At 42.3% G+C, this 144,179-nt stretch overlaps 3 protein-coding genes, 1 long non-coding RNA gene and 2 pseudogenes across 6 annotated transcripts; 3 read left to right on the plus strand and 3 right to left on the minus strand.

Moving 5' to 3' along the window:
- Positions 1-11,132: 11,132 nt before the first annotated feature.
- On the plus strand, positions 11,133-20,528 carry LOC308320016. Its single transcript, XR_013964508.1, has 3 exons — positions 11,133-11,254; positions 12,283-12,412; positions 20,098-20,528. It is a non-coding gene; the product is annotated as an uncharacterized lncRNA (long non-coding RNA).
- A 14,309-nt stretch (positions 20,529-34,837) lies between these two features.
- Positions 34,838-49,512, plus strand: LOC308320013 (myosin heavy chain, fast skeletal muscle-like; annotated as a pseudogene). The gene is made up of 32 exons (XR_013966213.1): positions 34,838-35,058; positions 35,159-35,302; positions 35,574-35,730; positions 35,830-35,857; positions 35,943-36,051; positions 36,181-36,273; positions 36,368-36,431; positions 36,574-36,672; positions 37,361-37,464; positions 37,980-38,118; positions 38,467-38,585; positions 39,248-39,397; positions 39,504-39,674; positions 40,138-40,441; positions 41,440-41,504; positions 41,708-41,795; positions 41,900-42,017; positions 42,131-42,254; positions 42,352-42,488; positions 43,467-43,722; positions 45,402-45,644; positions 45,780-45,956; positions 46,049-46,194; positions 46,337-46,427; positions 46,514-46,903; positions 47,028-47,154; positions 47,332-47,450; positions 47,546-47,742; positions 48,185-48,368; positions 48,646-48,811; positions 48,944-49,068; positions 49,212-49,512. The product of XR_013966213.1 is annotated as a myosin heavy chain, fast skeletal muscle-like (transcript).
- A 7,516-nt stretch (positions 49,513-57,028) lies between these two features.
- LOC308320009 (myosin heavy chain, fast skeletal muscle-like) lies at positions 57,029-74,653 on the plus strand. The gene is made up of 39 exons (XM_080770300.1): positions 57,029-57,249; positions 57,346-57,489; positions 57,759-57,915; positions 58,015-58,042; positions 58,128-58,236; positions 58,366-58,458; positions 58,548-58,611; positions 58,776-58,874; positions 59,543-59,646; positions 60,160-60,298; positions 60,642-60,760; positions 61,524-61,673; positions 61,774-61,944; positions 62,325-62,628; positions 64,178-64,242; positions 64,434-64,521; positions 64,626-64,743; positions 64,857-64,980; positions 65,078-65,214; positions 66,194-66,449; positions 67,203-67,445; positions 67,581-67,757; positions 67,846-67,991; positions 68,094-68,184; positions 68,266-68,655; positions 68,780-68,906; positions 69,084-69,202; positions 69,300-69,496; positions 70,221-70,404; positions 70,681-70,846; positions 70,979-71,103; positions 71,242-71,550; positions 72,067-72,270; positions 72,367-72,492; positions 72,975-73,145; positions 73,404-73,508; positions 73,631-73,726; positions 74,290-74,418; positions 74,519-74,653. The coding sequence occupies exons 1-39, from the start codon at positions 57,040-57,042 to the stop codon at positions 74,534-74,536; spliced, it is 5,802 nt and encodes a 1,933-aa protein (XP_080626426.1). The 5' UTR covers positions 57,029-57,039; the 3' UTR covers positions 74,537-74,653.
- Positions 74,654-84,423: 9,770 nt separating this feature from the next.
- Positions 84,424-97,991, minus strand: LOC308319695 (myosin heavy chain, fast skeletal muscle-like; annotated as a pseudogene). Its single transcript, XR_013966214.1, has 32 exons — positions 97,771-97,991; positions 97,526-97,669; positions 97,098-97,254; positions 96,972-96,999; positions 96,785-96,893; positions 96,553-96,645; positions 96,400-96,463; positions 96,200-96,298; positions 95,759-95,862; positions 95,128-95,266; positions 93,408-93,526; positions 92,769-92,918; positions 92,479-92,649; positions 91,899-92,202; positions 90,796-90,860; positions 90,423-90,510; positions 90,207-90,324; positions 89,959-90,082; positions 89,729-89,865; positions 88,871-89,126; positions 88,092-88,334; positions 87,781-87,957; positions 87,543-87,688; positions 87,359-87,449; positions 86,883-87,272; positions 86,621-86,747; positions 86,358-86,476; positions 86,065-86,261; positions 85,461-85,644; positions 85,022-85,187; positions 84,763-84,887; positions 84,424-84,616 (listed from the first exon to the last, which is right to left on the minus strand). The product of XR_013966214.1 is annotated as a myosin heavy chain, fast skeletal muscle-like (transcript).
- Positions 97,992-103,228: 5,237 nt separating this feature from the next.
- On the minus strand, positions 103,229-119,724 carry LOC308319696 (myosin heavy chain, fast skeletal muscle-like). Its single transcript, XM_080769840.1, has 40 exons — positions 119,597-119,724; positions 119,229-119,450; positions 118,986-119,129; positions 118,550-118,706; positions 118,425-118,452; positions 118,238-118,346; positions 118,010-118,102; positions 117,852-117,915; positions 117,624-117,722; positions 117,261-117,364; positions 116,614-116,752; positions 115,315-115,433; positions 114,687-114,836; positions 114,410-114,580; positions 113,821-114,124; positions 112,673-112,737; positions 112,301-112,388; positions 112,103-112,220; positions 111,855-111,978; positions 111,625-111,761; positions 110,860-111,115; positions 110,076-110,318; positions 109,765-109,941; positions 109,527-109,672; positions 109,333-109,423; positions 108,857-109,246; positions 108,572-108,698; positions 108,291-108,409; positions 107,998-108,194; positions 107,369-107,552; positions 106,924-107,089; positions 106,666-106,790; positions 106,227-106,535; positions 105,531-105,734; positions 105,316-105,441; positions 104,657-104,827; positions 103,903-104,007; positions 103,717-103,812; positions 103,381-103,509; positions 103,229-103,286 (listed from the first exon to the last, which is right to left on the minus strand). The coding sequence occupies exons 2-40, from the start codon at positions 119,436-119,438 to the stop codon at positions 103,269-103,271; spliced, it is 5,802 nt and encodes a 1,933-aa protein (XP_080625966.1). The 5' UTR covers positions 119,439-119,450; positions 119,597-119,724; the 3' UTR covers positions 103,229-103,268.
- Positions 119,725-124,360: 4,636 nt separating this feature from the next.
- Positions 124,361-142,659, minus strand: LOC308319697 (myosin heavy chain, fast skeletal muscle-like). Its single transcript, XM_080769841.1, has 40 exons — positions 142,567-142,659; positions 142,199-142,420; positions 141,948-142,091; positions 141,522-141,678; positions 141,394-141,421; positions 141,207-141,315; positions 140,985-141,077; positions 140,827-140,890; positions 140,600-140,698; positions 140,101-140,204; positions 138,507-138,645; positions 137,273-137,391; positions 136,763-136,912; positions 136,475-136,645; positions 135,882-136,185; positions 134,698-134,762; positions 134,333-134,420; positions 134,125-134,242; positions 133,877-134,000; positions 133,647-133,783; positions 132,513-132,768; positions 131,696-131,938; positions 131,385-131,561; positions 131,152-131,297; positions 130,965-131,055; positions 130,489-130,878; positions 130,232-130,358; positions 129,944-130,062; positions 129,651-129,847; positions 129,068-129,251; positions 128,632-128,797; positions 128,374-128,498; positions 127,930-128,238; positions 126,970-127,173; positions 126,755-126,880; positions 126,096-126,266; positions 125,470-125,574; positions 125,281-125,376; positions 124,580-124,708; positions 124,361-124,485 (listed from the first exon to the last, which is right to left on the minus strand). The coding sequence occupies exons 2-40, from the start codon at positions 142,406-142,408 to the stop codon at positions 124,468-124,470; spliced, it is 5,802 nt and encodes a 1,933-aa protein (XP_080625967.1). The 5' UTR covers positions 142,409-142,420; positions 142,567-142,659; the 3' UTR covers positions 124,361-124,467.
- Between the last annotated feature and the right edge of the window lie 1,520 nt (positions 142,660-144,179).

The raw sequence follows: 144,179 nt of genomic DNA on the forward strand, positions 1-144,179 counted from the left end.
GCTTCAGAACATCCCACTCCACTGACACATGCCGTCTCTATTTGAGCGACCACATCAAACATGAGGTGGATGCTGGCAAATACTGCGGCATGGTCATGCTGGACCTCCAAAAGGCTTTTGACACCGTGAACCACTCCAAAGTGCATGGTAAACAATTGGTTTCGATAGCACATCAGTGAGCTGGATGCAATACTACCTGGAGGGGAGAGAACAGATGGTGGAGGTGAATGGAACACTGTCCCCCCCCCCCCCTCCCAGTGAGCTGTGGTGTTTCACAAGGAAGCATACTAGGGACTTTACTGTTCCTAATATATGTAAACGACATGACATCAGCTTGTGACTGCAACTTGTTCCTGTTCACAGAGGACTCAGCACTGTTAATCTCGGACAGGAACAAACTGCAGGTCGAAAAGGCCCTCAGCTCTGAACTCGGTAGAATCTGCACCTGGCTCGCTGATAAAAAAAACTATCTTTACACCTGGGAAAAACTGAATCCATTCTCTTTGGATCTAATAGTAATCTCAGCAAGGCAAATGACTTCTTGGTTAGAGTGGGTGACAATGTTATCACACGTAAAGATGAAATTACCTACCTAGGTTCCATCCTGGAGGCTAAACTTTCCGGGATAAAATGGCCACCATCGTAATCAAAAAAGTCAACCAAAGAACAAGATTCCTTTACAGGATCTCCTCACTGGTCAACAAAAACACCTTGAAGACCTTAACAGGGGCCCTCGTACAAGGTTTCTTTGACTATGCATGCACCTCCTGGTACCACAGCACCTCAAAGGCCCTTAAAACAAGGCTCCAGACCTCCCAAAACAAACTGGTCAGGCTCCTACTTGGCCTCACCCCGCGAACCCACCTCACCCCTGCCCACTTTGACAGGCTGGAATGGCTTAAGGTCGATGACAGAGTAAAGCATCTTGCAATGGGTCTGGTCCACAAGATTCGATACACCACGAAGATACCCATGTACCTGTCTATATACTTCCTTAATGTTAACGAAGTCCACAACCATAACACCAGATTGAGTGCAACGAACCATGTACAACCCAGATTCGGCACAAACAAGGGACTAAATTATTTTCGCTCCTATGCCACCAAAATGTGGAACGCCCTACCATCAGTCATTAAGACATGAGAATCCCTTGATTCCTTCAAAACCGCTCTCAAAGGGCACCTACGGACGGCTGCAATTCGAAACTGGCCCCCGTAAAATCTGAATCCCCCCCACCCCACCCCTTTTCCCCTCACTGTATATGTTTCTTTTCCCTTTTTACCTCCTTTATGATGAATTCCTGTTCTGTTCTTTGACTATATAGAAGTGTCTATTTGTACGTCACTAAATGTTTTGATGAATTGAACAAGGTGGACCCTCTTGTAAACAAGTGTAATGCTTAATTGGGTCGTCCACTCACAGTTAACAGTCTTTGTATTGAGTTTGTGCTTGAAATGTACTGTAATTCTGCAAATGTTCGACGCACATATGCATTCTGTGTTTAACTTTAGTACTGTAATAGTTTGTGTGTGTGTGTGTGTGTGTGTGTGTGTGTGTGTGTGTGTGTGTGTGTGTGTGTGTGTGTGTGTGTGGGGGTGTGTGGGTGTGTGTGCGTGCGTGCGTGTGTGTGCTGTATTCCTGTGACTCAGCAGCCCTGAGTGAAGACCTGAGCTCTGCTGCCCCCTGGAGGACTGCTGCGTGCATGACTTCCATCTGTACCCTTGAGGATAACAACTACTGCGGCTGTGAGTCACACGCACGCACGCATAATTGTCACTGCACATAATCCTGTCAGCAAGGAGTGTTGGGTGGGAAGAGTATGTTGCAAGCAACAATATTTATGCACCTCTCCTGCAAGACCGCCAACCTGCCACTGTTTCGGCTTGTAGATCGACTACAGTGGTTAGCTACTTTCACACTGGATTGTAGATCTGCTATTTTCATCATTCAGCGTATAGATACAGTGGAGATGGCGTTGGCATACAATAACATGCCATGGAGTCACCAAGTTGATGTCGAGGGTCAAGGCAGGCCTCAAGCTGAAGCGGGCTGAGAAGGACTGGTGTTATGTAGAAGGTAAGCTTGGGGCGATTCAGTGTTGTTTTTGTCGACTAAAACTAAGACGAAAAATGTTCGTCGACTACCTTTTTTCACTAAACTAAATGGAAACTAATTGAAAACTAAGCTATGATGACTAAAACTATAAGGGACTAAACAGGGACTAATGGACAAGAGATCCAAGTCATTTTACACTTGGTTGCATGTGCATTGTGCTTGTAGATCTGCTATTTTCAGCAAGTGTAAAATCACTTTAAATCAGTCATTACGACGGCATCAAGGCCCCCCCAAAACACAATTTAGTCGACTATGCATAAAGTAAAAGTAGCCTAGGAGGAGTTGCCTTTCAAGGTCCGTCCATTCCTATTGAGTAATGCTTATTGTAAGTAACAGGCTGGTATGCATGGTGACTATTTTCTGATCACTTGGCACCCGCTGCATTCAGTATGACATACACCTGCGATACGCCTGCGCACCTGTGGTACACACCGCTCTTTGAATTGCACGGCAAAAAATCTGTTTACACATCAGTTACACTGTGGCATATCTCTCCTTTGTGAATGAGGACCATATTGTCTTTTAACTAGGGCCGGGACTTAAAAAATAATGTATGCCAGGGACAAGATTGGTTTTGTTAAATGCTTGTAGATCGGCTATTTTCGCTTATTTTTGGAAATTAACACATTTAATCGCACCTTTTTTTCACGGCGGAACGTTTCTCACTGGACGCATTTCTAGTACTGAATAGGCTCATTAGGCTGCTGCACGCCTTGCAGGGGGAAGAGCAGCCTCCTCGCAGCAGCAGCAGTCCAGTTCACTCTACACAGCTCTACAGCTCCGTCAGATATATTACAGTCTATGGAGTTGCCTTTCAAGGTCCGTCCATTCCTGTTGAGTAATGCTTATTGTAAGTGACAGGCTGGTATGCATGGTGGGGTGCTGGGTTTCTTCATTTTGGCAAAGCCATTACATTTACTTCAAGTCTTGTCACATAATTGTCAGGGTGGTGGGGTGCCGGCTTTCTTCATTGGTAAAGTCATTAGTATACTTTACTGCATGTCTCATCAGATACATTTGGAACGTGTTTAATAGTGAGTAAGGACTCAAATGCTGTACTTTAGTATACGTTTGAGGAAGTTATCATTTTACTTCTTAGTATTTCCATTGTATGCTACTTCATAATTCCACTGCATGCACTGCATTTCAGGATGAAACATATTGAGACTATACACTATATTTTGAAATTTGACAGCTTTAGTTTACGCTCTCTTGCATTAATGTTTTGGTAGTCATGCGATTCAGATGTTTATGAGGTGTGAAGTTGTAAACTGCTCCAACAGTTTGGTCCCTATAGAGTCTTCACTCTAGGGACACTGTAACTAAATCCTTTACCGGCCCATAATTGTATACTCATCACATTTCATTTCAGCATGAAAAAGGAAAACTAAGCTATGATGACTAAAACTAAGACTAAATGTATTGACAATTTCGTCAACAGATATAAACTAGACTAAAATGTCAAACAGGGACTATAATGGACAAGAGATCCAAGTAATTTTACACTTGGTTGCATGTGCATTGTTGCTTGTAGATCTGCTATTTTCAGAGTGTAAAATCAGTCATTACGACGGCATCAAGGCCCCCCCAAAACACATTTTAGTCGACTATGCAGAAAGTAAAAGTAGCCTAGGAGTTGCCTATCAAGGTCCTTCCATTCCTATTGGGTAGTGCTTCTTGTAAGTGACAGGCTGGTATTCATGGTGAGGTGCTGGGTTTCTTCATTTTGGCAAAGTCATTACATTTACCTCAAGTCTTGTCACATAATTGTCAGGGTGGTATGGGGTGCTGGCTTTCTTCATTGGTAAAGTCATTAGTATACTTTACTACATGTCCCGTCAGATACATTTGGAATGTGTTTAATAGTGAGTAAGGTACCAAAGTAAGTACTTAAATGCTGTACTTTGGTATACGTTTGAGGAAGTTGTCATTTTACTTGAGTATTTCCATTGTATGCTACTTCATAATTCCACTGCATGCACTGCATTTCAGGATGAAACATATTGAGACTATACACTACATTTGGAATTTGACAGCTTTAGTTTACGCTCTCTTGTGTTGATGTGGTTCAGATATTTATTTATTAGGTGTTAAGTTCTAAACTGCTCCAACTGGATTTGCTCTCACACGCTGACACGCTGACATTCACACACACACACACACACACACACACATACACACACACACACACACACACACACACACACACACACACACACACACACACATGGCGGGGAGGGTGATAATTGTCACTGCACATAATCCTGTCAGCAAGGAGTGTTGGGTGGGAAGAGTATGTTGCAAGCAACAATATTTATGCACCTCTCCAGCAAGACCGCCAACCTGCCACTGTTTCGGCTTGTAGATCGACTACAGTGGTTAGCTACTTTCACACTGGATTGTATATCTGCTATTTTCGTCATTCAGCGTATAGATACAGTGGAGATGGCGTTGGCATACAATAACATGCCATGGAGTCACCAAGTTGATGTCGAGGGTCAAGGCAGGCCTCAAGCTGAAGCGGGCTGAGAAGGACTGGTGTTATGTAGAAGGTAAGCTTGGGGCGATTCAGTGTTGTTTTTGTCGACTAAAACTAAGACGAAAAATGTTCGTCGACTACCTTTTTTCACTAAACTAAATGGAAACTAAGTGAAAACTAAGCTATGATGACTAAAACTATAAGGGACTAAACAGGGACTAATGGACAAGAGATCCAAGTCATTTTACACTGCTATATTAACTATCATTACGACGGCATCAAGGCCCCCCCAAAACACTATGCAGAAAGTAAAAGTAGCCTAGGAGTTGCCTTTCAAGTTCCTTCCATTCCTATTGGGTAGTGCTTCTTGTAAGTGACAGGCTGGTATGCATGGTGGGGTGCTGGGTTTCTTCATTTTGGCAAAGTCATTACATTTACTTACATAATTCTTGTCACATAATTGTCAGGGTGGTGGGGTGCCGGCTTTCTTTATTGGTAAAGTCATTAGTATACCTTACTGCATGTCAAAGTCAAAATCGTACGATTTCTCACACACGTTACCGCAGTGAAATTTGTTCTCCGCATTTGCCCCAACTATTGGAGTGGTGAGCCGCAGCCAAGGAGCGGTGAGCTGCAGCCGTGCTGCGCTCGGGAATCATTTGATTAGTAGATTTGACCCCCCAATCCAACCCTTTGATGCTGAGTGTCAAGCAGGGAGACATTGGGTCCCATTTTTACAGTCTTTGGTATGACCCGGCCAGGGATAAAACCCCGACCTCCCAGTTTCAGGGCGGACACTAGTCTGACCGCAACGCCACTGAGCTGGCTGCATGTCTCGTCAGATACATTTGGAACGTGTTTAATAGTGAGTAAGGTACCAAAGTATGTACTCAAATACTGTACTTTAGTATATGTTTGAGGAAGTTATCATTTTACTTGAGTATTTCCATTGTATGCTACTTCATAATTCCACTGCATGCACTGCATTTCAGGATGAAACATATTGAGACTATACACTACATTTGAAATTTGACAGCTTTAGTTCATGCTCTCGTGTTGATGTTTTGGTACTCATGCGGTTCAGATATTTATGAGGTGTCAAGTTCTAAACTGCTCCAACTGGATTTGCTCTCACACGCTGACACGCTGACATTCACACACACACACACACACACACACACACACACACACATGGCGGGGAGGGTGATAATTGTCACTGCACATAATCCTGTCAGCAACGAGTGTTGGGTGGGAAGAGTATGTTGCAAGCGACAATATTTATGCACCTCTCCTGCAAGACCGCCAACCTGCCACTGTTCAGCTTGTAGATCGACTGCAGTGGTTATAGCTACTTTCACACTGGATTGTAGATCTGCTATTTTCGTCATTCAGCATATAGATACAGTGGAGATGGCGTTGGGATACAATAACATGCCATGGAGTCACCAAGTTGATGTCGAGGGTCAAGGCAGGCCTCAAGCTGAAGCGGGCTCAGACGGACTGGTGTTATGTAGAAGGTAAGCTTGGGGCGATTCAGTGTTGTTTTTGTCGACTAAAACTAAGACGAAAAATGTTCGTCGACTACCTTTTTTCACTGATGAAAACTAAATGGAAACTAAATGAAAACTAAGCTATGATGACTAAAACTAAGACTAAATGTATTGACAATTTCGTCAACAGAAAAAGACTGGACTAAATGTCAAACAGGGACTAATGGACAAGAGATCCAAGTCATTTTACACTGCTATATTTAGTGTAAAATCAGTCATTACGACGGCATCAAGGCCCCCCCAAAACACAATTTAGTCGACTATGCAGAAAGTAAAAGTAGCCTAGGAGTTGCCTTTCAAGTTCCTTCCATTCCTATTGGCTAGTGCTTCTTGTAAGTGACAGGCTGGTATGCATGGTGGGGTGCTGGGTTTCTTCATTTTGGCAAAGTCATTACATTTACATTTACATTTACATTACAAATTAGTAGAACGAACGAAAATACATCGCATGGATGCAACTGGGACGTAGCCTATCGTCAGTGATCTATCCCAAGGTCATCGGGTTTCGGGTCTCGCGAACATCATACCCCTCACTCGGGTGACCCAGCCGGGGTGATCAAGTCCAGACTTACGTCCCAGTAGCTACCCTCGATCAGACCCACTAGGGAAAGACCAGGGCCACACAATCCGTTGGAACTACTCCGGAACTACTATGCCGGGACTGAGAGGTACAATTCTGGCATGTGGAGTAATTTAACGTGTTTAATAGTGAGTATAAGTACTCAAATGCTGTACTTTAGTATATGTTGGAGGAAGTTATCATTTGAGTATTTCCATTGTATGCTACTTCATAATTCCACTGCATGCACTGCATTTCACAGGATGAAACACATTGAGACTATATACACTACATTTGAAAGTTGACAGCTTTAGTTTACGCTCTCTTATTTGTGTCGATGTTTTGGTAGTCATCAGTGGTGGAAAAAGTACAAAAATATTTTACTTAAGTAGAAGTACTGATTCTCTACTTGAAAATTACTTAAGTAAAAGTACAAAGTACCCATTAAGAAAGTTACTTAAGTAAAAGTATAAAAGTACCTCAAATTAAATGTACTTAAGTACAAAAAGTACCCGGTGTAAAAATGTACTTAAGTATAAAAGTAAAAATTACAAAGTACAAGTAAAAAGTACAAGTAAAAAGTACAACATGCTTTTCAAAATGCCTACAAAGAAATGAAGTCCAAAAGTGGCTTTATTTCAACACTCGTCTCGAAACTGGCCATTCATTATCAATGGCATTTAATGTTTGTGTTGGGATAAACACTAGAAACTGGCCATTCATTATCAATGGCATTTAATGTTTGTGTTGGGATGAACACTAGAAACTAAACTGGCCACTCATTATCATTACAAACATTACAAACAACTCAGGGTGCAAGCAAGCTCACACAAAAATATATTTCAGATTTAGGGGAGAATGGGGAGAGCCATTGCAATTTGCAAAACAGACATTATAATTGCATGAATTCACGCATTATAATTAGCCCTTCACTAATTAAGCCCCACCCACTCCACTTTGCAGGGCAAACTGTCTCCCATTGAGATGCATGTAAATGATTTATCCATAAAAATAATCGATCATTTCATTAGCAAGAGCTTGAAAATGTCTTCTAAATAGAGTAAAAAACGCCTACAGTAGGCTATAGGCCTATGCACAAATGTGGATTTCATTATTGGGGGATAAAGTTGAAACCGATATCAACTTTAACGACCATCCCGTTCGACAGACGTTTACATGCAATGCACGGTAAAGACGGCCTACAGTGATTATTATTGCAATCACCTGGATGGGTGAGTCGTGTAACGTTCCTGACGTTAAGATGTGTATGTGAGTCCCATACACATGCGCTGCATCTGCTGCTATTGCAGTTCTGTTTTCGTCACATAATGTGACGAAAACAGAACTGCAATAACCAGCAGATGCAGCGCACGTCAGACACACACACACACACACACACACACACACACAGAAACACACACACACACACACACACACACACACAGCGCGACTCGCTGTTATTTATTCACCGCACCAGAGAGAGACAGAGAGAGAGAGAGAGAGAGACGGGCGCTTCTTGTCCAGCTTTTTCAACGCACCGCACCACCATGCTTCTGTGTGAATGTGAACGAATGAGTGAGGCGATGACTTTATAAACTTTATGTGGAAAATGCGGAGATTGCGCATATTTCGCGTGGAAATGTGTAGCGAGTAACGAAAGGTGTCCAATTTTAATGTAGCGGATTAAAAGTACGATTTTTTACTTGTAAATGTAACGAAGTAAAAGTAAAAATACAGAAAAATAAAAATAGTAAATAAAAGTACAAATTCTCAAAACGTGTACTTAAGTACAGTAACGAAGTAATTGTACTTCGTTATTTTCCACCACTGGTAGTCATGTGGTTCAGATGTTTATGAGGTGTAAAGTTGTAAACTGCTCCAACAGTCGATCTGGCTCTGGATTTAAGTGACTGTCTTCACTCTAGGGACACTGTAACTTAATCCTTTACCGGCCCATAATTGTGTACTCATCACATTCCATTTCAGCATGAGTCTACTGGAAGCCCCCATAGGTCCCATGTTAGACCCAGAAATGTTGGTTAGTATAAACTTTTATGATTCAAATGTCATCTATAGGCTTAGCAGAGGAGATTAAACTTGGTTGCTAAAAGTTTCACGTTGAGCAATTTGAGCAATTAGCATAATATGTGACCATAACAATATACAGGGCAAAAACAAATCTAAATTTCACCATTCTTTATCATGTGATGTGTCAAACTAGGGTTTTTTTCAATCCATTCCAAGCATTAGTTTTGCACAAAAAACTATCCTTGGGCTAAAAGCATAGCCATCATCACAAATGTGATGAGGTCAGTACAATATTGAGCAAGTGGCTATGGCCGTTTTGAGCCCAAGGAGTGTTCGGTCCCCATACTATACTGGTTGAAAAATGGTTTGCAAAATCGTGGGATGAAAATTAAAACAATGATTTAATTAAAAGACCACTTCACCACTTTTCAACCTATCTTCATATAATTGGTCCTCACTAATGTTCATGACAAAATGGCACAATCATTTGTGCCATTTTGTCTCATGTGTCTCATAGGAGGGCAGTTCACAAACCCGTCCACCAGTGACATCATCAATGGGGAATCCAAGCTAATAGAAACTGCAGGCTTTCTATTCCTGAAAAGTTGCAATGCGAAAATGGAAGCCATCATTCTCACAATGATAAAAATCTATTTTTTGTAAAAAATAATCTTGTTTAAAATAAATCTGCCTAATGATGATGTCACTGGTGGACGGGTTTCTGAACTGCCCACAGCCCTCCTCCTCCAAAGACTGAGTAGAAAAAGATTATGCCATTTTAATATGATTATTAGTGAGGACCTATTATATTATGAAGGAAAAAAAAGTGGTGAAGTGGTCCTTTAACAGTATTTCATAATACGGTAATTGCACACTCTGAGCCTTACACAGCTGATACAGTTACAGCTTGCCTATATCAAATCAATAAATTAGAACAGTGGTTTTCAACCAGTGGTCCAGGGACCACCAGTGGTCGTTGAGGGGATTTCAGGTGGTCTCCCGTTAAATGAGAGTTGGTAACCAAATGGACTCTTATAGATCCTTAACTCTTGAGAGTGTAAAATGAAACCATAGGGACCATGTTAAACATCTGTATTAATATAATAACACACCTGACTCCATGTAAACATCTGTAATATAATAACACAGCAGCCTCCATGCTAAACATTTATTATGTATTATTCACTGCATGCTAATTAACGTTTTCACTTGTAGGCTATTCATGGGTTTTTATTTTCACTATTTTAGAGCTTTGGACATATAACAGCATTACTGTAATACCATGATGGTAAACTTGCAATGTTAGATTATTTCTAAATGAGTATGATTGATGGATAACAGATTATTTCTAAATGAGTAACAGATTATGTCAAAATAAAATGTCTACCAATATTTAACAAACAAACATCAGATATCTCTGACTCCTATAAATAGTCCAGAGAACAGAAGGAACACCTGCAGTGAAGAGTTTCACTCAGGCATTGAGTTATGATGGATGGTTATCCGTGCAGGAATGAATGCAGTCCACTAGGGGGCACTATCACACAGGAGAAACAACATAGTATGTAGAGCAGATATGAGCTCTGAACACAACAGTACATAGAAAGCAGGATTTCTATAGGTTGGTCTACAGTGGAAAACCACCAAGGTTACTAGCAAGATAATCAATAGACCTGATATCCTTTACACATTGTATATTAAACCACCAAGGTTACTGCCAAGTGTTAGTAATTGGTAGTACATATTATCTTAAGATAATATGTTTCCATTATATACTTTTATGTTCAGGTAATTGATTAAAAAGAAATGATCCAGTGACAAAGGATAATTCATGCAGATACATTGTTATAAATTAAATGCATATAAATCCTATAAAATGATGTGAAACAATTTGTGAGAATGAACTATAGCCTACCGCACAGAACAGAAGTCTCATGAAAGAGTTTAAGCAACTCAAAGGCCCTTAAAACAAGGCTCCAGACTTCCCAAAACAAACTGATCAGGTTACTACTTGGCCTCACTCCCTGAACCCACCTCACCCCTGCCCAATTTGACAGACTGGAATGGCTTAGGGTTGACGACAAAGTAGAGCATCTTGCAATGGGTCTGGTCCACAAGATTCGCTACACCACCAAGATGTACCTGTCTAAATACTTTCATAATGTCAACGACATTATGAAAGTACACAGATTCGGCACAAACAAGGGACTACATTCATATTTCGCTCATATGCCACCAAAATGTGGACTCCTTCAAAACCGCTCTCAAAGGGCACCTATAGTGTACGAAATATGTGACCATCTTGTGGACTTCACATAATAAAGTTTTTTTCCCTACTCGAAAACCGCAATGATGATTTACTTTTGGATACTGACGCAACGTTATGTGATGTAGATTGTCACACATTTTTGCAGGTCACCAATGCCACCGTAACACCGCCAGGCTGTACTGAAATTTGGAGCTTTGGAATTCAGCTCTAAGAGACGGTGTTCCAGAATCTTCATTGAAATCTCCACTTTTCAGGTACAAACATGAGTATTTATGCTCTTGAATGGTTGAATACATCAGATGGCTTCTTGGTTAGAGTGGGTCACAATATTATCACACGAAAAGATGAAATTATACCTACCTACTGTAGGTTCCATCCTGGCGGAAAATGTTTCCGGTGATAAAATGGCCACCAACATAATAAAAAAAAGTCAACGAAAGAACAAGATTCCTATACAGGATCTCCTCACTGGTCAACAAAAACACCTTGAAGACCTTATAACAGGAGCCCTCGTACAAAGTTTCTTCGACTATACCAACCCTAACCTTGGTACCATAGCACCTCAAAGGCCCTTACAACTAGGCTCCAGACTTCCAAAAAACAAACTTGTCAGGCTTCTACTGGGCCTCACCCCCAAACCCACCTCACCCCTACACACTTTGACAAGCTGGAATGGCACAGGGTTGACGACAGAGTAGAGCATCTTGCAATGGGTCTGGTCCACAAGATTCGCTACACCACCACCACCACCAGCTATATAGTATCGTATGGTTCTATCTATAAAATAAATACAGTCCCATCGGTTTAGAAGTGTCCAGGATCCACTCGTAGTTTCTCAAAGAAGAAAAAAACATGCATATCAGATGAAAAAAATTCTATATCAGTTGAAAAATATATGTATCATATTATTTATTTTAAACCTTCAATAACCTTGCTTTAATTTTACTTAATTTTGGATTATCAATACTAAATCATTGTCTGAGTAATAGGTGTCTCTAACTTCAATATTTCTATTGGTATTTTCATAAATATACATGATCTAAAATACTTCCGGAATCTGTAGTTGGATTTGTGTGAATTGCTTAAAGCCTAATCCGGACATGTGGGATTTTGTTCTAGGTAATCGACAAGTAACTTTCTTAATGTTTCTGCATCCATTTTCTTTATACGTAGGTAATTATTCGTATATGTAAATTGTATCAATTGTACCAATGTGTGTGTGTGTGTGTGTGTGTGTGTGTGTGTGTGTGTGTGTGTGTGTGTGTGTGTGTGTACTGTGCAGATGTCTACCAGTGATTCCTACAACTCAGCAGCCCTGAGTGAAGACCTGAGCTATGCTGTACCCTGGAGGACTGCTGACTCCATCTTCACCCTTGACGATAACAACTACTGCACTGACACTGAGACAGGCTGTGAGTCACTCACACACACACACACACACACACACACACACACACACACACACACACACACACACACACACACACACACAGCAGTTGTTATCATCAAGGGTGAAGATGGGAGTCATGCAGGCAGAAGTCCTCCAGGGGGCAGCATAGCTCAGGTCTTCACTCAGGGCTGCTAAGTTGTAGGAATCACTGGTAGACATCTGCACAGCACACACAATGCCACACTCACACAGTCACACACACACACACACACACACACACACACACACACACACACACACACACACACACACACACACACACACACACGCACGCACGCACATGTAACATCTTTATTTGCATTCACATTTTACAAGAAATTCTTGAACACAAACAATAGTGGATGCGCAAACTTGAATAAGTGCTTAATCAGGATACAGATCACGGGTACAGAAAGCATCGCCTTCTCCATAGGCCTATATAGCGACTGCCAATTATTGCAGACACTGAATAGAATTTTGCCGATGCCTTAGCTCTCGGCTTGGGCATGCCTGCAATCTGCAGGCCCCTCACAACTGATTTATGGACATTACCGAGGCTTCCAAATATGAAAACAAGTGGTTTACATTCGTAGCCAAGCTGTATAATAGCATCCTTAAGACGCCTGGTACTTAAAGGTGATATAGGCAGGTTTTCAGCCAAAAATCAAAATATTTATCTATCTATATTTGTGGCCTTATTCCCTCTATCTTCCCCTATATTTTGATGCTGAGCTGCTGCCCTGTAGACATACACTCTCCCTTTGTCTCCCTCTATGTGTTTGTATCTGTTTATATCCACTGTTGTTTATGTCGCGGGACGGAATAAAGTGTGTTGGGAGGAGGGTCTGTGTGGGGGGTGACGCGGAGTCTTAGCCAATCACAGCGCGAGGGTGTGACTGTGTGTTCGACCCAGCAGTATTATAATGAAAACGCAATGCGATTTCATTGCAAGTATAATATTATCCCCATATCTTAGTTTCACCATTGTTCATGTGAAATAGTATGTTTATGATGTAATATGTAAGCCTGTTGAAATTATGAGAATCGCTATGTATAGCGCATGGTTGGGTGGTCCGGCCGGCTTGAAGCTTGCATTCAACCCGTGCTCGCCAACGGTGACAAGCCGTCGCTGATCATAGCGATTTTTCTTCATTGCAATGAATAACCGTGGACAAAGTAGTTCACATGAACGATGCTGTAGTGGCTGGGGCATTTGAGGGGCAATATGTTTTATATGCACGATTACAAATGAAAGATAATTGAATTGAGAGCCAGTGAGTCTGCTCCACTACTTCCTACTTCCTCATTTGCGGGACTCGTCGTGTCAGTCTTGTGATATTGTGATTACGCTACAGTTACCCTTAAAAAAACATGTCAACTCAATGTCATTGTTGTAACTATGATATCGATAGAAATTCATATTTTTTTAATGTCATATTTAGCCATACGAGCGCAATATCCATAGCGTCCCTCCCAGCAGCAACAACAACCCCATAGCCCGAAGTGACCTGGCTCAGCCAATAGAATGACGGGGGGAGGGGGGTGGAGCTAGATTTTAATTTGTTTGGAAACACTCGATCAATTCTGTGTACAAACACTGGAAACTTGTCTACAATACCTTTAAGCACCTTGGTAAGGAATGCCTCTTCCAGACTGTGGTCAAATGTACATGCCACTTCCAAAATGGTCACTTCTCTATACTGTCCTCCTCATCAACAACAACAATATCTGGTGTATTAGCTGTGACATCTGAAAAGGCATCATTTTCATGTGATAAACACGTGAGTGCTTATACATTTTGGCAGATGATGAAACATATAACTTATGTCCTTAGCTAATAGGTCAACAACACACACAAACACACACACACACACACACACACACACACACACACACACACACACACGTCACACACACACAGGGCGGGGAGGGTGATAATTGTCACTGCACATAATCCAGGCAGCAAGGAGTGTTGGGTGTGAAGAGTATGTCGCCAAGCAGCCATATTTATGCACCTCTCCTGTTCCCAATTAAGTTGGTGTCGTAGATTGTGATCACATTAGATAATTGACACAGGGGTGAAAATGGGTTACAACATTGAGGGATAAAAATTACAAGAAAAATCCCTTTCAAGTTTTTAATACTCTTATCAACATGGGAGTAGACAAATGCTTGCTTTATCATCATCACCTTTATTTATGGGTAAATTACAAAGGACCTTTAAGCAGAACAGCCAGTCAATCATAACCAAAATAACTCAATTGAAACAGGAGAAATCCTGGTTAAAAAATATGTTTTTGAGCATTCCTTTGAACTGACCTTAACAAATGAACTGCTCCTGACGGAACGTTATTGTATGGACATTCAGTGACAGTTTCTCTTTCTCCATCTGGAAATAAAAGAAGCGATGGACATATGGACCATATAATTGAGGCTTTAAATTCTAATACAGTCAATGCTTGGGCTCTGCTCCTTCTTTCCTTGTAGCGTGTAGACCAGGGGTGAGAAACTTTGACGATGGAGAGGGCCACTATATTTCCACACTCACTCACTAGGGCCATATAGTACTGTCGTAGCAAAAATAGCCGATCTACAAGCTCAAAGCGTGTCGCAGCGCGACGCGTTAGTCCTACAACTACAACCTATCTCAAACCCTCACCCTAAACCTAACCTCCCAAGGGCAAGGGGCAGCATGCATAAACCTAACCTTAACCCATGTCTAACCAATGACTAGTCTAAACTAAGTATGCACCCCGTTTTGAGCTTATATAGATCGACTATTTTTGCTCTATTCAAATTGAAATCTTGAATAGTTTTTTGCTTTTTTTTATTGGAATCCTGAAAATTAACATTTTTATGTCATTTCAAATGCCTTTTAATTATACTTGTGTTGAGCAATGAGCTACTAATTTAGACGGAAGCAATTACAGCGGGTCATGTTCGCATGTTGTGGAATAGTAACAGCTGAAACCAATACTATATCAGTATTCTGACATTAACCTGAGGGCCACATTAAGTGAAGGTGCCCCCTGGGCCGCCAGTTGTCCACCCCTGGTGTAGGCAGTTGCAAGAGGGTATGCGCATGCATAAAGTGAATGGCAGATCGAGTGGCAAATCGAGTGGCATAGAGTGTGACAGAGTGAATTTAATGTTGTTTAAAGTCATTCAAATATTACTTTTCTGTGTGGATGCATGGGCTATGAAAGTAGTTTTTTGCCACTCAGTAGGCGTTCCCGAATAACTTCCGGGTATAATAATAATAATAATAATAATAAAACTTTATTTGTATAGCACCTTTCATGACATGAAATGCAGCTCAAGTGCTTTACAGAACAATGGAGAATAAAATAAAAGCAAGGCAACGACATTAAAAAACAAGCAGTAATGCAATACAGTGAGGACATGAATAACAAAAATAAAAGATCAATTAAAAGCAATGTTGTAGAAGTGGGTCTTGAGCTGAGCTTTAAAAATGTCTACAGAGGCTACCTGACGAAGGTACAGTGGGAGCTTGTTCCATGCCGACGGCCCGTAGAAGCAAAAAGCTGCTTCCCCGTATTTTTTAGTTGCCATTTTTTTAGGCAAAGCGAGCAGGCCAGCAGTGGAAGACCTTAGGGGGCGGTTTGGGACATATTTAGGCAGGCAGTCATGCAGGTAGGAAGGTGCGAGACCATTGAGAGCTTTATACTCAACTCAACTTTATAGACAAGTAAAATAATTTTAAAATCAATCCTAAAAACAACCGGAAGCCAGTGCAGTGATGCCAAAACTGGAGTAATATGTTCTCTCATCTTAGTTCTAGTTAAAACTCTGGCTGCTGCATTTTGGACAAGTTGTAATCTGTCAGTTGTTTTCTTAGGCAGTCCTGAAAAAAGTGCATTGCAGTAATCAAGCCGAGAAAAAACAAAGGCGTGGATTAGCGTTTTTGCATCGTCCAAGGACAAATAGGCTCTGATTCGTGCAATATTTCTAAGGTGAAAAAAGGCAATCTTGGTAACATGATTAATGTGTGAATTAAAATTCAATTCAGAATCAATAATAGTATGGGGATGATGTCACGCGCATACCCTCTATATGGTTGGTTGTAACTTGTGAGGCAGTCGGATGCAAGAGCCGGTCGGAGATGATCGGTTAGAAGATTTCAACGGCATGCAGTCACGGATAGCACTGTTTGCTTCCCCCCAAAAAGATAATCTCACAATAGAACAAACCAGGGCACTTAGGGAACTAATCAACAACAAACAAATCATTATCAAACCAGCAGACAAAGGCTCCTGCATAGTCATTATGGATAGACATCAATACCTTTTAGAAGGTGAGAGACAGCTCAACAATCAGGACCATTATAGGCAATTAGACCAACCCATTTACATGCAGACAGCTACGAAGGCCATAGCCATCATAAACAGTCTTAAGGACAAAAGGCACATAAACGCCAAACAACACCAATACTTAATAGGACAGGATAGCCCACGGGCTAGGATATTTTATCTTTTACCAAAAATACACAAAAGCCCGGATTCATGGACAATACCATATGAAATTCCACCCGGGAGACCAATTGTGTCGGACTGTGGCAGCGAGACGTATCAGACAGCAGAGTTTATTGAATATTTCCTGAACCCACTGTCGATAAAACACCCCAGTTTTATAAAAGACACTTACGATTTTGTGGACAAAATTAAAGCTATTAAAGTAGGAAAGGAGGCCCTTCTATTTTCAATAGATATAGACAGCCTCTACACAAACATTGAAACAGAATCAGGACTCCAAGCAGTCAGAGAAGTCTTTAGTAAATACCCAGACACAAGTCGACCAGAGGAGGAAATACTCCAATTACTAGACTTAAATCTAACCCAGAATGATTTTTCCTTTAACAACAAATTCTATTTACAAATCAAAGGCACGGCCATGGGAAAGAGATTTGCACCATCTTATGCAAACATTTACATGAGCATATGGGAACAGACCGCACTAGAAAAATGCAGACTTAAACCGACACATTACTATAGATTTCTAGATGATATATTTGGAATATGGGAACATAGCCAAGAAGAATTCCAGGAATTTATTGATGTTTTAAATAGCCATCATAGATCCATAACGATAAAATATGTGACACACACAGAAAGGATTGACTTTCTTGATGTAACAATCTTCAAGGGCCCAAACTTTAACACAAATGGGAAACTAGACTTAAAAGTATTCTTTAAAGAAACAGACACTCACGCCCTATTACACAAAACGTCATTCCACCCGACACACTCCTACACAGGAATAGTCAAATCACAACTACTAAGATTCCATAGGATTTGCACGCAAAGAAGTGATTTCAAAATAGCTTGTAAAACTCTATTTAATGCCCTCAGACTAAGAGGATACACTAGGACCTTCCTCCGGAAAGCCCAAAAAACCTTCTTAGAAATAAAAGTGCGAGATACAGGCCCCAAATTGGCCCTGATAACCAGTTATTCAACACAGAGCACACTAGCCAACAACAGAATAAAAAGGAATTTTGAGAACCGAACAGACGATCTTCTAAAAGATTATAAAATTATATCGGCCTACAGAAAAAATAAAAACCTTAAAGATTATCTAGTACACAGCAAACTAAAAGAAATCAACACACCAGCACGCCAGGGACCAGAATACTTCAAACCCAAACAATTAGTAAAAAATAGAACCACAAAACGCGTCTTGGAGATTAAACAACAAATAACAGCCAGAACCAGCAACTGCATTTATTTAATCACATGTGAAAAATGTGGTTTACAATATGTCGGAGAGACAGGTAAAACAATAGGTACTAGGCTGGGACGACACAGATACAATATTAACAATGCCAAAAAGACAACCACAAGATTGGTGCAACATTTTATGGCGCACGGCATTGGAGCTCTAAAATGCGCTGGACTTCAACACAATCCTAACTGGACAGTAGGACAAAGACGTTTTAATGAAAAACAGTGGATTAAGAACCTCAACACGGATTTTCCTCGAGGCTTAAACATGCCTAAAATTAGATCTTGAACACTAAAAAACTTAAACTCAGGATTAAACTGGAGAAATCTAAAAGTGATTGGATCAGACTTCCTTCGGATACATGGCGAATGCATTTATTCCTTGCATTGTGCCTACACATGTCGCGACCTGCGGTCGTGACATGTGTAGGCACAGTGCACTGAAATCTTTTAATTCCCCCCTCACCGCTATGGTGTCAGAGCAGCCCCCAACGTTGCAGCTTCAGATCCTTTTTTTTTTTTTTCAAGCAAAGACAAATGAGAAGGGAATTTCGTTTTGGAAACTGCTACCTGAGCCCATGCACTTCCCACTCCTCAGGGACTTTACCCTATCTATGGCCAGTATGTTTAGGAGCACTATACATCTGTGAGAGCAATTTCTCAAACATGAAGCACATTAAGTCAAAGGAGAGAAAGAAGCAGGACGTTATTTCATCTGATGCAGATCGCATGCACAAACATTGAAGTTGACATTCCTTCTATTGTGCACCAACAAGAGAGACCACAAGTGTCTCATTAAAGACAAAACCATTATTGATATCATGCCAGTTTGATAAACATGTCGGAATGGGAGGCATGTGGAATTGCACTAAAAGGAATTAATTATTCTGATGAGTATTGCACTTGGCTACTTGTTTTGTAGTGTTCAGATAACACTAATAACAGTGAAATGCATGTAATGAATATGAAGCACTCAGGAATGTTTTGTTTAGTAGCAGGATAAAAGTTTATATATTTAACAAAAGCATTTATTATTGCACTTTTGATTTACTGTTGTAGTGAAATGCAGCAGGAATGCTGCTTTGTGTTTGTTGAGCAGTGAAGTTCATACATTTATTTTAATAGAAGCCTTAATTATTTTAGGTAATTTTTTACATTGATATTTGGGTTACAGCAATACTTTCAAATTCAGCTGTATTTATAAGTTCATAAAGTTGAAATTAAGCATTACTAAATGCTTTTTAAAATGGAATAAAAACAAAGTTACAACGAATTATAATTGTTTATAATTATTTTTGCTATATTCAAATTGAAATCTTGAATTCTTTTTTGCTTTTTTTTAATTGGAATCGTGAAAATTAACATTTTTATGTCATTTCAAATGCCTTTTAATTATACTTGTGTTGAGCAATGAGCTACTAATTTAGACGGAAGCAATTACAGCGGGTCATGTTCGCATGTTGTGGAATTGTAACAGCTGAAACCAATACTATATCAGTATTCTGACATTAACCTGAGGGCCACATTAAGTGAAGGTGCCCCCTGGGCCTCCAGTTGTCCACCCCTGGTGTAGACAGTTGCAAGAGGGTATGCGCATGCATAAAGTGAATGGCAGATCGAGTGGCAAATCGAGTGGCATAGAGAGTGACAAAGTGAATTTATAATTGTTTATAATTATGCCTTATTTATCACATCTGAGGGCCAATGAAATTGAATGCTGCCCTCAGAACACATTCCAAGGCATATAAGTCACATATGCTCTGTGACTATTATGGGCTATTTGAGTGATGGGGTACTACTGGCGGGACTGCCGATAAACAATGCGGCCCCCCAGATTGAGTGTGGAAATGTAGTGGCTCTCACCATCGACTCAGTTGCCCACCCCTGATATACAGTATATTCATTAGCCTCACGTTCTTTCTTACAGACCTCACACTTTCAGTCTCAGAAGAGTGATAGACCTCGCCATTCTGTCTCGATTGGGAGAGGACAGATGAGACCTGTGGTCTTGGGAGAGCTGTAGGCAGATCGAGAGCTGGACGTGGATCCACTGACTGAGCTCCGACTGGCACACTAAAGGTTTGTCTTCAGCCGCTGGACTGCAAAACAGGACATACGGAATCATTAGGATAAAGTGGACCCTACAGTACATGAAGCACGTAAGACCAGCACCCTCACCTCTCCAGAGCCGCTCTTCTTCTCTCCACAAACTCGACTTGATGAAGATCGAGTCGTCCTTTCCAACTTTCACTTCGGTCATTCCTGTTTGAACCAAAGTTAAATACAACAGTGAACAAACTAAAACTCACCAAACGAACTAGCGTGTTTGGTAAATAACATAACAGGAGGACAATAGAGCGTCGCAGTCCCGCCCCCCTCGAGAGACCCGGAAAAGAAATCGCCGTTCATTTTCCTCATAGGCATTTCTTAAAGTATTTATTTAAAGACTAATACTGATCGACTTTCTCTGGGTTGGTGACAGCAATATCCAAGTCAAAACTATCCGTAGCCTCCGATTCCTCCAACTGCAAAAGAACATAAATATATGGCAATACGCTAATTTAAAAAATCACACCCGTGTGAACTGAGTGGTGCAACCCCCCCACCCTCTCTCTCTCATTAGCAGGCAACAGTACAGCACTATCTCTGTTTCTGGCACAACAGTGCCCCTACTGGTACTAATAGCCATACTCGTGCTCATTAACGTCAAATACATAGGCATATCACATACATAGGCGGACACGGACATTGCTGTTCCTTAATTGGAGTGGTTGCACCATTCAATAAAACCTTCTTGATGGCAATAAAATAAGTATGTTGCAGATGGACATGGAATAAGCTTTGTTCAGTAGTGTATCATTTAGTTTTGGCATGTTTAATGTTGAGTATAGATCTGGGTTTCCTTTATCTTTTCGGAGAAGTCGTTTGCAGCTGGTCTCACACCTGTGAGAACAAACCAGGAAACCCTGGTTGAGAATGAGAACCCCTGGACTAGAGGGCGTACAAAATAATGACGTGCTCCCATCCACCCCGTTTATTACGATTAATCTGTAAAAGTCCTCTGATTTATGCAAATAGACCCTTAAGGGCCCTTGGATAAACTAACACTCTTTGAGGATTTTACTGTGCATTGTTTCTGTGCACTTGACTTACTTACCTGTAAGACCCAACGATGCTTCTCGGTAACATTTAATTAATTAGCCTACTTAATTATTATTATTTGATTTCTGTTATTTTTTCACCCAAACATCATCATTGATGTTCATTGTTTAGTCTTGCAATGCCATTGGTCATGATATTTGCATATAAATACCCCCCACAGAGGCACAAATTTACACTACTTCAAAATCTCTGGACAATTGCAAATTTTTATCAAAATTGACCTATGACCTTTAATCTTTAACCCTGATCAAAGTAACTAAAATGCATGTAATACATACATTTGTGTGATCATTAGAATGTCGACTCTAGAACATGTATTATGTATTATTGTGAAAGATATCTACCGAATGTAAATTATTAATTTATTATTATTATTTAATACTTTTAAATGTGCATAAAACTTTCATAAAACGTTTTTTTGTTTTGTTTAAAAAAATAAAATAATAACATAAGTCCTAGTAAGTACAAAGTAGTAGTAAGGTTGAAATCTCTTTTTTGCAAGTAGAAATATATCCAGGTCCAGACAGGGAGGTGTCGTCCTCATTTTCATTACACTAATGACATTTTCTCAGAGAATATATATATTTCTCAAAGAGAATATACGGTATGAGTTCTAGCCGAAATTAGTACATTTTTATTTTATTTATTTTATTTTGCAGATATTTTAACAATATAGAGCCCCTCTGTGAAAATTAGTAAACGTTTGGCATGGCAGGGAATTTAATTGACCAAATAATGGAACTTTTCTTTAGTTAATTATAACTAAAGAAAAGTTCCATTATTTGGTTTAATGGTGAGTACTGTAGCATGTAATTTTGTTTTGAAAACAGTGGATATTGTATCTGTGGGAAGGAACACATGTACATTAGTTAGGATATAGGTTATTATTAGTGAAGATTCACTGCTGCCCCGTAAGAAGCTAGAAAAAGAAAGAAAAGTTTGTCCCAACCTCAATCTTGCGAAGTTAGTATTGACATAGCATGCGTTCACCCATTCTGGACGGGAACCCCTTTTGGTGTTTTAACTAAGCATTATGCTATACTTTAGCTATTGAAAAATAGCAGATCTACAAGCTCATAGCTTGTAGGTCTGCTATTTTTGAAAATAATCGTAAAAATGCGGCACAAATATTTGAATATATATTCTTTCAGAGTGAACGTTTTTTTTATTTCGACGTCAGGCCTAAATGGGAGAGGTTTTTGTTTTGTTTACCGGAGAAGTGACACCCTTTCAGAGGACTTTTTCTGTTCTAAAAAGTAACAAGTAACAGGTCTAGTTGGCTGTATATAGGCTATTGGGCAACTCTGATGACCTCAAAGATTCACAGATTCATAGTTGTGTTTCTGGTTTCTATATAGCTTAAAGGTGGTTGCACACTGCGTTTTTCGGAAAACCCGACGGAGAAACGCTGCTAAAAATCCGTTTGCAGGGACCTTTACTGTGAGATTGTCACCATTGGCATAATTAGTATGTTTGAACTGTCACAATACCGTCCACCAGGGGGTGCTGCATAGCAAAGGTTTTGATGGTTCTGTGGGTAGAGATGAAATGATCTCCATAATTTCATCTTAATCTTTTTTTTGTTTACCAAAAGGTATTTAAAAAATAATGTAATGGCTAACATGCAGTTATATGTCTCTCCATTTTCGACCTCTCTTAGTCTCTTCTACCCAGTCCACTGAGACAATTCAGTTTAAATATTAGTGAGACTGCTGGCTGAATTGAGTGCTATTCTCTTTTTTTCCATAGCTTATTTCTCTATGCACACAGCGTGACACCCTCCTATACTTTGTACTGTGCATATTGTTCAGTTCCATTCATTTCATTTCACTATTTTCCTGCTCTGTGCACACATCAGGCTCAATTTAGTGTGTTTTTATTAATTGTTTTTAGTGTGTGAATTTCAAGTGTGGAGCTTATCTGCCTGGTTCTTATTTTGAAAGGATTGGAGAAAACAACCCCTGATCCCCATTTTGATTGCTAATAAGAAATGGAACATATTTTCTGTACGTTACAATTACAAATAATAATAATTATTCATTGAGACAGGAGACACTCAGATTGACCATAGACCATTTATTGCAAAGCTATTGCATGTTAGTATGGCGGTGTGGCTCTGCTCATGTGATATCAGATGATCTGCGTACCGAGACGCAGGTCTGATATCACATTTGATATCTCCGCTTAACTGTGCACCGAGACACAGCTCTGATATCAACGACCCCCCCTGAGCAGAGCCAAAGATACAATAATGCATGAATAACAATACACAGTAATGACACATCAACACATGATCAACATAAAACTACACAATTGCGACAATACCATAATAACCCATAACCCCTGGACTAAGAACTACAGGGAGGAGGCCGGAGAGGTGGGAGCCTTGACAGCTCAGCGGTCCAGGCAACCCTGGCTGGTAATCCAGTCTGGCAGTGTGCCGCGGATTCGACTCCCAGTCCCCACGGCCTTTGCTGCGTGTGTGTCGTCTTTTGCCCGCCTTGAGGGTGGGCTTTCTTTAATCCATTGAAGAGGAGCTTAATTGATGGATTCCAGAGGAGACTACCGACAGATGGGTTTAAACATCTCAAATGGAACTGGACCCCAGCGACCAATGCTTTAATTGAGGAAGGCTGAAGTCTTTTTGATTCTGCACAATGGACTATAAATGCACAGATCACGGGGATATTGGTAGGCAGCATAGAAACTAGAAAAAGCTGCACAAAAAGAAGAGGAAAAAAGACCAGGCAGCATCATATGCTTTTAATGTGTTTTTAGAAAGTCCTATATCCTCATATAGTGAGAAGCCGACTTCAAAAAAGACTGCAAGCGGCCGTCTAGTCTAGAGAAAGGTGGGCAAACCAAGCTGAATAGGGCAGTAATGACGTACACCTGTGCCACGAGGGCAGCCTCGTGGCACAGGTCCCTGAACTCCTGAAATTCAAACAAGGCGTCAGCAATTTTGTTATCTAGCCCGGGAATATGAGAAGAACGGATAGAGAAGTTTCCCAAAACGCTAGACCACGTGAGTTTCCTAACCTAACTGTTAATGATAGGGACTGAAGAGCGACCTTTATTAATAATGTGGACGGCCGCCTCGTTATCACAAAATACGGCTATTTGCTTCCTTGCCCACTCCTTGGATGGAAGCAACCACCACAGGATACAATTCTGTGGTGGCCCGCAGCTCTTTTGGCCACTCGTTTAGTCACTTTTGTTTTGTGATCTAATTTATTGTACTTTTCTTAGGTTATAGTAATTGTATTTTTGTTTCTCATACGGTTAGGGACTTTTTGTTACGGGTGTGCAGAATCTTACAAACAAAGATCTTAGAGGGAAGCCTACACAGTCCGGCAAAGAAGCCGTGGATCAGTCCTAACAGTAAATAAAACACAAAGCAGCGGGTCTGGATGCTTGGCCAGAGCTTTCTTCAGCTCTGGAACATTCACTGGGGTGGAAGGTTCATTGATTTTTTCTTGAAGCTGCGGCGGGGACGGATGCATTTTGGATGAGCGTCTCTGCACATGCTGCAAGCATGCACAAATGTGCAATTAGTATAAGGACACACATTTTCATTGTATTTGAAACAAACCGTATAGGCTTGGCTGACATGTGATTAGATTTTTTTCACCTTTGCTTCTGGCTCACTGGGCTCGACCTTCACGGCCACGGGAGGCTGAGGGTTAGATGCCGCTCTAGGACAAAGGCCACTCTGGTGGTTAAAACGTGCAAAAAACTGCGCGATGCCCAGTGAAATGCCTGCTTATCAATGCCAAATCGACGAAGTCCAGTCTCTGATTGTATTTCTGAATGAAGGTGGCAGCTTTAGCGGCAAAAGACTTGTGATACTCCTAGAACAAGGTCCCCCAGAGGACAGAGACAGGTTGGATATGATAGCCAAATATGTGTCGAGCTCAGCCCTATACGCTCTGGGTACTCTTCACATAACATCTCTGAATACGCCAAAAGCGACAATAAACGGGAAGCACCCTATGATCCGACGGACCATTGCTCCGAAGGAGCATTGGTCCGAGGTGTGCTGGGGGTCGGGAGAGGGTTGGGGTTAGGTTTAGGTGTCTGCCCCGGGGGAGGTTAGGGTTAGGGTGAGGGTTTGAGGTAGGTTGTCGATCGGACCAATGGACCGTCGGCATATTGACGCGGACCCAATAAACACAGTCATAGTCAGATTCCTGGTGAGTCTTGGGTCGCTGTCCCTCCCCCTACCGTGTTTTACAACAAGCTACACTTGACAGGAAGAGAGGCAACTGCGTGCGTGCGTGATCTGTCCCCTGACAATGTATTATAGTAACATTGAGTTTATCATTTTATTTTTAATATTGAGGCTGAGGCTATACCCACGGGGATTTTAAACTGTTTACATAAATAAAACCAAATAAAACAAGACTGTTATCTTAATATAAACTATATATGAAATGCATGTAGCATATTTTTACCATTAACTGTTACCTTTTTTAGAGTATTTAGGGAGGTCCTCGATGCCCGTCCCACAGGGAGGAGACCCCGAGGCAGACCAAGGCGCAGATGGAGGGATTATATCGACTCACTGGCCTTGGAACTTCTCGGGATCCCCAAGGAGGAAGTCACTAATGTTGCTCTGGAGAGGGAAGTCTGGAGCTCTCTGAGGGAGCTGTTGCCCCCGCGACCCGACTACGGATAAGCGGTTGAAGATGGATGGATGGATGAATTTCACCATTGGCACAATGAAACAACATATACCTGCATTCATAATAAATGGACACGTAGGAGACCGTATGTCAGCACATGTGGACACCTTTCTGTCTGGAAAAACAACATGTTCTGTCAACTATAGTTTAGAACTTTAGATAGTTAACATTCAGACAGTTCACACACACACACACACACACACACACACACACACACACACACACATTTTAAGAATTTAATTATGTCCACACAAAGGAAAATGCACAAGGACACAAACATTATGGGTGCAGTTATGTTACAATCACAAGCCTATATGACACATGTCTTGGAATCATGATACAGCAAGAATGTCACTCAGCAGCGTCTCCGATAGCCATATTCGTTCACATGACAGTGCTCAGGACTAGGCTTGTTCTCATATGCACACACACACACACACACACACACACACACACACACACACGCTATTTTGAGACGTCAATATAATTATATCGTTTGCAAATCAGAAAACAAAGTATCCGAAAAGCGAAAATAGCCTGTGGCACACATGATCTTCTTTCATTTGTCTGCATCGGTTATTTTGTTTTACGAAGGTCAGTCATTAATACAGGATGTTTCTTCATGCCTTGTCCGCTGGACACCATTAGAATCCATGCATTCTATCAACATCCGGTTCAGGGAATTGTCCCCATTCGGCTTCCACAGGAGAGCTAGAGGCCCGCCATTAGACCGGCCCCATGAAGTGAACGGAGTTTGCGCAATTCTGTCTATATACTCTATTAGGGCTCCATCTTGCGCCACCCATATCCCTTATCCCTAAACTTGCCATTTTTTTACTATTTTGATGAATGAAATTCACCCAAACCCACCTGCCTGTAAAAAAGAAAATCACACCCGTGTGAAGTGAGGGGCGCTCTAATAATCGTGCATCATCATGACGCAAACATGTCGATTTGCTCAGTCGCATATGACGTAAATTCTCCATTCATTGTCAACGGGAATTTAAAAAAAATAGCTGATTTGCTCAGTCACATATGACGTAAATTCTCCATTCATTGTCAATGGGAATTTAACAGAAATACCGATTTGCTCAGACTTTGTGTATAGGACGAAAAGTGCCGATTTACTCATCCGCATAATGACGTAAATTCTCTATTCATTGTCAATGGCATTTAATGTTTGTGTTCTATATCTACACCAGAGCTGAACATAGGAGGGGCTCCAAAATAGGCTGCCATTATTGAAGCTATAAACACATCGGTTAAAAAACCTCTCGCCAGCAATGATCAGCATTCTATATATGTGACCTTTAAGGAGTGCCTGAGAGCAACCCTCCTGACCTGCGCCGCTATCAGATGCACACATTTCTGAGAAGGAGAGAGATGTTGCATATGGGAACAAACAACAAGCCAAGATTCAAATATACAGTTGTGTATGTATGTAATCATTTTTTATGATTGACCCTGACGCCAGGGACAATTTCGGCACAAGCCATTTCTAAGTTCCATTATGCACACCTTGTACCTGATGTATAATTGCAGTGAATCAATTTTGCAAACATAGTATAAAATCACAACCGTGTGAAGTGAATATATTAAAGTATAACTCATGTTAGGTGATGTAATGACTGATGACGTAAAACAAACATTAAATTATCTTTATTGTTATTGGCATTTAATGTTTGTGTTAGGGACATGATGAAGTAATTGCCAATGGCGTTTTTAAAACAAACATTAAACCTGTATATATAGGAGAGGCTATAGCGCCCCTCAATAAAATAAATACAAATGAATAAATAAATGAAAACAGGGATGTGGGATATACCATCTATATATGATGTCACTGAGCATCCTAGAGGTACGCAAGGACCCACCCACCTCAGACATCGGCAACATTAAGAAAATCATACATCATTTAATAATTGTCCGGGTGAAAATCACCCAGGTTTATAGTGCTCTAGTGGACAAGAGAACCAAAAGAGAAGTCATTTTGTGTTTGGTTGTGCTCTGAAAATAGCAGATCTACAAGCTCACAACGCAACACACAGCACGACGTGGCATTGTAGATCTGCGATTTTCAGAGTGTAAAATCAGGCATTACGACGCCATCAAGACAAAATCACCTCGACTAAAATCTTATATTTAGTCGACTAAACTAGACTAACACTAAAGCGTTCCAGATGACTAAAATGTGAGTAAAACAAAATTACATTTAATCAAAAAATAATGATTAATACAAAATCTAAATGTGCTGTCTAAATAAACACTAGTGCAGAGATAACCCTCCCCCACCTGCCCTCCAAATATGGCCATTTTCGGAGTCACTGTGGAAAATTTGAAACCCTATAGTCTCTGCAGTGGGGCCAAAACCGAGGTGTTCATTACAGTATCGGCCCTAAATGGCTGACTGCTTGAAAAACAATTTGCGCTCCAACCTTTTTCGGTGACCCGGGCAGGCCGCACATGCACTTTTTTCCACCTCAGGAACGTGGTTGCACTCATGCAGGCCTTGAATTAGACATGTTTATTCGTGCTTTTGTAGTCCTCTCGTCTGGACTGTTGCAATTCACTTTTCACCTGCCCTCAGTAAAGCCATCCATAGACCGCCTCCGATTAATACAAAGAATGCGGCTGCCAGGCTGTTAACCATATGTCCAGCTGAAGGTGTCACATTACCCCCACCACCAGGCCTGGGGTAAGGCGTTCTTCATGGTCAAGCACATGCAACATACTTGACGTACTTGAGTCGTACGTCAAGCAGGACCCTAAGGCCACTGCCACCATGGGGTCTATTCTTCACCCCTCCAAATATATAACCAAAGGCGACAGAGCATTTCACAGGCTGTAGCAACCAGACTCTGGAATGCCCAGCCACAGGACCCGATCAGATAGAGCAACTGCAGTGTCTGTGGACATTCTTTTAATAACCACTTTTGTGACAAATCACGCTCTGACTGTGCGCTATACCCGTTCAAAACATGTCAAAAGGACGGTAGTGGGTCGCACGTACAGTACACAACAAGACTTCAGTTCAAATATTTTATTTCATTTTTGAACAGGACCTGTTTATTTTAATAACCACTTAAAAGCACCTTTGTTTTAGACGTGCATTTGCGAAATATCCTTGATATATCCTTTGTTGTAATTCTGTAGCCTATGCCTGCTGTTTCTGTATAGTTCTATTGTACAGTTTTGTGATTTTGTTATATTGTTTTAATTGATGTATTTTATTGTATGTGAAGCACTTTGCGGGTTTTCTCTGTGCAAAGTGCTATGAATAAAAATGTACTTTATACTTACTTATACAAAAATGAAATGCACATGCGCACGCACGCACACACACGCACGCACACACGCACGCACGCACGCACACACACACACACACACACACACACACACAGCACGGCACGGCACAGCACACCATGGCCCTGTAAGGAGTGTGCGTGCATGCCCTTTTTGGGGTAGCAGCAGTACGGAGAGTTTCTAAAGACACAACATTGTATGCATGTATAAAATAATAATAAGATAATGATGAGATAATCTGATAAGATTTTTCTGTGGTGTGCAGAGGCAACCAGATTTCCAGGTCTTCCTTTTGTTTTATTATTATTTTTTAAAGATTCTAATACTCCTGAGTCCTGTCTGAGGCCAGCTTAAAGACATAGCTCACCCACATGTGTTTTTTTCTTCTCTCAATTACTCACATCATGAAGCCTTATATGGATTCATGGAAATGTTGTGTTGTGTCAAATTCCTGAACCAATATTCCAAACATTTATAATAATTTCAAGTAAATAGGAGGTCAATCTTAATCTCAATGATGAAGAAGAAGAAGAAATGCATTCTGGTAAATCAAGTTTAGCAAGGGTAACTGGACTAAGCATCAGATACTTGTTTACAGCCAGGCCCACATGGAGCATTTCATGGTAGAGGTTCAATGCCTTGTCCAAGGGCACTTCAACGGTGGTAATTTTAACGTGTCGGATCGCTGATTCGAACTGGCGACCTTCCGGTATCTAGACCACTCCGCAATCCACTCAGCCACCGCTGCCTCTGATATATTTAAAATATTTACTTGGACAGTAGTAGACCTCCCAGTGATTACACAGAGTTGTTTTAAAAATAATATATATTGTACAAAATAAATAAATAACAATAAGAGCTAACCAGCACTAAAAGGTCAAGTTCAACATCAAGGAAATGAAGGAAAGTGTATGATCAGACTGCAAGACAGAGACAAACTACAGTCCATGTTGCATATTGCCTTGGCCTCTACTTCAATTCATTAATTAAATATTGGAATATCGGGATTGCGACAAAATGTCCATGTATTCAAGGCTTCATGGGGTGAGTAATTGATTTAAAAAGTGCACTTTCCAGCTTTTTATTAGGCCACGGCTAGTTCTGTGCTCAGCCTTGACAAATTAGGGTTAAGGCTGCAGTCACACGTTCGAAACACGATGTTTTGTCTCTGTGGGAATCAGAAGCCTTTATTGCCGTACATGTAAAACATGTTAGGAATTTGTTTCGGTGAACAGCAGAGTACAGTTACAAATGCAGTTACCACAGCTTCCATGGACGGCGCTATATTGGTACACATGTATTCATACTGATACATTACATATTACATATTCACTTCACACACACAGTCAAACATGCATTCTGTGTTCTGTCTGTGTCCGCCTCAATGCTTTTCCTTTTTTATGATCAGTACTTTATTTAGATTTTTTACAAACACAGAAAACAGAAAACAGAAAACACAAACACAAGCAACAACAACAGAATACGTATTCATGGACATTATGTAAGAACACAGAAACATAATATAAAACAAGGATAGACAAGATAAACAAATAGAAATACGACCAGACACGCAGCATCGTCAACTGTATCATATATACTAATACGAGTAAGACGCGCAAACGCGGGAAGCGAACGCAGATATGGGCACAAAAGGGGCCAGGTCCACAACAAACAAATCACTGGCCCCTTTTGTGCCCATATATGGAGCTGAGTGGACCATGGCACCTTTTGTGCCCATATATGGAGCTGAGTGATTGCTGATGCAACACACTCCATATTTGGATAGCGGGACAGACAGACACACGGACACACACACACAGACATGATCTGCTAGGTCTCATAGTAAGTGCTCACTGCGTTCGCAACAATAAACAATCAAAAGGGCATTGTCTGACCATGGATCACACCAAAGGACCTGCAACATGACTGAGAGGAACACGTCCCACTTCGAATCATATTTATCCAACTGATTATTCATCTTAAAGGATATTCTCTCCAAAGCAGCCGCAATACCAAGCTGAGTGAAAGCATACATGAATCAAGCTGAGTAAAGCATACATGTGCTGGAGGCAAAACCTCAGACTTCCATTCCTTAACAATGATTTCCCTGCCCGCCTCAATGCTTTTCCAATGGAAGTCACGTGGTTTGACCAAACATTTGTGTTTGATTGCGTCCCCTCCTCCCTCCATCAAACACAAGTGTTTGGTCAAACTTCCATTGTTGACTGCCATTGGAAAAGCATTGAGGCGGCCATCAAACACGGACAGGACACATAATGTGCGTTTGATGTGTGTGCGTGAGGCCCGGAGGCTACTTTCTAATATCTTGATTTGATATTATAGGCAAGCTGTGACAACAACTGGCTTAGACTGTATCGGTTGTGTGAGGCTCAGAGTGTCCAATTATTAAGTTACTGTTCATTAAATCAGTGGTTTTCAACCAGTAGTACGGGGACCACCAGTGGACCACCAGTGGTCCCTATAGCTAAATGATGGAGCGTTGATAACCAAATGGACCCCTTTAACGCTAGATCTTTAACTCTAGAGAGTGTAAAATTAGATCAAATGGACCTGTACGGTTCCATTTGGTGTCATTTAACGCTCTCAAGAGTTAAATTATTGTTAACCCATTCTGGGCGGGAACCCCTATTGGTATCTTACCCCCTCAGGCCGGGCACCCATATTTGGGTTCTGTACAGTATGTACAGTATTCAAAAATGTAAATTGTTTGATGCTGCTCGTTTGATGCTGCTCAGAAACCGTAGGTCAGGATTTAGAGGCGTTTTTAGAATCGGCCTTAGGCCTAAATGGGTTAATCTGCATTACTTATTTTACAAGACGTCTGCACAATTAGAGAATGTAGAATAATTGTTATTTTGGAGCAACTTGGACACTCAGGCATGAGTTCAAGTCCGTTGCTCTCCCCAGGTTGGCGGAGGGTGTGTAGAGCCCAGGATCACATTATTAGATGATTGACACATGGGGTGAAAAATGGGTTACAAAATCGTGGGATAAAAAAAAATATATTTAAAAAGAAAATAATTGTTATTTTGATCACTGCTTGTTGTCTCTCCTATGGTACCATATCAATACAGCATGGAGTTGTGGACAAAATATTCTAAGTACTGGGTCTGAGAGGCTAAAAGTCATCAAATGGAGGTCCCCGTGGCTCAAATGCTGTGTTGAAAACCACTGAATGAAATGAATGCATGTATGGTGAAATGTAATACTGAAATGAAATATGATGAGTACAATTATAGGCCGGTAAAGGATTAGGTGTCCCAAGAGAGTGAAGACAGTTGTCGTGGAAATTAAGATAGATCCAGAGCCAGGCTATTTGTTGGAACAGTTACAGCACTAGTTTACAACTTAACACCTCATAAACATCCGAACCGCATGACTACAAAAACATCCACACCCAGATTAAAGCCTAACTAAAGATGTCAAATTGAGTTTAGTCTCAATGTTTCTGAAATGCAGTGGAATTATGAAATAGTTTACAGTGGGAATTCAACTTCCGGCACCCCACCACCCTCACAATTATGTGACAAGACTTGAAGTAAATATGACTTTTCCAAAATGAAGAAACCCAGCACCGCACCAGGCATACCAGCCTGTCACTTACAAGAAGCACTACCAAATATGAATGGAAGGACCTTGAAAGGAAACCCCTAGGCTACTTTTACTTTCTGCATAGCCTGCAATTAACACCCAATATAAGCATGCTGCGGATGGTGGACATGGAACCCTTTGCAGAAGAGTCTGGATTTCCACTTGGCGGTGAGTGAGCCTTGCGTCTGTCCATCATTTAGTCATATAAATGTTTTAGTGACGTTAGCTGTTCATAATCGCACATGTTTTACTGATGCTGTTCATGAATCTATTAGACGTGTTAATTATTCACTTTTTAACATGACTCTGTACATACAGTAGTGCCAAATAGCTAAAGACATGATCCAAGATTACACACACGCACACGACACGCACGCACGCACACACACACACACACACACACACACACACACACACACACACACACACACACACACACACACACAGAATGGACAGAATCATTTATGATACATTGTACACATATTTAAATGATTTGATTGTGTGTTTGTATTTATAGTGAGATTGTTTGCTTTTGTTTGTTTATTTCTATTTAGAGATTTCAATTATGCTATGAGAATTTAAATACCGGTAATACGTTGCATTGCATGTGTTTTTGTTGTTTTGTCCTACTCGTAATCAAGCGATTTCTAATTATTTAGTACTTTTACATCTACTAGGCCTAGAGATATTATTATTTTAAAGTGACAATATATATTTTAACTTGAGTACAGTTTGGCATTCATTCAATGTGTAAGAAAATAAAGTCTAGCATTGCTACAGTACAAAGAAAAGACAGGGCTGTAATTAATGATGAATTACAACTTAATAATAATAATAGCTCAGATTTATATAGCGCTTTTCTAAATACCCAAAGCGCTTTACAAGGGAACACTAGGAACATAATTTATTAAGAGAAAAAAACAAAATAAAACATAACAGATACAGGGTTAAAAGATAAAAGGATAAACGAGACGTCAACTGGGGAAAGCTATTTTGAAGAGGTGGGTTTTGAGTGAGGTTTTGAAAGAGAGGAGAGAGGGAGCAGCTCTGAGATGGTTGGGGAGTTCATTCCAGAGTTTGGGGGCCGAAACATAGAAGGCCCTGTCCCCCCAGGTGCGGTACTTGGCCTTGCGGACCTTCAGGAGGTTGGCTTCACTGGACCTGAGGGAGCGGGGGGGGACATATGGTTCAAGAAGATCGGAAAGGTAGGGGGGAGCCAGGTTATTGAGAGCTTTGTAGGTGGTGAGCAGGATTTTGTAGTGAATTCTTTGTTTGATGGGAAGCCAGTGTAGGTCGTTCTTAAACTTAGTGGAATTAAGAACAAGCAAAGAACAAAAACACAGAATAAATGCAAATAATATTGAAATGTTCCTCTTTTCAGATGTGGAACTATAAAGAGAGTGGTGTTTGACAAGAATGAACATCAGGATTCATTATAATCCAATTTAATTCATGGTTAAAAACTGTATTTAGTTTGTCCTGTGCAATGGCTTAGTGGTCCAGGCACTTTGGCTGGTAATCCTGTCTGGCAGTGTGCCAGGGGTTCGACTCCCCATCCCGATGGCCTTTAAGCCATGTCTTCCCCCCATCTCTCTCCCTATTTCCTGTCAGCCTACTGTCTGTCCCTCCATAAAAAATATGAAATAAAGGCAAAAGCCAAAAAAAAGAGAAATTATTAATTCATGATGTCCTAAAATGTGTTTTTTTTCCCCCCTCACACTTCAGGGGTTGCACACGAGGTTCCATTTCTACTGGTAGAAGGGACAAGTGAGTGTTCATAATATTTCTATTAGACCTACAATAAGCTATCAACCATAATAGTCAAACATGCTCTAGTCCTATAGAAATTATAATCTGCTCCGATCAGAAAAAGGCATCAACACCATCTATTTGTCCGTCGACAGAAAGCCGCCACCATGAGTACGGACGCAGAGATGGAGCAGTACGGCAAGGCCGCCATATATCTCCGTAAGCCAGAGAGGGAGAGAATGGAGTCTCAGTCGGCGCCGTTTGATGCCAAAACGGCAGCATATGTGGCTGACAAGGGAGAGCTGTACCTCAAGTGTAAGATTATCAGTAAGGACGGTGGCAAAGTCACCGTGCAGTTGCTTACTGAAAAGGCGGAGGTGAGCTGGTATTCTACAATCAAACAGTGGCACAGTACTACTGTAAACATAACGCATTCTGGAGTGTTTTTTTTAAATTGTATGTATTTATTTTTATTAGGAAAGAACTGTGCCTGAGGCAGACGTCACCCCTATGAACCCTCCCAAGTATGACAAGATTGAGGACATGGCCATGATGACCCACCTCAGTGAAGCCGCCGTCCTGTATAACCTCAAAGAGCGTTATGCAGCATGGATGATCTATGTAAGGTGGTTTACGCGCTGAGAAAATAATTGCAGTATTGCACATGGAGTGACCTGGAGACTCTGGTTACTGAACAAGCAACTATCACAATTTAGAGCTTTTTAACACTGTTTTTAACCAAATCAAATCGCTTATTGCTCATTGCCACAAGTTTGCAACTCGTTAGTGAATAATCCCAGCTCTAGTGATCCGTTCTCCCAGATACAAGTATATGTGGCGTACTCAGTGCTATGTTGCATGATGTTAATGTTCTCTCTCTTCTCGCCTTCAGACCTACTCCGGCTTGTTCTGTGCAACTGTGAACCCCTACAAGTGGCTCCCAGTGTACGACCAGGAGGTTGTAAATGCCTACAGGGGCAAGAAGCGTATTGAGGCTCCACCCCACATCTACTCTGTCTCTGACAACGCCTATCAGTTCATGCTGATGGGTACGTACAGTACTAGACAGGACTATGTAAAAAATATATTAAACTATAGTGGTTTTGAGCTGTATATCCATGACTAAAAGTGTGCTTTACAATATACAGATAAAGAGAACCAGTCTGTCCTGATCACGTAAGTTTGCATCAACTCTAGGCATTAAAACAAGGCCCTTGTAGGCTTGTTCACACATTCACTAATTACATTATCTTCTAACCAGTGGGGAATCCGGTGCTGGAAAGACTGTGAACACCAAGCGTGTCATCCAGTACTTTGCAACAGCTAGTTCCGGTGGAGAAAAAAATGCAGCGGATAGCGGTAAAATCCAGGTATTGCCTATATGATATATTCTAAACTTTAACAAATACATGTTTTGAACATAAAAGCATTTATATGCAATATAGCAATTCAGTTTAAAACAATTCTGACCAAACTGGGCGATGTCTAAAACATTCTAGGGGTCACTGGAGGATCAGATTATTGCAGCCAATCCCTTGCTGGAGTCCTATGGTAATGCCAAGACTGTGAGGAATGACAACTCCTCTCGCTTTGTAAGTGTAAAAATAATGACATCTCATGAGAAAACCTGCAATAATTACACAGTGTAGAGCGATGCAACTAATTGTGCTACTGTATATCAAACAGGGTAAATTCATCAGAATCCATTTTGGCACATCTGGTAAACTGGCCAGTGCTGATATTGAGACATGTAAGTATGAAATTCACAGATAGAAATAATATATATGCTTTATTTTTATTATTATTATTATTATTAGTAGTAGTAGTAGACAGTAGTAGTAATTAGTCAGTAGTAGTATCATTGTTATATGAGTTATGTACAACCCCTACAGATCTGCTGGAGAAGTCCAGAGTGACATATCAGCTTGCTGCAGAGAGGGGTTACCACATCTTTTTCCAGATGATGACCAACCACAAACCTGAGATTATTGGTACGTGTTTTTTATTGACGATGCAGTTCAAATCTTTTCAAAACCCAGCCACCTGCCTGCTCACCACCACCACCCGCTCCAGAGATCACATCACAACAGTCCTTCACGACCTCCACTGGCTGCCTGTCACCTCAAAATTCTCCTCAGCACCTACAAGGCACTGCACAAGCTGCTGGAGGGGGGGGGGGCAATCAAACACAAGTGTTTGGTCAAACCACGTGACTTCCATTGGAAAAGCATTGGGGCGGCCATGAAACACAGGCAGAGCACAGCACAGTTGTTCTTTATGTGTGTACGAAGCCACATGGTTTGATCAAACATTTGTTTGATTGCTGATTGCTGGTGGTGTTCTGCCCCTCCCCCCTCGTCAAACAATTTCTTTTGGTAAAACCATGTGACTCCCATTGGAAAAGCTTTGTGGTGGCCCAAAAAAACGACCAAACATTTGCTTGATTGGTGTTTGGTACGTGTGAATGAGGCCTGAGAAAACCATCCAAGGCACCAACCTGCACATCAGGAGCAATCAGGGGTTCAGAGTCTTGCTCAAGGACGACATAACTCTGGGGGAGCCCACAGGGATCCAACTGGGAACCTTGCAGTTCCCGTCCGGTTGATCCGGCTGCTCCTGAGCCACTGCCGCCCGAAAAAACCCCCAGATGTTCACCCTTTTTTTTTAATCCCTTTTCAGAAATGTGCCTGATCAGCTCCAACCCCTACGACTTCCCACTGATCAGCATGGGTGTGATCGTTGTGGCCAGCATTGACGACAAGGCGGAGCTCGACGCTACTGACGTGAGTGGACATAATTTTATAAACACTTTCTAATACTTACTGTGGACTGCAGTCAGTTGCTCTGCAAAATGTATTCACTAAAGCAGTGCTTCTCAACGCTTTTAGGCTGTGACCCCGCCCCCAAATAACCCTACTTTAACTGAACTTAAAATTGTAAAAGTTGACTCAGTTTCACAGATAGGCTTACATATTGTGAAAATAGCCGATCTGCATGTATTCTATTTCTTATTTCCTATTTCTTAGGTAATATTTGTCAATTTGGCCAATGCTTGACAATTATGTATAGTATTTGTTGATTACTTGATGCAGTAATGGTCTCATTTGTTTTATTTTGTATTTATTTTATAGGTATTAAAAGTATTTAAATTGCCACTTTAGAAATGTGCAGATAGATACCCTGCATCCACTGTATATTGCTTTGTTTACAGTTGAGTTGTACACCAAGGATGTTTTCTAATCTAATGCTTAAATTATCTTAATTTTTTGAACACATCTTCTCTGCCTATTGCCATCAGGAAGCTATCGACATCCTGGGCTTCAACGGTGAGGAGAAACAGCTGATCTACAAGCTCACTGGTGCAGTGATGCACCACGGAGTCATGAAGTTCAAACAGAAGCAGCGTGAGGAACAGGCCGAGCCAGACGGCACAGAGGGTGAGCTGGTCTTTATTTATATTAGTATTATTATTATTAGTAGTAGTACTAGTAGAAGTAGTAGCTTTGGGTCATTGTTATACAATAGAATATAAATATAGTATATAAATATATGAATAAAAGACGGAATTCAGTTCCCAGTGGATTCCTCACGATTATTTTAAATCGCGACTATATTTTAAATATATTTCTATTATTATTATGATTACATAAATTATACTGTTTAGAGTCTAGACTGATTTGATTTGTTTAATGCATTGGATGAAGTACCTCGTGCTTACTTTATCGCTTTCTGGATTAATGCCTAAATGCCTAAAATGTTAAATTCAAATTGCATGAACATTTCAGAGGCTGACAAGATTGCCTACCTGTTGGGCATAAACTCAGCAGAGATGCTTAAGGCATATTGTTACCCCAGGGTGAAAGTGGGAAACGAGTTTGTCACGAAAGGACAAACTGTGCCACAGGTGAATATAAAGTTGCATGATTTCCATGTTCTGATTTCATACACACATTTATATTAACACACCATGCCATTAGAATATCTTTTTGAGTTGTGTCCACACTGTCTTAAATCATCTTCAGACTTCAGCCTTGACAACCTTGCCGGTTTATAAAAAAAAATGTATTATTAGATAAAGACATTTCATTTAAATAAGGGTTTTGGCTCTCGGCCCATGCATAATGCCTACAGTGTTTTTGTTTCCTTTTGATGCATATATTGATAGGTATGTTATGCTATGCTACGTTCTGCTATGTCCTTTTTTTTTCTTTTATCGTAGGCCTATCTATTTTTTTTTCGCTATGTCATTGTTTTTTGTTTTATTTGTCTTTATGTTGTCCTAAGAGGTTTTTTAGTTTGTTTTTTTATCTGTATAAAAAATAAAAATATAAAGTATTAAAAAAAAAAGTTTCAATGTGCAGATTATAGATTTTTTTTAGATTATACTATTTAGACTGGTGATTCTTGGTTTACCTACTGTATGCTCCTCGATTACAATTTCTATGCATTTTTTACTACCTCATGTTTTCCTTATTATTTACTGTAAATCACTCTGGATTAAGATAATCTAATGGCTAAATTGTAGATTGCGTAATTCACACTCGTATAACTTTCCTATTTCCTTAGGTAATGAACTCAGTCGGTGCCTTGGCCAAGTCTATCTATGAGAAGGAGTTCTTCTGGATGGTCATCAGGATCAACGAGATGCTGGACACCAAGCAGCAGAGAAACTTCTACATTGGTGTGCTGGACATCGCTGGTTTTGAGATCTTTGATGTAAGCATGGACTTGTTTTAAGTGGGAGAATTTAGGCCTTATTATTTTTGTGTAATTTTCACACTATTACAAGAGATTGGACTAATAATGATATTTCCACTCACAGTTCAACACCCTGGAGCAGCTGTGCATCAACTTCACCAATGAGAAACTGCAACAGTTTTTCAACCACACCATGTTTGTTCTGGAACAAGAAGAGTACATGAAAGAGGGAATTCCCTGGGATCTCGTTGACTTCGGCATGGACTTGGCTATCTGCATTGAGCTGATTGAGAAGGTATACAATTATTATTAGTCTAAATTTGTATGTATTATCATGGACTTGGCTGTCTGCATTGAGCTGATTGAGAAGGTATACAATTATTATTACATTTGTATCTATTATCATGGACTTGGCTGTCTGCATTGAGCTGATTGAGAAGGTAAAATTATTCTGTTCTTTGGTTTAACTGCACCAGCTCAGTAGCCTTTTGGTTTGAGTGTCTGCCCTGAGACTGGGAGGTTGGGGGTTCGGGACCCAGTGCCTCCCTGCTTGGCACTCAGCATCAAGGGTTTGGATTGTGTCCCTGTGACATACTAGCGTCATGTCCAGGGGGTGTGCGTGTACATCAAAGCTGCAGAGAGATAGGCTCCTGCCCTATGTACGTCATTGCTCAGCAAGGCTTACATACTTGCTTAGTTTAATGGAAATTATGTTAAATCTTTTTTGGTGATGTGTCTTTTTTGTCTCCTTTACACAGCCCTTGGGCATCTTCTCCATCCTTGAAGAGCAGTGCATGTTCCCGAAGGCTACAGACAAATCCTTCGCAGAGGCGCTGATTTTAGCGCATCTGGGAAAGAACAAGGCCTTTGAGAAGCCCAAGCCTGCCAAAGGAAAGGGCGAGGCTCACTTCTCCCTGGTCCACTACGCTGGAACGGTGGACTACAGCATCACAGGCTGGCTGGACAAGAACAAAGATCCTCTTAACGACTCTGTCATTCAGCTGTACCAGAAGTCTTCAGTTAAACTTCTAATGCAGTTCTATCCCCCACCTGAGCCTGAAGGTATGTTTATTAATATAAAGGCCAGGCCATATAAAGGCTTTAAAGGCCAGCCAGTAGGAACACAGAGGGGCGGGGCTTAAGCAATTGCTGTCCCTAATTGGCGCACCTACCAAGCATGCTGGGAAATGGAGCTATGGCTGTTTAAACCTCAGCCAATAGGAACACATAAGGGGCTAAGCAATGGTGCGCCTGTGACACCCAGCGGCCAGCTATTCTGATGGCAGACCTCTGGTCAGTGTTGGTGACAAGTTGGGTGCGGTTCAGAGCAGCGGTGTGCCTGTTACGTTTGTGACGTCCAACACACCCACCAGCCCACACTTTAGGCAATTTTAATTACAGCAATAAGCCACAAGAGGTCTCAGGTTAACTGGTATTTTATAATGGCTGAGAGGCATAGTGACACCTGATATGTAGCGGAGGGTCTCCGACCCTGTCAGCCATTATAAATTACACGGTAAGCTGGGACCTTGCGTGGCTTATTGCTTTTCTGAAATGAAAACCATTACATTCACAAAAGTAGCTACGCTTTGCGCCCAACAGAGCGAGCCACAATTCATTGTTTTACCCTAGTCTCTGTGACGGGGGAATAGGAGGCGCTTGATGTCTTTACGAAGCCGCCCGGAGCTACACATTCACAGTCATATGAGAGCGGGCGGTGCTTAGACGCCTGCACAGCCAGGGTGTGTAAGGCAATCAAGTGCTCCCCATCCCCAGTTCAGATACAGAGCTGCGGGATCACTCAGCTGGGAATGATATAAAGTGATTGAAGTTGATTATCGTGAGATTTACAATGGAACCTAGCCAATCAGATTCAAGTATTGGGACTAACCGTTTTAGAAATATAATTTTAATATAGGATAATAATGTGTTCTATCCCCCAACCTGAGCCTGGGGGTATTGTTATATGAATATGAACACTCAGAATCTGTCAAGAAGGGAGGGATTTGCATTCTGTATGACAAATGATGATAACTCACGATTCTAACAAATATTAACAGATAATACCAAGAAGGGAGGCAAGAAGAAGGGTGGTTCCATGCAGACTGTGTCTAGTGCATTCAGGGTAAGATTTTGTATTCATTATTATCAACATTATACAATTTCTGTTGTGGCTGAAGTTTAAAATATGGCTTAAGTGGTTAATGTATGTTTTAAATCTGCAAAGTTACTAGTATCTAAAGAGTTCAATTAATTGTAGTGGAGGAAAAAGTACAATATTGTATGACTTTTTACTAATAATAAACTGGCTATTTTATGTCTCAATAGGCAAACTTGGGGATGCTGATGACCAACCTGAGGAGCACTCATCCTCACTTTGTGCGTTGCCTGATCCCCAACGAGTCCAAGTGTCCAGGTAAACACTGAAAATAAAAATGTTAAATGATCATTGTGAGGCGGTCATTTCATGCAACTTTGGCCAGAGTTTGTTCTTCTAATAATGAAGCAACATCTGTACAGGCCTGATGGAGAACTTCCTGGTCATCCACCAGCTGAGGTGTAACGGTGTGCTGGAGGGCATCAGGATCTGTAGAAAGGGCTTCCCCAGCAGAATCCCATATGCTGACTTCAAGCAGAGGTATTCATTCCTTTTTCCCCAGCAGCTTTTATTTCCAAAAGCAAAATTACCCACTTTTACAAAAGAATACAGAAGGCCAGCGCAAAAATGACCATGAACTTTTATAAAAACAGGTACAAAGTACTGAACGCCAGCGCGTGCCCCGATGGCGCCTTCATGGACAACAAGAAAGCCTCAGAGAAACTGCTTGGGTCCATTGACGTACCTGTTGATGAGTACAGGTTTGGACACACCAAGGTGAGCACACTGTGAACCTGTTTTAACATTATCCCGAGTGGACTAAAAGTTGATTTGACTGTTGTTTAGTGACAGTGTTTTGTAACATTGTGTTCAGGTGTTCTTCAAAGCTGGTCTGCTGGGTACCCTGGAGGAGATGCGAGATGAGAAGCTGTTCACTCTGGTCACAATGACTCAGGCTCTCGCACGAGCTTACCTCATGAGGAAGGGCTTTGTCAAGATGATTGCACAAAGGTAAGCATCGATTCATTGAGTACAATTTGTAAATACAATAAATGTAAATTTTCAAATCACTACAAATGGTAAATGGTGCATTTATATAGCGCTTTTATCCAAAGCGCTTCACATAGACCGATGGCGGAGGTAACCATTCAAGGCACCAACCTGCACATCGGGGACAATTAGTTCAGAGTCTTGCTCAAGGACACTTCAACACTAACTCTGGGGGAGCCTGGTTTCAAACTGGGAACCTCGCGGTTCCCATCCGGCTGCTCTACCAGCCACTCTACCCCGGTAGAAATTGCCGTGAGCTTTTGGTGACGGTGGCAAGGAAAATACAGGAGAAGAAACCAGGCTCTTGGGTGGGCGGCCATCTGCATTTACCTTGCCACGACACAGGGCAACAAAAAATAATAACACAAATAATTACGACAACAATAGTAACCTTCTTGAGATGCCAACTTGCGCCTTGCACACAAGTAGGCCATGTCCGAGTCCTAGAGCTCTCTGCTGTCTGTCTGGGTACGACTGCTGCTCTGAGTGCTAGAGCTCTCTGCTGTCTGTCTGGGTATGACTGCTGCTCTGAGTCCTAGAGCTCTCTGCTGTCTGTCTGGGTATGACTGCTGCTCTGAGTGCTAGAGCTCTCTGCTGTCTGTCTGGGTATGACTGCTGCTCTGAGTCCTAGAGCTCTCTGCTGTCTGTCTGGGTACGACTGCTGCTCTGAGTCCTAGAGCTCTCTGCTATTCCAAATCCTTTAGACCCGTTATTGACCAACCTTGAAACATACCTTAGTTATGTCACTAAGAATGGCTGTTGGAGGACACCGACATACATACCCCAACATACACTGTACATACCCAACCGATCGCAGTACTTGCGTGCTCTGCTTGTGCAAGTAACTATGACACAAAAAGAGTAACTATTATTACTACTAGTATTACGCCTGCAGTCGTAATACGTGGAAACATGATCCACTGAAACTGTTTTCCACAGAGATGCCGTTTTCACCATCCAGTTCAACCTCCGCTCGTTCGTTGCTGTGAAACACTGGCCATGGATGAAGGTCTACTACAAGATCAAGCCTCTTCTGCAGAGCGCTGAGACTGAGAAGGAGCTCGCAGCGATGAAGGAGAACTACGAAAAGATGACGACAGACCTGGCTAGTGCTCTGGCCTCGAAGAAGAACCTGGAAGAGAAGTTGGTTGCTATAACGCAGGAGAAGAATGCCCTTTCAGTGGCAGCGTCATCAGTAAGTACATACACTTGTACAGGGAATGTTACTAATAATATTTCATATTGTTTATCATCTGACCTTGTATATTTAGATGTAGACCATGGCAGAGAATGCCTGGTGGGTCCAACGGCTGTTGGCATCATTGTATGTACAAGCTCACAAAGCGTCGCACAGGTATTTTCAGCATGCAACCACGTGTAAGTTGACTTAAACTGGATCTCTAGTCCCTTCCAAAACATTTTAGTCTAGTTCTTATATGTCGACGAAATTGTCAGTATATTTAGTCTTAGTTTTAGTCATCGTAGATTCGTTTTTGTTTAGTTTTAGTCAGTGAAAAAAGGTAGTCGACGAACATTTTTCGTTCTAGTTTTAGTCGACGAAAACAACACTGCATGACACACAGAACACACAAGTGTGTCTCAGGTGTGAATGAGGGCTAACTCTGGGGGAGCCCACAGGGATCGACCTGGGGGACCTTGCGGTTTCCATCCGGTCCAGACTGTACTTGAGTCAAATTCTGACTGTTCTGATTGTACAATTTCCAATACTTTTACTTCGACTGTCGGATCCAAATATTGTACGTTTGCTCCATTAAACTATTTATTTGAAAACTTTACGTTACTCGTTACTTTGTATCATTATTACAAAATAATATACATGAACCGATTCAGCCCTATTAGATTTTGGTCATTTGAAAATGGCTGATCCATGTACTGTAGATCGGCTATTTTCAAAAGATCATTGTACATTTGAAGACTTTAAAATGGGACATTCTGCACGATGAGTATACTGTAACGTTTGGTATGCCGCAAAGTACATTTTGTAGCCAATGTACCATTGTACTGCAGACAGTGTTGATACTTTTACTTTAAGTAAAAAGCTTTTTTCCCCACCAGCTGGCTGCTTATCGATATAAAAAATGCTCAGTCAGGGATCAGAGAGGAATGTCAACCTCATGAATATTCAGATTGTCGTTGCCCTCGATCCTCCTCCTCCTCATGAATATTCAGATCGTTGCGCATGCCGCTCCTCCTCCTCGACAACACGGCAAAGCGTCAGAGATGTAAAGCTTCCTCTGATGCCGCGGCAGCAACGCCGTGATGTGAATGATGCGTGATGCGTGAGTCGTGTTATGCAAATGTATTTTTAGCATTACGGAGACATACGTATAGCTACATGGCTAGCAGCACAAAGGCCGGACCCAATGTGTGGTTCTTCTGTGGGGAGGGTGAATCTACTGCATCCCACTGCATGCCACTGCTGGAGGTTGATAGCCTCCAGCTTCTTCCTTGTCCTCACCTCTGTACCGTCCAGGCTCTTACAATGATAGAGCCTGCCTTTTTCACAAGCTTGTTCAGCTCTGTTAGTGTCCCTTGTGGATGAAGGAGTCCCCCATGGAAGCAGCTGCAAAACAAATATACTCATATATCTTTGATTGAAATTTGTATTCACTGTTTGTAGAATGGGTACAAGCAAGACTTGTTTACATCAGGGTCCTCCATTTCAATTCATCAAATATACACTAGGAAATATACAAAAGGAAATAATCATATAAGAATGTAAAAGAAAAACGGGAAAACGTGTACAGTATGGGGAAAATAGGGGGGTGGAGGGGGAATCTTTTTTTTTTTACAGGCGCCAGTTTCGACAAATGCTGACACATTTCCTCCCTTATCTCTTTCATTGACAACCAGGGAGACGAGGCTCTGAATGATGCTGAGGAGAGATGTGAGGGTCTCATTAAAAGTAAGATCCAGCTGGAGGCGAAGCTCAAAGAGACGACCGAGAGACTGGAGGACGAGGAGGAGATCAACGCAGAGCTTACTGCCAAGAAGAGGAAGCTGGAAGACGAATGCTCTGAGCTCAAGAAGGACATCGACGACCTGGAGCTTACCTTGGCCAAAGTGGAGAAGGAGAAACACGCCACTGAAAACAAGGTTCATGATCATACACTGTAGCCGTCTTATCAAGTTATTGAACAATAATGATCCATTCCCGATTATACACTCTTCTATCGTAGCGGTCATATCAAGTTCTAAAACTATAATGATCCATTCATTCTGCTTATTTAGGTGAAGAACCTGACTGAGGAGATGGCCTCTCAAGATGAAGGTCTTGCTAAGCTGACCAAGGAGAAGAAGGCGCTCCAAGAGGCCCATCAGCAGACCCTGGATGACCTGCAGGCAGAGGAAGACAAAGTCAACACACTGACCAAGGCCAAGACCAAGCTGGAACAGCAAGTTGATGACGTGAGTTCATCAAGTCAATAGGATATTTTGAAACTTGAATACGGTACGTTTATTTTCTTACTGAAAAATACGAAAACTATATTGTTGTGCAGTTGGAAGGTTCTCTGGAGCAAGAGAAGAAGCTCCGCATGGACCTCGAGAGAACCAAGAGAAAGCTTGAGGGTGATCTGAAACTTGCCCAGGAAGCCATCATGGATCTGGAGAATGACAAGCAGCAGTCTGATGAGAAGATAAAGAAGTAATGTGGGCAACAATAATAATAACAACAATAATAATAATTAATAATAATAATAATAATAATAATAATAATAATAATAAGAATAATAATGCCATGGATAAAAACTACCACTAACATATGATGTACTGTATGTATACCACAGGAAGGACTTTGAAGTAGCCCAGCTTCTGAGTAAGATTGAGGATGAGCAATCTATGGGAGCCCAGCTGCAGAAGAAGATCAAAGAACTCCAGGTATTTATTTTATTATATACTTATTTAAAATCATTGATCATAAGTAAGTGAAATTTTTGATTTTAATATGTCCATTCATTTGAAAGGCTCGTATTGAAGAACTGGAGGAGGAGATCGAGGCAGAGCGTGCCGCTCGGGCCAAGGTTGAGAAGCAGAGAGCTGATCTCTCCAGGGAACTTGAAGAGATCAGTGAGAGGCTGGAGGAGGCTGGAGGAGCCACTGCCGCTCAGATCGAGATGAACAAGAAGCGCGAGGCTGAGTTCCAGAAGCTGCGTCGTGACCTGGAAGAGTCCACCCTGCAGCACGAGGCCACCGCCTCTGCTCTCCGTAAGAAGCAGGCGGACAGCGTCGCAGAGCTGGGCGAGCAGATCGACAACCTCCAGCGTGTCAAGCAGAAACTTGAGAAGGAGAAGAGCGAATACAAGATGGAGATCGATGACCTTTCCAGCAACATGGAAGCTGTTGCTAAGGCAAAGGTAGGATAGAGTGCTTGTGTGTAATTCATGACAAAATACGAACGATGAACCAATCAGGGGGGGGAACTAAGGAATACATTGTAGGTTACTTCAGTGATTGAATGTGTTCAATGATAATCAACAGGGAAATCTTGAGAAGATGTGCCGCACCCTTGAGGACCAACTTAGTGAAATCAAGTCCAAGAGTGATGAGAATGTCCGCCAGATCAATGATATTGGAGCTCAGAGAGCAAGACTGTTGACGGAAAATGGTAAATGTTCATCATTGTAATGTCTACTAGCCTACATGGTTTGTTGATGGCACTTTAGCAAATTCCATAATTACAGATACTAATCCTAATGGAATTCAGGAATTGTATGTATGTAATTGTATGTATTGATACAAAGATGAATTAATGTTTGAAACTAATACTCAAATGTCTAACTAGGTGAGTTTGCTCGTCAACTTGAGGAGAAAGAAGCTCTGGTCTCTCAGCTCACCAGAGGCAAGCAGGCCTTCACCCAGCAGATCGAGGAGTTGAAGAGACTCGTTGAAGAGGAGGTTAAGGTAAAAGGAACACCCTTTTTTTTACGAACAGACCTAATTCCATCTTTTTGTAATTTCATCCAGCTGACATTATTTTGCCGTATTTCTTTTGACAGGCAAAGAACGCCCTCGCCCACGCTGTGCAGTCAGCTCGCCATGACTGTGACCTCCTGAGGGAGCAGTTTGAAGAGGAGCAAGAGGCCAAGGCTGAGCTGCAGCGTGGAATGTCCAAGGCCAACGCTGAGGTGTGTCAGTGGAGGAGCAAGTATGAGACTGATGCTGTCCAACGCACTGAGGAGCTGGAGGAGGCTAAGTAAGTCATCAGTGTTTTTTACCTCACTATATAAGACTTCCGCACACCTAGAGTAGGCTTAGGAACAGGTGCGTAGGCAAGTGCACATCAAAAATGAAATAGAAAACAACACGCCCGCACACTGTTGCTCTGCTCGGTACAAGAGGATACAGTTATTAAGTATAGGCAACGTTTCGGTCACTACTGACCTTCAAGCTCAGCACAGCATTTTGACAAACAACCAATCATTCGCCAAGCAGAGTCTGTGATTGCAAAAGAGGTGACATAATTTAACTAGACATAAGGACCCCAGAAAACTCATACGTCATTGACATTAAATAAAAAAAATATAAAAAAAAATATATACTGTGTATATATATACACAATTATTCAACATTGTACACCGCTCACTATACAAAATATGGCTCACAATGCTTTGATTTGTTTCAACACTGATCAACAGGAAGAAGCTCGCCCAGCGTCTTCAGGAGGCTGAGGAGCAAATTGAGGCTGTGAATTCCAAGTGTGCCTCTCTGGAGAAGACCAAGCAGAGACTCCAGGGTGAAGTGGAAGACCTCATGATTGACGTGGAGAGGGCCAACGGTTTAGCCGCCAACCTCGACAAGAAACAGAGGAACTTCGATAAGGTGCTTTGACATGGGTGCATGTGTTTGGTCCGACGTACTAACAGTCCTACAGTCATGAGTCCGACACTATACCCAAAACCCAAACCTAAACTATAACTTCACAGTAAGCCACGGGTTAGTTGTAACTGGCAGCACATCTCGGGAGCGGCGGTGTTGTCGGACTAATGCCACTCGGACTGTTGTCTAAGCAACGTGAATTGGTTTGACATGAATTATTTTAATTGTTTCCTCCTGAAAGTGGAGGTAAATGACACATTTCATCACGGCTGCTGTGCAGGTCTTGGCAGAATGGAAGCAGAAACATGAAGAGGGCAATGCGGAGTTGGAAGGAGCTCAAAAAGAGGCTCGTTCTCTCGGCACCGAGTTGTTTAAGATGAAGAACTCCTACGAGGAGTCCCTGGACCAACTGGAGACCATGAAGCGTGAAAACAAGAACCTGCAACGTAAGTTCTCTGCATCATTATTTAAATAACAGTTAAAGAATAACTAAATTAAGGTTAAAAATGGATCAGGCTACAACTTTATTCAAACACAAATACAAAATAGTCGCTGAAAGTTCATTGATAATTTTGCAGAGGAGATCTCAGACCTGACCGAACAGATCGGTGAGACTGGAAAGAGCATCCATGAGCTGGAGAAGGGAAAGAAGCAGGTGGAGACAGAGAAGGCAGAAATCCAGACAGCCCTGGAGGAAGCTGAGGTAACACTTTTAGGTCCTAGAATAGATGAACAACGCAATTGTTGGATTCCTTTCACTACGTTTTATATTCAAACAGCATAGCAGTATATGATCAATGTTACATTAAAGGTCCTACAACCTTTTGATCCTGTATTTCATTTCAGGGTACTCTGGAGCACGAGGAGTCTAAAATTCTGCGTGTCCAGCTGGAGCTCAACCAGATCAAGGGTGAGGTTGACAGGAAGCTGGCAGAGAAGGACGAAGAGATGGAGCAGATCAAGAGGAACAGCCAGAGGGTGACCGACTCCATGCAGGGCACTCTGGACGCTGAGGTCAGGAGCAGAAATGATGCCCTGAGGGTCAAGAAGAAGATGGAGGGAGACCTGAACGAGATGGAGGTTCAGCTGAGCCACGCCAACCGCCAGGCTGCTGAGGCCCAGAAGCAGCTGAGGAACATCCAGGGACAGCTTAAGGTGCAAAACATATTAGTTACTAGACACATATTCAATCAACGGAAGAGCTCTGAACATCTGAACCAAGGGGCTAGCTCCAACCGCTGTCTGGAGATGAAGCCACATCCTGTTTCTCGTTGAAGCTGCTGTTCCTATTTATGACCCAACAAATGTCTTCTATTGTTTGCAAGACATTATCTCAATCAGGTCGTGGGCGAACTTTACACTTGATTACTTTAGTGAACCCTTTCATTTTATCGCTAGTTTAAAGTCTTTTTTTAAATCATCATGATATGCGTTAAGTAAATTATGGTCACGTTTATTTTAAAATGAATTCTACTGGTTCTACAGAGTGAAGACCTGCCCTCACGGCGGTTGCAGAAAATATAGTATTCATTTCGGATATATAAATATGGCGGATTTGAAATCACCGCAGAATGGGCTTGACACGGTCTATGATCCGAACAACATTCTGACATTTCTCATAACATGTCCACCTCATATGCGATCTCTTTTTTTTAGGATGCCCAACTGCACCTTGACGATGCTCTCAGAAGCCAGGAAGATGTGAAGGAACAAGGCGCCATGGTGGAGCGTAGGAACGGCCTCATGGTCGCTGAGATCGAGGAGCTGAGAGTGGCTCTGGAACAGACGGAGAGAGGCCGCAAAGTGGCTGAACAGGAACTGGTGGACGCCAGTGAGCGCGCTGGACTGTTGCACTCCCAGGTAAGTCAATTGGAGAAGGAAAAAAACTGTCAACATTATTTAACATACAAGTTATGCATACTTGTATTGCTAATCTGATTCTTTATATTTTAGAACACAAGCCTTTTGAACACCAAGAAGAAGCTTGAAGCTGACCTGGTCCAGGTTCAAGGTGAAGTGGACGACAGTGTTCAAGAAGCAAGGAATGCTGAGGAGAAAGCAAAGAAGGCCATCACTGATGTAAGTTCCATTCCAGAGGTCCATTATACCAGGACAATTAGACATCCTTATGGCATTGCATGCATGTCTTGTGCAAACAGCCATGACAATCATATGGGGGGGGGGGTGAACTATATCACTATTTTCAGCACTTGTATCAAACATAATGTGCTCAGGAAAAGAACATTCTGAACATGAGGTGCTGGCTTCAGGCAGATGGTTCAGAATGTTACAGTGCAGACTGAACTGGTACAACAATATATTCAATATAGTCAAGCAAGATATAATAATTAATAGCAACAACAATTACTACTAAATATGATGAGTACTAAGATATTGTGATTCTATTACCTGGTTTGATTCCTTCTGGGCTCATGACACATCACACATGTATCTTTTTATTACCTTTCATGATTTTAAAGAGCCATTGTCGTGCGTTGAATGACGCAGGAGACCAAGACATTGTTTCACATGCGGGACAATAAAGTATATTTGATCTCACAACAACGATGACTTTCCAGGCGGCCATGATGGCCGAGGAGCTGAAGAAGGAGCAGGACACCAGCTCTCACCTGGAGAGGATGAAGAAGAACCTGGAGGTCTCCGTCAAGGACCTGCAGCACCGCCTCGACGAGGCCGAGAACCTGGCCATGAAGGGAGGCAAGAAGCAGCTCCAGAAACTGGAGGGCAGGGTAAGGTGTAGTTTACTTCAACCCATTAAGACCTGGAACGCATCTGTGTCACCTTGGTTTTTAAACACTTTAACCATTATTGTTTTTAACTTAGGCTATTGAAAAATAGCAAATGGGCTTGTAGATCTGCTATTTGTGATATGAAATAGTATTATTTATTCTCTCAATCTCTTCATAATGTATGTTTCCATTGTGAAGGTGCGTGAACTGGAAGCAGAGGTTGAAGGTGCAACGAAAGGCAGTGGAGACGCTGTTAAAGGTGTGCGCAAGTACGAGAGGAGAGTGAAGGAGCTGTCATACCAGGTAGGCTATATCACTTAAATAACCATCATCAAGCCACTGGCTAAATGAATAGATGGACATGCAGCTAATGTTATAAATTCACTCTCACTTCAGACTGAAGAGGACAAGAAGAATCTGGCCAGGCTTCAGGATCTGGTAGACAAGCTGCAGCTGAAGGTGAAGGGCTACAAGAGACAGGCCGAGGAAGCGGTAAGTCAAATAGACATTGTTAGTTAGTGGTGTGTGTCGTCATAGTTTAACTAAAAGGAATAATAGGAATCAGTTATGATGCAATGTCATATGACCAACAGCAGAGCATTCTTCAGTGTCCATCTTGCTGCTTTCCACAAGCGGCACATGTAATCTCTAGCTTGCCATGCTTCTGCTGTATGGGGCGCACACAGCACACATGGGCGTTGGGAAGACCTGTGACTGGATGGATGCTGAAAGGGAAAGCATGCTGCTACACAATGCACACATGCAGTCAGTGTGTGTAATGGAAAAACATTTCCAAAATTGACCAAAGAAAGCATTACAAAAAAATCCCTGCAAGTGGAAATATTTGGCTCGGGGTCACATGGTGCTGACCACAGCCATGATCGTGTCATTCCAATGAGAACCTGTCAAGGCTAATTGAAGACGGTCCCGACGCACTCATGAACCTGCTACTGTATTAGCCACATAAACATATTATAATTTCCTGAAAGTGTCTATAATTGCAAGATGCTCTTTTCAAATAGTGCAGCTTTGAACCATATCTCTATCATATTGCAGGAGGAAGCAGCCAACTCTCACCTGACCAAGTGTAGGAAGATTCAACATGAGCTGGAAGAGTCTGAGGAGCGCGCCGACATCGCTGAATCCCAGGTCAACAAGATGAGATCTAAGAGTCGGGACTCAAAGGTAATGTTCAATAACTGAAGGTTCATTATCCTTTAACTAAGATTTAACTAAAGATTCATGTTGAATATCTAACATTATTTTCCTATTGTTACAGGGAAAAGAAGCTGAATAAGTTCTTCAGTTCAACGTCATAAAATATGACCCATCGTATTCAAAATGAGTATTTTGTTGTCAATACTATGTTTCTTATTCAAGGCACCATGCACAGTCGTAAAATATGAACCATTGCATTCAATAAATGTGGCAAAAACTGTATTTTGTTGTCAATACTTTTTATTGTGAGTTTTGAAATCATGGGTTCAACGCAAATGTCCACGATACCATTTGAATCACTCTTTGCAAAGATAATTAGTCTACTTCAGTGGTTCCCTTTCCCAATCCTATCCCGACAGTGATCTTGTGGTTACAGTGTCCGCCCTGAAACTGTGAGGTCGGGGTTTGATCCCCGGCCGGGTCACACCAAATACTGTACAAATGGTACCCTCCCTGCTTTGGCACTCAGCATCAATGGGTTGGATTGGTCAGGTCAAATCAACTAATCAAATGATTCCCGAGCATGGCACGGCTGCAGCTCACTGCTCCTTGGCTGTGGCTCACCGAGTCACCGCTCCAAGAGATGGGTCAAATGCGGAGAACAAATTTCATACGACTTTTGACTTTTTGTTTTCAGCCTGTGACCCAAAAGAGAAATTATAATTGTCTCCCCGGGACCCAAACTAGTGGAAATAGCTTCGCACCGTGAACATGTAGATCGCGCGGCTATTCAGTATTGAAGTCCGACGTCCTTTTGTAGTGCTACGTTACGTCCGGGTCCAAGTGGCACCAGCTCCCATCCGCATCTCATTGTAAATAGAATATCTAAACGTGTGAATCTTTTTACAATGACGTTATTTTTCAGAAAGGAAGCCATTGAGGGTTAAAATGGGTCTTAATGCTTCCAACTCGAGTAGAATTATTAATGTTTTGTACAAGTGTCCATGACAAAGAAAATATATGATGTGGAGACAATAAAGACTATTATTATCATTATTATTGAAGGTGTTAACAGTCCATTTGCTCAGTACAATATTTCGAGGGCATATTTAGAATGTGTGCAGGCTTGAGTATGTTGAATCTAGTTTGCAATTAATGAGGTTTTAGTTGACACAATGAAATAAAATGGCGATAGTATTCTGTGTGGGGCAGACGGCCTGTCACAGCCAGCCCTCCAGATTTGGGAGAGTAGCAGCTTTGTTGTTGCGAGGAAAGCGGTAAAATGAGACTTTCGTGGTTGTTTTCGTCTCAGATTTAGTCTGATTTAGTAACAGTATAACTCTAACTATGGGGACACAAAAGCGACACAAAGTGGGACCCGGAAGTATCTCAGGAGGGGGTGCTCACGTCATGGCTAAAATACTTAATTTCACTACTACGTAAACATTCATTTATGGAATGGAATTTTGTTCTCCATGAAATCACAAATAAACAAAATTAAAATAATGAAATACTTATGAAAGAAAATAAAAATATATAAGATTTTCAAAGAAGAATTAGGTCGGGAGTGGCTTATTATTGGTATTATTTTTAAATAGTTTTGAAATAATATGTAAAAACTAAATGAAACAAAACAAAAAAAGAAGAGGATAGCGGCATAATATATCAAATACAAATACATACAATACATTCACTTTCAAGTTTACAGGTAAAAGTATGAATGACTGATTAGGCAGGGGTTCTCAACGTTTTTGGCTGGGAACTCCCGGAAATGCTTTGGCCATGTCTCGTCTGACATCCAGATCATGTCTGTCTGTCTGTCTGTGTGTCCGTGTGTCCCCCCTTTGTGCCCATATATGGAGCTGAGTGATTTGTTTGTGATTGATGCAACACACTCCATATTTGGACGTATAGCTGCTTTGGGGACTCCTTATATGGTTATGGCTAAGTTAAAAACTTAACTTAAAAATAACTTAACTTAAAAAAATAATAACTTAAAAATAAATCTTAAAGAAACCAAAATATGTACGAGCTGCGTTCGCTTCCCGCGTTTGCGCGTCTTACTGGTTTTAGGGGTATAATCTGATTATACAAAACCATATAATTCATCTATCTATCATCATGAAATCACTTTTATGCACATTTCTGATGTTTGTACCATGGATGGGCATGATAATCATAATAGAACAACAGACATGCTGAATTATACCTCTTGTAGCAATACCGAGAAAATCCACAATACCTGCCTCTCTGAAACAGGGTACATATTAAACTTCTGAATGATACGTCTTTTTATGGGTTTATGAGGATGTAGAAACCATTTAGACATTACTTTGAAGAGTCATGAACTCTCAAACTCAAGGTTGTACCCAAGCACACAACGCAACTCAGGAAAACATGTAATAAACTAGACTTAACTTAGAGATAGCGCGCGCACGCACACACACACACACACACACACACACACACACACACACACACACAAGCTGTATTATGTTACTTCTGGAGATACTGATGAAATGGCTCTCTGTTCAGCATTCCAAAAACACATCCCTTGTCCTATCTATCAGAAGTGTGGTACACAAAACCGCACACGGTTTGTCGCCTTGGTTTTGGAGAGAACCTCTGTGAGAGTCTGTCACATATTTACAGGATGTGACATTGTGAGTGCCTTTGCTGGTCATGGAAATCTGAATGCACTGAGGTTATTGAAGAAAAGCCCTGATTTTCAAGAGACATTCAAACAACTTGGCCATACTTGGGATGTTTCAACAGAGCTCTTTGACCGTCTGCAGCAGTTCACTTGTACGTAGCTGGTACCTATCTGGGACCACCTCCAGTGACGTGAACGAGATCCGCTACCATCTTTTCTGTGCCAGGAGAGGGAAGTTGTTCCAGTCAACTCCCACCAAGAGAATCTCCATGCCCTCCGTGCCAATTACCAGATGCTCTCTGCAGGCTCACCCATCTGCACCAGATCCCAAACAGAGTGGATGGACAACTTTGATGGTGGAGAGTTAGCAATTCAGTGGATGCGCACAGCCCCTGCACCAAATTTAGTCCTTGATCGAGTTTTTGGCCTGTAAATGTATGCAAGCTTCTTAACTGCAGTTGTCTCAGCAATGGTTTGAGATGTACAGACCTCTGCAAACTCCAGAACTGTACAAACCAAGCACCTGAGGAAGATCCAATGCCTACAGTTGAACAGGACAGATCTGATGAGGAAGAGGTTCCATAGTTCAATACAGCCATTGACTGGGTTTCTCAAAGAACACATGCGTAAGAGTTGTAGTGTAGCACATGCGCAGATGCCCTCTAGGCCGCACACAGAAGCATGTCTGCTGCCTAATTGGCTGCATGGCAGCGAATCAGACACCATGTCCTTTTTTGGGAAACACTGTCAAACACGACGACATAGACATAGAATACCTAGATAGAGCACAGCCTTACGTGTCATAAGGCCTCCTGCATGAATGAATTTAGAAGCAACGCCGTTTTTTCTAAAGCCTTTTTAAATGTAAAAATGTCGTAATTAAATTAATATTTTTATCTCAGCATCATCTAGAGAATTTCAGCCATCTTGCCATATGTTTCATATTTCTTTTAGAATTATTTGATTACCCATGGCAGCACATTTAGGAAAATGCGGCTATTATAACTCCATGCGTCGTCTTCATTTTACTGCACCATGGCGCAGTGTATTAATGGAGTAGGCTAATTCTTTTTTTGGAAAGGCGCGCCACCAAGCATGAACCAAAATTTGTTTAATTTAAACCATCATGGGCGTAGCTTGAACTTGACGCCAGGGGGTGCGACGCATGGCGAAAGACTCCCGCGCAGAAGGACCTTGAAAGGAAACCCCTAGGCTATTTTTACTTTCTGCATAGTCAGCAATTAACACCCAATATAAGCATGCTGCGATGGTTGACATGGAACCCTTTGCAGAAGAGTCTGGAGTTCCACTTGGCGGTGAGTGAGCCTTGCGTCTGTCCATCATTTAGTCATATCAATGTTTTAGTGATGTTAGCTGTTCATATATCGCACATGTTTTACTGATGCTGTTCATGAATCTATTAGACGTGTTAACTATTCATTTTTAACATGACTCTGTACATAGTGCCAAATAGCTACAGACATGATCCAAGATTACACACACGCACGCACACACACACACACACACACACACACACACACACACACACACACACACACACACATAATGGACAGAATCATTTATGATACATTGTACACATATTTGAATTATTGTTTGTGTGTTTGTATTTATAGTGAGATTGTTTGCTTTTGTTTGTTTATCTCTATTTAGAGATTTCAATTATGCTATGATAATTTAAATACCGGTAATACGTTGCATTGATCGACTCCCGATCCCGACGGCCTTTACTGCATGTCTTCCCCCCATCTCTCTCCCTATTTCCTGTCAGCCTACTGTCTATCCCCCCATAAAAAATATAAAATAAAGGCAAAAGCCAAAAAAAAAAAGAAGACATTTTTTTTTTTATTAATTCATGATGTCCTAAAATGTGTTTTTTCCCCCCTCACACTTAGGGGTTGCACACGAGGTTCCATTTCTACTGGTAGAAGGGAAAAGTGAGTGTTCATAATGTTTCTATTAAACCTACAATAAGCTATAACAACCATAATAGTCCAACATGCTGTAGTCCTATAGAAATTATTATCTGCTCCGATCTCAAGTCAGAAAAAGGCATCAACACCATCTATTTGTCCGTCGACAGAAAGCCGCCACCATGAGTACGGACGCAGAGATGGAGCAGTACGGCAAGGCCGCCATATATCTCCGTAAGCCAGAGAGGGAGAGAATGGAGTCTCAGTCGGCGCCCTTTGATGCCAAAACGGCAGCATATGTGGCTGACAAGGGAGAGCTGTACCTCAAGTGTAAGATTATCAGTAAGGACGGTGGCAAAGTCACCGTGCAGTTGCTTACTGAAAAGGCGGAGGTGAGCTGGTATTCTACAATCAAACAGTGGCACAGTACTACTGTAATCATAACGCATTCTGGAGTGTTTTTTATTTTATGTATTTATTTTTATTAGGAAAGAACTGTGCCTGAGGCAGACGTCACCCCTATGAACCCTCCCAAGTATGACAAGATTGAGGACATGGCCATGATGACCCACCTCAGTGAAGCCGCCGTCCTGTATAACCTCAAAGAGCGTTATGCAGCATGGATGATCTATGTAAGGTGGTTTACACGCTGAGAAAATAATTGCAGTATTGCACATGGAGAGACCTGGAGACTCCGGTTACTGAACAAGCAACTATCACAATTTAGAGCTTTTTAACACTGTTTTTAACGAAATAAAATCGCTTATTGCTCATTGCCACAAGTTTGGAACTTGTTTGTGAATAATCTCAGCTCTAGTGATCCGTTATCCCAGATACAAGTATGTGGCGTACTCAGTGCTATGTTGCATGATGTTAATGTTCTCTCTCTTCTCGCCTTCAGACCTACTCCGGCTTGTTCTGTGCAACTGTGAACCCCTACAAGTGGCTCCCAGTGTACGACCAGGAGGTTGTAAATGCCTACAGGGGCAAGAAGCGTATTGAGGCACCACCCCACATCTACTCTGTCTCTGACAACGCCTATCAGTTCATGCTGATGGGTACGTACAGTACTAGACAGGACTATGTCAAAAATATATTAAACTATATTGGTTTTGAGCTGTATATCCATGACTAAAAGTGTGCTTTACAATTTACAGATAAAGAGAACCAGTCTGTTCTGATCACGTAAGTTTGCATCACCTCTGGGCATTAAAACAAGGCCCTTTTAGGCTTGTACACACATTCACTAATTACATTATCTTCTAACCAGTGGGGAATCCGGTGCTGGAAAGACTGTGAACACCAAGCGTGTCATCCAGTACTTTGCAACAGCTAGTTCCGGTGGAGAAAAATCTGCAGCGGACAGCGGTAAAATCCAGGTATTGCCTATATGATATATTCTGAACTTTAACAAATACATGTTTTGAACATAAAAGCATTTATATGCAATATAGCAATTCAGTTTAAAACAATTCTGACCAAACTGGGCGATGTCTAAAACATTCTAGGGGTCACTGGAGGATCAGATTATTGCAGCCAATCCCTTGCTGGAGTCCTATGGTAATGCCAAGACTGTGAGGAATGACAACTCCTCTCGCTTTGTAAGTGTAAAAATAATCTCATGAGAAAACCTGCAATAACTACACAGTGCAGAGCGATGCAACTAATTGTGCTACTGTATATCAAACAGGGTAAATTCATCAGAATCCATTTTGGCACATCGGGTAAACTGGCCAGTGCTGATATTGAGACATGTAAGTATGAAGTTCACAGATCAAAATAATATATATGCCTTCATTTGATTATTATTATTATTATTATTATTATTATTAGTAGTAGTAGTAGTACTGTAGCAGCAGTAGTAGTAATTAGTCAGTAGTAGTATCATTGTTATACGAGTTATGTACAACCCCTACAGATCTGCTGGAGAAGTCCAGAGTGACATATCAGCTTGCTGCAGAGAGGGGTTACCACATCTTTTTCCAGATGATGACCAACCACAAACCTGAGATTATTGGTACGTGTTTTTTACTGACGATGCAGTGCAAATCTTTTCAAAACCCAGCCACCTGCCTGCTCACCACCACCCGCTCCAGAGATCACATCACAACAGTCCTTCACGACCTCCACTGGCTGCCTGTCACCTCAAAATTCTCCTCAGCACCTACAAGGCACTGCACAAGCTGCTGGAGGGGGGGGCAATCAAACACAAGTGTTTGGTCAAACCACGTGACTTCCATTGGAAAAGCATTGGGGCGGCCATGAAACACAGGCAGAGCACAGCACAGTTGTTCTTTATGTGTGTACGAAGCCACATGGTTTGATCAGACATTTGTGTTTGATTGCTGATTGCTGGTGGTGTTCTGCCCCTCCCCCCTCATCAAACAAAAATGTGACTCCCATTGGAAAAGCATTGTGGTGGCCGAAAAAAACGACCAAACATTTGCTTGATTGGTGTTTGGTACGTGTGAATGAGGCCTGAGAAAACCATCCAAGCCACCAACCTGCACATCAGGAGCAATCAGGGGTTCAGAGTCTTGCTCAAGGACGACATAACTCTGGGGGAGCCCACAGGGATCCAACTGGGAACCTTGCAGTTCCCGTCCGGTTGATCCGGCTGCTCCTGAGCCACTGCCGCCCGAAAAAAAACCCAGATGTTCACCCTTTTTTTAAATCCCTTTTCAGAAATGTGCCTGATCAGCAACAACCCCTACGACTTCCCACTGATCAGCATGGGTGTGATCGTTGTGGCCAGCATTGACGACAAGGCGGAGCTCGACGCTACTGACGTGAGTGGACATTATTTTAAAAACACTTTCTAATACTTACTGTGGACTGCAGTCAGTTGCTCTGCAAAATGTATTCACTAAAGCAGTGCTTCTCAATGCTTTTAGGCTGTGACCCCGCCCCCAAATAACCCTACTTTAACTGAACTTAAAATTGTAAAAGTTGACTCAGTTTCAGATATGCCTACATATTGTGAAAATAGCCGATCTGCATGTATTCACATGTTTCCTATTTCTTAGGTAATATTTGTCAATTTGGCCAATGCTTGACAATTATTATAGTATAGTATTTTTTGATTACTTGATGCAGTAATGGTCTCATTTGTTTTATTTTGTATTTATTTCATAGGTATTAAAAGTCTTTAAATTGCCACTTTAGAAACGTGCAGATAGATACCCTGCATCCACTGTATATTGCTTTGTTTACAGTTGAGTTGTACACCAAGGATGTTTGCTAATCTAATGTTTAAATAATCTTAATCTTTTGAACACATCTTCTCTGCTTATTGCCATCAGGAAGCTATCGACATCCTGGGCTTCAACGGTGAGGAGAAACAGCTGATCTACAAGCTCACCGGTGCAGTGATGCACCACGGAGTCATGAAGTTCAAACAGAAGCAGCGTGAGGAACAGGCCGAGCCAGACGGCACAGAGGGTGAGCTGGTCTTTATTTATATTAGTATTATTATTAGTAGTAGTAGTACTAGTAGAAGTAGTAGCTTTTGGTCATTGTTATACAATATAGAATATAAATATAGTATATAAATATATGAATAAAAGACGGAATTCAGTTCCCAGTGGATTCCTCACGACTCTATTTTAAATCGCGACTATATTTTAAATATATTTCTATTATTATTATGATTACATGAATTATACTGTTTAGAGTCTAGACTGATTTGATTTGTTTAATGCATTGGATGAAGTACCTCGTGCTTACTTTTATCGCTTTCTGGATTAATGCCTAATGTAAATTTCAAATTGTATGAACATTTCAGAGGCTGACAAGATTGCCTACCTGTTGGGCATAAACTCAGCAGAGATGCTTAAGGCATATTGTTACCCCAGGGTGAAAGTGGGAAACGAGTTTGTCACGAAAGGACAAACTGTGCCACAGGTGAATATAAAGTTGCATGATTTCCATGTTCTGATTTCATACACACATTTATATTAACACACCATGCCATTAGAATATCTTTTTGAGTTGTGTCCACACTGTCTTAAATCATCTTCAGACTTCAGCCTTGACAACCTTGCCGGTTTATAAAAATGCTAAAATGTAGATTTATTGCAATTTAGATAGCGTGTTATGTATAACGATATAAGGTTCATTTGACCTGGCACGCTATAGTGTGTATAGTTTCAATATGTAATGTAACGGAAAAAAATAAAATAATGGAGCCGTTAACATATAAAATTAGAGGAAATCTTGATAGGGGTATCGCTCTGTGGTGTAAATGGGAAAGCTATTTGGAAGGTGTGGGAGTGGATGGGGCGGGACCATAACATAAACTAATAATTTGAAAATCTGGCACCCCAGTTTAACTAAAAGTACAGTTTAAAATCTAACAGGAATAAAATCTAGGAAGAGTCAACAACCATACAGGGATAGCACCTTTTATAGCACCTTTTCAATGTGTTATTTTTTTGTTTTCCCTTAGGCAAGGCAATTAATTTAAATAAGGGTTTTGGCTCTCGGCCCATTCATAATGCCTACAGTGTTTTTGTTTACCTATGCTCCTCGATTACAATTTCTATGCATTTTTTACTACCTCATGTTTTCCTTATTATTTACTGTAAATCACTCTGGATTAAGATAATCTAATGGCTAAATTGTAGATTGCGTAATTCACACTCGTATAACGTTCCTATTTCCTTAGGTAATGAACTCAGTCGGTGCCTTGGCCAAGTCTATCTATGAGAAGGAGTTCTTCTGGATGGTCATCAGGATCAACGAGATGCTGGACACCAAGCAGCAGAGAAACTTCTACATTGGTGTGCTGGACATCGCTGGTTTTGAGATCTTTGATGTAAGCATGGACTTGTTTTAAGTGGGCGAATTTAATTATTTTTGTGTAATTTCCACACTATTACAAGAGATTGGACTAATAATGATATTTCCACTCACAGTTCAACACCCTGGAGCAGCTGTGCATCAACTTCACCAATGAGAAACTGCAACAGTTTTTCAACCACACCATGTTTGTTCTGGAACAAGAAGAGTACATGAAAGAGGGAATTCCCTGGGATCTCGTTGACTTCGGCATGGACTTGGCTATCTGCATTGAGCTGATTGAGAAGGTATACAATTATTATTACATTTGTATCTATTATCATGGACTTGGCTGTCTGCATTGAGCTGATTGAGAATGTACAATTATTCTGTTCTTTGGTTTAATTGCACCAGCTCAGTAGCCTTTTGGTTTGAGTGTCTGCCCTGAGACTGGGAGGTTGGGGGTTCGGGACCCAGTGCCTCCCTGCTTGGCACTCAGCATCAAGGGTTTGGATTGTGTCCCTGTGACATACTAGCGTCATGTCCAGGGGGTGCATCAAAGCTGCAGAGAGATAGGCTCCTGCCCTATGTACTTCATTGCTCAGCAAGGCTTACATACTTGCTTAGTTTAATGGACATGATGTTAAATCTTTTTTGGTGATGTGTCTTTTTTGTCTCCTTTACACAGCCCTTGGGCATCTTCTCCATCCTTGAAGAGCAGTGCATGTTCCCGAAGGCTACAGACAAATCCTTCGCAGAGGCGCTGATTTTAGCGCATCTGGGAAAGAACAAGGCCTTTGAGAAGCCCAAGCCTGCCAAAGGAAAGGGCGAGGCTCACTTCTCCCTGGTCCACTACGCTGGAACAGTGGACTACAGCATCACAGGCTGGCTGGACAAGAACAAAGATCCTCTTAACGACTCTGTCATTCAGCTGTACCAGAAGTCTTCAGTTAAACTTCTAATGCAGTTCTATCCCCCACCTGAGCCTGAAGGTATGTTTATTAATATAAAGGCCAGGCCATATAAAGGCTTTAAAGGCCAGCCAGTAGGAACACAGAGGGGCGGGCTTAAGCAATTGCTGTCCCTAATTGGCGCACCTACCAAGTTGGTGGAAGCATGCTGGGAACTGGAGCTATGGCTTTTTAAACCTCAGCCAATAGGAACACAGAAGGGGCTAAGCAATGGTGCGCCTGTGACACCCAGCGGCCAGCTATTCTGATGGCAGACCTCTGGTCAGTGTTGGTGACAAGTTGGGTGCGGTTCAGAGCAGCGGTGTGCCTGTTACGTTTGTGACGTCCAACACACCCACCAGCCCACACTTTAGGCAATTTTAATTACAGCAATAAGCCACAAGAGGCCTCAGGTTACCGGGTATTTTATAATGGCTGAGAGGCATAGTGACACCTGATATGTAGCGGAGAGTCTCCGACCCTGTCAGCCATTATAAATTACAGGGTAAGCTGGGACCTTGCGTGGCTTATTGCTTTTCTAAAATGAAAACCATTACATTCACAAAAGTAGCTACGCTTTGCGCCCAAAAGAGCGAGCCACAATTCATTGTTTTACCCTAGTCTCTGTGACGGGGGAATAGGAGGCGCTTGATGTCTTTACGAAGCCGCCCGGAGCTACACATTCACAGTCATATGAGCGCGGGCGTTGCTTAGACATCTGCACAGCCAGGGTGTGTAAGGCAATCAAGTGCTCCCCATCCCCAGTTCAGCTACAGAGCTGCGGGATCAGCTGGGAATGATATAAACTAAGTGATTGAAGTTGATTATCGTGAGATTTACAATGGAACCTAGCCAATCAGATTCAAGTATTGGGACTAACCGTTTTAGAAATATAATTTTAATATAGGATAATAATGTGTTCTATCCATAGACTGTAAAAAATATGGACAAAGCGTTCCGCGGGTCTAACGTGAACGTAAAATGAAGCCTGTCAGTCCTTGCAATGGAAGTCGCCATCTTTCTAGATCCGTTTTGGCCCAGTTCAGGCCAGCTGGCCCATTGGCTGGCCCAGACAACGAGGCGGGACTTCCCCCTTCTTCTTCGTTGGTTTTTATTTTGACTCGAGTGGGTGGGGGATCCCGTTCATAGACTGTAACGGTAGCCACGCCCCTCAGAACATGCGCAACTTTATGGTAATTTTTTTAATAAATGGGACCATAATTTTCCAAAAAGAATATTATGACATTAGAAATGAGACTTTAAACTAGTGACTGGAAGCAAAAAGTATTCATGACCATGTTTATTAAGGTAATACAGTCTAGGTGAAGTTGGGCCCAAATACATGGACTTCTATGGGGCTATGGGTTTTTTTGAGCCCAATGAGAGCGCCACAACAGGCCATTATATGAACTTTCATTTCCTTAGTGGCTTCACAAAATATCCGTCTGACTGCCCCCCTGGTTCTATCCCCCAACCTGAGCCTGGGGGTATTGTTATATGAATATGAACACTCAGAATCTGTCAAGAAGGGAGGGATTTGCATTCTGTATGACAAATGATGATAACTCACGATTCTAACAAATATTAACAGATAATACAAAGAAGGGAGGCAAGAAGAAGGGTGGTTCCATGCAGACTGTGTCTAGTGCATTCAGGGTAAGATTTTGTATTCATTATTATCAACATTATACAATTTCTGTTGTGGCTGAAGTTTAAAATAGGGCTTAAGTGGTTAATGTATGTTTTAAAGTGACTAGTATCTAAAGAGTTAAATTAATTGTAGTGGAGGGAAAAGTACAATATTGTATTTTTACTAATAATAAACTGGCTATTTTATGTCTCAATAGGCAAACTTGGGGATGCTGATGACCAACCTGAGGAGCACTCATCCTCACTTTGTGCGTTGCCTGATTCCCAACGAGTCCAAGTGTCCAGGTAAACACTGAAAATAAAAATGTTAAATGATCATTGTGAGGCGGTCATTTCATGCAACTTTGGCCAGAGTTTGTTCTTCTAATAATGAAGCAACATCTGTACAGGCCTGATGGAGAACTTCCTGGTCATCCACCAGCTGAGGTGTAACGGTGTGCTGGAGGGCATCAGGATCTGTAGAAAGGGCTTCCCCAGCAGAATCCCATATGCTGACTTCAAGCAGAGGTATTCATTCCTTTTTCCCCAGCAGCTTTTATTTCCAAAAGCAAAATGACCCACTTTTACAAAAGAATACAGAATGCCAGCACAAAAATGACCATGAACTTTTATAAAAACAGGTACAAAGTACTGAACGCCAGCGCGTGTCCCGATGGCGCCTTCATGGACAACAAGAAAGCTTCAGAGAAGCTGCTTGGATCCATTGACGTTCCTGTTGATGAGTACAGGTTTGGACACACCAAGGTGAGCACACTGTGAACCTGTTTTAACATTATCCCGAGTGGACTAAAAGTTGATTTGACTGTTGTTTAGTGACAGTGTTTTGTAACATTGTGTTCAGGTGTTCTTCAAAGCTGGTCTGCTGGGTACCCTGGAGGAGATGCGTGATGAGAAGCTGTTCACTCTGGTCACAATGACTCAGGCTCTCGCACGAGCTTACCTCATGAGGAAGGGCTTTGTCAAGATGATTGCACAAAGGTAAGCATCGATTCATTGAGTACAATTTGTATAAGTAAACTAAATACAATAAATGTAAATTGTCAAATCACTACAAATGGTAAATGGTGCATTTATATAGAGCTTTTATCCAAAGCGCTTCACATAGACCGATGGCGGAGGTAACCATTCAAGGCACCAACCTGCACATCGGGGACAATTAGTTCAGAGTATTGCTCAAGGACACTTCAACACTAACTCTGGGGGAGCCTGGTTTCGAACTGGGAACCTCGCGGTTCCCATCCGGCTGCTCTACCAGCCACTCTACCCCGGTAGAAATTGCCGTGAGCTTTTGGTGACGGTGGCAAGGAAAATACAGGAGAAGAAACCAGGCTCTTGGGTGGGCGGCCATCTGCATTTACCTTGCCATGACACAGGGCAACAAAAAATAATAACACAAATAATTACGACAACAATAGTAACATTCTTGAGATGCCAACTTGCGCCTTGCACACAAGAAGGCCATGTCCGAGTCCTAGACCTCTCTGCTATCTGTCTGGGTACGACTGCTGCTCTGAGTCCTAGAGCTCTCTGCTGTCTGTCTGGGTACGACTGCTGCTCTGAGTCCTAGAGCTCTCTGCTGTCTGTCTGGGTACGACTGCTGCTCTGAGTCCTAGAGCTCTCTGCTGTCTGTCTGGGTACGACTGCTGCTCTGAGTCCTAGAGCTCTCTGCTGTCTGTCTGGGTACGACTGCTGCTCTGAGTCCTAGAGCTCCCTGCTATTCCAAATCCTTTAGACCCGTTATTGACCAACCTTGAAACATACCTTAGTTATGTCACTAAGAATGGCTGTTGGAGGACACCGACATACATACCCCAACATACACTGTATACCCAACCGATCGCAGTACTCTTATTGTGCAAGTAACTATGACACAAAAAGAGTAACTATTATTACTACTAGTATTACGCCTGCAGTCGTAATACGTGGAAACATGATCCACTGAAACTGTTTTCCACAGAGATGCCGTTTTCACCATCCAGTTCAACCTCCGCTCGTTCGTTGCTGTGAAACACTGGCCATGGATGAAGGTCTACTACAAGATCAAGCCTCTTCTGCAGAGCGCTGAGACTGAGAAGGAGCTCGCAGCGATGAAGGAGAACTACGAAAAGATGACGACAGACCTGGCTAGTGCTCTGGCCTCGAAGAAGAACCTGGAAGAGAAGTTGGTTGCTATAACGCAGGAGAAGAATGCCCTTTCAGTGGCAGCGTCATCAGTAAGTACATACACTTGTACAGGGAATGTTACTAATAATATTTCATATTGTTTATCATCTGACCTTGTATATTTTATCTAATGTAGATGTAGACCATGGCAGAGAATGCCTGGTGGGTCCAACGGCTGTTGGCATCATTGTATGTATAGCTACATGGCTAGCAGCACAAAGGCCGGACCCAATGTGTGGTTCTTCTGTGGGGAGGGTGAATCTGCTGCATGCCACTGCATGCCACTGCTGGAGGTTGATAGCCTCCAGCTTCTTCCTTGTCCTCACCTCTGTACCGTCCAGGCTCTTACAATGATAGAGCCTGCCTTTTTCACAAGCTTGTTCAGCTCTGTTAGTGTCCCTTGTGGAGGAAGGAGTCCCCCATGGAAGCAGCTGCAAAACAAATATACTCATATATCTTTGATTTAAATTTGTATTCACTGTTTGTAGAATCGGTCCTCCATTTCAATTCATCAAATATACACTAGGAAATATACAAATATATACAAAAGGAAATAATCATATATACAGTTAAAGAATGTAAAAGAAAAACGGGAAAACGTGTACAGTAGGCCTATGGGGAAAAAAGGGAGGTGGAGGGGGAATCTTTTTTTTTACAGGCGCCAGTTTCGAATTGCAGCCGCCCGTAAGTGCTAGACTAGGGTCTAGGGATTCACATTCACATTTTAAATGGCATAGGAGCGAAATCTCACCCAGAACAAATGCTGACACATTTCCTCACTTATCTCTTTCATTGACAACCAGGGAGACGAGGCTCTGAATGATGCTGAGGAGAGATGTGAGGGTCTCATTAAAAGTAAGATCCAGCTGGAGGCGAAGCTCAAAGAGACGACCGAGAGACTGGAGGACGAGGAGGAGGTCAACGCAGAGCTTACTGCCAAGAAGAGGAAGCTGGAAGACGAATGCTCTGAGCTCAAGAAGGACATCGACGACCTGGAGCTCACCTTGGCCAAAGTGGAGAAGGAGAAACACGCCACTGAAAACAAGGTTCATGATCATACACTGTAGCCGTCTTATCAAGTTATTGAACAATAATGATCCATTCCCGATTATACACTCTTCTATCGTAGCGGTCATATCAAGTTCTAAAACGATAATGATCCATTCATTCTGCTTATTTAGGTGAAGAACCTGACTGAGGAGATGGCCTCTCAAGATGAAGGTCTTGCTAAGCTGACCAAGGAGAAGAAGGCGCTCCAAGAGGCCCATCAGCAGACCCTGGATGACCTGCAGGCAGAGGAAGACAAAGTCAACACTCTGACCAAGGCCAAGACCAAGCTGGAACAGCAAGTTGATGACGTGAGTTCATCAAGTCAATAGGATGTTTTGAAACTTGAATACGGTTTATTTTCTTACTGAAAAATACGAAAACTATATTGTTGTGCAGTTGGAAGGTTCTCTGGAGCAAGAGAAGAAGCTCCGCATGGACCTCGAGAGAACCAAGAGAAAGCTTGAGGGTGATCTGAAACTGGCCCAGGAAGCCATAATGGATCTGGAGAATGACAAGCAGCAGTCTGATGAGAAGATAAAGAAGTAATGTGGACCGCAACAATAATAACAACAATAATAATAATAATAATATTGCCATGGATAAAAACTACCACTAACATATGATGTACTGTATGTATACCACAGGAAGGACTTTGAAGTAGCCCAGCTTCTGAGTAAGATTGAGGATGAGCAATCTATGGGAGCCCAGCTGCAGAAGAAGATCAAAGAACTCCAGGTATTTATTTTATTATATACTTTGATGATTGATGATAAGTAAGTGAAAATTAGGATTTTAATATGTCCATTCATTTGAAAGGCTCGTATTGAAGAACTGGAGGAGGAGATCGAGGCAGAGCGTGCCGCTCGGGCCAAGGTTGAGAAGCAGAGAGCTGATCTCTCCAGGGAACTTGAAGAGATCAGTGAGAGGCTGGAGGAGGCTGGAGGAGCCACTGCCGCTCAGATCGAGATGAACAAGAAGCGTGAGGCTGAGTTCCAGAAGCTGCGTCGTGACCTGGAAGAGTCCACCCTGCAGCACGAGGCCACGGCCTCTGCTCTCCGTAAGAAGCAGGCGGACAGCGTCGCAGAGCTGGGCGAGCAGATCGACAACCTCCAGCGTGTCAAGCAGAAACTGGAGAAGGAGAAGAGCGAATACAAGATGGAGATCGATGACCTGTCCAGCAACATGGAAGCTGTTGCTAAGGCAAAGGTAGAATAGAGTGCTTGTGTGTAATTCATGACAAAATACGTTCAATGAACCAATCAGGGGGGGGAACTAAGGAATACATTGTAGGTTACTTCAGTGATTGAATGTGTTCAATGATAATCAACAGGGAAATCTTGAGAAGATGTGCCGCACCCTTGAGGACCAACTCAGTGAAATCAAGTCCAAGAGTGATGAGAATGTTCGCCAGATCAATGATATTGGAGCTCAGAGAGCAAGACTGTTGACGGAAAATGGTAAATGTTCATCATTGTAAGGTCTACTAGCCTACATGGTTTGTCAATGGCACTTTAGCAAATTCCATAATTACAGATACTAATCCTAATGGAATTCAGGAATTGTATGTATGTAATTGTATGTATTGATCAAAGATGATTTACATGTTTTAAACTTATACTCAAATGTCTAACTAGGTGAGTTTGCTCGTCAACTTGAGGAGAAAGAAGCTCTCGTCTCTCAGCTCACCAGAGGCAAGCAGGCCTTCACCCAGCAGATCGAGGAGTTGAAGAGACTCGTTGAAGAGGAGGTTAAGGTATAAGGAACAGCCTTTTTTTTTTACGAACAGACCTAATTCCATCTTTTTGTAATTTCATCCAGCTGACATTATTTTGCCGTATTTCTTTTGACAGGCAAAGAACGCCCTCGCCCACGCTGTGCAGTCAGCTCGCCATGACTGTGACCTCCTGAGGGAGCAGTTTGAAGAGGAGCAAGAGGCCAAGGCTGAGCTGCAGCGTGGAATGTCCAAGGCCAACGCTGAGGTGTGTCAGTGGAGGAGCAAGTATGAGACTGATGCTGTCCAACGCACTGAGGAGCTGGAGGAGGCTAAGTAAGTCATCAGTGTTTTTTACCTCACTATAAAGACTTTCGCACACCTAGAGTAGGCTTAGGAACAGGTGCATAGGCAAGTGCACATCAATAATGAAATAGAAAACAATACGCCCGCATACTGTTGCTCTGCTCGGTACAAGAGGATACAGTTATTAAGTATAGGCAACGTTTCGGTCACTACTGACCTTCAAGCTCAGCACAGAATTTTGACAAACAACCAATCATTCGCCAAGCAGAGTCTGTGATTGCGAAAGAGGTGACATAATTTAACTAGACATAAGGACCCCAGAAAACTCATACGTCATTTACATTAAATTCTAAAACATTATAATAAAAATAATAAATAAATAAAATAAAAAATGTATTTCAATATTACAGTATTGATACAGTACAAAATGTGACTTTTTCCACCACTGCATATTGCTAGAAGCTATTAAGACTCAGTGCATGCAGCTCTGCTTATCATGGGCCGACGCCACCTGGTGGTTGAATAGCCACTCCACATAAAAAAATAAACCTGTGGGTGTGGCTGAGAATCTGGGGGTGTGTCCGTGGGTGTGTCTAACAGAGTAACTACGGGTACTGATCAATGTCATTTTGAGATTGAGGCGCAAACGAAGAGGATCCCACTGTACACGCACACAATTATTCAACATTGTACACCGCTCACTATACAAAATATGGCTCACAATGCTTTGATTTGTTTCAACACTGATCAACAGGAAGAAGCTCGCCCAGCGTCTTCAGGAGGCTGAGGAGCAAATCGAGGCTGTGAATTCCAAGTGTGCCTCTCTGGAGAAGACCAAGCAGAGACTCCAGGGTGAAGTGGAAGACCTCATGATTGACGTGGAGAGGGCCAACGGTTTAGCCGCCAACCTCGACAAGAAACAGAGGAACTTCGATAAGGTGCTTTGACATGGGTGCATGTGTTTGGTCCGACATACTAACAGTCCTACAGTCATGAGTCCGACACTCTACCCAAAACCCAAACCTAAACCTAACCTCACAGTAAGCCACGGGTTTGTTGCAAGTGGCAGCACATCTCGGGAGCGGCGGTGTTGTCAGACTAATGCCACTCGGACTGTTGTCTAAGCAACGTGAATTGGTTTGACATGAATTATTTTAATTGTTTCCTCCTGAAAGTGGAGGTAAATGACACATTTCATCACGGCTGCTGTGCAGGTCTTGGCAGAATGGAAGCAGAAACATGAAGAGGGCAATGCGGAGTTGGAAGGAGCTCAAAAAGAGGCTCGTGCTCTCGGCACCGAGTTGTTTAAGATGAAGAACTCCTACGAGGAGTCCCTGGACCAACTGGAGACCATGAAGCGTGAGAACAAGAACCTGCAACGTAAGTTCTCTACATCATTATTTAAATAACAGTTAAAGAATAACGAAATGAAGGTTCAAAATGGATCAGGCTACAACTTTATTCAAACACAAATACAAAATAGTCGCTGAAAGTTCATTGATAATTTTGCAGAGGAGATCTCAGACCTGACCGAACAGATCGGGGAGACTGGAAAGAACATCCATGAGCTGGAGAAGGGAAAGAAGCAGGTGGAGACAGAGAAGGCAGAGATCCAGACAGCCCTGGAGGAAGCCGAGGTAACACTTTTAGGTCCTAGATGAACAGCGCAATTGTTAGATTCCTTTCAATACGTTTTATATTCAAACAGCATAGCAGTATATGATCAATGTTACATTAAAGGTCCTACAACCTTTTGATCCTGTATTTCATTTCAGGGTACTCTGGAGCACGAGGAGTCTAAGATTCTTCGTGTCCAGCTGGAGCTCAACCAGATCAAGGGTGAGGTTGACAGGAAGCTGGCAGAGAAGGACGAAGAGACAGAGCAGATCAAGAGGAACAGCCAGAGGGTGACCGACTCCATGCAGGGCACCCTGGACGCCGAGGTCAGGAGCAGAAACGATGCCCTGAGGGTCAAGAAGAAGATGGAGGGAGACCTGAACGAGATGGAGGTTCAGCTGAGCCACGCCAACCGCCAGGCTGCTGAGGCCCAGAAGCAGCTGAGGAACATCCAGGGACAGCTTAAGGTGCAAAACATATTAGTTACTAGACACATATTCAATCAACGGAACTGCTCTGAACATCTGAACCAAGGGGCTAGCTCCATCCGCTGTCTGGAGATGAAGCCACTTCCGGTTTCTCGTTGAAGCTGCTGTTCCTATTTATGACCCAGCAGATGTCTTCTACTGTTTGCAAGACATTATCTCAATCAGGTTGTGGGCGAACGTTACACTTGATTACCTTAGTGAACCTTTTCAAAAACACGTTTTTTATCGCTAGTTTAAAGTCTTTTTTTAAATCATCATGATATGCGTATAGTAAATTAGTCACGTTAATTTTAAAATAAATTCTACTGGTTCTACAGAGTGAATACCTGCCCTCACGGCGGTTGCAGACAATATAGTATTCATTTCTTGACCGGATATAGAAATATGGCGGATTTGAAATCACCGCAGAATGGGCTTGACACGGTCTATGATCCGAACAACATTCTGACGTTTCTCTTAACATGTCCACCTCATATGTGATCTCTTTTTTTTTAGGATGCCCAACTGCACCTTGACGATGCTCTCAGAAGCCAGGAAGATGTGAAGGAACAAGGCGCCATGGTGGAGCGTAGGAACGGCCTCATGGTCGCTGAGATCGAGGAGCTGAGAGTGGCTCTGGAACAGACGGAGAGAGGCCGCAAAGTGGCTGAACAGGAACTGGTGGACGCCAGTGAGCGCGCTGGACTGTTGCACTCCCAGGTAAGTCAATTGGAGAAGGAAAATAAACTGTCAACATTATTTAACATATACAAGTCATGCATACTTGTATTGCTAATCCGATTCTTTATATTTTAGAACACAAGCCTTTTGAACACCAAGAAGAAGCTTGAAGCTGACCTGGTCCAGGTTCAAGGTGAAGTGGACGACAGTGTTCAAGAAGCAAGGAATGCTGAGGAGAAAGCAAAGAAGGCCATCACTGATGTAAGTTCCATTCCAGAGGTCCATTATACCAGGACAATTAGACATCCTTATGGCATTGCATGCATGTCTTGTTCAAACAGCCATGACAATCATAGGGGGGGAAATTAACTATATCACTATTTTCAGCACTTGTATCAAACATAATGTGCTCAGGAAAAGAACATTCTTAACATAAGGTGCTGGCTTCAGGCAGATGGTTCAGAATGTTACAGTGCAGACTGAACTTGTACAACAATATAATCAATATACGGTAGTCAATCAAGACATTTACTACTAAATATGATGAGTACTAAGATATTGTGATTGTATTACCTGGTTTGATTCCTTCTGGTCTCATGACACATCACACATGTATCTGTTTATTACCTTTCATGATTTTAAAGAGCCATTGTCGTGTGTTGAATGACGCAGGAGACCAAGACATTGTTTCACATGCGGGACAATAAAGTATATTTGATCTCACAACAACGATGACTTTCCAGGCGGCCATGATGGCCGAGGAGCTGAAGAAGGAGCAGGACACCAGCTCTCACCTGGAGAGGATGAAGAAGAACCTGGAGGTCTCCGTCAAGGACCTGCAGCACCGCCTCGACGAGGCCGAGAACCTGGCCATGAAGGGAGGCAAGAAGCAGCTCCAGAAACTGGAGGGCAGGGTAAGGTGTAGTTTACTTCAACCCATTGAGACCTGGAACGCAACTGCGTCACCATGGCTTTTAAATACTTTAACCATTATTTATTTTAACTTAAGCTATTGAAAAATAGCAAATATACAAGCTCATGGGCTTGTAGATCTGCTATTTGTGATATAAAATAGTATTTTTTATTTATTTTTACAGAAAACTGTCATGATTTAGAAGACATGTGTAGAATCTGCTCTCAATCTCTTCATAATGTATGTTTCCATTGTGAAGGTGCGTGAACTGGAGGCAGAGGTTGAAGGTGCAACGAAAGGCAGTGGAGACGCTGTTAAAGGTGTGCGCAAGTACGAGAGGAGAGTGAAGGAGCTGACATACCAGGTAGGCTATATCACTTAAATAACCATAATCATGCCACTGACTAAATGAATAGATGGACATGCAGCTAATTATTATTATTATTATTATTATATATTTATGTTATAAATTCACTCTCACTTCAGACTGAAGAGGACAAGAAGAATCTGGCCAGGCTTCAGGATCTGGTAGACAAGCTGCAGCTGAAGGTGAAGGGCTACAAGAGACAGGCCGAGGAAGCGGTAAGTCAAATAGACATTGTTAGTTAGTGGTGTGTGTCGTCATAGTTTAACTAAAAGGAATAATATGAATCAGTTATGATGCAATGTCATATGACCAACAGCAGAGCATTCTTCATGTCCATTTTGCTGCTTTCCACAAGCGGCACATGGAATCTCTAGCTTGCCATGCTTCTGCTGTATGGGGCGCACACAGCCCACATGGGCGTTGGGAAGACCTGTGACTGGATGGATGCTGAAAGGGAAAGCATGCTGCTACACAATGCACACATGCAGTCAGTGTGTTTAATGGAAAAACATTTCCAAAATTAACCACAGAAAGCATTACAAAAAAATCCCTGCAAGTGGAAATATTTGGCTCGGGGTCACAGGGTGCTGACCACAGCCATGATCGTGTCATTCCAATGAGAACCTGTCAAGGCTAATTCAAGACGGTCCCGACGCACTCATGAACGTGCTACTGTATTAGCCACATAAACATATTATAATTTCCTGAAAGTGTCTATAATTGCAAGATGCTCTTTTCAAATAGTGCGGCTTTGAACCATATCTCTATCATATTCCAGGAGGAAGCAGCCAACTCTCACCTGACCAAGTGTAGGAAGATTCAACATGAGCTGGAAGAGTCTGAGGAGCGCGCCGACATCGCTGAATCCCAGGTCAACAAGATGAGATCTAAGAGTCGCGACGCAAAGGTAATGTTCAATAACTGAAGATTCATTATCCTTATAACTATCCTATCCAATAACTAAAGATTCATGTTGAATATCTAAAATTATTTTCCTATTGTTACAGGGAAAAGAAGCTGAATAAGTTCTTCAGTTCAACGTCATAAAATATGACCCATCGTATTCAATGAAGGTTGCAAAAACAGTATTTTGTTGTCAATACTATGTTTCTTATTCAAGGCACCATGCACAGTCGTAAAATATGAACCATTGTATTCAATAAATGTGGCAAAAACGGTATTTTGTTGTCAATACTTTTTATCGTGAGTTTTGAAATCATGGGTTCAATGCACATGTCCATTATACCATTTTATTCACTCTTTGCAAAGATAAGCGTCTACTTAAGTGGTTCCCATTCCCAATCCTATCCCGACCGCGTGATCTTGTGGTTACCCTGAAACTGTGAGGTCGGGGTTTGATCCCCGGCCGGGTCACACCAAATACTGTAAAAATGGTACCCTCCCTGCTTTGGCACTCAGCATCAATGGGTTGGATTGGTCAGGTCAAATCAACTAATCAAATGATTCCCTAGCATGGCACGGCTGCAGCTCACTGCTCCTTGGCTGTGGCTCACTGCTCCAAGAGATGGGTCAAATGCGGAGAACAAACTTTTGACTTTTTGTTTTTAGCCTGTGACCCAAAAGAGAAAATGTAATCGTCTCCCCGGGACCAAACCTCCAAAACTAGTGGAAATAGCAGATATACAAGCACACTTTGCTTCGCACCGTGAACGTTGTAGATTGGCTCATTTTGTAGTGCTACGTTACGTCCGGGTCCAAGTGGCACCAGCTCCCATCCGCATCTCATTGTAAATAGAATATCTAAACGTGTGAATCTTTTTACAATGACGTTGTTTTTCAGAAAGGAAGCCATTGAGGGTTAAAATGGGTCTTAATGCTTCCAACTCGAGTAGAATTATTAATGTTTTGTACATGTGCGTGTCCATGACAAAGAAAATATATGATGTGGAGACAATAAAGACTATTATTATCATTATTATTGTAACAGTTTGCTCAGTACAATATTTCAAGGGCATATTTAGAATGTGTGCAGGCTTGAGTATGTTGAATCTAGTTTGCAATTAATGGGATTTAGTTGACACAATTAAATAAAATGGCAATAGTATTCCGTGTGGGGCAGACGGCCTGTCACAGCCAGATTTGGGAGAGTAGCAGCTTTGTTGTTGCGAGGAAAGCGGTAAAATGAGACTTTCGTGGTTGTTTAGGTCGGGAGTGGCTTATTGTTGGTATTCTTTTTAAATAGTTTTGAAATAATATGTAAAAACTAAATGAAACAAAACAAAAAAGCAGAGGATAGCAGCATGATATATCAAATACAAATACATACAATTACATACAAATACAGTACATACAATACAATACATTCACTTTCAAGTTTACAGGTAAAAGTTTGAATGACTGATTAGAGCAGGGGTTCTCAACGTTTTTGGCTGGGAACTCCCGGAAATGCTTTGGCCATGTCTCGCGACCCCCGCCCCACCCACCTCCCCACCACCAATACAAACCGACTGCAAAAATAACCTTAATAATAGAGAAAATATATCATAAATGATAGTCTAGTGAGATTACAACAGTGGGCAATTATCGCTATCTAGTGGTCAAAACGTTTAACACAGGGTGGTAAGAGATTGTCCTTTACAACAAACAAATGAGCATTTGTGCCTGTCGTAGACATGCGCAGAGCAAGTTCAGTCAGGGAACCTCAGTCAGCGCACCGGCCGTTAATCGGGCCACCGCAGCATCATCATCCACATGATTCACTCAGCCAATCACAGCTCACCCCATCTCTCATACCGGCTACTTGAACCAGAGGTTTGCATTCCTCTGCCTTCTTGCTTGCCCACTGCTGGTGTATCAGCGTGCTGCTGTCATACATCCTTTGCCGTCTTGCTGGCCCACTGCCGTTGTATCAGCGTGCTGCTGTCATACAACCTGCGCTCAATTCTGCTTGCTCGCTTGCTGCTTTCTATTGTTTACTCTACGCTGCGGTATACAGGTGCGCACCCACCTCCACCCCAGCTACCACCTGTCATTTTGGATCTACTGTTTTAGGTACGGGGGGATTCAGAGTCCCTATGGTCGGGACTGATGCGCTTGATCCTGAGTACCTAAAAAGCAGATCCAATACATCGCCAAACCATAATAAATATATTGCATTGATTATCTTATATTCAATAAATATATATATTACATCCTCCTTGAGTTGTCTGACTGAAACACATTTCGCCCTGATTTTCAAGAGACATTCAAACAACTTGGCCAACAAGTCAACAGAGCTCTTTGACCGTCTGCAGCAGTTCACTTGTACGTAGCTGGTACCTATCTGGGACCACCTCCAGTGACATGAACGAGATCCGCTACCATCGTTTCTGTGCCAGGAGAGGGAAGTTGTTCCAGTCAACTCGATCCCACCATGTAGAGAATGTCTATTTCTCCATGCCCTCCGTGCCAATTACCAGACTAGAATATGGAGATGCTCTCTGCAGGCTCACCCATCTGCACCAGATCCCAAACAGAGTGGATGGACAACTGTTGATGGTGGAGAGTTAGCAATTCAGTGGATGCGCAAATGCCCCTAGGCTGTACCAAATTTAGTCCTTGAGTTTTTGGCCGGTAAATGTGCACAAGTATGCAAGCTTCTTAACTGCAGTTGTCTCAGCAATGGTTTGAGATGTACAGACCTCTGCAAACTCCAGAACTGTACAAACCAAGCACCTGAGGAAGATCCAATGCCTACAGTCATAGACATAGATGTAGAATACCTAAATAGAGCACAGCCTTACGTGTCATAAGGCCTCCTGCATGAATTAATTTAGAAGCAACCCCGTTTTTCCTAAAGCCTTTTTTAAATATAAAAATGTCGTAATTCAATTAATATTTTTATCTCAGCATCATCTAGAGAATTTCAGCCATCTTGCCATATGTTTTATATATATTTTAGAATTATTTGATTACCCATCACATTTAGGAAAATGCGGCTATTATAACTCCATGCGTCGTCTTCATTTTACTGCACCATGGCGCAGTGTATTAATGGAGTAGGCTAATTAATTTTTTGGAAAGGCGCGCCACCAAGCATGAACCAATTTTTTTTATTATATCATATATCAGATATAAGTAATCAGCTGCCATTTTGACATTGCTATCATCATTTCATAAACTACAGATATGTACTGTAGCAATACGAAAATCACATTGTCGCTTTGTCCCTTGTTATGGCAACAATATCCGATGATAAGGCCTTTGGCCTAAAGACTTATTGTGGATTTCCCGGTATGGCTAAGAAGTATAATTCAGCATGTTTGTTGTTCTATTATGATGTTGGTCATGCCCATCCATGGTACAAACATCAGAAATGTGCATAAAAGTGCATAATTTTGGAGTTTAGATAACGATTAATTATGGTTTTGCATTCATCAGATTATATCCCTAAAATCATATTCAGCTGCCCTTCTGAAACTGCTATCACACAATTTAGCACTCCTGGATGTCAGACGAACAACATTATACCAGATATGTCTTGTCCCTTTTTAGGGCAACGATATCCGATAATAAGGCCTCTGGCTTAAAGAGCCAGACGCTGCGCTCAGGAATAATTTGATTAGTTGATTTGTCTTGTCCCTGTTTTGGAGCAACGATATCTCACCCAGCCTCAAGAGAGGGGTCCAATGCGGAGAACAAATATCGTACGGCTTTGCCTTTTTTGTTAGCTCGTGACCCAAAAGGGAAATTGTAATTGTCTCCCCGGGACCCAAACTAGTGGAAATATCAGATCTACAAGCTCACAACGCTTCGTTTCGCTTTGCACCGTCGATCGGCTATTTCACTACTTAAACATTTATGTATGAAATGGAATTTTGTTCTCCATGAAAAAAATATATATACAAATTAAAATTATTAAATACTTTTTCAGTAGGTCGGGAGTGGCTTATTGTTGGTATCAGCAGGTTTTATTTTTAGATGTTTTGAAATAATATGTAAAAACTAAATGTATGAAACAAAACAAAAAAGCAGAGGATAGCAGCATAATATATAAAATACAAAGACATTCACTTTCAAGTTTATAGGTAAAAGTATGAATGACTTATTAGAGCACACATCTATTTAGTGAGATTACTACAGTGTGCAAATATCACCATCTAGTGGTCAAAACGTTTAACACAGGGTGGTAAGAGATTGTCCTTTACAACAACACACACACACACACACACACACAGACACACTGGCCCTCATTTATCAACACGGTGTGCGCCAAAATATGGGTGTACACCGGAATCACCGCAATTTAACATTTCTGCAAAACCTTGAACTTGAACATGCGCCAGGACAAAAATCACGTCAGGTCGGGAGGTCGGGAGTTGTCGTAGGCTTTGTCCTGTTTTTCTGTCGTACACAAGCTGAGCAGCATTGTCTGAACGGCTGTCACAGGCATCTAAACTAAAATGTTTTCACTCCTAAAAGGTATAAAACTAATGTAACACTTTACTTTAAGGGACAAATTCATACACGTAATTAAGGCTTAATTAAGCCTTAATTAAAAAAGGCTTAATTAAGCCTTAATTTAAAAAATCGACTAAATCAACTGTAGATTTTAGTCGACTAAAATGTTATGATATTTAGTTGACTAAAACTAGACTAACACTAAAACATTCCAGGTGACTAAAATGTTACTAAAACTAAAATCAAAATGTTGTCTGTACACTACTGTACAGCAACACAGCTCTGGACAGACAGGTAATTCCTAAATAGGAATTATAAAATAGGGATTAGTTGCAAATGGTATAATTGCTTGGCTGCTTGCAAGACAATGATATTCAATTAGCATCACTGCACACATTTTACTACAATGTGTGTGTATTCCTTCAACCTGACATTCCCATTAAACCCATTAAATGTTTAATTTCCATACAGCATACATCCACTTACTTGGAAATGGAAATGTAAGCTACAGTATATTACAGTATATGCCTACACATAAAAGTAAAACAATGCTCTCATAATGTGCATTCATTAGAGCCATCTCCATCATTGTCATGATACACTTCTGCCTAAAGTTGCTTTATGTTAGCCTATCGCTGCTAGCTCTGACTGACCCTGGCTGAGATGTCTCCAGTTGGTCCCGCCCACGTCAGTAGGTTGTGTCGGTTTAATATCAAAGTATTACCATCTGAACATCGTATGAAAAATCTGAAGGCAGACGCGGTAATCTACATGTGACTGTTGTCCCGATGCGATGGGCTGAAATAACACAACGACAGGCTGAAACAACCGTTTAAAACGGTACCCTAGGGTTAACCTGACGCTGCCAGATCCAAAAAGCTTGCTACACAAATTTGTTTCACAGCTTATTTGGATCTGGGATCGCGGAAGCAAATTCGATGACGGGGCTGTTCCTTTTTTTCAAGATACATGGTAGATGATTGGATGGGAGCGTCTGTCTATCACCGTGTGGGCGTGCAAACACAACCAATCATATCGACGTGTCTATATACCGTCACATCCGCATCCCGCCTTTAGCTCACGCTGATTGGTTCGGTACGAAGCAGATCTGACTCAGGGCTCAACTCCGTCAGAGATCCCAGATGAGTGTTGTGTTGGGGAATATGTTTCCGCAATACCGCCCTCATCTGGCAGCGTCAGGTTACCCTAGGGTACCGTGGTTCAAACTTCAGAAAAGGTAACCGAGGGTCCCGAAAGGGGCTACGTAGGCCTATACATGCCAGGATTTGCGCTGCCTGTGCTGGAAATACTCAAAGCCCATTTGACAAACTGAAAGGAAACTTACGAGTAATGCAGCAATATAGGCACAGAGATGGTACCAGCACCTCTCCAGTCTGTATTGTCTATTGTGCACTGTCTATTTGTGTAACTGCACTGTACTGTATGTAATGTTTTTCCCTGTGTACGGGACCCCCTCTAAAATGAGATGCTGCATCTCAAGGGGCTATCCTTTCAATAAAATTCTGACCAAATGAATGATGGATGATGGGTGATGATTTTAACTGAACAAGAAGAGAAATAGCAACAATCAGCTGTGCAGTCTTATATAAACAAATGAAACTACAGACAAACGTAGGCATGAACGAATTAAGCAAATCAAATACTCAAATGGGCATTTGGCAAATAGAAAGGAAACTTACAAGTAATGCATCAATATAGGCACATAGCCACCACCACCAGAGCACCTCACTTTGATTTTAGACAATACAAGCAGTGTTTCGGTAGTGACCACAGCATTGTCTTTACAATGCGGTGCCATAGTCACTTAACTATTTTGCTAAATATTAACTCATAACAAGATTCTTTACATTTGCTCAAGCTACTACTAAACTATTACTACTGCCTGATCACTTCGGTGCTAGGTCGTGTGGAAGCCCAACAAACCTCCATCTCCTTTGCCTGCATTCTCACTCTCTCTCTGCCACACCTTTTACATTTTGTTTTGATATTTTGGACCACATGATGAAATAGAAATCAGAGTATTAAGTACATTAAAAAGCATAAACATCCAATTTTGTCACAATTTAGTGACTAATTGTTTCCGTAGTGACTTTTCGGTAGTGACAATTGCATCTATGGCTAAGAAAAACAGCTTTGAACTGATGTACATGAATATAAACTAGAATTCAAACCTCACAATAAAAAAGAATTGACAACTAAATACAGTTTTTGCCACTTTATTGAAAACAATGGTTCATATTGTATGACTTTGCATGGGCCCTTGAATAAGAAACAACATAGGTTGTTGCCACCTGCATTAAATACAATGGGGTCATATTTTATGACACATACGGTGACTTGAACTGGAGAACTTATTCAGCTTCTTTTCCCTGTAACAATAGGAAAATAATGTTAGATATTCAACATAAATCTTTAGTTAAATCTTAGTTTAAAGGATAATGAACCTTCAGTTATTGAACATTACCTTTGCGTCGCGACTCTTAGATCTCATCTTGTTGACCTGCGATTCAGCGATGTCGGCGCGCTCCTCAGCCTCTTCCAGCTCATTTTGAACCTTCCTACACTTGGTCAGGTGAGAGTTGGCTGCTTCCTCCTGCAATATGATAGAGATATGGTTCAAAGCCGCACTATTTGAAAAGAGCATCTTGCAATTATAGACACTTTCAGGAAATTATAATGTGTTTATGTGGCTAATACAGTAGCACGTTCATGAGTGCGTCGGGACCGTCTTGAATTAGCCTTGACAGGTTCTCATTGGAATGACACGATCATGGCTGTGGTCAGCACCATGTGACCCCGAGCCAAATATTTTCTCTTGCAGGGATTTTTTTGTAATGCTTTCTGTGGTCAATTTTGGAAATGTTTTTCACACACACTGACTGCATGTGTGCATTGTGTAGCAGCATGCTTTCCCTTTCAGCATCCATCCAGTCACAGGTCTTCCCAACGCCCATGGATCACTTGTGGAAAGCAACAAGATGGACACTGAAGAATGCTCTGCTGTAGGTCATATGACATTGCATCATAACTGATTCCTATTATTCCTTTTAGTTAAACTATGACGACACACCACTAACTAACGATGTCTATTTGACTTACCGCTTCCTCGGCCTGTCTCTTGTAGCCCTTCACCTTCAGCTGCAGCTTGTCTACCAGATCCTGAAGCCTGGCCATATTCTTCTTGTCCTCTTCAGTCTGAAGTGAGAGTGAATTTATAACATTAGCTGCATGTCCATCTATTCATTTAGTCAGTGGCATGATGATGGTTATTTAAGTGATATAGCCTACCTGGTATGACAGCTCCTTCACTCTCCTCTCGTACTTGCGCACACCTTTAACAGCGTCTCCACTGCCTTTCTGTGCACCTTCAACCTCTGCCTCCAGTTCACGCACCTTCACAATGGAAACATACATTATGAAGAGATTGAGAGCAGATTCTACACATGTCTTCTAAATCATGACAGTTTTCTGTAAAAATAAATAAATAAATAAATACTATTTCATGTCAAGGACCCCCAGACATTTTCTGTATTTGGCCGCCGACCCCAATCTGAAAATATATTGTTCCAGGGACCCAGAAGCAAAGTGGAATTGTGAAATACTATATTCAAAGATTTGCACACGTTTTTAAGATTAAAAAATCACAAATATTTGCTATTTTGTAATAGTTTAAGTTAAAAACAATAATGGTTAAAGTGTTTAAAAACCAAGGTGACACAGATGCGTTCCAGGTCTTAATGGGTTGAAGTAAACTACACCTTACCCTGCCCTCCAGTTTCTGGAGCTGCTTCTTGCCTCCCTTCATGGCCAGGTTCTCGGCCTCGTCGAGGCGGTGCTGCAGGTCCTTGACGGAGACCTCCAGGTTCTTCTTCATCCTCTCCAGGTGAGAGCTGGTGTCCTGCTCCTTCTTCAGCTCCTCGGCCATCATGGCCGCCTGGAAAGTCATCGTTGTTGTGAGATCAAATACACTTTATTGTCCCGCATGTGAAACAATGTCTTGTCGACGCAGGTCTCCTGCGTCGACAATGGCTCTTTAAAATCATGAAAAGTAATAAACAGATACATGTGTGATGTGTCATGAGACCAGAAGGAATCAAACCAGGTAATATAATCACAATATCTTAGTAGCCTACTCATCATATTTAGTAGTAATTGTTGTTGCTATTAAATGTCTTGATTGACTATATTGAATATATTGTTGTACCAGTTCAGTCTGCACTGTAACATTCTGAACCATCTGCCTGAAGCCAGCACCTTATGTTAAGAATGTTCTTTTCCTGAGCACATTATGTTTGATACAAGTGCTGAAAATAGTGATATAGTTCACTATCCCCTATGATTGTCATGGCTGTTTGAACAAGACATGCATGCAATGCCATAAGGATGTCTTATTGTCCTGGTAATGGACCTCTGGAATGGAACTTACATCAGTGATGGCCTTCTTTGCTTTCTCCTCAGCATTTCTTGCTTCTTGAACACTGTCGTCCACTTCACCTTGAACCTGGACCAGGTCAGTTTCAAGCTTCTTCTTGGTGTTCAAAAGGCTTGTGTTCTAAAAGATAAACATTTGGATTAGCAATACAAGTATGCATGACTTGTACAGTATGTTAAATAATGCTGACAGTTATTTTTCCTTCTCCAATTGACTTACCTGGGAGTGCAACAGTCCAGCGCGCTCACTGGCGTCCACCAGTTCCTGTTCAGCCACTTTGCGGCCTCTCTCCGTCTGTTCCAGAGCCACTCTCAGCTCCTCGATCTCAGCGACCATGAGGCCGTTCCTACGCTCCACCATGGCGCCTTGTTCCTTCACATCTTCCTGGCTTCTGAGAGCATCGTCAAGGTGCAATTGGGCATCCTAAAAAAAAAGAGATTGCATATGATGTGGACATGTTAAGAGAAACGTCAGAATGTTGTTCGGATCATAGACCGTGTCAAGCTCATTCTGCGGTGATTTCAAATCCGCCATATTTCTGTATCCCGTCCAGAAATGAATACTATATTGTCTGCAACCGCCGCGAGGGCGGGGCTTCACTCTGTAGAACCAGTAGAATTCATTTTAAAATTAACGTGACCATAATTTACTAAACGCATATCATGATGATTTAAAAAAAGACTTTTAACTAGCGATTAAAAACGTGTTTTTGAAAAGGTTTACTAAGGTAATCAAGTGTAAAGTTCTCCCACAACCTCATTGAGATAATGTCTTACAAACAATAGAAGACATCTGCTGGGTCATAAATAGGAACAGCAGCTTCAACGAGAAACTGGAAGTGGCTTCATTTCCAGGCAGCGAATGGAGCTAGCCCCTTGGTTCAGATGTTCAGAGCAGTTCCGTTGATTGAATATGTGTCTATAGTAACTAATATGTTTTGCACCTTAAGCTGTCCCTGGATGTTCCTCAGCTGCTTCTGGGCCTCAGCCGCCTGGCGGTTGGCGTGGCTCAGCTGAACCTCCATCTCGTTCAGGTCTCCCTCCATCTTCTTCTTGACCCTCAGGGCATCGTTTCTGCTCCTGACCTCAGCGTCCAGGGTGCCCTGCATGGAGTCGGTCACCCTCTGGCTGTTCCTCTTGATCTGCTCCGTCTCTTCGTCCTTCTCTGCCAGCTTCCTGTCAACCTCACCCTTGATCTGGTTGAGCTCCAGCTGGACACGAAGAATCTTAGACTCCTCGTGCTCCAGAGTACCCTGAAATGTAATACAGGATCAAAAGGTTGTAGGAATGTAGGACCTTTAATGTAACATTGATCATATACTGCTATGCTGTTTGAATATAAAACGTATTGAAAGGAATCCAACAATTGCGTTGTTCATCTAGGACCTAAAAGTGTTACCTCTGCTTCCTCCAGGGCTGTCTGGATCTCTGCCTTCTCTGTCTCCACCTGCTTCTTTCCCTTCTCCAGCTCATGGATGCTCTTTCCAGTCTCACCGATCTGTTCGGTCAGGTCTGAGATCTCCTCTGCAAAATAATCAATGAACTTTCAGCGACTATTTTGTATTTGTGTTTGAATAAAGTTGTAGCCTGATCCATTTTTAACCTTCATTTAGTTATTCTTTAACTGTTATTTAAATAATTATGTAGAGGAAACTTACGTTGCAGGTTCTTGTTCTCACGCTTCATGGTCTCCAGTTGGTCCAGGGACTCCTCGTAGGAGTTCTTCATCTTAAACAACTCGGTGCCGAGAGAACGAGCCTCTTTTTGAGCTCCTTCCAACTCCGCATTGCCCTCTTCATGTTTCTGCTTCCATTCTGCCAAGACCTGCACAGCAGCCGTGATGAAATGTGTCATTTACCTCCACTTTCAGGAGGAAACAATTAAAATAATTCACGTCAAAGCAATTCACGTTACTTAGACAACAGTCCTAGTGGCATTAGTCCGACAACACCGCCGCTCCCGAGATGTGCTGCCAGTTACAACTAACCCGTGGCTTACTATGAGGTTAGGTTAGCGTTTTGGGTAGAAGAGTGACGGACTCATGACTGTAGGACTGTTAGTATGTCGGACTAAACACATGCACCCATGTCAAAGCACCTTATCGAAGTTCCTCTGTTTCTTGTCGAGGTTGGCGGCTAAACCGTTGGCTCTCTCCACGTCAATCATGAGGTCTTCCACTTCACCCTGGAGTCTCTGCTTGGTCTTCTCCAGAGAGGCACACTTGGAATTCACAGCCTCGATTTGCTCCTCAGCCTCCTGAAGACGCTGGGCGAGCTTCTTCCTGTTGATCACAAATCAAAGCACTGTGAGCAATCATTTGTATAGTGAGTGGATTACAATGTTGTATAATTGTGTGTGTGTGTGTGTGTGTGTATCTATATATATATAATTATTATTATTATTATATTTTGTATAATGTTTGTTTATAATGTGACGTAGGCCTATGAGTTTCCTGGGGTCCTTATATCTTTAAATTATGTCACCTCTTTTGAATCACAGACTCTGCTTAGCGAATGATTGGTTGTTTGTTCTCCTGAAGAAGGTCAGTGACCGAAGCGTTGCCTATACTTAATAACTGTATCCTCTTGTACCGAGCAGATCAACAGTGTGCGGGCGTATCGTTTTCTATTTCATTATTGATGTGCACTTGCCTACGCACCTGTTCCTAAGCCTACTTTAGGAAAAAACACTGATGACTTACTTAGCCTCCTCCAGCTCCTCTGTGCGTTGGACAGCATCAGTCTCATACTTGCTCCTCCACTGACACACCTCAGCGTTGGCCTTGGACATTCCACGCTGCAGCTCAGCCTTGGCCTCTTGCTCCTCTTCAAACTGCTCCCGCAGGAGGTCACAGTCATGGCGAGCTGACTGCACAGCGTGGGCGAGGGCGTTCTTTGCCTGGCAAAAGAAATACGGAAAAATAATGTCAGCTGGATGAAATTACAAAAAGATGGAATTAGGTCTGTTCGCAAAAAAAAAGGCTGTTCCTTATACCTTAACCTCCTCTTCAACGAGTCTCTTCAACTCCTCGATCTGCTGGGTGAAGGCCTGCTTGCCTCTGGTGAGCTGAGAGACGAGAGCTTCTTTCTCCTCAAGTTGACGAGCAAACTCACCTAGTTAGACATTTGAGTATGAGTTTAAAACATGTAATACATACAATTCCTGGGAACGCTGATAGTATCTCTAATTATGGAATTTGTTCAAGGGCCATTGACAAACCATGTAGGCTAGTAGACCTTACAATGATGAACATTTACCATTTTCCGTCAACAGTCTTGCTCTCTGAGCTCCAATATCATTGATCTGGCGAACATTCTCATCACTCTTGGACTTGATTTCACTGAGTTGGTCCTCAAGGGTGCGGCACATCTTCTCAAGATTTCCCTGTTGATTATCATTGGACACATTCAATCACTGAAGTAACCTACAATGTATTCCTTAGTTCCCCCCCCCCCCCCCGCCCTGATTGGTTCATTGAACGTATTTTGTCATGAATTACACACAAGCACTCTATTCTACCTTTGCCTTAGCAACAGCTTCCATGTTGCTGGACAGGTCATCGATCTCCATCTTGTATTCACTCTTCTCCTTCTCCAGTTTCTGCTTGACACGCTGGAGGTTGTCGATCTGCTCGCCCAACTCTGCAACGCTGTCCGCCTGCTTCTTACGGAGAGCAGAGGCAGTGGCCTCGTGCTGCAGGGTGGACTCTTCCAGGTCACGACGCAGCTTCTGGAACTCAGCCTCGCGCTTCTTGTTCATCTCGATCTGAGCGGCAGTGGCTCCTCCAGCCTCCTCCAGCCTCTCACTGATCTCTTCAAGTTCCCTGGAGAGATCAGCTCTCTGCTTCTCAACCTTGGCCCGAGCGGCACGCTCTGCCTCAATCTCCTCCTCCAGTTCTTCAATACGAGCCTTTCAAATGAATGGACATATTACAATTCTAATTTTCACTTACTTATCATCAATGATTTTAAATAAGTATATAATAAAAGAAATACCTGGAGTTCTTTGATCTTCTTCTGCAGCTGGGCTCCCATAGATTGCTCATCCTCAATCTTACTCAGAAGCTGGGCTACTTCAAAGTCCTTCCTGTGGTATACATATAGTACATCATATGTTAGTGGTAGTTTTTATCAATGGCATTATTATTATTGTTGTTATTATTATTGTGGTCCACATTACTTCTTTATCTTCTCATCAGACTGCTGCTTGTCATTCTCCAGATCCATGATGGCTTCCTGGGCCAGTTTCAGATCACCCTCAAGCTTTCTCTTGGTTCTCTCGAGGTCCATGCGGAGCTTCTTCTCTTGCTCCAGAGAACCTTCCAACTGCACAACAATATAGTTTTCGTATTTTTCAGTAAGACAATAAACGTACCGTATTCAAGTTTCAAAATATCCAATTGACTTGATGAACTCACGTCATCAACTTGCTGTTCCAGCTTAGTCTTGGCCTTGGTCAGAGTGTTGACTTTGTCTTCCTCTGCCTGCAGGTCATCCAGGGTCTGCTGATGGGCCTCTTGGAGCGCCTTCTTCTCCTTGGTCAGCTTAGCAAGACCTTCATCTTGAGAGGCCATCTCCTCAGTCAGGTTCTTCACCTAAATAAGCAGAACGAATGGATCAATATTGTTCTAGAACTTGATATGACCGCTACGATAGAAGAGTGTATAATCGTGAATGGATCATTATTGTTCAATAACTTATAAGACGGCTACAGCGTATGATCATGAACCTTGTTTTCAGTGGCGTGTTTCTCCTTCTCCACTTTGGCCAAGGTGAGCTCCAGGTCGTCGATGTCCTTCTTGAGCTCAGAGCATTCGTCTTCCAGCTTCCTCTTCTTGGCAGTAAGCTCTGCGTTGATCTCCTCCTCGTCCTCCAGTCTCTCGGTCGTCTCTTTGAGCTTCGCCTCCAGCTGGATCTTACTTTTAATGAGACCCTCACATCTCTCTTCAGCATCATTCAGAGCCTCGTCTCCCTGGTTGTCAATGAAAGGGATAAGTGAGGAAACATGTCAGCATTATTTTCTTCTGGGTGAGATTTCGCTCCTATGCCACTTGAATGTGTAACGCCCTACTAATGGCCATTAAGAAATGTGAATCCCTAGACCCTTTTGTATATTTTCGTATATTTCATAGTGTATATTTGATGAATTGAAATGGAGGACAAGTCTTGTTTGTACCCATTCTACAAGCAGTGAATACAAATACAAAGATTAATTTTGCAGCTGCTTCCATGGGGGACTCCTTCCTCTACAAGGGACACTAACAGAGCTGAACAAGCTTGTGAAAAAGGCAGGCTTTATCATTGTAAGAGCCTGGACGGTACAGAGGTGAGGACAAGGAAGAAGCTGGAGGCTATCAACATCCAGCAGTGGCATATGCAGCAGATTCACCCTCCCCACAGAAGAACCTGCCATGGTCTACATCTACATTAGATCAAATATACAAGGTCAGATGATAAACAATATGAAATATCATTAGCAACATTTCCTGTACAAGTGTAGCTACTTACTGATGACGCTGCCACTGCAAGGGTATTCTTCTCCTGCGTTATAGCAACCAACTTCTCTTCCAGGTTCTTCTTCGAGGCCAGAGCAGCAGCCAGGTCTGTCGTCATCTTTTCGTAGTTCTCCTTCATCGATGCGAGCTCCTTCTCAGTCTCAGCGCTCTGCAGAAGAGGCTTGATCTTGTAGTAGACCTTCATCCATGGCCAGTGTTTCACAGCGACGAACGAGCGGAGGTTGAACTGGATGGTGTAAACGGCATCTCTGTGGAAAACAGTTTGAGTGGATCATGATTGAGGGTTTCCACGTATTACAACTGCAGGCTCTGACTATAGTTACTATTATTGTGTCATAGTTACTTGCGCAAGCAGAGTGCGCAAGTACTGCAATCGGTTGGGTATGTACATTATGTATGTTGGGGTATGTATCCTCCAACAGCCATTCTTGTTGACATAACTACGGTATGTTTCAAGGTTGGTTTAAGGTCAATAACGGGTCTAAATGATTTAGAATTGAAAAGAGCTCTATGACTCAGAGCAGCAGTGGTACCCAGACAGACAGCAGAGAGCTCTATGACTCAGAGCAGCAGTCGTACCCTGCTGACAGACAGCAGAGAGCTCTAGGACTCAGAGCAGCAGTCGTACCCAGACAGACAGCAGAGAGGTCTAGGACTCGGACATGGCCTACTTGTGTGCAAGGCGCAAGTTGACATCTCGAGAGTGTTACTATTGTTGTCGTTATTTGCTGTTGGTATTATCTTTGTTGCCCTGTGTCGTGGCAAGGTAAATGCAAATGGCCACCCACCCAAGAGCCTAGTTCTGCTCGAGGTTTATTCTTCTCCTGTTTTTTCCTTGCAAGGTTCTTACCTTACTGCCGTCATCTTGACAAACTCCTTTCTCATGAGGTAAGCTCTTGCGAGAGCCTGAGTCATTGTGACCAGAGTGAACAGCTTCTCATCTCGCATCTCCTCCAGGGTACCCAGCAGACCAGCTTTGAAGAACACCTGAACACAATGTTACAAAACACTGTCACTAAACAACCATAAAATCTTTAGTCCACTCGGGATAATGTTAAACCAGGTTCACAGTGTGCTCACCTTGGTGTGTCCAAACCTGTACTCATCAACAGGAACGTCAATGGACCCAAGCAGCTTCTCTGAGGCTTTCTTGTTGTCCATGAAGGCGCCATCGGGACACGCGCTGGCGTTCAGTACTTTGTACCTGTTTTTATAAAAGTTCATGGTCATTTTGCGTTGGCATATATACTTTTCTAAAAGTTGGTCATTTTGTTGGTGCATTGACTAGGTTTGGAAATAAAAGCTGCTGGGGGAAAAGGAATGAATACCTCTGCTTGAAGTCAGCATATGGGATTCTGCTGGGGAAGCCCTTTCTACAGATCCTGATGCCCTCTAGCACACCGTTACACCTCAGCTGGTGGATGACCAGGAAGTTCTCCATCAGGCCTGTACAGATTCATTATTAGATGAACATTATTAGAAGAACAAACTCTGGCCAAAGTTGCATTAAATGATAGTTTATCATTTTTATTTTCAGTGTTTACCTGGACACTTGGACTCGTTGGGAATCAGGCAACGCACAAAGTGAGGATGAGTGCTCCTCAGGTTGGTCATCAGCATCCCCAAGTTTGCCTATTGAGACATAAAACAGCCAATTGTGTTTATTATTAGTAAAAAGTCATACAAAATTTTACTTTTTCCTCCGCTGCTATTATTTCAACTCTTTAGATACTAGTTTCTTTGCAGATTTAAAACATACATTAACCATTTAAGCCCTATTTTAAACTTCAGCCACAACATAAATTGTTTAATTGTTAATTTTGTTTATTTCTTACATGGATATAATGTTCATAGTAATAATAATGCTTCACTCTTACAGGAATATAATGTTGATAATAATGAATAAAAAAATCTTACCCTGAATGCACTAGACACAGTCTGCATGGAACCACCCTTCTTCTTGCCTCCCTTCTTTGTATTATCTGTTTATATTTGTTAGAATCGTGAGTTATCATCATTAGTCATAAGAATCTACATTCCTCCCTAGTGTTCATAGTATTCCTATAACAATACCCCCAGGCTCAGGTTGGGGGATAGAACACATTATTATACTCTATTTCTAAAACGGTTAGTCCCAATACTTGAATCTGATTGTCTGGGTTCCGTTGTAAAACTACAACCTATCTCAAACCCTCACCCTAAACCTATAACCTCCCACGGGACAGCTAAACCTAACCTTAACCATGTCTAACCAATGACTAGTCTAAACTAAGTATGCACCCCCGATAATCCACACCTTCAATCACTTTATATAATTCCCAGCTGATCCCGCAGCTCTGCAGCTGAACTGGGGAAGGGGAGCACTTGATTGCCTTACACACCCTGGCCGTGCGGGCGTCTAAGCACCGCCCGCGCTCATATGACTGTGAATGTGGCCTCGTAAAGACATCAAGCGCCTCCTATTCCCCCGTCACAGAGACTGGAGTAAATACAAGGAAGTGTGGCTCGCTATAAGCCACGCGAGGTCCCAGCTTACCGTGTCATTTATAATGGCTGACAGGGTCGGAGACCTTCCTCTATGCGTCGGGTCTCACTACACCTCTCAGCCATTATAAAATACCCGGTAACCTGAGACCTCTTGTGGCTTATTGCTTTAATTAAAATTGCCTAGAGGGTGGGCTGGTGGGTGTGTTGGACGTCACAAACAGGCACATCGCTGCTCTGAACCGCACCCAACTTGTCACCAACACTGACCAGAGGTCAGCCATCAGAATAGCTGGCCGCTAGGCACCATTGCTAAGCCCCTTCTATGTTCCTATTGGCTGAGGTTTAAACAGCCATAACTCCAGTTCCCTGCATGCTTCCCCAGACTTGGTAGGTGCGCCAATTAGGGACAGGCTGTAATTGCTTAAGCCCCGCCCCTCTGTGTCCCTACTGGCTGGCCTTTAAAGTAAACAAACATAATAACATGCAAACAGCATCCTGGAACACATTACATTATATTATATTAATAAACATACCTTCAGGCTCTGGTGGGGGATAGAACATAGCCAGCAGTTTAACTGAAGACTTCTGGAACAGCTGAATGACAGAGTCGTTAAGAGGATCTTTGTTCTTGTCCAGCCAGCCTGTGATGCTGTAGTCCACCGTTCCAGCGTAGTGGACCAGGGAGAAGTGAGCCTCGCCCTTGCCTTTGCCAGGCTTGGGCTTCTCAAAGGCCTTGTTCTTTCCCAGATGCGCTAAAATCAGCGCCTCTGCGAAGGATTTGTCTGTAGCCTTCGGGAACATGCACTGCTCTTCAAGGATGGAGAAGATGCCCAAGGGCTGTGTAAAGGAGACAAAAAAATACACATCACCAAAAACAAATATTAACATCATGTCCATTAAACTAACCAAGTATGTAAGCCTTGCCGAGCAATGATGTACATAGGGCAGGAGCCTATCGCTCTGCAGCTTTGATGTACACGCACACCCCGTGGACATGACGCTAGTATGTCACATACAAATGTAATAATAATTGTATACCTTCTCAATCAGCTCAATGCAGACAGCCAAGTCCATGATAATACATACAAATTTAGACTAATAATAATTGTATACCTTCTCAATCAGCTCAATGCAGATAGCCAAGTCCATGCCGAAGTCAACGAGATCCCAGGGAATTCCCTCTTTCAAGTACTCTTCTTGTTCCAGAACAAACATGGTGTGGTTGAAAAACTGTTGCAGTTTCTCATTGGTGAAGTTGATGCACAGCTGCTCCAGGGTGTTGAACTGTGAGTGGAAATATCATTATTAGTCCAATCTCTTGTAATAAAGTGTTGTGTAATTGTGAAAATTACACAAAAATTATTAGGCCTAAATTCCCCCAATTAAAACAAGTCCATGCTTACGTCAAAGATCTCAAAACCAGCGATGTCCAGCACACCAATGTAGAAGACCCTCTGCTGCTTGGTGTCCAGCATCTCGTTGATCCTGATGACCATCCAGAAGAACTCCTTCTCATAGAGGGACTTGGCCAAGGCACCAACTGAGTTCATTACCTAAGGAAATATGAACGTTATTAGAGTACGAGTGTGAATTACGCAATTTACAATTTAGACATTTATCAGATGATCTTAATCCAGAGTGATTTAAAGTAAATAATAAGGAAAACATGAGGGAGTACAAAATGCATAGACATTGTAATCGAGGAGCATAGGTGAATCAAGAATCAACTCTAAGTAGTATAATCTCAAAAAATCTATAATCTGTACATTGAAACTATACACACAATAGGGTGCCAGGTCAAATTAACCTCATATCGTTCTACATAACACGCTATCTAAATTGCATTTTAGCATTTGTATAAACCGGCTTGTAAAGGTTGTCAAGGCTAGGGCAAGTGCTACGGCAAGTGATATGGGCTAATAGTGGAGTCTGAAGATGATTTAAGACAGTGTGGACACAACTCAAACAGATATTCTAATGGCATGGCGTGTGTTAATATAAATGTGCGTATGAAATCAGAACATGGAAACCATGCAACTCACCTGTGGCACAGTTTGTCCTTTCGTGACATACTCATTTCCCACTTTCACCCTGGGGTAACAATATGCCTTAAGCATCTCTGCTGAGTTTATTCCCAACAGGTAGGCAATCTTGTCAGCCTCTGAAATGTCCATGCAATTTGAAATTTACATTTTAGACATTAATCCAGAGAGCGATTTACAGTAAGCACGAAATCATCAAATGCATTAACCAAATAATCATCGGTCTAAACCAGCGGTTCCAAAACATCTTTGGGTATACACCGCCTGTTACCTCCCGAAAAATTGCATAATTGCATAAGCATAAGCTGCAGTATATAGAGACATATATTTCCTATTTATCCACATGTATGCACATGCGTATTAACCTGAATATGGCATCTATATGCAGGATAGGCTATATTCTGCATACTTATCATTGGAATAACATGTTAATATATTTAAAATAAAACCACAGCACCACCATTAGCCTTTTCTTTTTTAATTTTTGTCCCACAATTATGTAACCCATTTTTTATTTCTTATATTCTACACACCCTCCGCCAACCTGGGGAGAGCAACGGACTTAACTCCCTTCATGCCTGAGTGTCCAAGTTGCTCCTTTACACCTGACAGGGGGGAGTTTCCCTGGTTGGACGTAGCGCGTGGAAGGAACACGTTATTCCAACCAGTTCCTTTCCCCTCCATCAGGCGCCCCGGCTGGCCAGGGGGAGGCAGTTTAGAGACCAGGATTACTGCATGTTTTTGTGAGGGTACCTACCCTAGGGAACACGGGGAGAACATGCAAACTGTTTTTGTGAAAGGCCCTTTCACCAACCCCGCCTTCGGGTATGGGCACTGATGACGTGGAGGAGGAAACACGCCGCCAGCACCCACAGTGCCCCGAGCGGGAATCGAACCCAGGACCTTCTAGCTTTGAGGCGACAGCACTACCAACTGTGCCACCGTGCCCCCTTGTAACCCATTTTTCACCCCTGTGTCAATGATCTAATGTCATCCTGGGCTCTACACACCCTCCGCCAACCTAGTCCCCATATATGGGGGACCTGGGGAGAGCAACAGACTTGAACTCATGCTTCCTTCATGCCTGAGTGTCCAAGTTTCTCCATTACACCTGGCAGGGGTGAGTTTCCCTGGTTGGACGTAGCACGTGGAAGGAACACGGTATTCCAACCAGTTCCTTTCCTCTCCATCAGGTGCCCCGGCTGGCCAGGAAAAGGCAGTTTAGAGACCAGGATTACTGCATGTTTTTTGTGAGGGTACCTACCCTAGGCCCAGAAGGGCTGTTTCGCCAACCCAGCCTCGGGTGTGGGCACTGATGACGTGGAGGAGGAAAAACGCTACCAGCACCCACAGCGTCCCGAGCGGGAATCGGACCCAGGACCTTCTAGCTGTGAGGCGACAGCACTACCAACTGTGCCACCATGCCCCCTAGCGCCTACCATTAGTGTTTTCATGTCGCGCACCCCCTAGAAGGCGCTCACGCACCACAGTTTGGGAACCACTGGTCTAAACAGTATAATTTATAAAATCATAATAATAATAGAAATATATTTAAAACAGAGTCGCGATTTAAAATAGTCGCAAGGAATCCACTGGGAATTGAATTCCGTCTTGTATATACTATATTTATATTCTATATTGTATAACAATGACCAAAAGCTACTACTTCTACTAGTACTACTAATAATAATAATACTAATATAAATAAAGACCAGCTCACCCTCTGTGCCGTCTGGTTCGGCCTGTTCCTCACGCTGCTTCTGTTTGAACTTCATGACTCCGTGGTGCATCACTGCACCGGTAAGCTTGTAGATCAGCTGTTTCTCCTCACCGTTGAAGCCCAGGATGTCGATAGCTTCCTGATGTCAATAAGCAGAGAAGATGTGTTCAAAAAAAATATTTAATCATTAGATTAGCAAACATCCTTTAAAACGGTGTACAATTCAACTGTAAACAAAGCAACATACAGTGTATGCAGGGTATCTATCTGCACATTTCTAAAGTGGCAATTTAAGGACTTTTAATACCTATAAAATAAATACAAAATAAAACAAATGAGACCATTAATCAACAAATACTATACTATAATAATTGTCAAGCATTGGCCAAATTGACAAATATTACCTAAGAAATAGGAAAAACATGTGAATACATGCAGATCGGATATTTTCACAATATGTAGGCCTATCTGTGAAACTGAATCAACTCTTACAATTCCAAGTTCAGTTATTTTGGAGGCGGGGTCACTAAAAGCTTTGAGAAGCACTGATTTAGAGAATACATTTTGCAGAGCAACTGACTGCAGTCCACAGTAAGTATTAGAAAGTGTTTTTAAAATAATGTCCACTCACGTCAGTAGCCTCAAGCTCCGTCTTGTCGTCAATGCTGGCCACAACGATCACACCCATGCTGATCAGTGGGAAGTCGTAGGGGTTGGAGGTGATCAGGCACATTTCTGAAAAGGGATTTTAAAAAGGGTGAACATGTGTTTTTTCGAGGGAGGGAGGGAGGGGGCATCTCTGATGCATTTGGGGAGTGCATTCCAGAGTGCAGGGCATGCACGCAGCCACAGAGAAGGTCTTGTTGCCCCAGGATTTGAGCCTGATCTTCTTGGGGGCAAGGCAGCTTGTACAGTAGGTGGTGAGCAGTATTTTGAAGTGACAGGCAGCCAGTGGAGGTCGTGAAGGACTGGTGTGATGTGATCTTTGGAGCGGTAGGTGGTGAGCAGGCGCCAGGCGGGCGGCTGTGTTTTGAACAGTTTTAAACTGCATTGTCAGTAAATAAACACTTACCAACAATCCCAGGTATGTGGTTGGTCATCATCTGGAAAAAGATGTGGTAACCCCTCTCTGCAGCAAGCTGATATGTCACTCTGGACTTCTCCAGCAGATCTGTATGGGTTGTACATAACTCAATAATAATAATAATAATAATAATAATAATGCTCAAATTAAGGCATATATGATTTTTTATCTGTGAACTTCATACTTACATGTCTCAATATCAGCACTGGCCAGTTTACCCGATGTGCCGAAATGGATTCTGATGAATTTACCCTGTTTGATATACAGTAGCACAATTAGTTGCATCGCTCTACATTGTGGAATCATTGCAGGTTTTCTCATGAGATTATTTTTACACTTACAAAGCGAGAGGAGTTGTCATTCCTCACAGTCTTGGCATTACCATAGGACTCCAGCAAGGGATTGGCTGCAATAATCTGATCCTCCAGTGACCCCTAGAATGTTTTAGACAAAAAAAAAAATCGCCCAGTTTGGTCAGAATTGTTTTAAAATGAATTGCTATATTGCATATAAATGCTTTTATGTTCAAAACATGTATTTGTTAAACTTCAGAATATATCATATAGGCAATACCTTGATTTTACCGCTGTCCGCTGCAGATTTTTCTCCACCGGAACTAGCTGTTGCAAAGTACTGGATGACACGCTTGGTGTTCACAGTCTTTCCAGCACCGGATTCTCCACTGGTTAGAAGAAAAATGCAATTAGTGAATGTGTGTACAATGGCCTTGTTTTAATGCCTAGAGATGATGCAAACTTACGTGATCAGGACAGACTGGTTCTCTTTATCTGTAAATTGTAAAGCACACTTTTAGTCATGGATATACAGCTCAAAACCACTATAGTATAATATTTTTTTACATAGTCCTGTCTAGTACTGTACGTACCCATCAGCATGAACTGATAGGCGTTGTCAGAGACAGAGTAGATGTGGGGTGGAGCCTCAATACGCTTCTTGCCCCTGTAGGCATTTACAACCTCCTGGTCGTACACTGGGAGCCACTTGTAGGGGTTCACAGTTGCACAGAACAAGCCGGAGTAGGTCTGAAGGCGAGAAGAGAGAGAACATTAACATCATGCAACATAGGACTGAGTACGCCACATATACTTGTATCTGGGATAACGGATGACTAGAGCTGGGATTATTCACTAACGAGTTGCAAACTTGTGGCAATGAGCAATAAGCGATTTTATTTGGTTAAAAACAGTGTTAAAAAGCTCTAAATTGTGATAGTTGCTTGTTCAGTAACCGGAGTCTCCAGGTCTCTCCATGTGCAATACTGCAATTATATTCTCAGCGCGTAAACCACCTTACATAGATCATCCATGCTGCATAACGCTCTTTGAGGTTATAAAGGACGGCGGCTTCACTGAGGTGGGTCATCATGGCCATGTCCTCAATCTTGTCATACTTGGGAGGGTTCATAGGGGTGACGTCTGCCTCAGGCACAGTTCTTTCCTAATAAAAATAAATACATACAATAAAATAAAAAACACTCCAGAATGCATTATGATTACAGTAATACTGTGCCACTATTTGATTGTAGAATACCAGCTCACCTCCGCCTTTTCAGTAAGCAACTGCACGGTGACTTTGCCACCGTCCTTACTGATAATCTTACACTTGAGGTACAGCTCTCCCTTGTCAGCCACATATGCTGCCGTTTTGGCATCAAAGGGCGCCGACTGAGACTCCATTCTCTCCTTCTCTGGTTTACGGAGATATATGGCGGCCTTGCCGTACTGCTCCATCTCTGCGTCCGTACTCATGGTGGCGGCTTTCTGTCGACGGACAAATAGATGGTGTTGATGCCTTTTTCTGACTTGAGATCGGAGCAGATAATAATTTCTATAGGACTACAGCATGTTGGACTATTATGGTTGTTATAGCTTATTGTAGGTTTAATAGAAATATTATGAACACTCACTTTTCCCTTCTACCAGTAGAAATGGAACCTCGTGTGCAACCCCTAATTGTGAGGGGGGGAAAAACACATTTTTAGGACATCATGAATTAATAATTAAAATGTATTTCTTTTTTTTTATGATTTCTTTTGTGGCTTTTCATATTTTTTATGGAGGGACAGACAGTAGGCTGACAGGAAATAGGGAGAGAGATGGGGGGAAGACATGCAGTAAAGGCCATCGGGATCGGGAGTCGAACCCCTGGCACACTGCCAGACAGGTCCAGGTGCCTGGACCACTAAGCCATTGCACAGGCCAAGCTAAATACAGTTTTTAACCATGAATTAAATTGGATTATAATGAATCCTGATGTTCATTCTTGTCAAACACCACTTTCTAAGAGAGACATTTTTAAATGTCTCTTTAGTTCCACATCTGAAAAGAGGAACATTTCAATATTATTTGCATTTATTCTGTGTTTTTGTTCTTTGCTTGTTCTTAATTCCACTAAGTTGTAATTCATCATTAATTACAGCCATGTTTTTTCTTTGTGCTGTAGCAATACTAGACTTTATTTTCTTACACATTGGATGAATTAAGGTTACATTCAGAGGTGGGTAGATTAGCCAAACTGTACTCAAGTTAAAATATATATTGTTACTTTAAAATAATAATATCTCTAGGCCTAGTAGATGTAAAAGTACTAAATAATTAGAAATCGCTTGATTACGAGTAGGAAATGTAAAAACACATGCAATGCAACGTATTACCGGTATTTCAATTATCATAGCATAATTGAAATCTCTAAATAGAAATAAACAAACAAAAGCAAACAATATCACTATAAATACAAACACACAATCAATAATTTAAATATGTGTACAATGTAACATAAATTATTCTGTACACTCATTCTCTGTGTGTGTGTGTGTGTGTGTGTGTGTGTGTGTGTGTGTGTGTGTGTGTGTGTGTGTTTGTGGGCGCGTGCGTGCGTGTAATCTTGGATCATGTCTGTAGCTATTTAGCACTATGTACAGAGTCATGTTAAAAATGAATACTTAACACGTCTAATAGATTCATGAACAGCAACAGTAAAACATGTGCGACTATGAACAGCTAACATCACTAAAACATTTATATGACTAAATGATGGACAGACGCAAGGCTCACTCACCGCCAAGTGGAACTCCAGACTCCTCTGCAAAGGGTTCCATGTCAACCATCGCAGCATGCTTATATTGGGTGTTAATTGCAGGCTATGCAGAAAGTAAAAGTAGCAGAGTTGCCTTTCAAGGTCCTTCCATTAAAGGTTAATGCTTCTTATGTGACAGGCTGCTATATGCATGGTGGGGTGCTGGGTTTCTTCATTTTGGCAAAGTCATTACATTTACTTTACTGCATGTCTCGTCAGATACATAATATGGAACGTGTTAATAGTGAGTATAAGTTACTAAACTACTCACATACTGTACTTGAGTCTAATTGGGGACTATGCCCATGAGTCAGAAATTAGTCAGTCCTGTGTTAGGTCAGGGTTTGGGATAGTGTTAGTAATTTGGAGGAAGTTGAATCTCCACTGTATGCTACTGCATAATTCCACTGCATTTCAGGATGAAACATTGAGACTATACACTCAATTTGACAGCTTTATGCTTTGGGGTGTTGATGTTTTTGTAGTCATGCGGTTCAGATGTTTATGAGGCGTGAAGTTGTAAACTAGTGCTGCTACTGCTCCAACGAATAGTCTGGCTCTGGATTTACAGGACTGACGTACTGATGTCTTCACTCTCTAGGGACATCGAATCCTTTACCGGCCTATAATTGTACTCATCATATTTCATTGCATTACATTTCACCATACATGCATTCATATCATTCAGTGGTTTTCAACCCTTTCCATATCAAGGTAATCTGAAGGCACACTGGGGAATTTTCTTTTTCACAGGAGTTTCACTCAAGTAGATAATCTGAAGAAAAATAATGTAGCCTAATACCTTTTTGTTAGTGGTGCACAGAATCACCCATGCATGTATTTACTTTAAAGATAGCAATATATAAATAGCTGTAACAAGTAAAAGTACTGCATTCCAGTACGATACTGGCGTCGACATTTAAGTAAACATTATTTTGTTTCCTTTAGTCGTATTCATCTAAATCGGAGGGCAGTAAAAACAAAAGTGCAATATTTGATATATGATATAATACTGAGAAATGGACATACTCAAAAAAAGTAAAAGTACCATACAGTGTGTGTTTGTGCATGTGTGCATGTGTGTGTGTGTGTGTGTGTGTGTGTGTGTGTGTGTGTGTGTGTGTGTGTGTGTGTGTGTGTGTGTGTTTCAGACTGAAATACTCGCTAAGACCAACTGCAGAAGTATTGATGATATTGGTGATATATGATCACCCAGCACCAACTGCGCTGCCTCGGACACGTGATACGAATGCCACCATGGCATGCGCCTGGCAGGAGGGCCAATATAAGCGGTATAAGGACCAGCTGAAGACCTCGCTGAGGAAATGCAAGATCAGGCCTGAGGACCTGGAGGCTGCTGCTGCTGACCGTGACTCACGAAGGAAACCCAGAGGCTGGAGGAGGACGGGACTGTCAGAAGAAAGCAACAGAGGCAACAGAGACACAGGAGGAACACACCCATGACTGCCATTACCACTACCACCACTACAACCTACCCATGCCCCACCTGCAATAAAACATGTGGTTCCAGGATTGGACTCTTTAGCCACCAGAGAACTCACCGTTAAGGACATAAGTGGACGTCATCATCGGATTCGATGGACAACCATAAGCAAAGCAAGTGTGTGTGTGTGTGTGTGTGTGTGTGTGTGTGTGCGTGCGACCATGCATGTGTGCGTGTGTTTGTGTGTTTGTTGTAAAGGACAATCTCTTACCACCCTGTGTTAAACGTTTTGACCACTAGATAGCGATATTTGCCCACTGTTGTAATCTCACTAGACTATCATTTATGATATATTTTCTCTATTATTAAGGTTATTTTTGCAGTCCGTTTGTATTGGTGGTGGGGAGGTGGGTGGGGCGGGGGTCGCGAGACATGGCCAAAGCATTTCCGGGAGTCCCCAGCCAAAAACGTTGAGAACCCCTGCTCTAATCAGTCATTCATACTTTTACCTGTAAACTTGAAAGTTAGATAGATAGGTTTAGATAGAGTTAGCAGCCCCTTCGCCACCATTAATCCAATGATCCAGATGTCCTCAATATCGACCACCGTCAGCACGGAGAGACAGATATGGAGTTACATTTGTTTCTTTATTAACCAAACAAAATAAAAACCTTTGAGAGAGAAAAAATCTAAACAGAGCAAAGAATAAAGTTTTGAATGAAAACAAATTAAAAACGCAATCAAAAAATATATTTGCAAGCAAAAAAAATAAGATTTGAAAGAAAAGAAAAAAATATTTGAGAACAAAACTTTTAGTAAAGAAATAAGGAAAAACTTTTTAAACTACATAAAAAAAAATACTTAGTAAAATGTTTGGTTAATAATAATATGTGTTGTGCTAAATAAAATGTTTTTAATGTTTTTTTTCCTCATTTGAGAATGTAAGTTTTTTTTCTCTCTCAAAATCATGTCTTTGGTCTCGATTTTTTTTCTCTCTCTCTCTTGGATTATTTGTGTGAGGGGTGAAAGTTCAGAAGGCGGGTCCTACGCTGAAAAGATGTAAGACACCTCTCCATTGGCCACTGTCTTAAACCCTCCCCATTGGCCACCTTCTTTAACCCCTCTCCCCTCCCCCTCTCTCCCTGTCCCTCTCCCCCTCTCCCCCTGTCCCTCTCCCCCTCCCCCTCTCCCCCTCCCCCTCTCCCTCCCCCCCTCTCCCTCTCCCCCTGTCCCTCTCTCTCCCTCTCCCTCTCCCCCTCTCTCCCCCTGTCACTCTCTCTCTCCCTCTCCCCCTGTCCCCTCCCCCTCTCCCTCCCCCCCTCTCCCTCTCCCCGTCCCTCTCTCTCTCCCTCTCCCCCTCCGGGTCCCACTTTTGTGTCGCTTTTGTGTCCCCATAGAGTAATACTGTTACAGACTAAATCTGAGACGAAAACAACCACGAAAGTCTCCCCACACGGAATACTATCGCCATTTTATTTCATTGTGTCAACTAAATCCTCATTAATTGCAAACTACATTCAACATACTCAAGCCTGCACACATTCTAAATATGCCCCCGAAATATTGTACTGAGCAAATAGACTGTTACCACCTTCAATAATAATGATAATAATAGTCTTTATTGTCTCCACATCATATATTTCCTTTGTCATGGACACTTGTACAAAACATTAATAATTCTACTCGAGTTGGAAGCATTAAGACCCATTTAACCCTCAATGGCTTCCTTTCTGAAAAATAACGTCAAATATTCACACGTTTAGATATTCTATTTACAATGAGATGCGGATGGGAGCTGGTGCCACTTGGACCCGGACGTAACGTACTGTAGCACTACAAAATGACATCGGACTTAAATACTGAATTGTGCGAAGTGTGCTTGTAGATCTGCTATTTCCACTAGTTTGGGTCCCGTGGAGACAATTACAATGTCTCTTTTGGGTCACAGGCTAAAAACAAAAAGTCAAAAGTCAAAAGTATGAAATTTGTTCTCCGCATTTGACCCATCTCTTGGAGCAGTGAGCCACAGCCAAGGAGCAGTGAGCTGCAGCCGTGCCATGCTAGGGAATCATTTGATTAGTTGATTTGACCTGACCAATCCAACCCATTGATGCTGAGTGCCAAAGCAGGGAGGGTACCATTTTTACAGTATTTGGTGTGACCCGGCTGGGGATCAAACCCCTACCTCACAGTTTCAGGGTAACCACAAGATCACTGTCGGGATAGTATTGGGAATGGGAACCACTGAAGTAGACTAGATACTTATCTTTGCAAAGAGTGAATTAAATGGTATAGTGGACATGTTCGTTGAACCCATGATTTCAAAACTCATGATAAAAAGTATTGACAACAAAATACAGTTTTTGCCACATTTATTGAATACAATGGTTCACATTTTACGACTGTGCATGGTGCCTTGAATAAGAAACATAGTATTGACAACAAAATACTGTTTTTGCCACCTTCATTGAATACGTCATATTTTATGACGTTGAACGGTGACTTGAACTGGAGAACTTATTCAGCTTCTTTTCCCTGTAACAATAGGAAAATAATGTTAGATATTCAACATGAATCTTTAGTTAAATCTTAGTTAAAGGATAATGAACCTTCAGTTATTGAACATTACCTTTGAGTCGCGACTCTTAGATCTCATCTTGTTGACCTGGGATTCAGCGATGTCGGCGCGCTCCTCAGACTCTTCCAGCTCATGTTGAATCTTCCTACACTTGGTCAGGTGAGAGTTGGCTGCTTCCTCCTGCAATATGATAGAGATATGGTTCAAAGCTGCACTATTTGAAAAGAGCATCTTTCAGGAAATTATAATGTGTTTATGTGGCACTGAAGAACACTGAAGAATGCTCTGCTGTTGGTCATATGAAATTGCATCATAACTGATTCCTATTATTCCTTTTAGTTAAACTATGACGACACACCACTAACTAACGATGTCTATTTGACTTACCGCTTCCTCGGCCTGTCTCTTGTAGCCCTTCACCTTCAGCTGCAGCTTGTCTACCAGATCCTGAAGCCTGGCCAGATTCTTCTTGTCCTCTTCAGTCTGAAGTGAGAGTGAATTTATATTAGCTGCATGTCCATCTATTCATTTAGCCAGTGGCATGATGATGGTTATTTAAGTCATATAGCCTACCTGGTATGACAGCTCCTTCACTCTCCTTTCGTACTTGCGCACACCTTTAACAGCGTCTCCACTGCCTTTCTGTGCACCTTCAACCTCTGCCTCCAGTTCACGCACCTTCACAATGGAAACATACATTATGAAGAGATTTCTTCTTATTTCATTGACATATAAGCCATGTTGACACATTGAGACCTGAAAGCAGATAGTTTTCTGGAGAAAAATATACTATTTCATGTTTAATTTTCTCTATTTGGCCGCCGACCCCCATCTGAAAATATTATTGTTCCAGGGACCCACCCCAGAAGCAAAGATAAGAGTTAAAATCACACCCGTGTGAAGTAAGTGGTGCAACTCCGTGTGTGTGTGTGTGTGTGTGTGTGTGTGTGTGTGTGTGGGGGGGGTTCCAGACCCACAGGAACGCACCAAGGGTGCCGGCCCGATTCTGGCGAGCCACCCCGCATCCGAAACAGTTGAGAAATGACAGAGTTACACTTACAACCATGCTGTTTCCGTGCTCAGACGCACCCACCCACACACATAGTCACTTAAGGAAGTGGTTTCACCACTTAAAAACGTTTGCTGTGAAATACATATATTCAAAGAATTACACACGTTTTTACGATAAAAGAAATCGCCCATGAGCTTGTATATTTGCTATTTTTCAATAGCTAAAGTTAAAAACAATAATGGTTAAAGTGTTTAAAAGCCAAGGTGATGCAGATGCGTTCCAGGTCTTAATGGGTTGAAGTAAACTACACCTTACCCTGCCCTCCAGTTTCTGGAGCTGCTTCTTGCCTCCCTTCATGGCCAGGTTCTCGGCCTCGTCGAGGCGGTGCTGCAGGTCCTTGACGGAGACCTCCAGGTTCTTCTTCATCCTCTCCAGGTGAGAGCTGGTGTCCTGCTCCTTCTTCAGCTCCTCGGCCATCATGGCCGCCTGGAAAGTCATCGTTGTTGTGAGATCAAATATACTTTATTGTCCCGCATGTGAAACAATGTCTTGGTCTCCTGCGTCATTCAACACACGACAATGGCTCTTTAAAATCATGAAAGGTAATAAACAGATACATGTGTGATGTGTCATGAGACCAGAAGGAATCAAACCAGGTAATACAATCACAATATCTTAGTACTCATCATATTTAGTAGTAATTGTTGTTGCTATTAAATATCTTGATTGACTGAATATATTGTTGTACCAGTTCAGTCTGCACTGTAACATTCTGAACCATCTGCCTGAAGCCAGCACCTCATGTTCAGAATGTTCTTTTCCTGAGCACATTATGTTTGATACAAGTGCTGAAAATAGTGATATAGTTAATTCCCCCCCCTATGATTGTCATGGCTGTTTGAACAAGACATGCATGCAATGCCATAAGGATGTCTAATTGTCCTGGTATAATGGACCTCTGGAATGGAACTTACATCAGTGATGGCCTTCTTTGCTTTCTCCTCAGCATTCCTTGCTTCTTGAACACTGTCGTCCACTTCACCTTGAACCTGGACCAGGTCAGTTTCAAGCTTCTTCTTGGTGTTCAAAAGGCTTGTGTTCTAAAAGATAAACATTTGGATTAGCAATACAAGTATGCAAGTATGTTAAATAATGTTGACAGTTTATTTTCCTTCTCCAATTGACTTACCTGGGAGTGCAACAGTCCAGCGCGCTCACTGGCGTCCACCAGTTCCTGTTCAGCCACTTTGCGGCCTCTCTCCGTCTGTTCCAGAGCCACTCTCAGCTCCTCGATCTCAGCGACCATGAGGCCGTTCCTACGCTCCACCATGGCGCCTTGTTCCTTCACATCTTCCTGGCCTCTGAGAGCATCGTCAAGGTGCAGTTGGGCATCCTAAAAAAAAGAGATTGCATATGAGGTGGACAACTGGACATGTTATGAGAAATGTCAGAATGTTGTTCGGATCATAGACCGTGTCAAGCCCATTCTGCTGTGATTTCAAATCCACCATATTTCTATATCCGGTCCATAAATGAATACTATATTGGCTGCAACCGCAGGGAGGGCGGGTCTTCACTCGGTAGAACCATAATTTACTAAACGCATATCATGATGATTTAAAAAATACTTTAAACTAGCGACTAACTAAACAACGTGTTTTTGAAAAGGTTTACTAAGGTAATCAAGTGTAAAGTTCGCCCACAACCTCATTGAGATTTTAATGTCTTGCAAACAGTAGAAGACATCTGCTGGGCCATAAATAGGAACAGCAGTTTCATGAGAAAACGGAAGTGGCTTCATTTCCAGGCAGCTAGCCCCTTGGTTCAGATGTTCAGAGCAGTTCCGTTGATTGAATATGTGTCTAGTAACTAATATGTTATGCACCTTAAGCTGTCCCTGGATGTTCCTCAGCTGCTTCTGGGCCTCAGCAGCCTGGCGGTTGGCGTGGCTCAGCTGAACCTCCATCTCGTTCAGGTCTCCCTCCATCTTCTTCTTGACCCTCAGGGCATCGTTTCTGCTCCTGACCTCAGCGTCCAGGGTGCCCTGCATGGAGTCAGTCACCCTCTGGCTGTTCCTCTTGATCTGTTCCATCTCTTCGTCCTTCTCTGCCAGCTTCCTGTCAACCTCACCCTTGATCTGGTTGAGCTCCAGCTGGACACGAAGAATCTTAGACTCCTCGTGCTCCAGAGTACCCTGAAATTAAATACAGGATCAAAAGGTTGTAGGACCTTTAATGTAACATTGATCATATACTGTTTGAATATAAAACGTATTGAAAGGAATCTAACAATTGCGCTGTTCATCTAGGTCCTAAAAGTGTTACCTCAGCTTCCTCCAGGGCTGTCTGGATCTCTGCCTTCTCTGTCTCCACCTGCTTCTTTCCCTTCTCCAGCTCATGGATGCTCTTTCCAGTCTCACCGATCTGTTCGGTCAGGTCTGAGATCTCCTCTGCAAAATTATCAATGAACTTTCAGCGACTATTTTGTATTTGTGTTTGAATAAAGTTGTAGCCTGATCCATTTTAACCTTAATTTAGTTATTCTTCAACTGTTATTTAAATAATTATGTAGAGGAAACTTACGTTGCAGGTTCTTGTTCTCACGCTTCATGGTCTCCAGTTGGTCCAGGGACTCCTCGTAGGAGTTCTTCATCTTAAACAACTCGGTGCCGAGAGAACGAGCCTCTTTTTGAGCTCCTTCCAACTCCGCATTGCCCTCTTCATGTTTCTGCTTCCATTCTGCCAAGACCTGCACAGCAGCCGTGATGAAATGTGTCATTTACCTCCACTTTCAGGAGGAAACAATTAAAATAATTCACGTCAAAGCAATTCACGTTACTTAGACAACAGTCCTAGTGGCATTAGTCCGACAACACCGCCGCTCCCGAGATGTGCTGCCAGTTACAACTAACCCGTGGCTTACTGTGAGGTTAGGTTAAGGTTTGCGTTTTGGGTAGAAGAGTGACGGACTCATGACTGTAGGACTGTTAGTATGTCAGACTAAACACATGCACCCATGTCAAAGCACCTTATCGAAGTTCCTCTGTTTCTTGTCGAGGTTGGCGGCTAAACCGTTGGCCCTCTCCACGTCAATCATGAGGTCTTCCACTTCACCCTGGAGTCTCTGCTTGGTCTTCTCCAGAGAGGCACACTTGGAATTCACAGCCTCGATTTGCTCCTCAGCCTCCTGAAGACGCTGGGCGAGCTTCTTCCTGTTGATCACAAATCAAAGCACTGTGAGCAATCATTTGTATAGTGAGTGGATTACAATGTTGTATAATTTTGTGTGTGTGTGTGTGTGTGTGTGTGTGTGTGTGTGTGTGTGTGTGTGTGTGTGTATATATATAATTATTTTATTATTATATTTTGTATAATGTTTGTTTATAATGTGACGTAGGCCTATGAGTTTCCTGGGGTCCTTATATCTTTAAATTATGTCACCTCTTTTGCAATCACAGACTCTGCTTAGCGAATGATTGGTTGTTTGTTCTCCTGAAGGTCAGTGACCGAAGCGTTGCCTATACTTAATAACTGTATCCTCTTGTACCGAGCAGATCAACAGTGTGCGGGCGTATTGTTTTCTATTTCATTATTGATGTGCACTTGCCTACGCACCTGTTCCTAAGCCTACTTTAGGAAAAAACACTGATGACTTACTTAGCTTCCTCCAGCTCCTCTGTGCGTTGGACAGCATCAGTCTCATACTTGCTCCTCCACTGACACACCTCAGCGTTGGCCTTGGACATTCCACGCTGCAGCTCAGCCTTGGCCTCTTGCTCCTCTTCAAACTGCTCCCTCAGGAGGTCACAGTCATGGCGAGCTGACTGCACAGCGTGGGCGAGGGCGTTCTTTGCCTGGCAAAAGAAATACGGAAAAATAATGTCAGCTGGATGAAATTACAAAAAGATGGAATTAGGTCTGTTCGCAAAAAAAAAGGCTGTTCCTTATACCTTAACCTCCTCTTCAACGAGTCTCTTCAACTCCTCGATCTGCTGGGTGAAGGCCTGCTTGCCTCTGGTGAGCTGAGAGACGAGAGCTTCTTTCTCCTCAAGTTGACGAGCAAACTCACCTAGTTAGACATTTGAGTATAAGTTTAAAACATGTAAATCATCTTTGATCAATACATACAATTCCTGGGAACGCCGCTGATAGTATCTCTATTTATGGAATTTGCTCAAGGGCCATTGACAAACCATGTAGGCTAGTAGACCTTACAATGATGAACATTTACCATTTTCCGTCAACAGTCTTGCTCTCTGAGCTCCAATATCATTGATCTGGCGAACATTCTCATCACTCTTGGACTTGATTTCACTGAGTTGGTCCTCAAGGGTGCGGCACATCTTCTCAAGATTTCCCTGTTGATTATCATTGGACACATTCAATCACTGAAGTAACCTACAATGTATTCCTTCGTCCGTCCGTCCGTCCGTCCGTCCGTCCGTCCGTCCGTCCCGCCCTGATTGGTTCATTTAACGTATTTTGTCATGAATTACACACAAGCACTCTATTCTACCTTTGCCTTAGCAACAGCTTCCATGTTGCTGGACAGGTCATCGATCTCCATCTTGTATTCGCTCTTCTCCTTCTCCAGTTTCTGCTTGACACGCTGGAGGTTGTCGATCTGCTCGCCCAACTCTGCGACGCTGTCCGCCTGCTTCTTACGGAGAGCAGAGGCCGTGGCCTCGTGCTGCAGGGTGGACTCTTCCAGGTCACGACGCAGCTTCTGGAACTCAGCCTCGCGCTTCTTGTTCATCTCGATCTGAGCGGCAGTGGCTCCTCCAGCCTCCTCCAGCCTCTCACTGATCTCTTCAAGTTCCCTGGAGAGATCAGCTCTCTGCTTCTCAACCTTGGCCCGAGCGGCACGCTCTGCCTCGATCTCCTCCTCCAGTTCTTCAATACGAGCCTTTCAAATGAATGGACATATTACAATTCTAATTTTCACTTACTTATCATCAATGATTTTAAATAAGTATATAATAAAATAAATACCTGGAGTTCTTTGATCTTCTTCTGCAGCTGGGCTCCCATAGATTGCTCATCCTCAATCTTACTCAGAAGCTGGGCTACTTCAAAGTCCTTCCTGTGGTATACATATAGTACAATAAAGTACATCATATGTTAGTAGTAGTTTTTATCCATGGCATTATTATTATTGTTGTTATTATTATTGTGGTCCACATTACTTCTTTATCTTCTCATCAGACTGCTGCTTGTCATTCTCCAGATCCATGATGGCTTCCTGGGCCAGTTTCAGATCACCCTCAAGCTTTCTCTTGGTTCTCTCGAGGTCCATGCGGAGCTTCTTCTCTTGCTCCAGAGAACCTTCCAACTGCACAACAATATAGTTTTCGTATTTTTCAGTAAGAAAATAAACGTACCGTATTCAAGTTTCAAAATATCCAATTGACTTGATGAACTCACGTCATCAACTTGCTGTTCCAGCTTAGTCTTGGCCTTGGTCAGAGTGTTGACTTTGTCTTCCTCTGCCTGCAGGTCATCCAGGGTCTGCTGATGGGCCTCTTGGAGCGCCTTCTTCTCCTTGGTCAGCTTAGCAAGACCTTCATCTTGAGAGGCCATCTCCTCAGTCAGGTTCTTCACCTAAATAAGCAGAACGAATGGATCAATATTGTTCTAGAACTTGATAAGACCGCTAAGCGAGAAGAGTGTATAATCGTGAATGGATCATTATTGTTCAATAACTTATAAGACGGCTACAGCGTATGATCATGAACCTTGTTTTCAGTGGCGTGTTTCTCCTTCTCCACTTTGGCCAACGTAAGCTCCAGGTCGTCGATGTCCTTCTTGAGCTCAGAGCATTCGTCTTCCAGCTTCCTCTTCTTGGCAGTAAGCTCTGCGTTGATCTCCTCCTCGTCCTCCAGTCTCTCGGTCGTCTCTTTGAGCTTCGCCTCCAGCTGGATCTTACTTTTAATGAGACCCTCACATCTCTCCTCAGCATCATTCAGAGCCTCGTCTCCCTGGTTGTCAATGAAAGAGATAAGTGAGGAAACATGTCAGCATTATTTTGTTCTGGGTGAGATTTCGCTCCTATGCCACTTGAATGTGTAACGCCCTACTAACGGCCATTAAGAAATGTGAATCCCTAGACCCTTTTGTATATTTTTGTATATTTCATAGTGTATATTTGATGAATTGAAATGGAGGATAGGTCTTGTTTGTACCCATTCTACAAGCAGTGAATACAAATTTTAATCAAAGATTAATTTTGCAGCTGCTTCCATGGGGGACTCCTTCCTCCACAAGGGACACTAACAGAGCTGAACAAGCTTGTGAAAAAGGCAGGCTCTATCATAGTAAGAGCCTGGACGGTACAGAGGTGAGGACAAGGAAGAAGCTGGAGGCTATCAACATCCAGCAGTGGCATATGCAGCAGATTCACCCTCCCCACAGAAGAACCTGCCAAGGTCTACATCTACATTAGATCAAATATACAAGGTCAGATGATAAACAATATGAAATATTATTAGCAACATTCCCTGTACAAGTGTATCTACTTACTGATGACGCTGCCACTGCAAGGGTATTCTTCTCCTGCGTTATAGCAACCAACTTCTCTTCCAGGTTCTTCTTCGAGGCCAGAGCAGCAGCCAGGTCTGTCGTCATCTTTTCGTAGTTCTCCTTCATCGATGCAAGCTCCTTCTCAGTCTCAGCGCTCTGCAGAAGAGGCTTGATCTTGTAGTAGACCTTCATCCATGGCCAGTGTTTCACAGCGACGAACGAGCGGAGGTTGAACTGGATGGTGTAAACGGCATCTCTGTGGAAAACAGTTTCAGTGGATCATGATTGAGGGTTTCCACGTATTATGACTGTAGGCTCTGACTATAGTTACTATTATTGTGTCATAGTTACTTGCGCAAGCAGAGTGCGCAAGTACTGCGATCGGTTGGGTATGTACATTATGTATGTTGGGGTATGTATGTCAGTGTCCTCCAACAGCCATTCTTGGTGACATAACTAAGGTATGTTTCAAGGTTGGTTTAAGGTCAATAATGGGTCTAAATTATTTAGAATAGAAAAGAGCTCTATGACTCAGAGCAACAGTCGTACCCAGACAGACAGCAGAGAGGTCTAGGACTCGGACATGGCCTACTTGTGTGCAAGGCGCAAGTTGGCATCTCGAGAGTGTTACTATTGTCGTTATTTGCTGTTGGTATTATCTTTGTTGCCCTGTGTCGTGGCTAGGTAAATGCAGATGGCCGCCCATCCAAGAGCCTGGTTCTGCTCGAGGTTTATTCTCCTGTTTTTTCCTTGCAAGGTGCTTACCTTACTGCCGTCATCTTGACAAACTCCTTTCTCATGAGGTAAGCTCGTGCGAGAGCCTGAGTCATTGTGACCAGAGTGAACAGCTTCTCATCTCGCATCTCCTCCAGGGTACCCAGCAGACCAGCTTTGAAGAACACCTGAACACAATGTTACAAAACACTGTCACTAAACAACCATAAAATCTTTAGTCCACTCGGGATAATGTTAAAACAGGTTCACAGTGTGCTCACCTTGGTGTGTCCAAACCTGTACTCATCAACAGGAACGTCAATGGACCCAAGCAGCTTCTCTGAGGCTTTCTTGTTGTCCATAAAGGCGCCATCGGGACACGCGCTGGCATTCAGTACTTTGTACCTGTTTTTATAAAAGTTCATGGTCATTTTGCGTTGGCATATATACTTTTCTAAAAGTTGGTCATTTTGTTGGTGCATTGACTAGGTTTGGAAATAAAAGCTGCTGGGGGAAAAGGAATGAATACCTCTGCTTGAAGTCAGCGTATGGGATTCTGCTGGGGAAGCCCTTTCTACAGATCCTGATGCCCTCCAGCACACCGTTACACCTCAGCTGGTGGATGACCAGGAAGTTCTCCATCAGGCCTGTACAGATGTTGCTTTATTATTAGAAGAACAAAAGTTGCATTAAATGATAGTTTATCATTTTTATTTTCAGTGTTTACCTGGACACTTGGACTCGTTGGGAATCAGGCAACGCACAAAGTGAGGATGAGTGCTCCTCAGGTTGGTCATCAGCATCCCCAAGTTTGCCTATTGAGACATAAAACAGCCAATTGTGTTTATTATTAGTAAAAAGTCATACAAAATTGTACTTTTTCCTCCGCTACTATTATTTGAACTCTTTAGATAGTAGTTTCTTTGCACATTTAAAACATACATTAACCATTTAAGCCCTATTTTAAACTTCAGCCACAACAGAAATTGTTTAATTGTTAATTTTGTTTATTTCTTACATGGATATAATGTTGATAGTAATAATAATGCTTCACTCTTACAGGAATATAATGTTGATAATAATGAATAAAAAATCTTACCCTGAATGCACTAGACACAGTCTGCATGGAACCACCCTTCTTCTTGCCTCCCTTCTTTGTATTATCTGTTTATATTTGTTAGAATCGTGAGTTATCATCATTAGTCATAAGAATCTACATTCCTCCCTAGTGTTCATAGTATTCATATAACAATACCCCCAGGCTCAGATTGGGGGATAGAACACATATTATTATACTCTATTTAGTCCCAATACTTGAATCTGATTGGCTGGGTTCCGTTGTAAAACTACAACCTATCTCAAACCCTCACCCTAAACCTAACCTCCCACGGGGCAGCTAAACATAACCTTAACCCATGTCTAACCAATGACTAGTCTAAACTAAGTATGCACCCCCGATAATCCACACCTTCAATCACTTTATATAATTCCCAGCTGATCCCGCAGCTCTGCAGCTGAACTGGGGAAGGGGAGCACTTGATTGCCTTACACACCCTGGCCGTGCGGGCGTCTAAGCACCGCCCGCGCTCATATGACTGTGAATGTGGTCTCGTAAAGACATCAAGCGCTTCCTATTCCCCCGTCACAGAGACTGGAGTAAATACAAGGAAGTGTGGCTCGCTCTGGTGGGCGTAAAGCGTAGCTACTTTTGTGAGTGTAATAGTTTTATGAGGTTAATATTAGTATGTGTGTAACCATTTTAGAAAAGGTCGACATTTAGACAGGGTCGGAAGACCTTCCGCTACACGTCGGGTCTCACTACACCTCTCAGCCATTATAAAATACCCGGTAACCTGAGACCTCTTGTGGCTTATTGCTTTAATAAAAATTGCCTAGAGGGTGGGCTGGTGGGTGTGTTGGACGTCACAAACATAACAGGCACACCGCTGCTCTGAACCACACCCAACTTGTCACCAACACTGACCAGAGGTCTGCCATCAGAATAGCTGGCCGCTGGGCACCATTGCTAAACCCCTTCTATGTTCCTATTGGCTGAGGTTTAAACAGCCATAGCTCCAGTTCCTTGCATGCTTCCCCAAACTTGGTAGGTGAGCCAATTAGGGACAGGCTGTAATTGCTTAAGCCCCGCCCCTCTGTGTTCCTACTGGCTGGCCTTTAAAGTAAACAAACATAACATGCAAACAGCATCCTGGAACACATTACATTATATTATATCAATAAACATACCTTCAGGCTCAGGTGGGGGATAGAACATAGCCAGCAGTTTAATTGAAGACTTCTGGAACAGCTGAATGACAGAGTCGTTAAGAGGATCTTTGTTCTTGTCCAGCCAGCCTGTGATGCTGTAGTCCACCGTTCCAGCGTAGTGGACCAGGGAGAAGTGAGCCTCGCCCTTGCCTTTGCCAGGCTTGGGCTTCTCAAAGGCCTTGTTCTTTCCCAGATGCGCTAAAATCAGCGCCTCTGCGAAGGATTTGTCTGTAGCCTTCGGGAACATGCACTGCTCTTCAAGGATGGAGAAGATGCCCAAGGGCTGTGTAAAGGAGACAAAAAAATACACATCACCAAAAACAAATCCAAACCCTTGATGCTGAGTGCCAAGCAGGAAGGCACTGGGTCCCATTTTTAGTCTTTGATATGACCCGGCCGGGGATCGAACCCCCAAACTCCCAGTCTCAGGGCAGACACTCAAACCAAAAGGCTACTGAGCTGGTGCAATTAAACCAAAGAACAGAATAATTGTACCTTGCAGCTCAATGCAGACAGCCAAGTCCATGATAATACATACAAATGTAGGCTAATAATAATAATTGTATACCTTCTCAATCAGCTCAATGCAGATAGCCAAGTCCATGCCGAAGTCAACGAGATCCCAGGGAATTCCCTCTTTCATGTACTCTTCTTGTTCCAGAACAAACATGGTGTGGTTGAAAAACTGTTGCAGTTTTTCATTGGTGAAGTTGATGCACAGCTGCTCCAGGGTGTTGAACTGTGAGTGGAAATATCATTATTAGTCCAATCTCCAGTATAATTGTGAAAAGTACACAAAAGTAATTAGGCCTAAATTCTCCCACTTAAAACAAGTCCATGCTTACATCAAAGATCTCAAAACCAGCGATGTCCAGCACACCAATGTAGAAAACCCTCTGCTGCTTGGTGTCCAGCATCTCGTTGATCCTGATGACCATCCAGAAGAACTCCTTCTCATAGAGGGACTTGGCCAAGGCACCGACTGAGTTCATTACCTAAGGAAATAGGAACGTTATTAGAGTACGAGTGTGAATTACGCAATTTACAATTTAGACATTTATCAGATGATCGTAATCCAGAGTGATATACAGTAAATAATAAGGAAAACATGAGGTATAGTACACAATTCATAGAAATTGTAATCGAGGAGCATAGGTAAACCAAGAATCAACTCTAAGTAGTATAATCTCAAAATCTATAATCTGTACATTGAAACTATACACACAATAGGGTGCCAGGTCAAATTAACCTTATATCGTTCTACATAACACGCTATTTAAATTGCAATTTAGCATTTTTATAAACCGGCAAGGTTGTCAAGGCTAGGGCAAGTGCTACGGCAAGTGATATGGGCTAATAGTGTAGTCTGAAGATGATTTAAGACAGTGTGGACCCAACTCAAACAGATATTCTAATGGGATGGATAATATAAATGTGCGTATGAAATCAGAACATGGAAATCATGCAACTCACCTGTGGCACAGTTTGTCCTTTCGTGACAAACTCGTTTCCCACTTTCACCCTGGGGTAACAATATGCCTTAAGCATCTCTGCTGAGTTTATGCCCAACAGGTAGGCAATCTTGTCAGCCTCTGAAATGTTCATGCAATTTGAATTTTCATTTTAGCGAGAGCGACTTACAGTAAGCACGAAATCATCAAATGCATTAACCAAATAATAATAATGGTCTAAACCAGCGGTTCCAAAACATCTTTGGCTATACACCCCCTGGTCTAAACCAGCGGTTCCAAAACATCTTTGGCTATACACCCCCTGTTACCTCCCGACATTGCTGACGCACCCCCCCACATGGAAATATAAATTGCATAAGCATAGCAGTGATTCCGAAACATTAATTTCATGGACCCCCAGTTTCACACGCATTATGCTACGGACCCCTGATTTAATGGCATTTCTATCTCTGGTACCCCAATTTATATTGTAAATACTTATCATTGGAATAACAATATATTTAAAATAAAACCATAGCACCACCATTAGCCTTTTCTTTTTAATTTTTTGTCCCATGATTTTGTAACCCATTTTTCACCCCTGTGTCAATGATCTAATGTGATCCTGGGCTCTACACACCCTCCGCCAACCTAGTCCCCATATATGGGGGACATGGGGAGAGCAACAGACTTGAAATGCTTCCTTAATGCCTAGTGTCCAAGTTTCTCCTTGACACCTGACAGGGGGGAGTTTCCCTGGTTGGACGTAGTTGGACCAGTTCCTTTCCTCTCCATCAGGCGCCCCAGCTTGCCAGGAAGAGGCAGTTTAGAGACCAGGATTACTGCATGTCTTTTGTGAGGGTACCTACCCTAGGTCCAGAAAGGCTCTTTCGCCAACCCAGCCTCGGGTGTGGGCACTGATGACGTGGAGGAGGAATCACGCTACCAGCACCCACAGCGTTCTGAGCGGGAATCAAACCCAGGATTTTCTAGCTGTGAGGCGACAGCAACTGTGCCAACTGTGCCACCATGCCCCCTACCATTAGCCTTTTCATGTCGCGCACCCCCTAGAAGGCGCTCACGCACCACAGTTTGGGAACCACTGGTCTAAACATTATAATTTATAAAATCATAATAATAATAGAAATATATTTAAAACAGAGTCGCGATTTAAAATAGTCGCGAGGAATCCACTGGGAACTGAATTCCGTCTTGTATATACTATATTTATATTCTATATTGTATAACAATGACCAAAAGGTACTACTTCTACTAGTACTACTAATAATAATAATACTAATATAAATAAAGACCAGCTCACCCTCTGTGCCGTCTGGTTCGGCCTGTTCCTCACGCTGCTTCTGTTTGAACTTCATGACTCCGTGGTGCATCACTGCACCGGTGAGCTTGTAGATCAGCTGTTTCTCCTCACCGTTGAAGCCCAGGATGTCGATAGCTTCCTGATGTCAATAAGCAGAGAAGATGTGTTCAAAAGATTGAGATTATTAATCATTAGATTAGCAAACATCCTTTAAAACGGTGTACAACTCAACTGTAAACAAAGCAACATACAGTGGATGCAGGGTATCTATCTGCACGTTTCTAAAGTGGAAATTTAAGGACTTTTAATACCTATAAAATAAATACAAAATAAAACAAATGAGACCATGCATTACTGCATCAAAAGTAATCAACAAATACTATACTATAATACTTGTCAAGCATTGGCAAAATTGACAAATATTACCTAATAGGAAAAGCATGTGAATACATGCAGATCGGCTATTTTCACAATATTGTATCTGAGTCTTACAATTCCAAGTGCTTTAACTCAGTTAAAGTAGATGTTTTTGGGGTCACAGCCTAAAAGCTTTGAGAAGCACTGATTTAGTGAATACATTTTGCAGAGCAACTGACTGCAGTCCACAGTAAGTATTAGAAAGTGTTTTTAAAATAATGTCCACTCACGTCAGTAGCGTCGAGCTCCACCTTGTCGTCAATGCTGGCCACAACGATCACACCCATGCTGATCAGTGGGAAGTCGTAGGGGTTGGAGCTGATCAGGCACATTTCTGAAAAGGGATTTAAAAAAGGGTGAACATGTGCTTTTTCGGGCGGCATAGAGTGGCTGGTAGAGCAGCCGGATCATCCGGATGGGAACTACAAGGTTCCCAGTGAGGAGTATTTTGAGGTGAGTTCTTTGTTTGAGAGGCAGCCAGTGGCGGTCGTGAAGGACTGTTGTGATGTGATCTCTGGAGCGGGTGGTGGTGAGCAGGCAGGTGGCTGAGTTTTGAACAGTTTTGAACTGCATAATCAGTAAAAACCACTTACCAATAATCTCAGGTTTGTGGTTGGTCATCATCTGGAAAAAGATGTGGTAACCCCTCTCTGCAGCAAGCTGATATGTCACTCTGGACTTCTCCAGCAGATCTGTATGGGTTGTACATAACTCATATAACAATGATACTACTACTGACTAATTACTACTACTAATAATAATAATAATAATAATCCTCAAATTAAGGCATATCATTTTTAATCTGTGAACTTCATACTTACATGTCTCAATATCAGCACTGGCCAGTTTGCCCGATGTGCCAAAATGGATTCTGATGAATTTACCCTGTTTGATATAGAGAAGCACAATTAGTTGCATCGCTCTACATTGTGGAATCATTGCAGGTTTTCTCATGAGATGACATTATTTTTACACTTACAAAGCGAGAGGAGTTGTCATTCCTCACAGTCTTGGCATTACCATAGGACTCCAGCAAGGGATTGGCTGCAATAATCTGATCCTCCAGTGACCCCTAGAATGTTGTAGACATCGCCCAGTTTGGTCAGAATTGTTTTAAACTGAATTGCTATATTGCATATAAAAGCTTTTATGTTCAAAACATTTATTTGTTAAAGTTAAGAATATATCATATTCCTCATATTCCTACCTTGATTTTACCGCTATCGGCTGCCGATTTTTCTCCACCGGAACTAGCTGTTGCAAAGTACTGGATGACACGCTTGGTGTTCACAGTCTTTCCAGCACCGGATTCTCCACTGGTTAGAAGACAAATGCAATTAGTGAATGTGTGTACAATGGCATTGTTTTAATGCCTAGAGATGATGCAAACTTACGTGATCAGGACAGACTGGTTCTCTTTATCTGTAAATTGGAAAGCACACTTTTGGTCATGGATATACAGCTCAAAACCACTATAGTTTAATATTTTTGACATAGTCCTGTCTAGTACTGTACGTACCCATCAGCATGAACTGATAGGCGTTGTCAGAGACAGAGTAGATGTGGGGTGGAGCCTCAATACGCTTCTTGCCCCTGTAGGCATTTACAACCTCCTGGTCGTACACTGGGAGCCACTTGTAGGGGTTCACAGTTGCACAGAACAAGCCGGAGTAGGTCTGAAGGCGAGAAGAGAGAGAACATTAACATCATGCAACATAGCACTGAGTACGCCACATACCGTAGGCTACTTGTATCTGGGACAACGGATCACTACAGCTGGGATTATTCACTAACGAGTTGCAAACTTGTGCCAATGAGCAATAAGCGATTTTATTTGATTAAAAACAGTGTTAAAAAGCTCTAAATTGTGATAGTTGCTTGTTCAGTAACCAGAGTCTCCAGGTCACTCCATGTGCAATACTGCAATTATTTTCTCAGCGCGTAAACCACCTTACATAGATCATCCATGCTGCATAACGCTCTTTGAGGTTATACAGGACGGCGGCTTCACTGAGGTGGGTCATCATGGCCATGTCCTCAATCTTGTCATACTTGGGAGGGTTCATAGGGGTGACGTCTGCCTCAGGCACAGTTCTTTCCTAATAAAAATAAATACATACAATAAAATAAAAAACACTCCAGAATGCGTTATGATAAGTAGTACTGTGCCACTGTTTGATTGTAGAATACCAGCTCACCTCCGCCTTTTCAGTAAGCAACTGCACAGTGACTTTGCCACCGTCCTTACTGATAATCTTACACTTGAGGTACAGCTCTCCCTTGTCAGCCACATATGCTGCCGTTTTGGCATCAAAGGGCGCCGACTGAGACTCCATTCTCTCCTTCTCTGGCTTACGGAGATATATGGCGGCCTTGCCGTACTGCTCCATCTCTGCGTCCGTACTCATGGTGGCGGCTTTCTGTCGACGGACAAATAGATGGTGTTGATGTCTTTTTCTGACTTGAGATCGGAGCAGATAATAATTTCTATAGGACTACAGCATGTTGGACTATTATGGCTGTTATAGCTTATTGTAGGTTTAATAGTAATATTATGAACACTCACTTTTCCCTTCTACCAGTAGAAATGGAACCTCGTGTGCAACCCCTAATTGTGAGGGGGGAAAAAACACATTTTTAGGACATCATGAATTAATTATTTATTTATTTTTCTTTTTTTTTTGTGGCTTTTGCTTTTATTTCATATTTTTTATGGAGGGACAGACAGTAGGCTGACAGGAAATAGGGAGAGAGATGGAGGGAAGACATGCAGTAAAGGCCATCGGGATCGGGAGTTGAACCCCCGGCACACTGCCAGACAGGATTACCAGCCAAGCTAAATACAGTTTTTAACTATGAATTAAATTGGATTATAATGAATCCTGATGTTCATTCTTGTCAAACACCACTTTCTATGTCTCTTTAGTTCCACATCTGAAAAGAGGAACATTTCAATATTTTTTGCATTTATTCTGTGTTTTTGTTCTTTGCTTGTTCTTAATTCCACTAAGTTGTAATTCATCATTAATTACAGCCATGTTTTTTCTTTTTACTGTAGCAATGCTAGACTTTTTTTTCTTACACATTGGATGAATTAAGGTTACATTCAGAGGTGGGTAGATTAGCCAAACTGTACTCAAGTTAAAATATATATTGTTACTTTAAAAGAATAATATCTCTAGGCCTAGTAGATGTAAAAGTACTAAATAATTAGAAATCGCTTAATTACGAGTAGGAAATGTAAAAACACATGCAATGTTTGTGGGCGCGTGCGTGCGTGTAATCTTGGATCATGTCTGTAGCTATTTGGCACTATGTACAGAGTCATGTTAAAAATGAATAGTTAACACGTCTAATAGATTCATGAAGCATCAGTAAAACATGTGCGACTATGAACAGCTAACATCACTAAAACATTTATATGACTGAATGATGGACAGACGCAAGGCTCACTCACCGCCAAGTGGAAATCCAGACTCCTCTGCAAAGGGTTCCATGTCAACCATCGCAGCATGCTTATATTGGGTGTTAATTGCAGGCTATGCAGAAAGTAAAAGTAGCAGAGTTGCCTTTCAAGGTCCTTCCATTCCTGGTTAATACTTCTTGTGTGACAGGCTGCTATGCATGGTGGGGTGCTGGGTTTCTTCATTTTGGCAAAGTCATTACATTTACTTTACTGCATGTCTCGTCAGATACATCATTTGGAACGTGTTAATAGTGAGTATAAGTTACTAAACTACTCACATACTGTACTTGAGTCTAATTGGGGACTATGCCCATGAGTCAGAAATTAGTCAGTCCTGTGTTAGGTTAGGGTTTGGGATAGTGTTAGTAATTTGGAGGAAGTTGAATCTCCACTGTATGCTACTGCATAATTCCACTGCATTTCAGGATGAAACATTGAGACTATACACTCAATTTGACAGCTTTATGCTTTGGGGTGTTGATGTTTTTGTAGTCATGCGGTTCAGATGTTTATGAGGCGTGAAGTTGTAAACTAGTGCTGCTACTGCTCCAACGAATAGTCTGGCTCTGGATTTACGGGACTGACATGCCTTCACTCTCTAGGGACACCGAATACTTTACCGGCCTATAATTGTACTCATCATATTTCATTGCAGTATTACATTTCACCATACTGTACATGCATTCATTTCATTCAGTGGTTTTCAACCCTTTCCATATCAAGGTAATCTGAAGGCACACTGGGGAATTATTTTTTCACACTGGTGTGACCATGCAGAGTTTCACTCAAGTAGATAATCTGAAGAAAAATAATGTAGCCTATTACCTTTTTGTTAGTGGTGCACAGAATCACCCATGCATGTATTTACTTTAAAGATAGCAATATATAAATAGCTGTAACAAGTAAAAGTACTGCATTCCAGTACGATACTGGCAACGACATTTAAGTAAACATTATTTTGTTTCCTTTAGTTGTATTCATCTAAATCGGAGGGCAGTAAAACCAAAAGTGCAATATTTGCCTCTGAGATGTAATGACAAATAGAAAGAAGTATGCAATATTGAGAAATGGAAAAAGTACCATACAGTGTGTGTGTGTTTGTGCGTGTGTGTGTGTGTGTGTGTGTGTGTGTGTGTGTGTGTGTGTTTCAGACTGAAATACTCTCTAAGACCAACTGCAGAAGTATTGAGGCCATGATCACCCAGCACCAACTGCGCTGCCTCGGACACGTGATACGAATGCCCCAAGATCGGCTGCCCCGTAGAGTGCTGTATGGCCAGCTCCACCATGGCATGCGCCTGGCAGGAGGGCCAATGAAGCGATATAAGGACCAGCTGAAGACCTCGCTGAGGAAATGCAAGATCAGGCCTGAGGACCTGGAGGCTGCTGCTGCTGACCGTGACTCACGAAGGAAACCCAGAGGCTGGAGGAGGACGGGACTGTCAGAAGACAGCAACAGAGGCAACAGAGACACAGGAGGAACACACCCATGACTGCCATTACCACTACCACCACTACAACCTACCCATGCCCCACCTGCAATAAAACATGTGGTTCCTGGATTGGACTCTTTAGCCACCAGAGAACTCACCGTTAAGGACATAAGTGGACGTCATCATCGGATTAGATGGACAACCATAAGCAAAGCAAGTGTGTGTGTGTGTGTGTGTGTGTGTGTGTGTGTGTGTGTGTGTGTGTGTGTGTGTGTGTGTGCGACCGTGCGTGTGTGCGTGTGTGTTTGTTGTAAAGGACAATCTCTTACCACCCTGTGTTAAACGTTTTGACCACTAGATAGCGATATTTTCCCACTGTTGTAATCTCACTAGACTATCATTTATGATATATTTTCTCTATTATTAAAGGACCACTTCACCACTTTTCAACCTATCTTCATATAATGGGTCCTCATTTTATCATAATCATGATAAAATGGCAAAAAAAATTCTACTCAGTCTGTCTCATATAGGAGGGCTGTGGGCAGTTTAGAAACCGTCTTCCAGTGACATCATCATTAGGCAGATTATCTTTTAAACAAGATTTTTTTTACAAAAATGTTTATATTTTCATTATCGTGCGAACGATGGCTTCCATTTTCGCATTGCAACTTTTCAGGACTAGAAAGCCTGCAGTTTTTATTAGCTTGTATTCCCCATTGATGATGTCCACTGTAAGACGGTTTCTGAACTGCCCACAGCCCTCCTATGAGACACAGACCGAGTATAAAGAAATTGCGCCATTTTTTTCATGATTATTAGTGAGGACGTATTTTATGAAGATAGGTTGAAAAGTGGTGAAGTGGTCCTTTAAGGTTATTTTTGCAGTCGGCTTGTATTGGTGGTGGGGAGGTGGGTGGGGCGGGGGTCGCGAGACATGGCCGAAGCATTTCCGGGAGTTCCCAGCCAAAAACGTTGAGAACCCCTGCTCTAATCAGTCATTCATACTTTTACCTGTAAACTTGAAAGTGAATGTATTGTATTGTATGTATTTGTATGTATTTTGTGTATTTGTATTTGATATATGATGCTGCTATCCTCTGCTTTTTTGTTTTGTTTCATTTAGTTTTTACACGTTATTTCAAAACTATTTAAAAATAATACCAACAATAAGCTACTCCAGACCTAATTCTTATTTGAAAATCTTTTTCATTAATTATATATTTTTATTTTCTTTCTTAAGTTAAAGTATTTAATAATTTAAATTTTGTTTATTTGTGATTTCATGGAGAACAAAATTCCATTCCATAAATAAATGTTTAAGTAGTAGTGGAATTCAGTATTTTAGCCATGACGTGAGCACCCCCTCCTGAGATACTTCCGGGTCCCACTTTTGTGTCCCCATAGAGTTATACTGTTACAGACTAAATCTGAGACGAAAACAACCACGAAAGTCTCCCCACACGGAATATTATCGCCATTTTATTTCATTGTGTCAACTAAATCCTCATTAATTGCAAACTAGATTCAACATACTCAAGCCTGCACACATTCTAAATATGCCCTCGAAATATTGTACCGAGCAAATAGACTGTTACCACCTTCAATAATAATGATAATAATAGTCTTTATTGTCTCCACATGATATATTTTCTTTGTCATGGACACTTGTACAAAACATTAATAATTATACTCGAGTTGGAAGCATTAAGACCCATTTTAACCCTCAATGGCTTCCTTTCTGAAAAATAACGCCAAAGATTCACATGTTTAGATATTCTATTTACAATGAGATGCGGATGGGAGCTGGTGCCACTTGGACCCGGACGTAACGTAGCACTACAAAATGACGTCGGACTTAAATACTGAATAGCCGATCTACATGTTCACGGTGCGAAACAAAGTGTGCTTGTAGATCTGCTATTTCCACTAGTTTGGGTCCCGTGGAGACAATTACAATTTCTCTTTTGGGTCACAGGCTAAAAACAAAAAGTCTAAAGTATGAAATTTGTTCTCCGCATTTGACCCATCTCTTGGAGCGGTGACTCGGTGAGCCACAGCCAAGGAGCAGTGAGCTGCAGCCGTGCCATGCTCGGGAATCATTTGATTCGTTGATTTGACCTGACCAATCCAACCCATTGATGCTGAGTGCCAAAGCAGGGAGGGTACCATTTTTACAGTATTTGGTGTGACCCGGCCGGGGATCAAACCCCGACCTCACAGTTTCAGGGTAACCACAAGATCACTGTCGGGATAGGATTGGGAATGGGAACCACTTTTATCTTTGCAAAGAGTGAATAAAATGGTATAGTGGACATGTTCGTTGAACCCATGATTTCAAAACTCATGATAAAAAGTATTGACAACAAAATACCGTTTTTGCCACATTTATTGAATACAATGGTTCACATTTTACGACTGTGCATGGTGCCTTGAATAAGAAACATAGTATTGACAACAAAATACTGTTTTTGCCACCTTCATTGAATACGATGGGTCATATTTTATGACGTTGTACAGTGACTTGAACTGGAGAAATTATTCAGCTTCTTTTCCCTGTAACAATAGGAAAATAATGTTAGATATTCAACATGAATCTTTAGTTAAATCTTAGTTAAAGGATAATGAACCTTCAGTTATTGAACATTACCTTTGAGTCGCGACTCTTAGATCTCATCTTGTTGACCTGGGATTCAGCGATGTCGGCGCGCTCCTCAGACTCTTCCAGCTCATGTTGAATCTTCCTACACTTGGTCAGGTGAGTGTTGGCTGCTTCCTCCTGCAATATGATAGAGATATGGTTCAAAGCTGCACTATTTGAAAAGAGCATCTTTCAATTATAGACACTTTCAGGAAATTATAATGTGTTTATATGTGGCTAATACAGTAGCAGGTTCATGAGTGCGTCGGGACCGTCTTCAATTAGCCTTGACAGGTTCTCATTGGAATGACACGATCATGGCTGTGGTCAGCACCATGTGACCCCGAGCCAAATATTTCCACTTGCAGGGATTTTTTTGTAATGCTTTCTGTGGTCAATTTTGGAAATGTTTTTCCATTACACATACTGACTGCATGTGTGCATTGTGTAGCAGCATGCTTTCCCTTTCAGCATCCATCCAGTCACAGGTCTTCTCAACGCCCATGTGTGCTGTGTGCGCCCCATACAGCAGAAGCATGGCAAGCTAGAGATTCCATGTGCCGCTTGTAGAAAGCAGCAAGATGGACACTGAAGAATGCTCTGCTGTTGGTCATATGACATTGCATCATAACTGCAGCTGATTCCTATTATTCCTTTTAGTTAAACTATGACGACACACACCACTAACTTACAATGTCTATTTGACTTACCGCTTCCTCGGCCTGTCTCTTGTAGCCCTTCACCTTCAGCTGCAGCTTGTCTACCAGATCCTGAAGCCTGGCCATATTCTTCTTGTCCTCTTCAGTCTGAAGTGAGAGTGAATTTATAACATTAGCTGCATGTCCATCTATTCATTTAGTCAGTGGCATGATGATGGTTATTTAAGTGATATAGCCTACCTGGTATGTCAGCTCCTTCACTCTCCTCTCGTACTTGCGCACACCTTTAACAGCGTCTCCACTGCCTTTCGTTGCACCTTCAACCTCTGCCTCCAGTTCACGCACCTTCACAATGGAAACATACATTATGAAGAGATTTCTTCTTATTTCATTGACATATAAGCCATGTTGACCCATTGAGACCTGAAAGCAGATCGTTTTCTGGAGAAGAATATACTATTTCATGTCAAGGACCCCAGAAATTTTCTCTATTTGGCCGGGGGGGGGGGGGTTCCAGACCCACAGGAACGCACCAAGGGTGCCGGCCCGATTCCGGCGAGCCACCCCGCATCCGAAACAGTTGAGAAATGACAGAGTTACAACCATGCTGTTTCCGTGCTCAGACGCACCCACCCACACACATAGTCACTTAAGGAAGTGGTTTCACCACTTAAAAACGTTTGCTGTGAAATACATATATTCAAAGAATTGCACATGTTTTTACGATAAGAAAATCGCCCATGAGCTTGTATATTTGCTATTTTTCAATAGCTAAAGTTATAAACAATAATGGTTAAAGTATTTAAAAGCCATGGTGACGCAGTTGCGTTCCAGGTCTTAATGGGTTGAAGTAAACTACACTTTACCCTGCCCTCCAGTTTCTGGAGCTGCTTCTTGCCTCCCTTCATGGCCAGGTTCTCGGCCTCGTCGAGGCGGTGCTGCAGGTCCTTGACGGACACCTCCAGGTTCTTCTTCATCCTCTCCAGGTGAGAGCTGGTGTCCTGCTCCTTCTTCAGCTCCTCGGCCATCATGGCCGCCTGGAAAGTCATCGTTGTTGTGAGATCAAATATACTTTATTGTCCCGCATGTGAAACAATGTCTTGGTCTCCTGCGTCATTCAACACACGACAATGGCTCTTTAAAATCATGAAAGGTAATAAACAGATACATGTGTGATGTGTCATGAGACCAGAAGGAATCAAACCAGGTAATACAATCACAATATCTTAGTACTCATCATATTTAGTAGTAATTGTTGTTGCTATTAAATATCTTGATTGACTGAATATATTGTTGTACCAGTTCAGTCTGCACTGTAACATTCTGAACCATCTGCCTGAAGCCAGCACCTCATGTTCAGAATGTTCTTTTCCTGAGCACATTATGTTTGATACAAGTGCTGAAAATAGTGATATAGTTAATTTCCCCCCCTGTGATTGTCATGGCTGTTTGAACAAGACATGCATGCAATGCCATAAGGATGTCTAATTGTCCTGGTATAATGGACCTCTGGAATGGAACTTACATCAGTGATGGCCTTCTTTGCTTTCTCCTCAGCATTCCTTGCTTCTTGAACACTGTCGTCCACTTCACCTTGAACCTGGACCAGGTCAGTTTCAAGCTTCTTCTTGGTGTTCAAAAGGCTTGTGTTCTAAAAGATAAACATTTGGATTAGCAATACAAGTATGCAAGTATGTTAAATAATGTTGACAGTTTATTTTCCTTCTCCAATTGACTTACCTGGGAGTGCAACAGTCCAGCGCGCTCACTGGCGTCCACCAGTTCCTGTTCAGCCACTTTGCGGCCTCTCTCCGTCTGTTCCAGAGCCACTCTCAGCTCCTCGATCTCAGCGACCATGAGGCCGTTCCTACGCTCCACCATGGCGCCTTGTTCCTTCACATCTTCCTGGCCTCTGAGAGCATCGTCAAGGTGCAGTTGGGCATCCTAAAAAAAAGAGATCGCATATGAGGTGGACAACTGGACATGTTATGAGAAATGTCAGAATGTTGTTCGGATCATAGACCGTGTCAAGCCCATTCTGCTGTGATTTCAAATCCGCCATATTTCTATATCCGGTCCAGAAATTAATACTATATTGGCTGCAACCGCAGTGAGGGCGGGTCTTCACTCGGTAGAACCAGTAGATTTTAAAATTAACATGACCATAATTTACTAAACGCATATCATGATGATTTAAAAAATCACACACGTGTGAACTGAGTGGTGCAATTTCCCCCCCCCCCCACCCCCGCCTCTCTCTCTCTCTCTCTCTCTCTCTCTCTCTCTCTCTCATTAGAGACACAGCACTACCCCTCTCTCTGTTTCTGGCGCCCCCTACTGGTATCAATAAGTCACATACTCGTGCTCATACAGGTACACAAACAGATACACAAACAGGTACACGGACATTGCTGGTTGTAGGAGTGGTTGCACCACTCATAAATACGTTAAACTAGCGATTGAAAACAACATGTTTTTGAAAAGGTTTACTAAGGTAATCAAGTGTAAAGTTCGCCCACAACCTCATTGAGATTTTAATGATTTTAACAGTAGAAGACACCTGCTGGGCCATAAATAGGAACAGCAGCTTCAACGAGAAACCGGAAGTGGCTTCATTTCCAGGCAGCTAGCCCCTTGGTTCAGATGTTCAGAGCAGTTCCGCTGATTGAATATGTGTCTAGTAACTAATATGTTTTGCACCTTAAGCTGTCCCTGGATGTTCCTCAGCTGCTTCTGGGCCTCAGCAGCCTGGCGGTTGGCGTGGCTCAGCTGAACCTCCATCTCGTTCAGGTCTCCCTCCATCTTCTTCTTGACCCTCAGGGCATCGTTTCTGCTCCTGACCTCAGCGTCCAGAGTGCCCTGCATGGAGTCGGTCACCCTCTGGCTGTTCCTCTTGATCTGCTCCATCTCTTCGTCCTTCTCTGCCAGCTTCCTGTCAACCTCACCCTTGATCTGGTTGAGCTCCAGCTGGACACGAAGAATCTTAGACTCCTCATGCTCCAGAGTACCCTGAAATGTAATACAGGATCAAAAGGTTGGACCTTTAATGTAACATTGATCATATACTGCTATGCTGTTTGAATATAAAACGTATTGAAAGGAATCTAACAATTGCGCTGTTCATCTAGGACCTAAAAGTGTTACCTCAGCTTCCTCCAGGGCTGTCTGGATCTCTGCCTTCTCTGTCTCCACCTGCTTCTTTCCCTTCTCCAGCTCATGGATGTTCTTTCCAGTCTCCCCGATCTGTTCGGTCAGGTCTGAGATCTCCTCTGCAAAATTATCAATGAACTTTCAGCGACTATTTTGTGTTAAAAAAATAAATAAAGTTGTAGCCTGATCCATTTTGAACCTTAATTTAGTTATTCTTTAACTGTTATTTAAATAATGATGTAGAGAACTTACGTTGCAGGTTCTTGTTCTCACGCTTCATGGTCTCCAGTTGGTCCAGGGACTCCTCATAGGAGTTCTTCATCTTAAACAACTCGGTGCCGAGAGAACGAGCCTCTTTTTGAGCTCCTTCCAACTCCGCATTGCCCTCTTCATGTTTCTGCTTCCATTCTGCCAAGACCTGCACAGCAGCCGTGATGAAATGTGTCATTTACCTCCACTTTCAGGAGGAAACAATTAAAATAATTCATGTCAAATCAATTCACGTTGCTTAGACAACAGTCCGAGTGGCATTAGTCCGACAACACCGCTGCTCCCGAGATGTGCTGCCAGTTATAACTAACCTGTGGCTTACTCTGAAGTTAGGTTTAGGTTTTGGGTAGAGTGACGGACTCATGACTGTAGGACTGTTAGTACGTTGGACTAAACACAGGCACCCATGTCAAAGCACCTTATCGAAGTTCCTCTGTTTCTTGTCGAGGTTGGCGGCTAAACCGTTGGCCCTCTCCACGTCAATCATGAGGTCTTCCACTTCACCCTGGAGTCTCTGCTTGGTCTTCTCCAGAGAGGCACACTTGGAATTCACAGCCTCGATTTGCTCCTCAGCCTCCTGAAGACGCTGGGCGAGCTTCTTCCTGTTGATCACGAATCAAAGCATTGTGAGCTGAGATACATATATATATATATATATATATATATATGTATGTATATATATATATATATATATACATACATATATAATTATTATTATTATATTTTGTATAATGTTTGTTTATAATGTGAGTTTCCTGGGGTCCTTATATCTTTAAATTATGTCACCTCTTTTGAATCACAGACTCTGCTTAGCGAATGATTGGTTGTTTGTTTGCCTGAAGGTCAGTGACCGAAGCGTTGCCTATACTAAATAACTGTATCCTCTTGTACCGAGCAGATCAACAGTGTGCGGGCGTATTGTTTTCTATTTCATTATTGATGTGCACTTGCCTACGCACCTGTTCCTAAGCCTACTTTAGGAAAAAACACTGATGACTTACTTAGCCTCCTCCAGCTCCTCAGTGCGTTGGACAGCATCAGTCTCATACTTGCTCCTCCACTGACACACCTCAGCGTTGGCCTTGGACATTCCACGCTGCAGCTCAGCCTTGGCCTCTTGCTCCTCTTCAAACTGCTCCCTCAGGAGGTCACAGTCATGGCGAGCTGACTGCACAGCGTGGGCGAGGGCGTTCTTTGCCTGTCAAAAGAAATACGGAAAAATAATGTCAGCTGGATGAAATTACAAAAAGATGGAATTAGGTCTGTTCGTAAAAAAAAAGGCTGTGCCTTATACCTTAACCTCCTCTTCAACGAGTCTCTTCAACTCCTCGATCTGCTGGGTGAAGGCCTGCTTGCCTCTGGTGAGCTGAGAGACCAGAGCTTCTTTCTCCTCAAGTTGACGAGCAAACTCACCTAGTTATAGACATTTGAGTATAAGTTTAAAACATGTAAATCATCTTTGATCAATACATACAATTCCTGGCATCGCCGCTGATAGTATCTCTAATTATGGAATTTGCTCAAGGGCCATTGACAAACCATGTAGGCTAGTAGACCTTACAATGCAATGATGAACATTTACCATTTTCCGTCAACAGTCTTGCTCTCTGAGCTCCAATATCATTGATCTGGCGAACATTCTCATCACTCTTGGACTTGATTTCACTGAGTTGGTCCTCAAGGGTGCGGCACATCTTCTCAAGATTTCCCTGTTGATTATCATTGGACACATTCAATCACTGAAGTAACCTACAATGTATTCCTTCGTCCCCCCCCCCCGCCCTGATTGGTTCATTGAACGTATTTTGTCATGAATTACACACAAGCACTCTATTCTACCTTTGCCTTAGCAACAGCTTCCATGTTGCTGGACAGGTCATCGATCTCCATCTTGTATTCGCTCTTCTCCTTCTCCAGTTTCTGCTTGACACGCTGGAGGTTGTCGATCTGCTCGCCCAACTCTGCGACGCTGTCCGCCTGCTTCTTACGGAGAGCAGAGGCCGTGGCCTCGTGCTGCAGGGTGGACTCTTCCAGGTCACGACGCAGCTTCTGGAACTCAGCCTCGCGCTTCTTGTTCATCTCGATCTGAGCGGCAGTGGCTCCTCCAGCCTCCTCCAGCCTCTCACTGATCTCTTCAAGTTCCCTGGACAGATCAGCTCTCTGCTTCTCAACCTTGGCCCGAGCTGCACGCTCTGCCTCAATCTCCTCCTCCAGTTCTTCAATACGAGCCTTTCAAATGAATGGACATATTACAATTCAAATTTTCACTTACTTATCATCAATGATTTTAAATAAGTATATAATAAAATAAATACCTGGAGTTCTTTGATCTTCTTCTGCAGCTGTGCTCCCATAGATTGCTCATCCTCAATCTTACTCAGAAGCTGGGCTACTTCAAAGTCCTTCCTGTGGTATACATACAGTACATCATATGTTAGTGGTAGTTTTTATCCATGGCAATATTATTATTATTGTTGTTATTATTATTGTGGTCCACATTACTTCTTTATCTTCTCATCAGACTGCTGCTTGTCATTCTCCAGATCCATTATGGCTTCCTGGGCCAGTTTCAGATCACCCTCAAGCTTTCTCTTGGTTCTCTCGAGGTCCATGCGGAGCTTCTTCTCTTGCTCCAGAGAACCTTCCAACTGCACAACAATATAGTTTTCGTATTTTTCAGTAAGACAATAAACGTACCGTATTCAAGTTTCAAAATATTGACTTGATGAACTCACGTCATCAACTTGCTGTTCCAGCTTGGTCTTGGCCTTGGTCAGAGTGTTGACTTTGTCTTCCTCTGCCTGCAGGTCATCCAGGGTCTGCTGATGGGCCTCTTGGAGCGCCTTCTTCTCCTTGGTCAGCTTAGCAAGACCTTCATCTTGAGAGGCCATCTCCTCAGTAAGGTTCTTCACCTAAATAAGCAGAACGAATGGATCAATATTGTTCTAGAACTTGATAAGACCGCTAAGCGAGAAGAGTGTATAATCGTGAATGGATCATTATTGTTCAATAACTTATAAGACGGCTACAGCGTATGATCATGAACCTTGTTTTCAGTGGCGTGTTTCTCCTTCTCCACTTTGGCCAAGGTAAGCTCCAGGTCGTCGATGTCCTTCTTGAGCTCAGAGCATTCGTCTTCCAGCTTCCTCTTCTTGGCAGTAAGCTCTGCGTTGATCTCCTCCTCGTCCTCCAGTCTCTCGGTCGTCTCTTTGAGCTTCGCCTCCAGCTGGATCTTACTTTTAATGAGACCCTCACATCTCTCCTCAGCATCATTCAGAGCCTCGTCTCCCTGGTTGTCAATGAAAGAGATAAGTGAGGAAACATGTCAGCATTATTTTGTTCTGGGTGAGATTTCGCTCCTATGCCACTTGAATGTGGAATGCCCTAATAACGGGAATTAAGAAATGTGAATCCCTAGACCCTAGTCTAGCACCAACGGGTGGCTGCAATTCGAAACTGGCGCCTGTAAAAAACCCATTCTACAAGCAGTGAATACAAATTTTAATCAAAGATTAGTTTTGCAGCTGCTTCCATGGGGGACTTGTGAAAAAGGCAGGCTCTATCATTGTAAGAGCCTGGATGGTACAGAGGTGAGGACAAGGAAGAAGCTGGAGGCTATCAACCTCCAGCAGTGGCATATGCAGTAGATTCACCCTCCCCACAGAAGAACCACACATTGGGTCAGGCCTTTGTGCTGCTAGCCATGTAGCTATACATACACTGATGCCAACAGCCGTTGGGCCCACCAGGCATTCTCTGCCATGGTCTACTCTACATCTACATTAGATAAAATATACAAGGTCAGATAATAAACAATATGAAATATTATTAGCAACATTTCCTGTACAAGTGTAGCTACTTACTGATGACGCTGCCACTGCAAGGGTATTCTTCTCCTGCGTTAGAGCAACCAACTTCTCTTCCAGGTTCTTCTTCGAGGCCAGAGCACTAGCCAGGTCTGTCGTCATCTTTTCGTAGTTCTCCTTCATCGCTGCGAGCTCCTTCTCAGTCTCAGCGCTCTGCAGAAGAGGCTTGATCTTGTAGTAGACCTTCATCCATGGCCAGTGTTTCACAGCGACGAACGAGCGGAGGTTGAACTGGATGGTGAAAACGGCATCTCTGTGGAAAACAGTTTCAGTGGATCATGATCGAGGGTTTCCACGTATTACGACTGCAAGCTCTGACTATAGTTACTATTATTGTGTCATAGTTACTTGCGCAAGCAGAGTGTGCAAGTACTGCGATCGGTTGGTTATGTACATTAAGTATGTTGGGGTATGTATGTCGGTGTCCTCCAACAGCCATTCTTGGTGACTAAGGTATGTTTCAAGGTTGGTTTAAGGTCAATAACGGGTCTAAATGATTTAGAATAGAAAGGAGCTCTATGACTCAGAGAAGCAGTCGTACCCAGACAGACAGCAGAGAGGTCTAGGACTCAGAGCAGCAGTCGTACCCTGCAGACAGACAGCAGAGAGCTCTATGACTCAGAGCAGCAGTCGTACCCAGACAGACAGCAGAGAGGTCTAGGACTCGGACATGGCCTACTTGTGTGCAAGGCGCAAGTTGGCATCTCGAGAGTGTTACTATTGTTGTCGTTATTTGCTGTTGGTATTATCTTTGTTGCCCTGTGTCGTGGCAAGGTAAATGTAGATGGCCGCCCACCCAAGAGCCTGGTTCTGCTCGAGGTTTCTTCTCCTGTTTTTAAGTGGTGCAACCACTTCTACATCCAGCTTTGTCCGTGTACCTGTGTACGTACGTGAATGAGCATGAGTGGTGTGCGCATGCGTGAAATTGGAACGAGAGAAGTATGTGACATTGCTGCCACCTGCTGGACGCAAATCAACTGCCTGTACAATGGGAGGTGGACGGCAGCGCGCATGCGCGATCCATAATAAAGCTAATATAACGGAGCAGAGAGAGAGAAAGAGAGAGAGAGAGAGAGAGGGGAGTTGCACCACTTGGTTCACACAGGTGTGATTATTTGCTTGTGTGCTTACCTTACTGCCGTCATCTTGACAAACTCCTTTCTCATGAGGTAAGCTCGTGCGAGAGCCTGAGTCATTGTGACAAGAGTGAACAGCTTCTCATCTCGCATCTCCTCCAGGGTACCCAGCAGACCAGCTTTGAAGAACACCTGAACACAATGTTACAAAACACTGTCACTAAACAACCATAAAATCTTTAGTCCACTCGGGATAATGTTAAAACAGGTTCACAGTGTGCTCACCTTGGTGTGTCCAAACCTGTACTCATCAACAGGAACGTCAATGGACCCAAGCAGCTTCTCTGAAGCTTTCTTGTTGTCCATGAAGGCACCATCGGGACACGCGCTGGCGTTCAGTACTTTGTACCTGTTTTTATAAAAGTTCATGGTCATTTTGCGCTGGCATATATACTTTTCTAAAAGTTGGTCATTTTGTTGGTGCATTGACTAGGTTTGGAAATAAAAGCTGCTGGGGGAAAAGGAATGAATACCTCTGCTTGAAGTCAGCGTATGGGATTCTGCTGGGGAAGCCCTTTCTACAGATCCTGATGCCCTCCAGCACACCGTTACACCTCAGCTGGTGGATGACCAGGAAGTTCTCCATCAGGCCTGTACAGATGTTGCTTTATTATTAGAAGAACAAACTCTGGCCAAAGTTGCATTCAATTATAGTTTATCATTTCTATTTTCAGTGTTTACCTGGACACTTGGACTCGTTGGGAATCAGGCAACGCACAAAGTGAGGATGAGTGCTCCTCAGGTTGGTCATCAGCATCCCCAAGTTTGCCTATTGAGACATAAAACAGCCAATTGTGTTTATTATTAGTAAAAAGTCATACAAAATTGTACTTTTTCCTCCGCTACTATTATTTGAACTCATTAGATACTAGTTTCTTTGCAGATTTAAAACATACTGTACATTAACCATTTAAGCCCTATTTTAAACAGAAACTGTTTAATTGTTAATTTTGTTTATTTCTTACATGGATATAATGTTGATAGTAATAATAATGCTTCACTCTTACAGGAATATAATGTTGATAATAATGAATAAAAAATCTTACCCTGAATGCACTAGACACAGTCTGCATGGAACCACCCTTCTTCTTGCCTCCCTTCTTTGTATTATCTGTTTATATTTGTTAGAATCGTGAGTTATCATCATTAGTCATAAGAATCTACATTCCTCCCTAGTGTTCATAGTATTCATATAAGAATACCCCCAGGCTCAGGTTGGGGGATAGAACAAATTATTATACTCTATTTCTAAAACGGTTAGTCCCAATACTTACTACTAGAATCTGATTGGCTGGGTTCCGTTGTAAAACTACAACCTAGCTCAAACCCTAAACCTAACCTCCCACGGGGCAGCTAAACATAACCTTAAACCATGTCTAACCAATGACTAGTCTAAACTGCACCCCCGATAATCCACACCTTCAATCACTTTATATAATTCCCAGCTGATCCCGCAGCTCTGCAGCTGAACTGGGGAAGGGGAGCACTTGATTGCCTTACACACCCTGGCCGTGCGGGCGTCTAAGCACCGCCCGCGCTCATATGACTGTGAATGTGGCCTCGTAAAGACATCAAGCTCCTCCTATTCCCCGTCACAGAGACTGGAGTAAATACAAGGAAGTGTGGCTCGCTCTGGTGGGCGTAAAGGGTAGCTACTTTTGTGAGTGTAATAGTTTTATGACGTTAATATTACTATGTGTGTGTAACCATTTCAGAAAAGCAATAAGCCACGCGAGGTCCCAGCTTACCGTGTCATTTATAATGGCTGACAGGGTCGGAGACCTTCCGCTACGCGTCGGGTCTCACTACACCTCTCAGCCATTATAAAATACCCGGTAACCTGAGACCTCTTGTGGCTTATTGCTTTAATTAAAATTTCCTAGAGGGTGGGCTGGTGGGTGTGTTGGACGTCACAAACATAACAGGCACACCGCTGCTCTGAACCGCACCCAACTTGTCACCAACACTGATCTGGTCTGCCATCAGAATAGCTGGCCGCTGGGCACCATTGCTAAGCCCCTTCTATGTTCCTATTGGCTGAGGTTTAAACAGCCATAGCTCCAGTTCCCTGCATGCTTCCCCAAACTTGGTAGGTGCGCCAATTAGGAAGAGGCTGTAATTGCTTAAGCCCCGCCCCTCTGTGTTCCTACTGGCTGGCCTTTAAAGTAAACAAACATAATAACATGCAAACAGCATCCTGGAACACATTATATTATATTAATAAACATACCTTCAGGCTCAGGTGGGGGATAGAACATAGCCAGCAGTTTAACTGAAGACTTCTGGAACAGCTGAATGACAGAGTCGTTAAGAGGATCTTTGTTCTTGTCCAGCCAGCCTGTGATGCTGTAGTCCACCGTTCCAGCGTAGTGGACCAGGGAGAAGTGAGCCTCGCCCTTGCCTTTGCCAGGCTTGGGCTTCTCAAAGGCCTTGTTCTTTCCCAGATGCGCTAAAATCAGCGCCTCTGCGAAGGATTTGTCTGTAGCCTTCGGGAACATGCACTGCTCTTCAAGGATGGAGAAGATGCCCAAGGGCTGTGTAAAGGAGACAAAAAAATACACATCACCAAAAACAAATCCAAACCCTTGATGCTGAGTGCCAAGCAGGGAGGCACTGGGTCCCATTTTTAGAGTCTTTGGTATGACCCGGCCGGGGATCGAACCCCCAACCTCCCAGTCTCAGGGCAGACACTCAAACCAAAAGGCTACTGAGCTGGTGCAATTAAACCAAAGAACAGAATAATTGTACCTTCTCAATCAGCTCAATGCAGACAGCCAAGTCCATGATAATACATACAAATGTAGGCTAATAATAATTGTATACCTTCTCAATCAGCTCAATGCAGATAGCCAAGTCCATGCCGAAGTCAACGAGATCCCAGGGAATTCCCTCTTTCATGTACTCTTCTTGTTCCAGAACAAACATGGTGTGGTTGAAAAACTGTTGCAGTTTTTCATTGGTGAAGTTGATGCACAGCTGCTCCAGGGTGTTGAACTGTGAGTGGAAATATCATTATTAGTCCAATCTCTTGTAATAGTCTTGTGTAATTGTGAAAAGTACACAAAAGTAAGTAGGCCTAAATTCCCCCACTTAAAACAAGTCCATGCTTACATCAAAGATCTCAAAACCAGCGATGTCCAGCACACCAATGTAGAAGACCCTCTGCTGCTTGGTGTCCAGCATCTCGTTGATCCTGATGACCATCCAGAAGAACTCCTTCTCATAGAGGGACTTGGCCAAGGCACCGACTGAGTTCATTACCTAAGGAAATAGGAACGTTAGGCAATTTAGAATTTAGACATTTAATCCAGAGTGATTAGTAGTAGTATAATCTCAAAATCTATAATCTGTACATTGAAACTATACACACAATATGGTGCCAGGTCAAATTAACCTTATATCGTTCTACATAACACGCTATCTAAATTGCATTTTAGCATTTTTATAAACCGGCAAGGTTGTCAAGGCTAGGGCAAGTGCTACGGCAAGTGATATGGGCTAATGGAGTCTGAAGATGATTTAAGACAGTGTGGACACAACTCAAACAGATATTCTAATGGCATGGCATGTGTTAATATAAATGTGCGTATGAAATCAGAACATGGAAAACATGCAACTCACCTGTGGCACAGTTTGTCCTTTCGTGACAAACTCGTTTCCCACTTTCACCCTGGGGTAACAATATGCCTTAAGCATCTCTGCTGAGTTTATGCCCAACAGGTAGGCAATCTTGTCAGCCTCTGAAATGTCCATGCAATTTGAATTTTACATTTTAGGCATTAATCCCAGAGAGCGATTTACAGTAAGCACGAAATCATCAAATGCATTAACCAAATAATCATCGTTCTAAACCAGCGGTTCCAAAACATCTTTGGCCATGAAAACATTAGGCCAGTGACAAGGGAGGATTTTTACGGCTCTATAGCAGTGATTCCGAAACATAAATTTCATGGACCCCCAGTTTCACACACATTATGCTACGGACCCCTGATTTAATGGCATTTCTATCTCTGGTATACCCCAATTTATATTGTAAATACTTATCATTGGAATAACACTATATTTAAAATGAAACCATAGCACCACCATTAGCCTTTTCTTTTTAATTTTTTGTCCCACGATTTTGTAACCCATTTTTCACCCCTGTGTCAATGATCTAATGTGATCCTGGGCTCTACACACCCTCCGCCAACCTAGTCCCCATATATGGGAGACATGGGGAGAGCAACGGACTTGAACTCATGCTTCCTTAATGCCAAGTGTCCAAGTTTCTCCTTTACACCTGACAGGGGGGAGTTTCCCTGGTTGGACGTAGTTAGCCATCAGGCGCCCCAGCTGGCCAGGGGGAGGCAGTTTAGAGACCAGGATTACTGCATGTCTTTTGTGAGGGTACCTACCCTAGGTCCAGAAAGGCTCTTTCGCCAACCCAGCCTCGGGTGTGGGAACTGATGACGTGGAGGAGGAAACACACTACCAGCACCCACAGCATCTCCGAGCGGGAATCAAACCCAGGACCTTCTAGCTGTGAGGCGACAGCACTATACCAACTGTGCCACCATGCCCCCTATCATTAGCCTTTTCATGTCGCGCACCCCCTAGAAGGCGCTCACGCACCACAGTTTGGGAACCACTGGTCTAAACAGTATATAATTAAAATCATAATAATAATAGAAATATATTTAAAACAGAGTCGCGATTTAAAATAGTCGCGAGGAATCCACTGGGAATTCCATCTTGTATCCATATATTTATATATATTTATATTCTATATTGTATAACAATGACCAAAAGCTACTACTTCTACTAGTACTACTAATAATAATAATAATACTAATATAAATAAAGACCAGCTCACCCTCTGTGCCGTCTGGTTCGGCCTGTTCCTCACGCTGCTTCTGTTTGAACTTCATGACTCCGTGGTGCATCACTGCACCGGTGAGCTTGTAGATCAGCTGTTTCTCCTCAGCGTTGAAGCCCAGGATGTCGATAGCTTCCTGATGTCAATAAGCAGAGAAAATGTGTTCAAAAGATTGAGATTATTATTATCATTAGATTAGCAAACATTCTTTAAAACGGTGTACAACTCAACTGTAAACAAAGCAACATAGGCTACAGTGTATGCAGGGTATCTATCTGCACATTTCTAAAGTGGCAATTTTAATACCTATACAATGAATACAAAATAAAACAAATGAGACCATTACTGCATCAAAAGTAATCAACAAATACTATACTATAGTATAACTAGAACTGCACTCTGTCGAGTGCTTACTTGCTTGTTGCACACTAGTAGCCTACTAGTGCGCAAGCAGAGCGCGCAAGTACTTTCGACCGCTACAAACTGTCAAATCTCAGTTTCTCTGTGAAGGAACGTTTGAAATGTTGAATTATTAGGTTTAACTATTTGCTACCTACCTACTTTATGCATGTAAAAAAGTAATATTATTAAGTATGGTACAAGTTTCTATCTATAAAATAAATACAGTTTTATCGATTTAGATCTGGATCCTTTTTTAGTTTCTCAAAGAAAAATAAATCATCGATTTCCGATAAAAAAGGTATATAAACTGAAATAAAATATGTTATCACGTATACAGTATAATTATTCAATTATTTATTGTAAGGGGGCGCTGGTACTTCACGCTCTGTGAGTTTTTCTCCACCAGCACCAGAGGGCGCTGTGACTTCACGCTCTGTGTTTTTTCCACCAGGGGCCGCTGTGACTTCATGCTCTGTGAGTTTTTCTCCACTAGGGGGCGCTGTGACTTCACGCTCTGTGTTTTTTCCACCAGGGGCCGCTGTGACTTCACGCTCTGTGAGTTTTTCTCCACCAGGGGCCGCTGTGACTTCACGCTCTGTGAGTTTTTCTCCACCTGGGGGCGCTGTGACTTAACGCTCTTTGAGATTTTATCCTCCAGGGGACGCTGTATTCACTGGGTGACTATCTCTCGGAGGTTTTCTAGAATTTTTCCCAGAAGATTTCGACAATAACGCCTTGGTCTTCCTTCCTTCTGTTTCACGTAACACTGACCCAACGTTATTCTGCTCAGGAAAGTTAGTTTACTCAGGAATATGCTGATGAATTGTCCACTCTATTTAGAATACACCTCTATGAAAGGTATTTACCTATATGACACTATCTGGTGAAAAATATTAAGGTTATTCTATTTAAACATTATTTTGTTACGTAATTAAAACAACAATGAATAACGTAATGTTGTAATTAATATGCACGAGTGACGCTTCTTGCGTATATACATGCAGATCTGCTATTTTCACAATATGTAGGCCTATCTGTGAAACTTACAATTCCAAGTTCAGTTATTTGGGGGCGGGGTCACAGCCTAAAAGCTTTGAGAAGCACTGATTTAGTGAATACATTTTGCAGAGCAACTGACTGCAGTCCACAGTAAGTATTAGAAAGTGTTTTTAAAATAATGTCCACTCACGTCAGTGGCGTCGAGCTCCACCTTGTCGTCAATGCTGGCCACAACGATCACACCCATGCTGATCAGTGGGAAGTCGTAGGGGTTGGAGCTGATCAGGCACATTTCTGAAAAGGGATTTAAAAAAGGGTGAACATGTGCTTTTTCGGGCGGCATGGAGTGGCTGGTAGAGCAGCCGGATCATCCGGATGGGAACTACATGGTTCCCAGTTCGATCCTTGTGGGCTCCCCGAGAGTTATGTCGTCCTTGAGCAAGACTCTGAACCCCTGATTGCTCATGATGTGCAGGTTGGTGCCTTGGATGGCAGCTTGTGCAGTGCCTTGTAGGCGGTGAGGAGTATTTTGAGGTGAGGTTTTTATTTGAGGTTCTTTGTTTGAGAGGCAGCCAGTGGAGGTCGTGAAGGACTGTTGTGATGTGATCTCTGGAGCGGGTGGTGGTGAGCAGGCAGGTGGCTGAGCTTTGAACAGTTTTGAACTTGCATAATCAGTAACAACCACTTACCAATAATCTCAGGTTTGTGGTTGGTCATCATCTGGAAAAAGATGTGGTAACCCCTCTCTGCAGCAAGCTGATATGTCACTCTGGACTTCTCCAGCAGATCTGTATGGGTTGTACATAACTCATATAACAATGATACTACTACTGCATAATTACTACTACAGTACTACTAATAATAATAATCCTCAAATTAAGGGATATCATTTTTTATCTGTGAACTTCATACTTACATGTCTCAATATCAGCACTGGCCAGTTTGCCCGATGTGCCAAAATGGATTCTGATGAATTTACCCTGTTTGATATAGAGAAGCACAATTAGTTGCATCGCTCTACATTGTGGAATCATTGCAGGTTTTCTCATGAGATGTCATTATTTTTACACTTACAAAGCGAGAGGAGTTGTCATTCCTCACAGTCTTGGCATTACCATAGGACTCCAGCAAGGGATTGGCTGCAATAATCTGATCCTCCAGTGACCCCTAGAATGTTTTAGACATGGCCCAGTTTGGTCAGAATTGTTTCAAACTGAATTGCTATATTGCATATAAAAGCTTTTATGTTCAAAACATTTATTTGTTAAAGTTAAGAATATATCATATAGGCTCTACCTTGATTTTACCGCTATCGGCTGCCGATTTTTCTCCACCGGAACTAGCTGTTGCAAAGTACTGGATGACACGCTTGGTGTTCACAGTCTTTCCAGCACCGGATTCCCCACTGGTTAGAAGACAAATGCAATTAGTGAATGTGTGTACAATGGCCTTGTTTTAATGCCTAGAAATGATGCAAACTTACGTGATCAGGACAGACTGGTTCTCTTTATCTGTAAATTGGAAAGCACACTTTTGGTCATGGATATACAGCTCAAAACCACTATAGTTTAATATATATTTTTACATAGTCCAGTCTAGTACTGTACGTACCCATCAGCATGAACTGATAGGCGTTGTCAGAGACAGAGTAGATGTGGGGTGGAGCCTCAATACGCTTCTTGCCCCTGTAGGCATTTACAACCTCCTGGTCGTACACTGGGAGCCACTTGTAGGGGTTCACAGTTGCACAGAACAAGCCGGAGTAGGTCTGAAGGCGAGAAGAGAGAGAACATTAACATCATGCAACATAGCACTGAGTACGCCACATACTTGTATCTGGGATAACGGATCACTAGAGCTGGGATTATTCACTGACGAGTTGCAAACTTGTGGCATTGAGCAATAATCGATTTTATTTGGTTAAAAACAGTGTTAAAAAGCTCTAAATATTGATAGTTGCTTGTTCAGTAACCGGAGTCTCCAGGTCACTCCATGTGCAATACTGCAATTATTTTCTCAGCGTGTAAACCACCTTACATAGATCATCCATGCTGCATAACGCTCTTTGAGGTTATACAGGACGGCGGCTTCACTGAGGTGGGTCATCATGGCCATGTCCTCAATCTTGTCATACTTGGGAGGGTTCATAGGGGTGACGTCTGCCTCAGGCACAGTTCTTTCCTAATAAAAATAAATACATACAATAAAATAAAAAACAATCCAGAATGCTGGATTGGAATGATTACAGTAATACTGTGCCACTGTTTGATTGTAGAATACCAGCTCACCTCCGCCTTTTCAGTAAGCAACTGCACAGTGACTTTGCCACCGTCCTTACTGATAATCTTACACTTGAGGTACAGCTCTCCCTTGTCAGCCACATATGCTGCCGTTTTGGCATCAAAGGGCGCCGACTGAGACTCCATTCTCTCCTTCTCTGGTTTACGGAGATATATGGCGGCCTTGCCGTACTGCTCCATCTCTGCGTCCGTACTCATGGTGGCGGCTTTCTGTCGACGGACAAATAGATGGTGTTGATGCCTTTTTCTGACTTGAGATCGGAGCAGATAATAATTTCTATAGGACTACAGCATGTTGGACTATTATGGTTGTTATAGCTTATTGTAGGTTTAATAGAAATATTATGGACACTCACTTTTCCCTTCTACCAGTAGAAATGGAACCTCGTGTGCAACCCCTAAGTGTGAGGGAGGGGAAAAACACATTTTTAGGACATCATGAATTATTATTATTATATTTTTTATGGAGGGACATAAGACAGTAGGCTGACAGGAAATAGGAAGAGAGATGGGGGGAAGACATGCAGTAAAGGCCATCGGGATTGGGAGTCAAACCCCCGGCACACTGCCAGACAGGATTACCAGCCAAGGTGCCTGGACCACTAAGCCATTGCACAGGCCAAACTAAATACAGTTTTTAACCATGAATTAAATTGGATTATAATGAATCCTGATGTTCATTCTTGTCAAACACCACTTTCTAAGAGAGACATTTTTAAATGTCTCTTTAGTTCCACATCTGAAAAGAGGAACTTTCAATATTATTTGCATGCATTCTGTGTTTTTGTTCTTTGCTTGTTCTTAATTCCACTAAGTTGTAATTCATCATTAATTACAGCCATGTTTTTTCTTTGTGCTGTAGCAATGCTAGACTTTATTTTCTTACACATTGGATGAATTAAGGTAGATTAGCCAAACTGTACTCAAGTTAAAATATATATTGTTACTGTAAAATAATAATATTCCTAGTAGGCCTAGTAGATGTAAAAGTACTAAATAATTAGAAATCGCTTGATTACGAGTAGGACATGTAAAAACACATGCAATGCAACGTATTACCGGTATTTAAATTATCATAGCATAATTGAAATCTCTAAATAGAAATAAACAAACAAAAGCAAACAATCTCACTATACTGTACATACAAACACACAATCAACAATTTAAATATGTGTACAATGTATCATAAATGATTCTGTCCATTATGTGTGTGTGTGTGTGTGTGTGTGTGTGTGTGTGTGTGTGTGTGTGTGTGTGTGTGTGTGTGTGTGTGTGTGTGTGTGTGTGTGCGTGTGTGTAATCTTGGATCATGTCTGTAGCTATTTAGCACTATGTACAGAGTCATGTTAAAAATGAATACTTAACACGTCTAATAGATTCATGAACAGCATCAGTAAAACATGTGCGACTATGAACAGCTAACATCACTAAAACATTTATATGACTAAATGATGGACAGACACAAGGCTCACTCACCGCCAAGTGGAAATCCAGACTCCTCTGCAAAGGGTTCCATGTCAACCATCGCAGCATGCTTATATTGGGTGTTAATTGCAGACTATGCAGAAAGTAAAAGTAGCCTAGGGGTTTCCTTTCAAGGTCCTTCCATTCCATGCTTCTTGTGTGACAGACTGGTATGCATGCATGCGGTGCTGGGTTTCTTAATTTTGTCTTCAAGGTATTAGAAAGTGTTTGTAACTGTGACCCCGCCCCCAAATAACTGAACTTGGAATTGTAAGAGTTGATTCAGTTTCACAGATAGGCCTACATATTGTAGGTGATATTTGTCAATTTGGCCAATGCTTGACAATTATTACTTGCGCAAGTCTTGTCACATAATTGTCAGGGTGGTGGGGTGCCGGCTTTCTTTATTGGTAAAGTCTTACTACACTTTACCGCATGTCTCGTCAGATACATAATTTGGAACGTGTTAATAGTGAGTAAGTAACTAAAGTACTCACATACTGTA

This window comes from Protomyctophum bolini, assembly GCF_963924005.1.
Source record: "Protomyctophum bolini genome assembly, chromosome: 8".
NCBI lineage: Eukaryota > Metazoa > Chordata > Actinopteri > Myctophiformes > Myctophidae > Protomyctophum > Protomyctophum bolini.

Bases quoted from the DNA above. Each gene is read 5' to 3' on its own strand.
- LOC308320009 (XM_080770300.1), top strand. From the start codon at position 57,040: ATGAGTACGGACGCAGAGATGGAGCAGTACGGCAAGGCCGCCATATAT. The intron at 61,674-61,773 runs GTAAGCATGGAC...TTCCACTCACAG, and splicing joins CTGGTTTTGAGATCTTTGAT to TTCAACACCCTGGAGCAGCT. The intron at 70,847-70,978 runs GTAAGTTCTCTA...ATAATTTTGCAG, and splicing joins TGAGAACAAGAACCTGCAAC to AGGAGATCTCAGACCTGACC.
- LOC308319696 (XM_080769840.1), bottom strand. From the start codon at position 119,438: ATGAGTACGGACGCAGAGATGGAGCAGTACGGCAAGGCCGCCATATAT. The intron at 118,707-118,985 runs GTAAGGTGGTTT...TCTCGCCTTCAG, and splicing joins ATGCAGCATGGATGATCTAT to ACCTACTCCGGCTTGTTCTG. The intron at 109,247-109,332 runs GTATTTATTTTA...TTCATTTGAAAG, and splicing joins AGAAGATCAAAGAACTCCAG to GCTCGTATTGAAGAACTGGA.
- LOC308319697 (XM_080769841.1), bottom strand. From the start codon at position 142,408: ATGAGTACGGACGCAGAGATGGAGCAGTACGGCAAGGCCGCCATATAT. The intron at 132,769-133,646 runs GTAAGCACACAA...TGTTTTCCACAG, and splicing joins GTCAAGATGACGGCAGTAAG to AGATGCCGTTTTCACCATCC. The intron at 128,798-129,067 runs GTGCTTTGACAT...GCTGCTGTGCAG, and splicing joins AACAGAGGAACTTCGATAAG to GTCTTGGCAGAATGGAAGCA.